Consider the following 124905-nt stretch of genomic DNA (forward strand, 5'->3'; position numbering starts at 1 on the left):
GCAATTACTTCGTGACAAATTATTAAAAATGCGTGAATGTCTATGTCTATATGTGTTTTGGAAGTAAGTTGATTTCACAGCACAAATAAACTGCTGAACTACTTCCATGTTTGTGTATCCTGCAAAAGCCCACGTACTGGTGACAAAGGGGAAAGGTTGAGTTCCGCCTCATAAAACTGACACCGCTCCATGAATAGCACGGAGTAGAAGGGCGTGTAAGCCACCACTCCCGAGTCAAGTGTGCCAGAGAAGGCTTTGCAGTTCTGTGTAAATGGGGAATCAGCCCACCAAACTCACTGCTGACGAGCAGTGCTAGAAAAGAAATGTCCAGGCGCCAGACAAATCAGTGCTTGTAGATGGAGAAATCCTAAGAAAATAAAAGTCCCACTTGGGAAGGGAAATGTAGTCCTTCAGCGCTAACACATCTGAAGGAGGCTCTTTAAAAGAAGTAGGAGAGACGAAAGACTTAAAAAAGAAAGGAAAACATACTCAAGAATCACAATACTTCCTGGCCTGAAAAAAAAACCAAAGAAAAAAAGAAGCAGATAGGTGAGACGAAAACAAAGAGAAAAAACAAGAGAAAAAAAGATAAACAGTCAGAAAAACAGAACATAATAATCCCTCATCAAGTGAAAAATTAGAGATCAAAGTACAAGTTTAAAAAGGGCTGGATACAGAGCCAACTGAATACATATAAATACAAGAGGAATAAAGTGGAATAAACAAAAGGATAAATTAAATTAGAGCTTATCTCTAATGTATTCAAACTAATAATAGCAAGGATAACAACCTGTAAACTGGTATTAACAATGAAACATAGTTGGGATGACGACCATGCCCAGAATGAATAGAATGAATGAAAGCAGATAATTCACACGAAGACATATTAAATGAAATAGAGAGATGCATAAGGTATATTAAGGTTGTGTCATTGTTCAGCCAAGGAAAGTGTGTGAAAAGGAAAATGTCTCCAGCTTGGGAAAGGGTGAAACTGCAGATCACCCGAAGCCCTTGATGGATACAAAATAAAATATCAATAAAATATTGTAATTTACTGTTGGGTCTGTGTTTCCACAAGCCCCGCTAATTCTAGAGACTTATTCATCATGAAGAAAACAAGACAGTCGATCGATCTATTATTTGCGCAAGGGAGGCCTCGTCTGTGTCTACCACGAAAATGACCCCCAGATCTGACCTCCTCCTGCTACCTTTTATTGAGAGACAGTTCACACAAAACACGTCAGAACAAAGCCACGCCCCCTTGGTTCTAAGACAAAGCATTGTATGTATATGTGTGAACTTCTGTAAGAGTGTGTGTGTGTGTGTGTGTGTGTGTGTGTGTGTGTGTGTGTGTGTGTGTGTGTGTGTGTGATCCTGCTGATCAAAGGGTCATATAACATAAAAGCACAGGAGGAACATCCTTGGTCATAAAGAGGGTAGTCTCCCCCACACCCTAGATGATTCACCCTAGATAGCACAGTGAAGCCATACAAAGGGGAGGAATTTTCCCCACATCAAACAGACCTTCACAAGGGTGTTCCTGTGATAATAAACACTACCGCCCCCCTCCCAGAATCTTAAGGATCTGGGGAGGGGAGGACAGAAATAATTCCTTAAAACTATGTACAAATGGTAAACATAAAAATGACAAACATTTAACAATTCAGCTTAACATTTACCATTGCTGTTATATGTAAAAAAAAAAAGATAATAACATTAATAATGACATAATATTAATATGAAGAGGCACCTTAGTCAGTTATGATGTGAGGTGGATAATTGTTAGAAGTAGTCTGCATCAAGCTTAAGGTTGCTCAAATTCAGTACAACGACATATGAGATGAAGAAAATATCTAAACTAATTAAGTGCATAGTGTCACGACCTGCGGGATCAGCATCTCTCCACTCCTAGCCCCCCTTCTCTTCTCTTTTTCCTCTCTCTCCCTCTCCCCTGTTTTGCCGGGGCGGAACTCATGGCGGGTTCACGCCCTCGGTCCACGCCTTCCCGGATCGTGCACACCTGGGCCTCATCAGACCAGCTGGTATATTAGAAGGAGGAGATCAGCTGTTCAACGCTGGATTGTTGTGAAGGCTCTTGTCAGTACACACCTAGCTCAAGTTTCCCGTGCCTCTGTCTCAGAGACTTAACGTGTTCTTTTGTTCCTAGATTCCCCGGACCCGTCCCCGTGTTTCCCCGTGTGGAGTGTGGAAGGAGTGGCAGGTCGCTAGCGGAGTGGAGAGATGCTGTTCTGAGCGCGTGTGTGATTTCCCCATTTTCCCTGGAGCCCTGGACCCCTGCCCCTCACGTCTTGTATATAGCACTAACCTCGCACTGTCTGTACATACACTTGGTGAAGATCTGTAATAAACTATCTCTGTTTGAACGCTACCCAGGAGTCCTGCGAGTGGATCCTCTAAGCAACCCGTGACACAGAGGCATTTGACCTGCTTGAAAACCTGTCATCCTAGATGAGACTGCTGAGATATAGAGCACACCTATACTAACAACTAATAAGCTAAACCCTGTATGCAACAGCTAAAGCTACAAGATTAAGAAGCTGAATTAAATATGTGGACACTGCTAAGCTAATGAGCAAGTTACACATTTTTTTTTTTTTTTTTTTTAGAGCAGGAGCTGCATGATATTAAAGCTCACACATGCAGCTGTCTGTGAGCTCAGTTTTTTCCTCACACTTCTGATTTGTTTTTGGCAGCAGCTTTTTTCTTTTTGTGTCCTGACTCATGTGTGTAAAGCGTTCATGCCATCAGCAACTTGTTTTTGTTTGTTTGTTTGTGTTGTTGGTTTGAAAAATAAATAAATTTGTGATCATACTTGTGGATCACAGTGACACATAATGATTAGGCATATGATTTACTAATGTCTAGTTTTAGAGCTGTGAGCAATGCATCCACATTGAGATTAAAAGCCTGGTGCAGACTTTATATGAAGCTGCTATAGAAAGAATGGAACCTTGTGGGAAAAGTTCAAATAAAGAAGTTTTTTAAATCCTAACTTAAAAGTTTGAAATATGTAAGATGTGTGAATTCTTTGAAAAAAATAGAAATGATCTAAAATGCCTTAAATATCATCATCAGTGGCACACCAGTGGAGAGAGTGGACAGTTTCCGATACCTGGGTGTCCACATCACTCAGGACCTGTCATGGTCCTGTCACATCAACTCCCTGGTTAAGAAAGCCCGTCAGCGTCTCTTCTTCCTCAGAAGACTTAGAGACTTCCATCTGCCACTGAAGGTGCTCAAGAACTTCTACTCCTGCACCATCGAGAGCGTCCTGACGGCAAACATCTGCACCAAGCAGGACAGACGAGATCTGCAAAGAGAGGTGCGCTCAGCCGAACACATCATTCAATCAGAGCTCCCTGACCTGCTGTCCATCTACACCAAGCGGTGCAAGTCCAAAGCTAGGAAGACTATGATGGACCTCTCCCATCCCAACAATGGACTCTTCTCACTGTTGAGGTCTGGGAAGCGCTTCCGCTCCTTTAAGGCCAAAACAGAGAGAATGAGGAGGAGCTTCTTCCCCCAGGCTATTCGGGCCCTGAACCAGGTGTAGGACTGGACTCTCCCACACACGTCACTATAAGACTGGACTCTCACACGCACCACCACACATTTCCTATAATCCTATAATTCCTATAATTTATAATCTTTATAATCTTTATAATCTCTTCTGCTATTTGCACATTCTTTACTGTAAATTCCTAAGTTAATTTGTAAATTTTGTAGTAACCTGTAAATTGTAAATATTGTAAAACTTTTCTTCTGTCATTTAATGGTCGGGCATTGTACAGCTGCAAGCCTTTCACCCCCATGTCATACTGTGTATGGTTGTGTGTGTGTGACAAATAAAATTTGAATTTGAATTTGAAATAAAAATGTAGTGTCGCATCTACAAAAAAAAAGAAGAAGAAGAAGCATACAGTAACTTAAAACTAGCATTACAGACAAATACAGTTTTAGCATTGCCTGACTATGATAAGCCCTTCTACCTGCATGTAGCGAGTCATAGAAGCGAAACCGCTCACATCCTCATACTCAGCTCAAAGTGCAGAACTCACAGCAGTAATACGTGCATGTGAATTACATGAAGGGTAAGACATAAACATACACACAGACAGTCAGTATGTTTTTTCAGCAGTACATCACTTTGCAAAAATTTGGCAGAACAGAGGAATGATTACACTGGACACCCAGTACAAACACTATTAGAAGTAATAATACTGCCAAAACAGTTAGGGTTGTGTAAATGTGCTGCACATCAAAAAGATAAATCAGAAATAACTAAAGGCAATAACTTTGCAGATAAAGCAGCTAAGTTAGCCGCACAACAAACTGTAGACACATTAATGTCTGCATCCGCTATGCAAATACCATTTGACGTCCTTAAAGACGAACAAAGCGCAGCACCAACCACAGAACAAAAGAAATGGTTAAAGTGTGGAGCACAACTAAAAGATGATCTGTGAAGGAAAACCAATACTTCCTAAGTCCCTACACAGAACAGCAGCATTAGTGACCCATGGGGTAACCCATGTGTCATCAGGAGGGAGGCTCCAGATCATTATTACACACTTTTACACTTTAAATGTCGAAACTTCAGCAAAAGAATTTGTGAGAACATGCATGATCTGTCAAAAACACAATTCACGAGGCAGTCTGAGGACAAAAAGAGGACATTTCCCCACACCACCTCATCCATTTCACACCATTCATATGGACTTCATTGAATTAAGTGAAAGTCAAGGCTCAACATATGCTCTAGTGATTATAGACGTATTCTCAAAATGGCCAGTGAAAAAAAGCAGATGCAATCTCAGTTGCAAAATGCCTATGTAACCATTTCATTCCAACATATGGCATCCCTACTCTGATAAGATCAGATAATGGGACACATATTTTGTCAATGATGCGATCAGTAAAGTCTCTGAAGCACTAGGATTCAGCATAAGAAACCATTGTGCTTCTCACCCACAGAGTCCAGGCTTAGGCTTTGTGGGGATGAACAAAAGTATTTTACCAGCATAATATCTGCAGTATGATCATTGCTTTAACAATGTAACAGATAGCTTTAAGATGGCCTTAAGATGTTTATGCATACTGTTATCATATTAACTTTGTATTTCAGATGCAGTTATAATTATGTTATACACATTGCATATCTGCGCTTATTTTGAGTTGATGTTTGGTTCATTAAGGGTCTTAAGCTTCACTGGCGTGACTGTCCAGGTGATACATGCTGAGGGAAACTAGAACATAGAAGAAATTGCAATACATGCTTACAAAACACTTATATCAGGTTATTTTTATTATCATTGATAAGTTCATATTTTTGTATTAAGCTTTTAGTAGAGGTGCTTGATTAAAACATTTATTTAGTAGATGATATATACATAGTTTCAGTTCAGGTTAGTACATACATGAGAGTGGCTTCTGTCTCTCTGTCTGGTGAGAGGTCAGGAGCTAGTCGGCGAGGTGAAGTAGGGTGCAATTGTGGTTAGCACACACACACACACACACACACACACACACACACACACACACACACACACACACACACACACACACACACTCAGTTAGAGAGAATCATTTATAGGTGAAAGTTTAAGCATGTTTTGCTTGGGGTTGCAAAAGGAGCAGTTTGTCGCAGAACTGCAGCTGATGTGTCTGGATGACAAGCGAGCATCCGGCAGTAACAGGATGTACCTGTTATGATGACGACGGCGGCGTTCTTTTTAAATTGTGTTAAAAGTCATTGTGGTTTTGACCTGATCTATGTATAAAATGTATCTGTGACGTTGAAGGGGCGTCATTAAATTTAAGCCCAGGTGATGTAAAATATCTGTTTATGCTTTGATTAAGTCGAAGATCAATTGCTGTCTGTGGTGATCTTCCCACGCGTGTTTTAAAATCATCGTTTGACTTCACCCGGCCGGATCAGTGTGGTTATTCTTCGATCCCCTCTTGTACCCTTCCTCAATATTGAACCCTTAACAGCTTAAAACAGAGACTCAGAAAATGCATGGAAGAGACAGGAAGACCATGGCCTGAATGCACAGGCCTAGTAAAAATGTGGATGAGATTAACACAAGGCTCTCAAAAACTTACACCATTTGAGGTTGTTCATGGGAGACCTTTTCCACTATCCTTAGACAAATCTGTCAGAGAAGCAACTCTGGCAGAATGGATGGCAAAACTATTAGAATTTGAATGTTATGTTTCTTTCCACTGTGTTCCTGTTAATGATAGACTACAGATTTACCCTAAATTACTAAAATATCAACATTTTAATGTGAGAATCAATTCTAGAACATAAATGACTGTATCGGAGGAATCAATATTTCAGTATTGATCCGCACATCACTAGTACAGGGCTCTGTGCTGGAAAGCTAGCCAGATGCACGTGTACAGAAACCGTGTGTGAAAAGTGGTCAATAAAGAGAAGCCGTAAAGCATTGTGGCGGAGGTGTGGTCCTGGGTGCGGCTGCAGGGGAGGAGTGGTGCAGTGGGCTCAACGGGGCGGTGCTGGAGATGCCGGTGAGAACAGCTGATGGCGATTTGGACTGATAATGGTTTCCCTCCCTTTTTATAGTGAGACGGAGAGGAGCGGAGAGAGAGGGAAATCAGCTGGGACCGACAGCTGTCAGACTGTGTTCAGTCATAACCTGGGAAAATTGTAAATAAATGTGGAACCTGGTGATAAAGACCTGTGTGTGTGTGTGTGTGTGTGTGTGTGTGTGTGTGTGTGTGTGTGTGTGTGTGTGTGTGTGTGTGTGTACCTGTGTATAGTGCATTTCACAAGCATGTTCATGCAAACATCGTCGGGTCTGCCGTGATATGTTTAACATGGGACTTTTGCTCCTGAACTTCTGCAGACCGGAGCTGTACGAAGTCACTTTCCTCTTTACGCAGGACTGTAAGCTGTCATCTGTGAGGTGTGAGCGGTGTTTGTTTTTATCATAGTTCAAGGTGTGGGATAGCTACTCAAATACATATGTGGAAGATCGACAATCAACAAATTAGGCATACTGGTAGACCGCTCTCATCAGAAACGCAAATAAATCTGCTCAGACATCATTAAATGTTCTGTTTTCTTCAGATATTTTTTTTCTTGCGTTTCTCCATACTTGGCCTACCTGGGGTTGAAAGTCTCGACAGGGGCGGATCTAGAAAAATCTTCTTATGGCGGCATGAGGGTGGCAAAGAAATCAAATGGAGGGGAAAAATCAAAGCCTTTTTTTTTCAAAGACATACGCAGGTGGTTACATATGGTTAAAATGATTCAACTGCAGTAAGTGTGCACGTTTCTCATATCAATATAGTCCATTAGTTGATTATTGTCTGTAACCCACATGATTAAACACTTTAGTTACATAAAACATGTGAGTTTAGATTTTATCTGCTGTATAGCATGTATAATAAATTAATATGTAGCCCAATAAGTATAAAATCCAGAAAGCTACACAACATGGGGCGGTTCATTTACAAACACAGGTCTAACTTGAGTTTCACACAGTTTTTATTAGAAAACAGTCAAATTGTTAAATGCTTAAAGTACACAAAATGTCAGAAATCTGCACCGTCATGAACACAAATTTAAACCTAATTTTTCGTGAGTTGTTGATTAACCCTCCGAGGTCTAAATCCCACGTTGTGCACATCAACATCACAGATTTGTACAAATAAAGTTTATAACAAAGACATGTTAAATATTAAGCTCTGGAAACAGCTTGGTTGTTTTTGTTTGGAACATGTTGTTTTGTTGCCATAGCGATGCCTCCAGGGAAAAGTTAGGGATTTAAGCATGTTTTGAACGAAAACATCAGCATATGAACACAAAACTGAAGAGACACTGCAACCGTATGAAAGCAGACCACTATTTAGTGACATTTCGACGTTTCCCTGAGGATTAACTGCTCTGTAATTTACCAAGAACTAAAGTAAGCTCAAATTTCACTTTACAAACTTAAGATCATTTACTTCAATATAAAGCCTGATTTTCCTGCCTGCCAGGACAGTATTTATGTACTTTACATTGTGCAAGACTAGACTATATTTTCCATCATAGAGAGGATGATGTGGATCTATTATTCAGGAAAACAAATGAAGACTTAACTATTTGTCAGCTGATGTAATATTTGACAAATTATACATAAATGAGAAAATGTTCTTAATCATATCTGAGTGACAGAAGCTCTTTTTAACACGATAATTTTCTTAATTTAGGAAAATAGAGAAGACTTAAGTTTTCAAATTCAAATTTTATTTGTCACACACACACAACCATACACAGTATGACATGGGGGTGAAATGCTTGTAGCTGTGCAATGCCCGACCATTTTGTTCTCCAACAAACTATTAGAATTTCTGAGAAACTGAGGCTGCGTCCACATGTACACGGCTGTTTCTGAAAGCGCAGCTTTGTCTCTGCATTTGGGCCTTTCATCCACACCTAAACAGCAGATTGAGTCACTGAAAGGTGAGATTTTTAAAAACTCCTGCCAGGGTGGAGACGTTTTTGTGTTTAGGTGTGGACGAGGAAAACGGACATTTACTCAGGCAATGTCAAAAGTGTGCGCCGCTGTTGACGCTGTGGCCACGTTAGTGTTTACATGAGATCCATTTCTACAATGGCGGATGTAGACAACATACTGTGTCTGTTACTCTTAGTATCTGCAGTTTTTACACACTTACATATACACACACAGTTACTGTGCCTCCATTTAGAAACACAGAGGCATCAGACGTGGCTTCTACATTCAACACAGACGCTCTCCCAACCCAAATCCTGACGTCAGTTTGGAATAAATGTCATTTTAAAAAATGACATTTATGTATGCTGTATGCATTTTGTCCATTCCAAAGTTGTGAGTCTGTTCCAGCCAAAAAGCTGTCTTTAGTTATTAACATTTGAAACAATGAAGGCACGTGAAAGTAACACAAAATTAGCTGCTTTTCCAGAAAAAGACAAAAACTTCTCAGAAGTACGTAAGGTTTTGTGAGGTTTTCCCACCCAGGCTTCTAGACTTCTGATTGGCCAACATTTCCACACGGTTAAGATTTGGCGTGTTCTTGACAGCGTTTCAGTTTGTTTTTAGCGTTTACATGTGGAAGGAGATATTTTTTCAAAACTGCACATGTGGACTGGATTTTTTTTAAACGAAAAAGGAAAACGTGCGTTTTCAAACACAGCCGCGTACGTTCGGACGCAGCCTGAAGTCATCACAAAAAAAGCAAATTCTCTGAACATGCTGAGTTGAGGTTTACTGATCATTGTTGTTTTGTGTTCCTTGTAGTCAAAATGAGTGGAAGAGGAGATGGATCACACAATAACCGTCATGGTAAGCACATGTGCTCAGTCTTAAAATGGATGAAAAACAGATTTTCAGCAGATAGTTATGAATGCTAATTAAAAGATTAAATGATCTTGCAGGCCGACAGGTTAACCCACAAAGGTTTGAAAGTGGAGATCAGGAACCAGCTAATGAACCAGTTAATGGACCAGTTAATGGACCAGCTTTCGAGCCTATTCATGGACTCCGGGGCTTCCACATCGATCTTTATTTTCTTCTCAATGATATGTTTTGGATGCTGAATGAGCTAATAGATGTATTAGTGGAACAATATGTTAATTACCGTCACAATGCCAATGACAATAATGTCAACATTCAAAATATGAATGTGAGGGACAATAATGCCAATGCTGACAACAATGAACAGCACGAGGATCATAATGCTGTTGTTGTTGGTGGCATTGAAAATGAGGATTCTGATGAGGCATTTGAAGACTGTGAGGATGTTCACCAGTACATCCCAGAAGAGGATCCTCAGCCAGGTGTATCCAGGAGGAGGTCTAGAGAGATGGATGAAGCAGATGTGGAACCAAACAAAAGAATCAGATGGAGCGAGGAGTTTTCTGATGACGACTCTGACTTCTTCTCTGCTTGTGACACTGATAGCGAGGGCTGTCCTCAGCAGGTAACAGAAGAAGAACCGCAGCCTGGTGGATCCACGAAAAGGTCCAGAGAGGAAGATGTAGACGAAGAAGAGAATAGCAAAAAATCCAGGCTTGCAAACTCTGATTCGGGGACCAGCTCAGTTGTGTACGACCACTCTGAGAGCAGCAGTGATGAACTTTTTGAAGATGCGCACGAAGAGCTTGACAACCATGAAGCTGGAGGCTCGAGGAAGCGTTCCCGAGAGGACTTTGAGGAAGAAGAGGAATACTTGCCTGTTTGCAAACTTTGGAGGTGTTCAAATGAGTCCAGCAGCAGCAGTGATGAAGACTAACACTATTTCGACGGGTTTCTTCAGTATCCTTTTAGTAGGCTGATGGCCTACTCAGGTGACCCTGAATCCTCCATGCTGCAATAAGCTGGGCATACACTGTGCGATTTCTTTCAGTCGCGTTATTCAGCTCCTGCTCAAACTGTACGCTTGACTCGCAGGGGTGAGAAGTTTGTGCCTCCATCGCTTGTGTCCAGATCACACACCGCACCGCCGTTCGACTCCATCTTTTCGCTCTCATTTCTGCGTTTGCGCGTGGGCAGTGTGAGACGCTGCGGTGACACCCTCAGGACGACCCACAGGATTTCAAACAGGTTTGGTTTTCTTGCGAGCAAACGATTGATGATCGGGAGCTGGTCGTGAGGTTTTAATTGCTTCTCATTACCCCGTTACCCTCGTTATGTAGACGATGCACGACACACGATTAAGGCCAAACTCGGGACGACTCCCAAAACGGTCGCACGACTGAAAAATCGGCTCAAAATGGGCCAAAAAGAGCACAGTGCATGCCCAGCCTAATGCTGCCGCGGGATTCCCATGATGCACTGGGTGTTTCTTCCTCACCCACTATGTTTAACAGACCTCTCTGTACTGAATTGTACTTGTTATTAACCTCTGGCTCTCTTCCACAGCATGTCTTTATCCTGTTTTCCTTGCCCCTCCCCAACCGGTCGCAGCAGATGGCCGCCCCTCCCTGAGCCTGGTTCTGCCGGAGGTTTCTTCCTGTTAAAAGGGAGTTTTTCCTTCCCACTGTCGCCAAAGTGCTTGCTCATAGGGGGTCATATGATTGTTGGGGCTTTCCCTCCCCTGTCTCTATCCTTCTTTCTATCTACCCCCCCCCCCCCCCCCATCTGTCCTCTTAATCTCTTCTTTACAACCCCTCCCCCCCATTTTCATTTCCTCCATCATCTCTCTACCCTGTGTTCACTTTTGAGAACACAGGGTAGAGAGATGATAATAAAATGATAACAATAAACACAATTGGCTACATTTTACATGTGTCGGATCAATGTCTTCATTTAAGTCTGTCTTTGTGTATAATATGCATACTTTACAGACATTGTTTGACTTGTTATCATTCAAGACCTGATGGAGAGGTTGGAGCTGTGCATGTTTAATGCTACGTTTCGATCAAGAAATGAACTTGTAGCATAAATGTCTACTCATCTGTGATTGTATTAATCATTTCAGCTTCATAAATCAAACTGACTCAATCACCAAAACCAAAACGGGGCTCACACAGTAGTGTGTCCTTGACACAGCTGGGTCAGATAACTCTAGTGAGAACGCGTTTGTGTACCATCACAGACTAACACATGTACATTATCTCATCAGCAGAGGCTTCTATAATCTTACATTTCATGGCATTTGCATTCTACAAGCTTATTTATTGAGAAGTCTCAATAACAGCATGTTTGTGCAGGTGCTGCTTTGTTGCACAGACACTAACTCACACCAATATTCCCCCTTTTCACAAAATAAGCATTCTGCTTCTCTTATCCTAAAGCGTCTTTAATCTTCCGTCAAATGCCATTCAGTATTACTTGATTCCACAAATTTAAACAACACTCTAATACCAAGTACGCCTGTAAAGATTCCCTAAAATGTTGGAAGTGTTTAGACATAAAATTCACGGAGGTTAAGGTAAGCTGAGAGAGAACAAGGGGTTTGGGGAAAACAACAATACTGAGGCCAGAAATGCAAAAGCATGTCTTTTTCTGGATTCATGTTCAAGGTGGGTATCGGTTTTCACAGGGTCTTCAAAACCCACAACAAACACACCTGTCGAGTTTCCAAGTGACAACAAAGAGCCATTTCAAATCTCAAAGCGGCTAAAAACCGCACACACCCACATTCCAGCTGACAAGCGGAGGATCGTTTTTTTCAGCTGGATGTTCGACCTGCCTTTCTGCCATTTCCACCCTTAAACGTAACTCCTCAGGTCATGACAGATAAGCAATCACATTCAAACGTCCTGGGAATATTACAAAACATGTATCTCATTGCCTCCTCTCTGTGTTGACCCATCTTGTGTTCATTCGCATTTGTGCTCCTCAGAAGAAGAAAACAAAACAAACAAAGTTTTTAGAGCCAGCCTCCACATACCTCTATTAATGATCCTTCTCATATTTTTGGACCTCAACTGGATCTTTGAAAACCTCCCAGTGAAGTCACTGGGATCCAACTTATCCACTAACAGACAGCCGATACGGTCCAGAACGATCCCATCCTGGCCTTCACTCTGGTTCACCCCCTGGTCCTGATTTTGGTTCAGACAGTGGCCACTGGAACGATCTGAAGCACTGCTTTCAGCCCCAAGGCTGGTGGTGCTTTTGACATCTTCTAGAGACATGTCTCACTATTTGCTCATTAGCCAGTCTCCACAGGAGCTCACCGACACCTCGTAGGATATTGTCAAAATGTGGCCCTCCTCAGAAAAGGAAAGACAACCTTACATTGTTCCACAGAAGCCTCAAAAGAAAAGAATCCTTGTTCCAGACAGGTAAAACTTGAAAAGAGGAAGGAAAAATATTTAAAAAGGACATTTTCATTTTCTTCATCACCTTTTTCCCCACATCTTGGTATCCAGTTTCCTTTCAGGGTTTATTCTCTTTATGTTGTGTTCATCCCGAGACACTGAGCTCATCGCTTTGTTGTTACACAGATCTCCTGAGAGTTCAGGTCTTCCTCTCAAAGCTCTTCCTCACAGTTGTTTAAGTTTTTTTTTAGTTTCTTATTTTATTTGAAAGCAGATTTCAGTTTTCTGTAAGACCTTTCCTTCTCTTTGCGTGCCACGCTTCAACTCTCACATGCTCTCGGAGCGTTTCTGTCTATTTCAGCCCTCTGAGGCACAGCTGTGTTTCTTCACTCTCACGTGGTGAAAAATAAGGGAGGGGGCCAATTCTAAGGACGCAGCTTGATTGGGTGGTTTGTTAAATCTGAGTGGTTCTTTTAGCCCCTCCACTCCTTTGCATTTTCTTCTTCTCTTTTTCCTCTCTAAGGCTACGTTCACTCTGCAGGTCTTGATGCTCAATTCCGATTTTTTGATCAAATCCTATTTTTTTGTCTGCTCGTTCACACTACAAATAAAATGAGACAGCAAACGCGCTCTAGTGTGAACCAAAGCGGCCGCATGCGCAAAAGAAGACGTCACACACAACGCGCTCTGTTTAGACCCAGAGCAAACAATACAGGGAGTGCAGAATTATTAGGCAAATGAGTATTTTGTCCACATCATCCTCTTCATGCATGTTGTCTTACTCCAAGCTGTATAGGCTCGAAAGCCTACTACCAATTAAGCATATTAGGTGATGTGCATCTCTGTAACGAGAAGGGGTGTGGTCTAATGACATCAACACCCTATATCAGGTGTGCATAATTATTAGGCAACGTCCTTTCCTTTGGCAAAATGGGTCAAAAGAAGGACTTGACAGGCTCAGAAAAGTCAAAAATAGTGAGATATCTTGCAGAGGGATGCAGCAGTCTCAAAATTGCAAAGCTTCTGAAGCGTGATCATCGAACAATCAAGCGTTTCATTCAAAATAGTCAACAGGGTCGCAAGAAGCGTGTGGAAAAACCAAGGCGCAAAATAACTGCCCATGAACTGAGAAAAGTCAAGCGTGCAGCTGCCAAGATGCCACTTGCCACCAGTTTGGCCATATTTCAGAGCTGCAACATCACTGGAGTGCCCAAAAGCACAAGGTGTGCAATACTCAGAGACATGGCCAAGGTAAGAAAGGCTGAAAGACGACCACCACTGAACAAGACACACAAGCTGAAACGTCAAGACTGGGCCAAGAAATATCTCAAGACTGGTTTTTCTAAGGTTTTATGGACTGATGAAATGAGAGTGAGTCTTGATGGGACAGATGGATGGGCCCGTGGCTGGATTGGTAAAGGGCAGAGAGCTCCAGTCCGACTCAGACGCCAGCAAGGTGGAGGTGGAGTACTGGTTTGGGCTGGTATCATCAAAGATGAGCTTGTGGGGCCTTTTCAGGTTGAGGATGGAGTCAAGCTCAACTCCCAGTCCTACTGCCAGTTCCTGGAAGACACCTTCTTCAAGCAGTGGTACAGGAAGAAGTCTGCATCCTTCAAGAAAAACATGATTTTCATGCAGGACAATGCTCCATCACACGCGTCCAAGTACTCCACAGCGTGGCTGCAAGAAAGGGTATAAAAGAAGAAAAACTAATGACATGGTCTCCTTGTTCACCTGATCTGAACCCCATTGAGAACCTGTGGTCCATCATCAAATGTGAGATTTACAAGGAGGGAAAACAGTACACCTCTCTGAACAGTGTCTGGGAGGCTGTGGTTGCTGCTGCACGCAATGTTGATGGTGAACAGATCAAAACACTGACAGAATCCATGGATGGCAGGCTTTTGAGTGTCCTTGCAAAGAAAGGTGGCTATATTGGTCGCTGATTTGTTTTTGTTTTGTTTTTGAATGTCAGAAATGTATATTTGTGAATGTGGAGATGTTATATTGGTTTCACTGGTAAAAATAAATAATTGAAATGGGTATATATTTGTTTTTTGTTAAGTTGCCTAATAATTATGCACAGTAATAGTCACCTGCACACACAGATATCCCCCTAAAATAGCTAAAACTAAGAACAAACTAAAAACTACTTCCACAAACCTTCAGCTTTGATATTAATGAGTTTTTTGGGTTCATTGAGAACATGGTTGTTGTTCAATAATAACATTATTCCTCAAAAATACAACTTGCCTAATAATTCTGCACTCCCTGTATTGTTTGACTGATGGCCCTTAATATAAAGACTTCGGACTTTACGTTTCCCAATTTTTGCTTTAAGTTATTTTGTTAATTACATAATAATGTAACTAACCTAATAATGATCCTTATTGCTGTTTTAGAGAGGAGCAGTGCTTCAAAGGATAGCTGCAGATTTCTGTCAGAATCTGCAGATTATACAGTACAAATAAAATGTTCACGTTTCTCCAACGTTGTCTTCCCAGCAGTTTCACCGGATGGTCAGGAAGCGTTCGCGATGTCTTCTCGGGCACTTCACTGGCGCTGATAGTTGGCGTCTGTCTTGTGTCGGTGACGTAAAAGATGGATTTAATGCGACTTGACCATCAAACAGCAGTCGCTTTCTGAAACATCAGATATGTATCGGATTCAGCACCACATACGAAAGTGACCCAGATCGGATTTGTGCCGTTCACACTGTCACACCATGATCGGATATGGGTCGCAGAGGGTCAAAAAAATCGGATTTGATGCACTTTCGCCTGCAGTGTGAACGCAGCCTAACTGCCATTCCTTAACTGTGATTCCTCCCCTGAGCATCCCTCTGTTTTTATCCAGTTTTATGTAGACTGCACAGCTTTTCAACCTTAGTTATCACAACACTGCCAACAAAGAAAGAAATGTGTCACTGCAAGTCAGAGGTGAAAGTTGAGCTGAGAAGACAAAGCGGTGCCATCCAGTCTCACGTTCAACATTCAGTCTGGATTGTAGAAACTACTTCCTCCCACATAGTGTGAGTCGGAGACTGTGCCACAATCAATTGTTTTTTGTGGGGTCTTTTATTATCATAGAATTAATTATTAATCTGAGAACGATGGTTATTTTAAACCCTATTTTTTCACATTTTCCTGCTGTGTACCTCTTACTTTAACCTCAGCAGCCCAAAGCAACCCCTTGTATTTCTTGTCTGATCAAATTGCACCATGTGGGACCTCTGTGACAGGGGACTTTTATCTAAAAGTTACATGTAAGAATCCTACATTCCAATTTACTTTATGAACAGTACAAAAGAATTAGCAATGAATTAAAAGTAAGTCACTAAATGTTAGAATTGGCTGGTTGGTGTGTGCTGAACAGGGCTGATACTTTATACATGCATGGCTTCATAAGACTGGTTGAAACAGGCAAAGTAACTGACATGTATGTTTACATTTACTGCATGTTTTACTTCTCAGAGTGAAAATGAAACGTTCACTTTTAGCAACTGCATTTTGCGCATGCTTTCAAAACTACTTAGATTTTTGTTTTGTAATGTAAAAGTATGAACACCAGGTTTAAAAGTTGTACCAATGCACCACTGCAATGACCATATTATGTCTGCCAGACCCCCACGACCCCCACCTTATTATTGTGATATTTTGCCTCAGGCTTTCTGCAGGTCTTTGGAAATACGTTTTTAACTCATTTTCAGTGCGGTCCTTGTCTCTGACCATGTCTTTTAATTGTTAAGCCCCTTCACACAAAACTAAGAACCATTCAAACATAAGGCACCTAACTCAAGGGATGAACTGGTGTTATGTCTACACATAAGACAACTTGCTAAAAAGAACTATACATAGTATCTTTAGGCACTTTTCTTCTTAGCAGCCTGTCACAAAACAATAAAACAAAACATAATTTGACCCCATTTCTTTAGTTGAATCGATGAAAATTACCGATATGAGGGCAGATGTGAAGGAACTATCAAGAGAAGTGGCAGTATATAAAAATGCATTTATAGCAGATGAACAGTATCTGAAAGTCATGTCTTTAAGCAATAGAAAACAAGCCAGATCTGAGGTCCAGATCCAGACAGGACCTGAGAGATGCATCTTGCAGTTGAGCCACTGTTTGCTGTAGTCTCATCAGAAATGATCTGAGTGGAAGGGAAACGGAGAAAAGGCCACGGTATGTCAAACTGCACATAAACTTGACTAAAAATCAACAAAAGATGTTAACTACTCGGTTTGAATGATCGTTAATATGTAAGGAAGAGATCAGGAGAGCGGTACAACAGTAACTGGAAAACACAGTGGCGTCTTCTTTTTTTAGCGTGACAATTATTTCAAACACACAAAGCAACACTATCAGTCATGGATTCATCTCTACAGAGTCTGGACCTCAACGTTACTGAAGCAGTGTGGGATCTTGGCAGAGAGCAGAATAAAAGGCAGCAACATCCAAAGAAGAGCTTTGGATGTCCTTCAAGAACTGTTCCTGAAGACTACTTGGAGATATAACACAGTCGTAGTTTAACAGCTGATTATCTTCCATCTGCCATTACCAAGCCCAAACACCGGCTCTACAGTGGTGCCCTCTAGAGCTCAAACGCTCTGCTTACAAATAGTGTTTCTTTCTGAGGAGGTCGGATTTGTTAGTTTGTACGTAAACAAGATTGTTTTGGACACAATTAGCTTTGCCTGCAGCTCAGAAAAGATAAAAACAAGAACTGAGGGCTTGATTTTAAAAACAAAATGAGACATTAAAACACTGATTACAAAAAATGCATCATGGCATTATATCACACTAGCCATTGAAGTGTACATGTAAACACACACACACAACACAGATGGCTGAGCAGTTACTTTCTGGCAGATTTACTTAAACAATGGAAGGGTGGCCGTGCTCATCCACACCGTACAACCTTATTTAAGCTTCCAAAAATATATTTTGCAAACTTACAGCAATATTATACCGGATTAGTCTCTGCCATTCATGGTAAAAGTTGTCTGATCCACTCGTCATGAGCTCCTTAATTCTGATCTCTGTGACCTGTGAGCGGGATTAAAGAGACTGTCGACAAATACACGGTAAAGCTTAAAAGAGCTCAGCCATTTACACTGACGTGGCAAAAAACAGAGTCTCAAGTATCATAAAAGGGCTTAAAGAAGGCTTCTCTACAAAACTCAAGAAACTCTTGATAATAGAGGACCAAAAAGTTTTAAATGATACTCTCACATAGATAATGACTTTGTTTGAATAGTCCATGTTCTTTACAACTAAATGCACAGAAACAAATGCTAATTCAAATTTTAAATAATAAAGTTTCTCTCAAAATGAATCTTTGATGATGCTAAAAGGTAATAAATGCAGGTTTTTTGCTCCACTACAGTGGTGCTGATGTATAAATCAGTCATGCTGCAAAGGCAATTGAAAGCCCCAGTGGGGCAGTGCATTATAATGCACCTCCATGTATTCAACAGCAAGTACAAGAAAATTAAAATCTTAAAAAAAAGTTTTCAGATTTAAACAATAACAGAATGACTTCCTTGAAAAAGCTTTGAATCTGTAATAACAATCCCTATCAGTACAAATGCGTGTACTGATGTGCTTATTTAAAAAAGAAATCAAACTAGACTGGTGCAGGGGAAACATGTTCCAAACACCCGTCTGGATTTCAGGAATTGTATACTGGGAACAAATTTAAAGGGATTGAAGGAACTTCAGAGATGCACAGTACTCTGACACACATGTCAAACTCTGTGTGTGTGTGTGTGTGTGTGTGTACCTGTGTATAGTGCATTTCACAAGCATGTTCATGCAAACATCGTCGGGTCTGCCGTGATATGTTTAACATGGGACTTTTGCTCCTGAACCTCTGCAGACCGGAGCTGTACGAAGTCACTTTCCTCTTTACGCAGGACTGTAAGCTGTCATCTGTGAGGTGTGAGCGGTGTTTGTTTTTATCATAGTTCAAGGTGTGGGATAGCTACTCAAATACATATGTGGAAGATCGACAATCAACAAATTAGGCATACTGGTAGACCGCTCTCATCAGAAACGCAAATAAATCTGCTCAGACATCATTAAATGTTCTGTTTTCTTCAGATATTTTTTTTCTTGCGTTTCTCCATACTTGGCCTACCTGGGGTTGAAAGTCTCGACAGGGGCGGATCTAGAAAAATCTTCTTATGGCGGCATGAGGGTGGCAAAGAAATCAAATGGAGGGGAAAAATCAAAGCCTTTTTTTTTCAAAGACATACGCAGGTGGTTACATATAGTTAAAATGATTCAACTGCAGTAAGTGTGCACGTTTCTCATATCAATATAGTCCATTAGTTGATTATTGTCTGTAGCCCACATGATTAAACACTTTAGTTACATAAAACATGTGAGTTTAGATTTTATCTGCTGTATAGCATGTATAATAAATTAATATGTAGCCCAATAAGTATAAAATCCAGAAAGCTACACAACATGGGGCGGTTCATTTACAAACACAGGTCTAACTTGAGTTTCACACAGTTTTTATTAGAAAACAGTCAAATTGTTAAATGCTTAAAGTACACAAAATGTCAGAAATCTGCACCGTCATGAACACAAATTTAAACCTAATTTTTCGTGAGTTGTTGATTAACCCTCCGAGGTCTAAATCCCACGTTGTGCACATCAACATCACAGATTTGTACAAATAAAGTTTATAATAAAGACATGTTAAATATTAAGCTCTGGAAACAGCTTGGTTGTTTTTGTTTGGAACATGTTGTTTTGTTGCCATAGCGATGCCTCCAGGGAAAAGTTAGGGATTTAAGCATGTTTTGAACGAAAACATCAGCATATGAACACAAAACTGAAGAGACACTGCAACCGTATGAAAGCAGACCACTATTTAGTGACATTTCGACGTTTCCCTGAGGATTAACTGCTCTGTAATTTACCAAGAACTAAAGTAAGCTCAAATTTTACTTTACAAACTTAAGATCATTTACTTCAATATAAAGCCTGATTTTCCTGCCTGCCAGGACAGTATTTATGTACTTTACATTGTGCAAGACTAGACTATATTTTCCATCATAGAGAGGATGATGTGGATCTATTATTCAGGAAAACAAATGAAGACTTAACTATTTGTCAGCTGATGTAATATTTGACAAATTATACATAAATGAGAAAATGTTCTTAATCATATCTGAGTGACAGAAGCTCTTTTTAACACGATTATTTTCTTAATTTAGGAAAATAGAGAAGACTTAAGTTTTCAAATTCAAATTTTATTTGTCACACACACACAACCATACACAGTATGACATGGGGGTGAAATGCTTGTAGCTGTGCAATGCCCGACCATTTTGTTCTCCAACAAACTATTAGAATTTCTGAGAAACTGAGGCTGCGTCCACATGTACACGGCTGTTTCTGAAAGCGCAGCTTTGTCTCTGCATTTGGGCCTTTCATCCACACCTAAACAGCAGATTGAGTCACTGAAAGGTGAGATTTTTAAAAACTCCTGCCAGGGTGGAGATTTTTGAAAACGACGTTTTTGTGTTTAGGTGTGGACGAGGAAAACGGACATTTACTCAGGCAATGTCAAAAGTGTGCGCCGCTGTTGACGCTGTGGCCACGTTAGTGTTTACATGAGATCCATTTCTACAATGGCGGATGTAGACAACATACTGTGTCTGTTACTCTTAGTATCTGCAGTTTTTACACGCTTACATATACACACACAGTTACTGTGCCTCCATTTAGAAACACAGAGGCATCAGACGTGGCTTCTACATTCAACACAGACGCTCTCCCAACCCAAATCCTGACGTCAGTTTGGAATAAATGTCATTTTAAAAAATGACATTTATGTATGCTGTATGCATTTTGTCCATTCCAAAGTTGTGAGTCTGTTCCAGCCAAAAAGCTGTCTTTAGTTATTAACATTTGAAACAATGAAGGCACGTGAAAGTAACACAAAATTAGCTGCTTTTCCAGAAAAAGACAAAAACTTCTCAGAAGTACGTAAGGTTTTGTGAGGTTTTCCCACCCAGGCTTCTAGACTTCTGATTGGCCAACATTTCCACACAGTTAAGATTTGGCGTGTTCTTGACAGCGTTTCAGTTTGTTTTTAGCGTTTACATGTGGAAGGAGATATTTTTTCAAAACTGCACATGTGGACTGGATTTTTTTTAAACGAAAAAGGAAAACGTGCGTTTTCAAACACAGCCGCGTACGTTCGGACGCAGCCTGAAGTCATCACAAAAAAAGCAAATTCTCTGAACATGCTGAGTTGAGGTTTACTGATCATTGTTGTTTTGTGTTCCTTGTAGTCAAAATGAGTGGAAGAGGAGATGGATCACACAATAACCGTCATGGTAAGCACATGTGCTCAGTCTTAAAATGGATGAAAAACAGATTTTCAGCAGATAGTTATGAATGCTAATTAAAAGATTAAATGATCTTGCAGGCCGACAGGTTAACCCACAAAGGTTTGAAAGTGGAGATCAGGAACCAGCTAATGAACCAGTTAATGGACCAGCTTTCGAGCCTATTCATGGACTCCGGGGCTTCCACATCGATCTTTATTTTCTTCTCAATGATATGTTTTGGATGCTGAATGAGCTAATAGATGTATTAGTGGAACAATATGTTAATTACCGTCACAATGCCAATGACAATAATGTCAACATTCAAAATATGAATGTGAGGGACAATAATGCCAATGCTGACAACAATGAACAGCACGAGGATCATAATGCTGTTGTTGTTGGTGGCATTGAAAATGAGGATTCTGATGAGGCATTTGAAGACTGTGAGGATGTTCACCAGTACATCCCAGAAGAGGATCCTCAGCCAGGTGTATCCAGGAGGAGGTCTAGAGAGATGGATGAAGCAGATGTGGAACCAAACAAAAGAATCAGATGGAGCGAGGAGTTTTCTGATGACGACTCTGACTTCTTCTCTGCTTGTGACACTGATAGCGAGGGCTGTCCTCAGCAGGTAACAGAAGAAGAACCGCAGCCTGGTGGATCCACGAAAAGGTCCAGAGAGGAAGATGTAGACGAAGAAGAGCATAATAGCAAAAAATCCAGGCTTGCAAACTCTGATTCGGGGACCAGCTCAGCTGTGTACGACCACTCTGAGAGCAGCAGTGATGAACTTTTTGAAGATGCGCACGAAGAGCTTGACAGCCATGAAGCTGGAGGCTCGAGGAAGCGTTCCCAAGAGGACTTTGAGGAAGAAGAGGAATACTTGCCTGTTTGCAAACTTCGGAGGTGTTCAAATGAGTCCAGCAGCAGCAGTGATGAAGACTAACACTATTTCGACGGGTTTCTTCAGTATCCTTTTAGTAGGCTGATGGCCTACTCAGGTGACCCTGAATCCTCCATGCTGCAATAAGCTGGGCATACACTGTGCGATTTCTTTCAGTCGCGTTATTCAGCTCCTGCTCAAACTGTACGCTTGACTCGCAGGGGTGAGAAGTTTGTGCCTCCATCGCTTGTGTCCAGATCACACACCGCACCGCCGTTCGACTCCATCTTTTCGCACTCATTTCTGCGTTTGCGCGTGGGCAGTGTGAGACGCTGCGGTGACACCCTCAGGACGACCCACAGGATTTCAAACAGGTTTGGTTTTCTTGCGAGCAAACGATGGATGATCGGGAGCTGGTCGTGAGGTTTTAATTGCTTCTCATTACCCCGTTACCCTCGTTATGTAGACGATGCACGACACACGATTAAGGCCAAACTCGGGACGACTCCCAAAACGGTCGCACGACTGAAAAATCGGCTCAAAATGGGCCAAAAAGAGCACAGTGCATGCCCAGCCTAATGCTGCCGCGGGATTCCCATGATGCACTGGGTGTTTCTTCCTCACCCACTATGTTTAACAGACCTCTCTGTACTGAATTGTACTTGTTATTAACCTCTGGCTCTCTTCCACAGCATGTCTTTATCCTGTTTTCCTTGCCCCTCCCCAACCGGTCGCAGCAGATGGCCGCCCCTCCCTGAGCCTGGTTCTGCCGGAGGTTTCTTCCTGTTAAAAGGGAGTTTTTCCTTCCCACTGTCGCCAAAGTGCTTGCTCATAGGGGGTCATATGATTGTTGGGGCTTTCCCTCCCCTGTCTCTATCCTTCTTTCTATCTACCCCCCCCCCCCCCCCCCCCCATCTGTCCTCTTAATCTCTTCTTTACAACCCCTCCCCCCCATTTTCATTTCCTCCATCATCTCTCTACCCTGTGTTCACTTTTGAGAACACAGGGTAGAGAGATGATAATAAAATGATAACAATAAACACAATTGGCTACATTTTACATGTGTCGGATCAATGTCTTCATTTAAGTCTGTCTTTGTGTATAATATGCATACTTTACAGACATTGTTTGACTTGTTATCATTCAAGACCTGATGGAGAGGTTGGAGCTGTGCATGTTTAATGCTACGTTTCGATCAAGAAATGAACTTGTAGCATAAATGTCTACTCATCTGTGATTGTATTAATCATTTCAGCTTCATAAATCAAACTGACTCAATCACCAAAACCAAAACGGGGCTCACACAGTAGTGTGTCCTTGACACAGCTGGGTCAGATAACTCTAGTGAGAACGCGTTTGTGTACCATCACAGACTAACACATGTACATTATCTCATCAGCAGAGGCTTCTATAATCTTACATTTCATGGCATTTGCATTCTACAAGCTTATTTATTGAGAAGTCTCAATAACAGCATGTTTGTGCAGGTGCTGCTTTGTTGCACAGACACTAACTCACACCAATATTCCCCCTTTTCACAAAATAAGCATTCTGCTTCTCTTATCCTAAAGCGTCTTTAATCTTCCGTCAAATGCCATTCAGTATTACTTGATTCCACAAATTTAAACAACACTCTAATACCAAGTACGCCTGTAAAGATTCCCTAAAATGTTGGAAGTGTTTAGACATAAAATTCACGGAGGTTAAGGTAAGCTGAGAGAGAACAAGGGGTTTGGGGAAAACAACAATACTGAGGCCAGAAATGCAAAAGCATGTCTTTTTCTGGATTCATGTTCAAGGTGGGTATCGGTTTTCACAGGGTCTTCAAAACCCACAACAAACACACCTGTCGAGTTTCCAAGTGACAACAAAGAGCCATTTCAAATCTCAAAGCGGCTAAAAACCGCACACACCCACATTCCAGCTGACAAGCGGAGGATCGTTTTTTTCAGCTGGATGTTCGACCTGCCTTTCTGCCATTTCCACCCTTAAACGTAACTCCTCAGGTCATGACAGATAAGCAATCACATTCAAACGTCCTGGGAATATTACAAAACATGTATCTCATTGCCTCCTCTCTGTGTTGACCCATCTTGTGTTCATTCGCATTTGTGCTCCTCAGAAGAAGAAAACAAAACAAACAAAGTTTTTAGAGCCAGCCTCCACATACCTCTATTAATGATCCTTCTCATATTTTTGGACCTCAACTGGATCTTTGAAAACCTCCCAGTGAAGTCACTGGGATCCAACTTATCCACTAACAGACAGCCGATACGGTCCAGAACGATCCCATCCTGGCCTTCACTCTGGTTCACCCCCTGGTCCTGATTTTGGTTCAGACAGTGGCCACTGGAACGATCTGAAGCACTGCTTTCAGCCCCAAGGCTGGTGGTGCTTTTGACATCTTCTAGAGACATGTCTCACTATTTGCTCATTAGCCAGTCTCCACAGGAGCTCGTAGGATATTGTCAAAATGTGGCCCTCCTCAGAAAAGGAAAGACAACCTTACATTGTTCCACAGAAGCCTCAAAAGAAAAGAATCCTTGTTCCAGACAGGTAAAATTTGAAAAGAGGAAGGAAAAATATTTAAAAAGGACATTTTCATTTTCTTCATCACCTTTTTCCCCACATCTTGGTATCCAGTTTCCTTTCAGGGTTTATTCTCTTTATGTTGTGTTCATCCCGAGACACTGAGCTCATCGCTTTGTTGTTACACAGATCTCCTGAGAGTTCAGGTCTTCCTCTCAAAGCTCTTCCTCACAGTTGTTTAAGTTTTTTTTTAGTTTCTTATTTTATTTGAAAGCAGATTTCAGTTTTCTGTAAGACCTTTCCTTCTCTTTGCGTGCCACGCTTCAACTCTCACATGCTCTCGGAGCGTTTCTGTCTATTTCAGCCCTCTGAGGCACAGCTGTGTTTCTTCACTCTCACGTGGTGAAAAATAAGGGAGGGGGCCAATTCCAAGGACGCAGCTTGATTGGGTGGTTTGTTAAATCTGAGTGGTTCTTTTAGCCCCTCCACTCCTTTGCATTTTCTTCTTCTCTTTTTCCTCTCTAAGGCTACGTTCACTCTGCAGGTCTTGATGCTCAATTCCGATTTTTTGATCAAATCCTATTTTTTTGTCTGCTCGTTCACACTACAAATAAAATGAGACAGCAAACGCGCTCTAGTGTGAACCAAAGCGGCCGCATGCGCAAAAGAAGACGTCACACACAACGCGCTCTGTTTAGACCCAGAGCAAACAATACAGGGAGTGCAGAATTATTAGGCAAATGAGTATTTTGTCCACATCATCCTCTTCATGCATGTTGTCTTACTCCAAGCTGTATAGGCTCGAAAGCCTACTACCAATTAAGCATATTAGGTGATGTGCATCTCTGTAATGAGAAGGGGTGTGGTCTAATGACATCAACACCCTATATCAGGTGTGCATAATTATTAGGCAACGTCCTTTCCTTTGGCAAAATGGGTCAAAAGAAGGACTTGACAGGCTCAGAAAAGTCAAAAATAGTGAGATATCTTGCAGAGGGATGCAGCAGTCTCATAATTGCAAAGCTTCTGAAGCGTGATCATCGAACAATCAAGCGTTTCATTCAAAATAGTCAACAGGGTCGCAAGAAGCGTGTGGAAAAACCAAGGCGCAAAATAACTGCCCATGAACTGAGAAAAGTCAAGCGTGCAGCTGCCAAGATGCCACTTGCCACCAGTTTGGCCATATTTCAGAGCTGCAACATCACTGGAGTGCCCAAAAGCACAAGGTGTGCAATACTCAGAGACATGGCCAAGGTAAGAAAGGCTGAAAGACGACCACCACTGAACAAGACACACAAGCTGAAACGTCAAGACTGGGCCAAGAAATGTCTCAAGACTGGTTTTTCTAAGGTTTTATGGACTGATGAAATGAGAGTGAGTCTTGATGGGCCAGATGGATGGGCCCGTGGCTGGATTGGTAAAGGGCAGAGAGCTCCAGTCCCACTCAGACGCCAGCAAGGTGGAGGTGGAGTACTGGTTTGGGCTGGTATCATCAAAGATGAGCTTGTGGGGCCTTTTCGGGTTGAGGATGGAGTCAAGCTCAACTCCCAGTCCTACTGCCAGTTCCTGGAAGACACCTTCTTCAAGCAGTGGTACAGGAAGAAGTCTGCATCCTTCAAGAAAACATGATTTTCATGCAGGACAATGCTCCATCACACGCGTCCAAGTACTCCACAGCGTGGCTGCAAGAAAGGGTATAAAAGAAGAAAAACTAATGACATGGCCACCTTGTTCACCTGATCTGAACCCCATTGAGAACCTGTGGTCCATCATCAAATGTGAGATTTACAAGGAGGGAAAACAGTACACCTCTCTGAACAGTGTCTGGGAGGCTGTGGTTGCTGCTGCACGCAATGTTGATGGTGAACAGATCAAAACACTGACAGAATCCATGGATGGCAGGCTTTTGAGTGTCCTTGCAAAGAAAGGTGGCTATATTGGTCGCTGATTTGTTTTTGTTTTGTTTTTGAATGTCAGAAATGTATATTTGTGAATGTGGAGATGTTATATTGGTGTCACTGGTAAAAATAAATAATTGAAATGGGTATATATTTGTTTTTGGTTAAGTTGCCTAATAATTATGCACAGTAATAGTCACCTGCACACACAGATATCCCCCTAAAATAGCTAAAACTAAAAACAAACTAAGAACTACTTCCAAAAACATTCAGCTTTGATATTAATGAGTTTTTTGGGTTCATTGAGAACATGGTTGTTGTTCAATAATAACATTATTCCTCAAAAATACAACTTGCCTAATAATTCTGCACTCCCTGTATTGTTTGACTGATGGCCCTTAATATAAGGACTTCGGACTTTACGTTTCCCAATTTTTGCTTTAAGTTATTTTGTTAATTACATAATAATGTAACTAACCTAATAATGATCCTTATTGCTGTTTTAGAGAGGAGCAGTGCTTCAAAGGATAGTTGCAGATTTCTGTCAGAATCTGCAGATTATACAGTACAAATAAAATGTTCACGTTTCTCCAACGTTGTCTTCCCAGCAGTTTCACCGGATGGCCAGGAAGCGTTCGCGATGTCTTCTCGGGCACTTCACTGGCGCTGATAGTTGGCGTCTGTCTTGTGTCGGTGACGTAAAAGATGGATTTAATGCGACTTGACCATCAAACAGCAGTCGCTTTCTGAAACATCAGATATGTATCGGATTCAGCACCACATACGAAAGTGACCCAGATCGGATTTGTGCCGTTCACACTGTCACACCATGATCGGATATGGGTCGCAGAGGGTCAAAAAAATCGGATTTGATGCACTTTCGCCTGCAGTGTGAACGCAGCCTAACTGCCATTCCTTAACTGTGATTCCTCCCCTGAGCATCCCTCTGTTTTTATCCAGTTTTATGTAGACTGCACAGCTTTTCAACCTTAGTTATCACAACACTGCCAACAAAGAAAGAAATGTGTCACTGCAAGTCAGAGGTGAAAGTTGAGCTGAGAAGACAAAGCGGTGCCATCCAGTCTCACGTTCAACATTCAGTCTGGATTGTAGAAACTACTTCCTCCCACATAGTGTGAGTCGGAGACTGTGCCACAATCAATTGTTTTTTGTGGGGTCTTTTATTATCATAGAATTAATTATTAATCTGAGAATGATGGTTATTTTAAACCCTATTTTTCACATTTTCCTGCTGTGTACCTCTTACTTTAACCTCAGCAGCCCAAAGCAACCCCTTGTATTTCTTGTCTGATCAAATTGCACCATGTGGGACCTCTGTGACAGGGGACTTTTATCTAAAAGTTACATGTAAGAATCCTACATTCCAATTTACTTTATGAACAGTACAAAAGGATTAGCAATGAATTAAAAGTAAGTCACTAAATGTTAGAATTGGCTGGTTGGTGTGTGCTGAACAGGGCTGATACTTTATACATGCATGGCTTCATAAGACTGGTTGAAACAGGCAAAGTAACTGACATGTATGTTTACATTTACTGCATGTTTTACTTCTCAGAGTGAAAATGAAACGTTCACTTTTAGCAACTGCATTTTGCGCATGCTTTCAAAACTACTTAGATTTTTGTTTTGTAATGTAAAAGTATGAACACCACACTGTACACTGCATACAAGGTTGTATGCAAAAGAACTGCATTCCATACATGCGTGTAATTATTTTTAGTAAGTGCTGGGGAAGTATCAAAGGCTTGATTGTCAGACTAATAATTCATTTTTGTTGACTTAAAGTAAAACATCAAAGTGATTAAATTGATTAAAACAGCCTGTATAAGTGAAAAGATGTGTCACGAGTTTAAAATTGATCAGGTTTAAAAGTTGTACCAATGCACCACTGCAATGACCATATTATGTCTGCCAGACCCCCACGACCCCCACCTCCTTATTGTGATATTTTGCCTCAGGCTTTCTGCAGGTCTTTGGAAATACGTTTTTAACTCATTTTCAGTGCGGTCCTTGTCTCTGACCATGTCTTTTAATTGTTAAGCCCCTTCACACAAAACTAAGAACCATTCAAACATAAGGCACCTAACTCAAGGGATGAACTGGTGTTATGTCTACACATAAGACAACTTGCTAAAAAGAACTATACATAGTATCTTTAGGCACTTTTCTTCTTAGCAGCCTGTCACAAAACAATAAAACAAAACATAATTTGACCCCATTTCTTTAGTTGAATCGATGAAAATTACCGATATGAGGGCAGATGTGAAGGAACTATCAAGAGAAGTGGCAGTATATAAAAATGCATTTATAGCAGATGAACAGTATCTGAAAGTCATGTCTTTAAGCAATAGAAAACAAGCCAGATCTGAGGTCCAGATCCAGACAGGACCTGAGAGATGCATCTTGCAGTTGAGCCACTGTTTGCTGTAGTCTCATCAGAAATGATCTGAGTGGAAGGGAAACGGAGAAAAGGCCACGGTATGTCAAACTGCACATAAACTTGACTAAAAATCAACAAAAGATGTTAACTACTCGGTTTGAATGATCGTTAATATGTAAGGAAGAGATCAGGAGAGCGGTACAACAGTAACTGGAAAACACAGTGGCGTCTTCTTTTTTTAGCGTGACAATTATTTCAAACACACAAAGCAACACTATCAGTCATGGATTCATCTCTACAGAGTCTGGACCTCAACGTTACTGAAGCAGTGTGGGATCTTGGCAGAGAGCAGAATAAAAGGCAGCAACATCCAAAGAAGAGCTTTGGATGTCCTTCAAGAACTGTTCCTGAAGACTACTTGGAGATATAACACAGTCGTAGTTTAACAGCTGATTATCTTCCATCTGCCATTACCAAGCCCAAACACCGGCTCTACAGTGGTGCCCTCTAGAGCTCAAACGCTCTGCTTACAAATAGTGTTTCTTTCTGAGGAGGTCGGATTTGTTAGTTTGTACGTAAACAAGATTGTTTTGGACACAATTAGCTTTGCCTGCAGCTCAGAAAAGATAAAAACAAGAACTGAGGGCTTGATTTTAAAAACAAAATGAGACATTAAAACACTGATTACAAAAAATGCATCATGGCATTATATCACACTAGCCATTGAAGTGTACATGTAAACACACACACACACCACAGATGGCTGAGCAGTTACTTTCTGGCAGATTTACTTAAACAATGGAAGGGTGGCCGTGCTCATCCACACCGTACAACCTTATTTAAGCTTCCAAAAATATATTTTGCAAACTTACAGCAATATTATACCGGATTAGTCTCTGCCATTCATGGTAAAAGTTGTCTGATCCACTCGTCATGAGCTCCTTAATTCTGATCTCTGTGACCTGTGAGCGGGATTAAAGAGACTGTCGACAAATACACGGTAAAGCTTAAAAGAGCTCAGCCATTTACACTGACGTGGCAAAAAACAGAGTCTCAAGTATCATAAAAGGGCTTAAAGAAGGCTTCTCTACAAAACTCAAGAAACTCTTGATAATAGAGGACCAAAAAGTTTTAAATGATACTCTCACATAGATAATGACTTTGTTTGAATAGTCCATGTTCTTTACAACTAAATGCACAGAAACAAATGCTAATTCAAATTTTAAATAATAAAGTTTCTCTCAAAATGAATCTTTGATGATGCTAAAAGGTAATAAATGCAGGTTTTTTGCTCCACTACAGTGGTGCTGATGTATAAATCAGTCATGCTGCAAAGGCAATTGAAAGCCCCAGTGGGGCAGTGCATTATAATGCACCTCCATGTATTCAACAGCAAGTACAAGAAAATTAAAATCTTAAAAAAAAGTTTTCAGATTTAAACAATAACAGAATGACTTCCTTGAAAAAGCTTTGAATCTGTAATAACAATCCCTATCAGTACAAATGCGTGTACTGATGTGCTTATTTAAAAAAGAAATCAAACTAGACTGGTGCAGGGGAAACATGTTCCAAACACCCGTCTGGATTTCAGGAATTGTATACTGGGAACAAATTTAAAGGGATTGAAGGAACTTCAGAGATGCACAGTACTCTGACACACATGTCAAACTCTGTGTGTGTGTGTGTGTGTGTGTGTACCTGTGTATAGTGCATTTCACAAGCATGTTCATGCAAACATCGTCGGGTCTGCCGTGATATGTTTAACATGGGACTTTTGCTCCTGAACCTCTGCAGACCGGAGCTGTACGAAGTCACTTTCCTCTTTACGCAGGACTGTAAGCTGTCATCTGTGAGGTGTGAGCGGTGTTTGTTTTTATCATAGTTCAAGGTGTGGGATAGCTACTCAAATACATATGTGGAAGATCGACAATCAACAAATTAGGCATACTGGTAGACCGCTCTCATCAGAAACGCAAATAAATCTGCTCAGACATCATTAAATGTTCTGTTTTCTTCAGATATTTTTTTTCTTGCGTTTCTCCATACTTGGCCTACCTGGGGTTGAAAGTCTCGACAGGGGCGGATCTAGAAAAATCTTCTTATGGCGGCATGAGGGTGGCAAAGAAATCAAATGGAGGGGAAAAATCAAAGCCTTTTTTTTTCAAAGACATACGCAGGTGGTTACATATAGTTAAAATGATTCAACTGCAGTAAGTGTGCACGTTTCTCATATCAATATAGTCCATTAGTTGATTATTGTCTGTAGCCCACATGATTAAACACTTTAGTTACATAAAACATGTGAGTTTAGATTTTATCTGCTGTATAGCATGTATAATAAATTAATATGTAGCCCAATAAGTATAAAATCCAGAAAGCTACACAACATGGGGCGGTTCATTTACAAACACAGGTCTAACTTGAGTTTCACACAGTTTTTATTAGAAAACAGTCAAATTGTTAAATGCTTAAAGTACACAAAATGTCAGAAATCTGCACCGTCATGAACACAAATTTAAACCTAATTTTTCGTGAGTTGTTGATTAACCCTCCGAGGTCTAAATCCCACGTTGTGCACATCAACATCACAGATTTGTACAAATAAAGTTTATAACAAAGACATGTTAAATATTAAGCTCTGGAAACAGCTTGGTTGTTTTTGTTTGGAACATGTTGTTTTGTTGCCATAGCGATGCCTCCAGGGAAAAGTTAGGGATTTAAGCATGTTTTGAACGAAAACATCAGCATATGAACACAAAACTGAAGAGACACTGCAACCGTATGAAAGCAGACCACTATTTAGTGACATTTCGACGTTTCCCTGAGGATTAACTGCTCTGTAATTTACCAAGAACTAAAGTAAGCTCAAATTTCACTTTACAAACTTAAGATCATTTACTTCAATATAAAGCCTGATTTTCCTGCCTGCCAGGACAGTATTTATGTACTTTACATTGTGCAAGACTAGACTATATTTTCCATCATAGAGAGGATGATGTGGATCTATTATTCAGGAAAACAAATGAAGACTTAACTATTTGTCAGCTGATGTAATATTTGACAAATTATACATAAATGAGAAAATGTTCTTAATCATATCTGAGTGACAGAAGCTCTTTTTAACACGATAATTTTCTTAATTTAGGAAAATAGAGAAGACTTAAGTTTTCAAATTCAAATTTTATTTGTCACACACACACAACCATACACAGTATGACATGGGGGTGAAATGCTTGTAGCTGTGCAATGCCCGACCATTTTGTTCTCCAACAAACTATTAGAATTTCTGAGAAACTGAGGCTGCGTCCACATGTACACGGCTGTTTCTGAAAGCGCAGCTTTGTCTCTGCATTTGGGCCTTTCATCCACACCTAAACAGCAGATTGAGTCACTGAAAGGTGAGATTTTTAAAAACTCCTGCCAGGGTGGAGATTTTTGAAAACGACGTTTTTGTGTTTAGGTGTGGACGAGGAAAACGGACATTTACTCAGGCAATGTCAAAAGTGTGCGCCGCTGTTGACGCTGTGGCCACGTTAGTGTTTACATGAGATCCATTTCTACAATGGCGGATGTAGACAACATACTGTGTCTGTTACTCTTAGTATCTGCAGTTTTTACACGCTTACATATACACACACAGTTACTGTGCCTCCATTTAGAAACACAGAGGCATCAGACGTGGCTTCTACATTCAACACAGACGCTCTCCCAACCCAAATCCTGACGTCAGTTTGGAATAAATGTCATTTTAAAAAATGACATTTATGTATGCTGTATGCATTTTGTCCATTCCAAAGTTGTGAGTCTGTTCCAGCCAAAAAGCTGTCTTTAGTTATTAACATTTGAAACAATGAAGGCACGTGAAAGTAACACAAAATTAGCTGCTTTTCCAGAAAAAGACAAAAACTTCTCAGAAGTACGTAAGGTTTTGTGAGGTTTTCCCACCCAGGCTTCTAGACTTCTGATTGGCCAACATTTCCACACGGTTAAGATTTGGCGTGTTCTTGACAGCGTTTCAGTTTGTTTTTAGCGTTTACATGTGGAAGGAGATATTTTTTCAAAACTGCACATGTGGACTGGATTTTTTTTAAACGAAAAAGGAAAACGTGCGTTTTCAAACACAGCCGCGTACGTTCGGACGCAGCCTGAAGTCATCACAAAAAAAGCAAATTCTCTGAACATGCTGAGTTGAGGTTTACTGATCATTGTTGTTTTGTGTTCCTTGTAGTCAAAATGAGTGGAAGAGGAGATGGATCACACAATAACCGTCATGGTAAGCACATGTGCTCAGTCTTAAAATGGATGAAAAACAGATTTTCAGCAGATAGTTATGAATGCTAATTAAAAGATTAAATGATCTTGCAGGCCGACAGGTTAACCCACAAAGGTTTGAAAGTGGAGATCAGGAACCAGCTAATGAACCAGTTAATGGACCAGTTAATGGACCAGCTTTCGAGCCTATTCATGGACTCCGGGGCTTCCACATCGATCTTTATTTTCTTCTCAATGATATGTTTTGGATGCTGAATGAGCTAATAGATGTATTAGTGGAACAATATGTTAATTACCGTCACAATGCCAATGACAATAATGTCAACATTCAAAATATGAATGTGAGGGACAATAATGCCAATGCTGACAACAATGAACAGCACGAGGATCATAATGCTGTTGTTGTTGGTGGCATTGAAAATGAGGATTCTGATGAGGCATTTGAAGACTGTGAGGATGTTCACCAGTACATCCCAGAAGAGGATCCTCAGCCAGGTGTATCCAGGAGGAGGTCTAGAGAGATGGATGAAGCAGATGTGGAACCAAACAAAAGAATCAGATGGAGCGAGGAGTTTTCTGATGACGACTCTGACTTCTTCTCTGCTTGTGACACTGATAGCGAGGGCTGTCCTCAGCAGGTAACAGAAGAAGAACCGCAGCCTGGTGGATCCACGAAAAGGTCCAGAGAGGAAGATGTAGACGAAGAAGAGCATAATAGCAAAAAATCCAGGCTTGCAAACTCTGATTCGGGGACCAGCTCAGCTGTGTACGACCACTCTGAGAGCAGCAGTGATGAACTTTTTGAAGATGCGCACGAAGAGCTTGACAGCCATGAAGCTGGAGGCTCGAGGAAGCGTTCCCAAGAGGACTTTGAGGAAGAAGAGGAATACTTGCCTGTTTGCAAACTTCGGAGGTGTTCAAATGAGTCCAGCAGCAGCAGTGATGAAGACTAACACTATTTCGACGGGTTTCTTCAGTATCCTTTTAGTAGGCTGATGGCCTACTCAGGTGACCCTGAATCCTCCATGCTGCAATAAGCTGGGCATACACTGTGCGATTTCTTTCAGTCGCGTTATTCAGCTCCTGCTCAAACTGTACGCTTGACTCGCAGGGGTGAGAAGTTTGTGCCTCCATCGCTTGTGTCCAGATCACACACCGCACCGCCGTTCGACTCCATCTTTTCGCACTCATTTCTGCGTTTGCGCGTGGGCAGTGTGAGACGCTGCGGTGACACCCTCAGGACGACCCACAGGATTTCAAACAGGTTTGGTTTTCTTGCGAGCAAACGATGGATGATCGGGAGCTGGTCGTGAGGTTTTAATTGCTTCTCATTACCCCGTTACCCTCGTTATGTAGACGATGCACGACACACGATTAAGGCCAAACTCGGGACGACTCCCAAAACGGTCGCACGACTGAAAAATCGGCTCAAAATGGGCCAAAAAGAGCACAGTGCATGCCCAGCCTAATGCTGCCGCGGGATTCCCATGATGCACTGGGTGTTTCTTCCTCACCCACTATGTTTAACAGACCTCTCTGTACTGAATTGTACTTGTTATTAACCTCTGGCTCTCTTCCACAGCATGTCTTTATCCTGTTTTCCTTGCCCCTCCCCAACCGGTCGCAGCAGATGGCCGCCCCTCCCTGAGCCTGGTTCTGCCGGAGGTTTCTTCCTGTTAAAAGGGAGTTTTTCCTTCCCACTGTCGCCAAAGTGCTTGCTCATAGGGGGTCATATGATTGTTGGGGCTTTCCCTCCCCTGTCTCTATCCTTCTTTCTATCTACCCCCCCCCCCCCCCCCATCTGTCCTCTTAATCTCTTCTTTACAACCCCTCCCCCCCATTTTCATTTCCTCCATCATCTCTCTACCCTGTGTTCACTTTTGAGAACACAGGGTAGAGAGATGATAATAAAATGATAACAATAAACACAATTGGCTACATTTTACATGTGTCGGATCAATGTCTTCATTTAAGTCTGTCTTTGTGTATAATATGCATACTTTACAGACATTGTTTGACTTGTTATCATTCAAGACCTGATGGAGAGGTTGGAGCTGTGCATGTTTAATGCTACGTTTCGATCAAGAAATGAACTTGTAGCATAAATGTCTACTCATCTGTGATTGTATTAATCATTTCAGCTTCATAAATCAAACTGACTCAATCACCAAAACCAAAACGGGGCTCACACAGTAGTGTGTCCTTGACACAGCTGGGTCAGATAACTCTAGTGAGAACGCGTTTGTGTACCATCACAGACTAACACATGTACATTATCTCATCAGCAGAGGCTTCTATAATCTTACATTTCATGGCATTTGCATTCTACAAGCTTATTTATTGAGAAGTCTCAATAACAGCATGTTTGTGCAGGTGCTGCTTTGTTGCACAGACACTAACTCACACCAATATTCCCCCTTTTCACAAAATAAGCATTCTGCTTCTCTTATCCTAAAGCGTCTTTAATCTTCCGTCAAATGCCATTCAGTATTACTTGATTCCACAAATTTAAACAACACTCTAATACCAAGTACGCCTGTAAAGATTCCCTAAAATGTTGGAAGTGTTTAGACATAAAATTCACGGAGGTTAAGGTAAGCTGAGAGAGAACAAGGGGTTTGGGGAAAACAACAATACTGAGGCCAGAAATGCAAAAGCATGTCTTTTTCTGGATTCATGTTCAAGGTGGGTATCGGTTTTCACAGGGTCTTCAAAACCCACAACAAACACACCTGTCGAGTTTCCAAGTGACAACAAAGAGCCATTTCAAATCTCAAAGCGGCTAAAAACCGCACACACCCACATTCCAGCTGACAAGCGGAGGATCGTTTTTTTCAGCTGGATGTTCGACCTGCCTTTCTGCCATTTCCACCCTTAAACGTAACTCCTCAGGTCATGACAGATAAGCAATCACATTCAAACGTCCTGGGAATATTACAAAACATGTATCTCATTGCCTCCTCTCTGTGTTGACCCATCTTGTGTTCATTCGCATTTGTGCTCCTCAGAAGAAGAAAACAAAACAAACAAAGTTTTTAGAGCCAGCCTCCACATACCTCTATTAATGATCCTTCTCATATTTTTGGACCTCAACTGGATCTTTGAAAACCTCCCAGTGAAGTCACTGGGATCCAACTTATCCACTAACAGACAGCCGATACGGTCCAGAACGATCCCATCCTGGCCTTCACTCTGGTTCACCCCCTGGTCCTGATTTTGGTTCAGACAGTGGCCACTGGAACGATCTGAAGCACTGCTTTCAGCCCCAAGGCTGGTGGTGCTTTTGACATCTTCTAGAGACATGTCTCACTATTTGCTCATTAGCCAGTCTCCACAGGAGCTCACCGACACCTCGTAGGATATTGTCAAAATGTGGCCCTCCTCAGAAAAGGAAAGACAACCTTACATTGTTCCACAGAAGCCTCAAAAGAAAAGAATCCTTGTTCCAGACAGGTAAAACTTGAAAAGAGGAAGGAAAAATATTTAAAAAGGACATTTTCATTTTCTTCATCACCTTTTTCCCCACATCTTGGTATCCAGTTTCCTTTCAGGGTTTATTCTCTTTATGTTGTGTTCATCCCGAGACACTGAGCTCATCGCTTTGTTGTTACACAGATCTCCTGAGAGTTCAGGTCTTCCTCTCAAAGCTCTTCCTCACAGTTGTTTAAGTTTTTTTTTAGTTTCTTATTTTATTTGAAAGCAGATTTCAGTTTTCTGTAAGACCTTTCCTTCTCTTTGCGTGCCACGCTTCAACTCTCACATGCTCTCGGAGCGTTTCTGTCTATTTCAGCCCTCTGAGGCACAGCTGTGTTTCTTCACTCTCACGTGGTGAAAAATAAGGGAGGGGGCCAATTCCAAGGACGCAGCTTGATTGGGTGGTTTGTTAAATCTGAGTGGTTCTTTTAGCCCCTCCACTCCTTTGCATTTTCTTCTTCTCTTTTTCCTCTCTAAGGCTACGTTCACTCTGCAGGTCTTGATGCTCAATTCCGATTTTTTGATCAAATCCTATTTTTTTGTCTGCTCGTTCACACTACAAATAAAATGAGACAGCAAACGCGCTCTAGTGTGAACCAAAGCGGCCGCATGCGCAAAAGAAGACGTCACACACAACGCGCTCTGTTTAGACCCAGAGCAAACAATACAGGGAGTGCAGAATTATTAGGCAAATGAGTATTTTGTCCACATCATCCTCTTCATGCATGTTGTCTTACTCCAAGCTGTATAGGCTCGAAAGCCTACTACCAATTAAGCATATTAGGTGATGTGCATCTCTGTAATGAGAAGGGGTGTGGTCTAATGACATCAACACCCTATATCAGGTGTGCATAATTATTAGGCAACATCCTTTCCTTTGGCAAAACGGGTCAAAAGAAGTTTTTGACAGCTCAGAAAAGTCAAAAATAGTGAGATATCTTGCAGAGGGATGCAGCAGTCTCATAATTGCAAAGCTTCTGAAGCGTGATCATCGAACAATCAAGCGTTTCATTCAAAATAGTCAACAGGGTCGCAAGAAGCGTGTGGAAAAACCAAGGCGCAAAATAACTGCCCATGAACTGAGAAAAGTCAAGCGTGCAGCTGCCAAGATGCCACTTGCCACCAGTTTGGCCATATTTCAGAGCTGCAACATCACTGGAGTGCCCAAAAGCACAAGGTGTGCAATACTCAGAGACATGGCCAAGGTAAGAAAGGCTGAAAGACGACCACCACTGAACAAGACACACAAGCTGAAACGTCAAGACTGGGCCAAGAAATATCTCAAGACTGGTTTTTCTAAGGTTTTATGGACTGATGAAATGAGAGTGAGTCTTGATGGGACAGATGGATGGGCCCGTGGCTGGATTGGTAAAGGGCAGAGAGCTCCAGTCCGACTCAGACGCCAGCAAGGTGGAGGTGGAGTACTGGTTTGGGCTGGTATCATCAAAGATGAGCTTGTGGGGCCTTTTCGGGTTGAGGATGGAGTCAAGCTCAACTCCCAGTCCTACTGCCAGTTCCTGGAAGACACCTTCTTCAAGCAGTGGTACAGGAAGAAGTCTGCATCCTTCAAGAAAACATGATTTTCATGCAGGACAATGCTCCATCACACGCGTCCAAGTACTCCACAGCGTGGCTGCAAGAAAGGGTATAAAAGAAGAAAAACTAATGACATGGCCACCTTGTTCACCTGATCTGAACCCCATTGAGAACCTGTGGTCCATCATCAAATGTGAGATTTACAAGGAGGGAAAACAGTACACCTCTCTGAACAGTGTCTGGGAGGCTGTGGTTGCTGCTGCACGCAATGTTGATGGTGAACAGATCAAAACACTGACAGAATCCATGGATGGCAGGCTTTTGAGTGTCCTTGCAAAGAAAGGTGGCTATATTGGTCGCTGATTTGTTTTTGTTTTGTTTTTGAATGTCAGAAATGTATATTTGTGAATGTGGAGATGTTATATTGGTTTCACTGGTAAAAATAAATAATTGAAATGGGTATATATTTGTTTTTTGTTAAGTTGCCTAATAATTATGCACAGTAATAGTCACCTGCACACACAGATATCCCCCTAAAATAGCTAAAACTAAAAACAAACTAAGAACTACTTCCAAAAACATTCAGCTTTGATATTAATGAGTTTTTTGGGTTCATTGAGAACATGGTTGTTGTTCAATAATAACATTATTCCTCAAAAATACAACTTGCCTAATAATTCTGCACTCCCTGTATTGTTTGACTGATGGCCCTTAATATAAAGACTTCGGACTTTACGTTTCCCAATTTTTGCTTTAAGTTATTTTGTTAATTACATAATAATGTAACTAACCTAATAATGATCCTTATTGCTGTTTTAGAGAGGAGCAGTGCTTCAAAGGATAGCTGCAGATTTCTGTCAGAATCTGCAGATTATACAGTACAAATAAAATGTTCACGTTTCTCCAACGTTGTCTTCCCAGCAGTTTCACCGGATGGCCAGGAAGCGTTCGCGATGTCTTCTCGGGCACTTCACTGGCGCTGATAGTTGGCGTCTGTCTTGTGTCGGTGACGTAAAAGATGGATTTAATGCGACTTGACCATCAAACAGCAGTCGCTTTCTGAAACATCAGATATGTATCGGATTCAGCACCACATACGAAAGTGACCCAGATCGGATTTGTGTCGTTCACACTGTCACACCATGATCGGATATGGGTCGCAGAGGGTCAAAAAAATCGGATTTGATGCACTTTCGCCTGCAGTGTGAACGCAGCCTAACTGCCATTCCTTAACTGTGATTCCTCCCCTGAGCATCCCTCTGTTTTTATCCAGTTTTATGTAGACTGCACAGCTTTTCAACCTTAGTTATCACAACACTGCCAACAAAGAAAGAAATGTGTCACTGCAAGTCAGAGGTGAAAGTTGAGCTGAGAAGACAAAGCGGTGCCATCCAGTCTCACGTTCAACATTCAGTCTGGATTGTAGAAACTACTTCCTCCCACATAGTGTGAGTCGGAGACTGTGCCACAATCAATTGTTTTTTGTGGGGTCTTTTATTATCATAGAATTAATTATTAATCTGAGAATGATGGTTATTTTAAACCCTATTTTTCACATTTTCCTGCTGTGTACCTCTTACTTTAACCTCAGCAGCCCAAAGCAACCCCTTGTATTTCTTGTCTGATCAAATTGCACCATGTGGGACCTCTGTGACAGGGGACTTTTATCTAAAAGTTACATGTAAGAATCCTACATTCCAATTTACTTTATGAACAGTACAAAAGGATTAGCAATGAATTAAAAGTAAGTCACTAAATGTTAGAATTGGCTGGTTGGTGTGTGCTGAACAGGGCTGATACTTTATACATGCATGGCTTCATAAGACTGGTTGAAACAGGCAAAGTAACTGACATGTATGTTTACATTTACTGCATGTTTTACTTCTCAGAGTGAAAATGAAACGTTCACTTTTAGCAACTGCATTTTGCGCATGCTTTCAAAACTACTTAGATTTTTGTTTTGTAATGTAAAAGTATGAACACCAGGTTTAAAAGTTGTACCAATGCACCACTGCAATGACCATATTATGTCTGCCAGACCCCCACGACCCCCACCTTATTATTGTGATATTTTGCCTCAGGCTTTCTGCAGGTCTTTGGAAATACGTTTTTAACTCATTTTCAGTGCGGTCCTTGTCTCTGACCATGTCTTTTAATTGTTAAGCCCCTTCACACAAAACTAAGAACCATTCAAACATAAGGCACCTAACTCAAGGGATGAACTGGTGTTATGTCTACACATAAGACAACTTGCTAAAAAGAACTATACATAGTATCTTTAGGCACTTTTCTTCTTAGCAGCCTGTCACAAAACAATAAAACAAAACATAATTTGACCCCATTTCTTTAGTTGAATCGATGAAAATTACCGATATGAGGGCAGATGTGAAGGAACTATCAAGAGAAGTGGCAGTATATAAAAATGCATTTATAGCAGATGAACAGTATCTGAAAGTCATGTCTTTAAGCAATAGAAAACAAGCCAGATCTGAGGTCCAGATCCAGACAGGACCTGAGAGATGCATCTTGCAGTTGAGCCACTGTTTGCTGTAGTCTCATCAGAAATGATCTGAGTGGAAGGGAAACGGAGAAAAGGCCACGGTATGTCAAACTGCACATAAACTTGACTAAAAATCAACAAAAGATGTTAACTACTCGGTTTGAATGATCGTTAATATGTAAGGAAGAGATCAGGAGAGCGGTACAACAGTAACTGGAAAACACAGTGGCGTCTTCTTTTTTTAGCGTGACAATTATTTCAAACACACAAAGCAACACTATCAGTCATGGATTCATCTCTACAGAGTCTGGACCTCAACGTTACTGAAGCAGTGTGGGATCTTGGCAGAGAGCAGAATAAAAGGCAGCAACATCCAAAGAAGAGCTTTGGATGTCCTTCAAGAACTGTTCCTGAAGACTACTTGGAGATATAACACAGTCGTAGTTTAACAGCTGATTATCTTCCATCTGCCATTACCAAGCCCAAACACCGGCTCTACAGTGGTGCCCTCTAGAGCTCAAACGCTCTGCTTACAAATAGTGTTTCTTTCTGAGGAGGTCGGATTTGTTAGTTTGTACGTAAACAAGATTGTTTTGGACACAATTAGCTTTGCCTGCAGCTCAGAAAAGATAAAAACAAGAACTGAGGGCTTGATTTTAAAAACAAAATGAGACATTAAAACACTGATTACAAAAAATGCATCATGGCATTATATCACACTAGCCATTGAAGTGTACATGTAAACACACACACACAACACAGATGGCTGAGCAGTTACTTTCTGGCAGATTTACTTAAACAATGGAAGGGTGGCCGTGCTCATCCACACCGTACAACCTTATTTAAGCTTCCAAAAATATATTTTGCAAACTTACAGCAATATTATACCGGATTAGTCTCTGCCATTCATGGTAAAAGTTGTCTGATCCACTCGTCATGAGCTCCTTAATTCTGATCTCTGTGACCTGTGAGCGGGATTAAAGAGACTGTCGACAAATACACGGTAAAGCTTAAAAGAGCTCAGCCATTTACACTGACGTGGCAAAAAACAGTCTCAAGTATCATAAAAGGGCTTAAAGAAGGCTTCTCTACAAAACTCAAGAAACTCTTGATAATAGAGGACCAAAAAGTTTTAAATGATACTCTCACATAGATAATGACTTTGTTTGAATAGTCCATGTTCTTTACAACTAAATGCACAGAAACAAATGCTAATTCAAATTTTAAATAATAAAGTTTCTCTCAAAATGAATCTTTGATGATGCTAAAAGGTAATAAATGCAGGTTTTTTGCTCCACTACAGTGGTGCTGATGTATAAATCAGTCATGCTGCAAAGGCAATTGAAAGCCCCAGTGGGGCAGTGCATTATAATGCACCTCCATGTATTCAACAGCAAGTACAAGAAAATTAAAATCTTAAAAAAAAGTTTTCAGATTTAAACAATAACAGAATGACTTCCTTGAAAAAGCTTTGAATCTGTAATAACAATCCCTATCAGTACAAATGCGTGTACTGATGTGCTTATTTAAAAAAGAAATCAAACTAGACTGGTGCAGGGGAAACATGTTCCAAACACCCGTCTGGATTTCAGGAATTGTATACTGGGAACAAATTTAAAGGGATTGAAGGAACTTCAGAGATGCACAGTACTCTGACACACATGTCAAACTCTGTGTGTGTGTGTGTGTGTGTGTGTACCTGTGTATAGTGCATTTCACAAGCATGTTCATGCAAACATCGTCGGGTCTGCCGTGATATGTTTAACATGGGACTTTTGCTCCTGAACCTCTGCAGACCGGAGCTGTACGAAGTCACTTTCCTCTTTACGCAGGACTGTAAGCTGTCATCTGTGAGGTGTGAGCGGTGTTTGTTTTTATCATAGTTCAAGGTGTGGGATAGCTACTCAAATACATATGTGGAAGATCGACAATCAACAAATTAGGCATACTGGTAGACCGCTCTCATCAGAAACGCAAATAAATCTGCTCAGACATCATTAAATGTTCTGTTTTCTTCAGATATTTTTTTTCTTGCGTTTCTCCATACTTGGCCTACCTGGGGTTGAAAGTCTCGACAGGGGCGGATCTAGAAAAATCTTCTTATGGCGGCATGAGGGTGGCAAAGAAATCAAATGGAGGGGAAAAATCAAAGCCTTTTTTTTTCAAAGACATACGCAGGTGGTTACATATGGTTAAAATGATTCAACTGCAGTAAGTGTGCACGTTTCTCATATCAATATAGTCCATTAGTTGATTATTGTCTGTAGCCCACATGATTAAACACTTTAGTTACATAAAACATGTGAGTTTAGATTTTATCTGCTGTATAGCATGTATAATAAATTAATATGTAGCCCAATAAGTATAAAATCCAGAAAGCTACACAACATGGGGCGGTTCATTTACAAACACAGGTCTAACTTGAGTTTCACACAGTTTTTATTAGAAAACAGTCAAATTGTTAAATGCTTAAAGTACACAAAATGTCAGAAATCTGCACCGTCATGAACACAAATTTAAACCTAATTTTTCGTGAGTTGTTGATTAACCCTCCGAGGTCTAAATCCCACGTTGTGCACATCAACATCACAGATTTGTACAAATAAAGTTTATAATAAAGACATGTTAAATATTAAGCTCTGGAAACAGCTTGTTTGTTTTTGTTTGGAACATGTTGTTTTGTTGCCATAGCGATGCCTCCAGGGAAAAGTTAGGGATTTAAGCATGTTTTGAACGAAAACATCAGCATATGAACACAAAACTGAAGAGACACTGCAACCGTATGAAAGCAGACCACTATTTAGTGACATTTCGACGTTTCCCTGAGGATTAACTGCTCTGTAATTTACCAAGAACTAAAGTAAGCTCAAATTTTACTTTACAAACTTAAGATCATTTACTTCAATATAAAGCCTGATTTTCCTGCCTGCCAGGACAGTATTTATGTACTTTACATTGTGCAAGACTAGACTATATTTTCCATCATAGAGAGGATGATGTGGATCTATTATTCAGGAAAACAAATGAAGACTTAACTATTTGTCAGCTGATGTAATATTTGACAAATTATACATAAATGAGAAAATGTTCTTAATCATATCTGAGTGACAGAAGCTCTTTTTAACACGATTATTTTCTTAATTTAGGAAAATAGAGAAGACTTAAGTTTTCAAATTCAAATTTTATTTGTCACACACACACAACCATACACAGTATGACATGGGGGTGAAATGCTTGTAGCTGTGCAATGCCCGACCATTTTGTTCTCCAACAAACTATTAGAATTTCTGAGAAACTGAGGCTGCGTCCACATGTACACGGCTGTTTCTGAAAGCGCAGCTTTGTCTCTGCATTTGGGCCTTTCATCCACACCTAAACAGCAGATTGAGTCACTGAAAGGTGAGATTTTTAAAAACTCCTGCCAGGGTGGAGATTTTTGAAAACGACGTTTTTGTGTTTAGGTGTGGACGAGGAAAACGGACATTTACTCAGGCAATGTCAAAAGTGTGCGCCGCTGTTGACGCTGTGGCCACGTTAGTGTTTACATGAGATCCATTTCTACAATGGCGGATGTAGACAACATACTGTGTCTGTTACTCTTAGTATCTGCAGTTTTTACACACTTACATATACACACACAGTTACTGTGCCTCCATTTAGAAACACAGAGGCATCAGACGTGGCTTCTACATTCAACACAGACGCTCTCCCAACCCAAATCCTGACGTCAGTTTGGAATAAATGTCATTTTAAAAAATGACATTTATGTATGCTGTATGCATTTTGTCCATTCCAAAGTTGTGAGTCTGTTCCAGCCAAAAAGCTGTCTTTAGTTATTAACATTTGAAACAATGAAGGCACGTGAAAGTAACACAAAATTAGCTGCTTTTCCAGAAAAAGACAAAAACTTCTCAGAAGTACGTAAGGTTTTGTGAGGTTTTCCCACCCAGGCTTCTAGACTTCTGATTGGCCAACATTTCCACACGGTTAAGATTTGGCGTGTTCTTGACAGCGTTTCAGTTTGTTTTTAGCGTTTACATGTGGAAGGAGATATTTTTTCAAAACTGCACATGTGGACTGGATTTTTTTTAAACGAAAAAGGAAAACGTGCGTTTTCAAACACAGCCGCGTACGTTCGGACGCAGCCTGAAGTCATCACAAAAAAAGCAAATTCTCTGAACATGCTGAGTTGAGGTTTACTGATCATTGTTGTTTTGTGTTCCTTGTAGTCAAAATGAGTGGAAGAGGAGATGGATCACACAATAACCGTCATGGTAAGCACATGTGCTCAGTCTTAAAATGGATGAAAAACAGATTTTCAGCAGATAGTTATGAATGCTAATTAAAAGATTAAATGATCTTGCAGGCCGACAGGTTAACCCACAAAGGTTTGAAAGTGGAGATCAGGAACCAGCTAATGAACCAGTTAATGGACCAGTTAATGGACCAGCTTTCGAGCCTATTCATGGACTCCGGGGCTTCCACATCGATCTTTATTTTCTTCTCAATGATATGTTTTGGATGCTGAATGAGCTAATAGATGTATTAGTGGAACAATATGTTAATTACCGTCACAATGCCAATGACAATAATGTCAACATTCAAAATATGAATGTGAGGGACAATAATGCCAATGCTGACAACAATGAACAGCACGAGGATCATAATGCTGTTGTTGTTGGTGGCATTGAAAATGAGGATTCTGATGAGGCATTTGAAGACTGTGAGGATGTTCACCAGTACATCCCAGAAGAGGATCCTCAGCCAGGTGTATCCAGGAGGAGGTCTAGAGAGATGGATGAAGCAGATGTGGAACCAAACAAAAGAATCAGATGGAGCGAGGAGTTTTCTGATGACGACTCTGACTTCTTCTCTGCTTGTGACACTGATAGCGAGGGCTGTCCTCAGCAGGTAACAGAAGAAGAACCGCAGCCTGGTGGATCCACGAAAAGGTCCAGAGAGGAAGATGTAGACGAAGAAGAGCATAATAGCAAAAAATCCAGGCTTGCAAACTCTGATTCGGGGACCAGCTCAGCTGTGTACGACCACTCTGAGAGCAGCAGTGATGAACTTTTTGAAGATGCGCACGAAGAGCTTGACAGCCATGAAGCTGGAGGCTCGAGGAAGCGTTCCCAAGAGGACTTTGAGGAAGAAGAGGAATACTTGCCTGTTTGCAAACTTCGGAGGTGTTCAAATGAGTCCAGCAGCAGCAGTGATGAAGACTAACACTATTTCGACGGGTTTCTTCAGTATCCTTTTAGTAGGCTGATGGCCTACTCAGGTGACCCTGAATCCTCCATGCTGCAATAAGCTGGGCATACACTGTGCGATTTCTTTCAGTCGCGTTATTCAGCTCCTGCTCAAACTGTACGCTTGACTCGCAGGGGTGAGAAGTTTGTGCCTCCATCGCTTGTGTCCAGATCACACACCGCACCGCCGTTCGACTCCATCTTTTCGCACTCATTTCTGCGTTTGCGCGTGGGCAGTGTGAGACGCTGCGGTGACACCCTCAGGACGACCCACAGGATTTCAAACAGGTTTGGTTTTCTTGCGAGCAAACGATGGATGATCGGGAGCTGGTCGTGAGGTTTTAATTGCTTCTCATTACCCCGTTACCCTCGTTATGTAGACGATGCACGACACACGATTAAGGCCAAACTCGGGACGACTCCCAAAACGGTCGCACGACTGAAAAATCGGCTCAAAATGGGCCAAAAAGAGCACAGTGCATGCCCAGCCTAATGCTGCCGCGGGATTCCCATGATGCACTGGGTGTTTCTTCCTCACCCACTATGTTTAACAGACCTCTCTGTACTGAATTGTACTTGTTATTAACCTCTGGCTCTCTTCCACAGCATGTCTTTATCCTGTTTTCCTTGCCCCTCCCCAACCGGTCGCAGCAGATGGCCGCCCCTCCCTGAGCCTGGTTCTGCCGGAGGTTTCTTCCTGTTAAAAGGGAGTTTTTCCTTCCCACTGTCGCCAAAGTGCTTGCTCATAGGGGGTCATATGATTGTTGGGGCTTTCCCTCCCCTGTCTCTATCCTTCTTTCTATCTACCCCCCCCCCCCCCCCCCATCTGTCCTCTTAATCTCTTCTTTACAACCCCTCCCCCCCATTTTCATTTCCTCCATCATCTCTCTACCCTGTGTTCACTTTTGAGAACACAGGGTAGAGAGATGATAATAAAATGATAACAATAAACACAATTGGCTACATTTTACATGTGTCGGATCAATGTCTTCATTTAAGTCTGTCTTTGTGTATAATATGCATACTTTACAGACATTGTTTGACTTGTTATCATTCAAGACCTGATGGAGAGGTTGGAGCTGTGCATGTTTAATGCTACGTTTCGATCAAGAAATGAACTTGTAGCATAAATGTCTACTCATCTGTGATTGTATTAATCATTTCAGCTTCATAAATCAAACTGACTCAATCACCAAAACCAAAACGGGGCTCACACAGTAGTGTGTCCTTGACACAGCTGGGTCAGATAACTCTAGTGAGAACGCGTTTGTGTACCATCACAGACTAACACATGTACATTATCTCATCAGCAGAGGCTTCTATAATCTTACATTTCATGGCATTTGCATTCTACAAGCTTATTTATTGAGAAGTCTCAATAACAGCATGTTTGTGCAGGTGCTGCTTTGTTGCACAGACACTAACTCACACCAATATTCCCCCTTTTCACAAAATAAGCATTCTGCTTCTCTTATCCTAAAGCGTCTTTAATCTTCCGTCAAATGCCATTCAGTATTACTTGATTCCACAAATTTAAACAACACTCTAATACCAAGTACGCCTGTAAAGATTCCCTAAAATGTTGGAAGTGTTTAGACATAAAATTCACGGAGGTTAAGGTAAGCTGAGAGAGAACAAGGGGTTTGGGGAAAACAACAATACTGAGGCCAGAAATGCAAAAGCATGTCTTTTTCTGGATTCATGTTCAAGGTGGGTATCGGTTTTCACAGGGTCTTCAAAACCCACAACAAACACACCTGTCGAGTTTCCAAGTGACAACAAAGAGCCATTTCAAATCTCAAAGCGGCTAAAAACCGCACACACCCACATTCCAGCTGACAAGCGGAGGATCGTTTTTTTCAGCTGGATGTTCGACCTGCCTTTCTGCCATTTCCACCCTTAAACGTAACTCCTCAGGTCATGACAGATAAGCAATCACATTCAAACGTCCTGGGAATATTACAAAACATGTATCTCATTGCCTCCTCTCTGTGTTGACCCATCTTGTGTTCATTCGCATTTGTGCTCCTCAGAAGAAGAAAACAAAACAAACAAAGTTTTTAGAGCCAGCCTCCACATACCTCTATTAATGATCCTTCTCATATTTTTGGACCTCAACTGGATCTTTGAAAACCTCCCAGTGAAGTCACTGGGATCCAACTTATCCACTAACAGACAGCCGATACGGTCCAGAACGATCCCATCCTGGCCTTCACTCTGGTTCACCCCCTGGTCCTGATTTTGGTTCAGACAGTGGCCACTGGAACGATCTGAAGCACTGCTTTCAGCCCCAAGGCTGGTGGTGCTTTTGACATCTTCTAGAGACATGTCTCACTATTTGCTCATTAGCCAGTCTCCACAGGAGCTCGTAGGATATTGTCAAAATGTGGCCCTCCTCAGAAAAGGAAAGACAACCTTACATTGTTCCACAGAAGCCTCAAAAGAAAAGAATCCTTGTTCCAGACAGGTAAAATTTGAAAAGAGGAAGGAAAAATATTTAAAAAGGACATTTTCATTTTCTTCATCACCTTTTTCCCCACATCTTGGTATCCAGTTTCCTTTCAGGGTTTATTCTCTTTATGTTGTGTTCATCCCGAGACACTGAGCTCATCGCTTTGTTGTTACACAGATCTCCTGAGAGTTCAGGTCTTCCTCTCAAAGCTCTTCCTCACAGTTGTTTAAGTTTTTTTTTAGTTTCTTATTTTATTTGAAAGCAGATTTCAGTTTTCTGTAAGACCTTTCCTTCTCTTTGCGTGCCACGCTTCAACTCTCACATGCTCTCGGAGCGTTTCTGTCTATTTCAGCCCTCTGAGGCACAGCTGTGTTTCTTCACTCTCACGTGGTGAAAAATAAGGGAGGGGGCCAATTCTAAGGACGCAGCTTGATTGGGTGGTTTGTTAAATCTGAGTGGTTCTTTTAGCCCCTCCACTCCTTTGCATTTTCTTCTTCTCTTTTTCCTCTCTAAGGCTACGTTCACTCTGCAGGTCTTGATGCTCAATTCCGATTTTTTGATCAAATCCTATTTTTTTGTCTGCTCGTTCACACTACAAATAAAATGAGACAGCAAACGCGCTCTAGTGTGAACCAAAGCGGCCGCATGCGCAAAAGAAGACGTCACACACAACGCGCTCTGTTTAGACCCAGAGCAAACAATACAGGGAGTGCAGAATTATTAGGCAAATGAGTATTTTGTCCACATCATCCTCTTCATGCATGTTGTCTTACTCCAAGCTGTATAGGCTCGAAAGCCTACTACCAATTAAGCATATTAGGTGATGTGCATCTCTGTAACGAGAAGGGGTGTGGTCTAATGACATCAACACCCTATATCAGGTGTGCATAATTATTAGGCAACGTCCTTTCCTTTGGCAAAATGGGTCAAAAGAAGGACTTGACAGGCTCAGAAAAGTCAAAAACAGTGAGATATCTTGCAGAGGGATGCAGCAGTCTCAAAATTGCAAAGCTTCTGAAGCGTGATCATCGAACAATCAAGCGTTTCATTCAAAATAGTCAACAGGGTCGCAAGAAGCGTGTGGAAAAACCAAGGCGCAAAATAACTGCCCATGAACTGAGAAAAGTCAAGCGTGCAGCTGCCAAGATGCCACTTGCCACCAGTTTGGCCATATTTCAGAGCTGCAACATCACTGGAGTGCCCAAAAGCACAAGGTGTGCAATACTCAGAGACATGGCCAAGGTAAGAAAGGCTGAAAGACGACCACCACTGAACAAGACACACAAGCTGAAACGTCAAGACTGGGCCAAGAAATATCTCAAGACTGGTTTTTCTAAGGTTTTATGGACTGATGAAATGAGAGTGAGTCTTGATGGGACAGATGGATGGGCCCGTGGCTGGATTGGTAAAGGGCAGAGAGCTCCAGTCCGACTCAGACGCCAGCAAGGTGGAGGTGGAGTACTGGTTTGGGCTGGTATCATCAAAGATGAGCTTGTGGGGCCTTTTCAGGTTGAGGATGGAGTCAAGCTCAACTCCCAGTCCTACTGCCAGTTCCTGGAAGACACCTTCTTCAAGCAGTGGTACAGGAAGAAGTCTGCATCCTTCATGATTTTCATGCAGGACAATGCTCCATCACACGCGTCCAAGTACTCCACAGCGTGGCTGGCAAGAAAGGGTATAAAAGAAGAAAAACTAATGACATGGCCTCCTTGTTCACCTGATCTGAACCCCATTGAGAACCTGTGGTCCATCATCAAGTGTGAGATTTACAAGGAGGGAAAACAGTACACCTCTCTGAACAGTGTCTGGGAGGCTGTGGTTGCTGCTGCACGCAATGTTGATGGTGAACAGATCAAAACTCTGACAGAATCCATGGATGGCAGGCTTTTGAGTGTCCTTGCAAAGAAAGGTGGCTATATTGGTCGCTGATTTGTTTTTGTTTTGTTTTTGAATGTCAGAAATGTATATTTGTGAATGTGGAGATGTTATATTGGTTTCACTGGTAAAAATAAATCATTGAAATGGGTATATATTTGTTTTTTGTTAAGTTGCCTAATAATTATGCACAGTAATAGTCACCTGCACACACAGATATCCCCCTAAAATAGCTAAAACTAAGAACAAACTAAAAACTACTTCCACAAACCTTCAGCTTTGATATTAATGAGTTTTTTGGGTTCATTGAGAACATGGTTGTTGTTCAATAATAACATTATTCCTCAAAAATACAACTTGCCTAATAATTCTGCACTCCCTGTATTGTTTGACTGATGGCCCTTAATATAAAGACTTCGGACTTTACGTTTCCCAATTTTTGCTTTAAGTTATTTTGTTAATTACATAATAATGTAACTAACCTAATAATGATCCTTATTGCTGTTTTAGAGAGGAGCAGTGCTTCAAAGGATAGCTGCAGATTTCTGTCAGAATCTGCAGATTATACAGTACAAATAAAATGTTCACGTTTCTCCAACGTTGTCTTCCCAGCAGTTTCACCGGATGGTCAGGAAGCGTTCGCGATGTCTTCTCGGGCACTTCACTGGCGCTGATAGTTGGCGTCTGTCTTGTGTCGGTGACGTAAAAGATGGATTTAATGCGACTTGACCATCAAACAGCAGTCGCTTTCTGAAACATCAGATATGTATCGGATTCAGCACCACATACGAAAGTGACCCAGATCGGATTTGTGCCGTTCACACTGTCACACCATGATCGGATATGGGTCGCAGAGGGTCAAAAAAATCGGATTTGATGCACTTTCGCCTGCAGTGTGAACGCAGCCTAACTGCCATTCCTTAACTGTGATTCCTCCCCTGAGCATCCCTCTGTTTTTATCCAGTTTTATGTAGACTGCACAGCTTTTCAACCTTAGTTATCACAACACTGCCAACAAAGAAAGAAATGTGTCACTGCAAGTCAGAGGTGAAAGTTGAGCTGAGAAGACAAAGCGGTGCCATCCAGTCTCACGTTCAACATTCAGTCTGGATTGTAGAAACTACTTCCTCCCACATAGTGTGAGTCGGAGACTGTGCCACAATCAATTGTTTTTTGTGGGGTCTTTTATTATCATAGAATTAATTATTAATCTGAGAACGATGGTTATTTTAAACCCTATTTTTCACATTTTCCTGCTGTGTACCTCTTACTTTAACCTCAGCAGCCCAAAGCAACCCCTTGTATTTCTTGTCTGATCAAATTGCACCATGTGGGACCTCTGTGACAGGGGACTTTTATCTAAAAGTTACATGTAAGAATCCTACATTCCAATTTACTTTATGAACAGTACAAAAGGATTAGCAATGAATTAAAAGTAAGTCACTAAATGTTAGAATTGGCTGGTTGGTGTGTGCTGAACAGGGCTGATACTTTATACATGCATGGCTTCATAAGACTGGTTGAAACAGGCAAAGTAACTGACATGTATGTTTACATTTACTGCATGTTTTACTTCTCAGAGTGAAAATGAAACGTTCACTTTTAGCAACTGCATTTTGCGCATGCTTTCAAAACTACTTAGATTTTTGTTTTGTAATGTAAAAGTATGAACACCACACTGTACACTGCATACAAGGTTGTATGCAAAAGAACTGCATTCCATACATGCGTGTAATTATTTTTAGTAAGTGCTGGGGAAGTATCAAAGGCTTGATTGTCAGACTAATAATTCATTTTTGTTGACTTAAAGTAAAACATCAAAGTGATTAAATTGATTAAAACAGCCTGTATAAGTGAAAAGATGTGTCACGAGTTTAAAATTGATCAGGTTTAAAAGTTGTACCAATGCACCACTGCAATGACCATATTATGTCTGCCAGACCCCCACGACCCCCACCTCCTTATTGTGATATTTTGCCTCAGGCTTTCTGCAGGTCTTTGGAAATACGTTTTTAACTCATTTTCAGTGCGGTCCTTGTCTCTGACCATGTCTTTTAATTGTTAAGCCACTTCACACAAAACTAAGAACCATTCAAACATAAGGCACCTAACTCAAGGGATGAACTGGTGTTATGTCTACACATAAGACAACTTGCTAAAAAGAACTATACATAGTATCTTTAGGCACTTTTCTTCTTAGCAGCCTGTCACAAAACAATAAAACAAAACATAATTTGACCCCATTTCTTTAGTTGAATCGATGAAAATTACCGATATGAGGGCAGATGTGAAGGAACTATCAAGAGAAGTGGCAGTATATAAAAATGCATTTATAGCAGATGAACAGTATCTGAAAGTCATGTCTTTAAGCAATAGAAAACAAGCCAGATCTGAGGTCCAGATCCAGACAGGACCTGAGAGATGCATCTTGCAGTTGAGCCACTGTTTGCTGTAGTCTCATCAGAAATGATCTGAGTGGAAGGGAAACGGAGAAAAGGCCACGGTATGTCAAACTGCACATAAACTTGACTAAAAATCAACAAAAGATGTTAACTACTCGGTTTGAATGATCGTTAATATGTAAGGAAGAGATCAGGAGAGCGGTACAACAGTAACTGGAAAACACAGTGGCGTCTTCTTTTTTTAGCGTGACAATTATTTCAAACACACAAAGCAACACTATCAGTCATGGATTCATCTCTACAGAGTCTGGACCTCAACGTTACTGAAGCAGTGTGGGATCTTGGCAGAGAGCAGAATAAAAGGCAGCAACATCCAAAGAAGAGCTTTGGATGTCCTTCAAGAACTGTTCCTGAAGACTACTTGGAGATATAACACAGTCGTAGTTTAACAGCTGATTATCTTCCATCTGCCATTACCAAGCCCAAACACCGGCTCTACAGTGGTGCCCTCTAGAGCTCAAACGCTCTGCTTACAAATAGTGTTTCTTTCTGAGGAGGTCGGATTTGTTAGTTTGTACGTAAACAAGATTGTTTTGGACACAATTAGCTTTGCCTGCAGCTCAGAAAAGATAAAAACAAGAACTGAGGGCTTGATTTTAAAAACAAAATGAGACATTAAAACACTGATTACAAAAAATGCATCATGGCATTATATCACACTAGCCATTGAAGTGTACATGTAAACACACACACACAACACAGACGGCTGAGCAGTTACTTTCTGGCAGATTTACTTAAACAATGGAAGGGTGGCCGTGCTCATCCACACCGTACAACCTTATTTAAGCTTCCAAAAATATATTTTGCAAACTTACAGCAATATTATACCGGATTAGTCTCTGCCATTCATGGTAAAAGTTGTCTGATCCACTCGTCATGAGCTCCTTAATTCTGATCTCTGTGACCTGTGAGCGGGATTAAAGAGACTGTCGACAAATACACGGTAAAGCTTAAAAGAGCTCAGCCATTTACACTGACGTGGCAAAAAACAGAGTCTCAAGTATCATAAAAGGGCTTAAAGAAGGCTTCTCTACAAAACTCAAGAAACTCTTGATAATAGAGGACCAAAAAGTTTTAAATGATACTCTCACATAGATAATGACTTTGTTTGAATAGTCCATGTTCTTTACAACTAAATGCACAGAAACAAATGCTAATTCAAATTTTAAATAATAAAGTTTCTCTCAAAATGAATCTTTGATGATGCTAAAAGGTAATAAATGCAGGTTTTTTGCTCCACTACAGTGGTGCTGATGTATAAATCAGTCATGCTGCAAAGGCAATTGAAAGCCCCAGTGGGGCAGTGCATTATAATGCACCTCCATGTATTCAACAGCAAGTACAAGAAAATTAAAATCTTAAAAAAAAGTTTTCAGATTTAAACAATAACAGAATGACTTCCTTGAAAAAGCTTTGAATCTGTAATAACAATCCCTATCAGTACAAATGCGTGTACTGATGTGCTTATTTAAAAAAGAAATCAAACTAGACTGGTGCAGGGGAAACATGTTCCAAACACCCGTCTGGATTTCAGGAATTGTATACTGGGAACAAATTTAAAGGGATTGAAGGAACTTCAGAGATGCACAGTACTCTGACACACATGTCAAACTCTGTGTGTGTGTGTGTGTGTGTGTGTGTGTGTGTGTGTGTGTGTGTGTGTGTGTGTGTGTTACTTGTAGCGTAAGTCCATACACAGAACAATAAGAGTTAACTGGGTCGCTCCTACTGCTGTTGTTGAACTGCTGATCTGCTGTGCACACTTCACCCACAGTACACAACAGAAGGGCACAAAACCCCTATTAAATATCAATCAGATTTCAAAACATTTAAAACAGTCAGCAGGGTACTGCTGCCTGCTGTGATACATCCTCTAACACTGGCTTCCTCTCACAAAACATCCAAGCTGACTGCTTGGACATCTCAGCAATGAGATAATAACAACGGGAGACCGGATCTCTAGACAACACATTAATCCACAGCCCACAACTCTACATGTCTTCTCAATGAGGAAAAATACCTCATCAGTGAGGGGTCCAAAAGGCCCAGACAGGGTATCAGACAGGCCCCGGAACTGAGAGACGTGCGTGTTTTCTCTTCCAGACGTGACACGCTTTTTTTTAAAAAATGCTCCCAGACTGTAATCACTGGCAAGTAACACTGCTGCTATTTACATTAGCTCCCTCGCTGATAGCTAAAGTGTAGCGTAGCCATCACTGTTGATTGTTTATGCAGTCTTAATAATATAGCAGGCGTCGCTGTAATATCAGTCAACAAAGTGCTTGGTCCACGTGGTCAGTGGTTCATAACAAACCTCTCTGTTCTAGCCTACAAACTGCACTGGAAAGGCGGTAGCTGGTGGTCTGGAGATGTTTGGACTACAAATCGTCGATATAAGACTGCAACTACACTCAGCCCCGTGGGTTCCCCTTCTCTTAGTATCCCATGATTCCTTGGTGTCTGTGACCTCGCGGAGCACGGGAAGAAGAAGCCGAGCTCGGTCACGCTGTATGCAGGAGGTGGTGCTGCTGGCTGGTTAACTATTGCTCACTTGTACATCATGGCTGCTTCGAAGCCAGTCGAGCCGCAGTCTGGGACTGGACTACCCCGGTGGCAGCTGGCCCTGTTAGTGGGGGCTCCCATAGTACTCGGAGTCGGGGCGGTCTACCTATGGAACCGCAGCAGGACGAAGGAAAAGAAGGGGACCGGGGAGCGGAAAACACCTGAAGGCAGCGCCAGCCCCGTGCAGGGCCAGGACGGCGAATCTCGATCCGGCCGAGAGCAGGAGAGCATGGTGACGCTTCTGCCGCCCTCATTTCACTCTTACCACATTAGCATGATGGGTGTCCGTGCAGTGGGTACACTCTTCTGACTAACCGTGTCATTGCCATAAAAATACAGTCAAGGACATCGGACGTTACCGCCTCCAAGCAGCTGCTCTACCTCCGCAGTGCAAGGCCGGCAGCAGCCGGTCCACTGGAGCCAGATTAGCTTATGCTAATCGCTAGAGAGCTAGCACTCAAGCTAACAGTAGCTAGGTCAGCATGCCTGGCTGCAAATGTTTGCGTCAAAAGACTTGAAAAACGTCCGTATCTGACGCCAAAATTCCCGATGCTGAGCGGTAAAATAGACATCAACCACATGATAATAATAATTACCCGCAATGAGGTTTGAGTTTTGTAACTAATGTTTAGCTGGCTAAGGCTGCTTTCCCAGAAAGTGACGTTGGGCGGGGATGGTTCGAGTCTGTTTTAGGTAGAGACAGTGTAGCAGCCAAAGGTGACTGTCACCTCATTTACTCTCCACTGTCATGCATAATGTCCTCAGTGATGGGCTGTATTTGCTAAACAGTGTAATGAAGCCAGTGCGTTTTAAATAGATGTTAAACATTTTCGGTTTACTTTCTGTTACATGTACATCTTACTAAAGTTTTTACATGATCTTAAAACGGTGTGACACACATGGGTAGGACAATTCTAACTGAAATGGATGAAAGACCAACGTTTTATTAGGTAGATACAGAAGTTTCTGTTCTTAGTTCAGGAAAATCATCAGGACCTTAATAAAACACATGTTAAACTCTTTTGTTTTTGTAAAGTAGGATTTATTTACTTGAGCGAGAAATTCATTTTTGTTTATGAAATAGACGTAAATAACCAAAAAATGCACATATTTCTGTTAAGTATGCCTGTAAGCCATTCCTGGTTATGTGTATAATCAACCCTGATGTCTTTTTTGTGGTCATACTAAATATTAACTTTCGTACAAACTCTGTTTTTGCCTTACATACTTTGCTGCCACATATTTCCCAGTATAATATTAAGAAATTATGAGTGGCTCAAGACATGGCACAGGACCTACTGTGCCTTTCCAAAGGCCTCTAAAATGATCACACTAATTGCTCTCGACACAGTGTAAAAGTGTAGATAAGAGTTCTGTATTTATTCTAGCTAAAGGAAGCATCCAGGGTGAAATTACCAAGACTCTGCATGCTACTGAGGTTTTGGGTGAAATTAATTGCGTGTACTTAAAGTTTTTGGTTGTATGCTGGTGTTATGTAGAGTGGGGAAAAGCATTTGTGCATGCAGTGCATAATCAGGCATTCAGTGTGCCCTTGGTGTCAATAATTACTGCAGCAGCTCACCAATTTGTTCGGCAAACCTCAGACTGTCGGTCAGTTGTTGCGTAGTTGTCATAAATTTTTTTTGTTTCCTTGGTCACGTTTCCAGTTTATTGGACAAATCAATAATTGTCCTTCTCTCTCTTTGTTTTTTCATTTAGAGTCCTTTGGATCGGGCCCAAGCATCTAAGAACAAAGGCAACAAGTACTTCAAAGCTGGAAAGTATGAAAACGCCATACAGTGCTACACAGAGGCCATTGCTCTGTGCCCCACAGAGCAGAAGTCGGATTTGTCAACGTTTTACCAGAACAGAGCTGCAGCCTACGAACAGCAGGTTGGCACAACATCCTGTAAACTATGCAGAAGTTGTTGTAGAGTTTAAAAATAATTAAAGGCACATTTTCAGAAGCATAATGTGTACACTGAGCTCCAGCTACCCCAGTTTAAGTGTTATTACTGTTCTCAGTTAGATATTGTCCCCAGAGATGTTCACTAGGTTAAGCTGGTTGGGTTGGACCTAAAATGGCTTTAGTTAAAAAGTCCTGCTGTTCTCACACCCTGATGGCATGCTAAATGAAACAAACTGTGGTTTCTGTCGGCTCCTGCAGAAGCAAACGGTTCGTGTTCTTTGGACAAGATTGTGTTTGAGTCTTAACTTTCCTCTTTTATATTTGAGGATTTACCGCACAAAGTATCTCATTTTGTCTCAGCGAGAGGTTAAAGTGATCTCTCATTGAGACACAGCAGGGATGTTTCAAATTAAAACTTAACTGAACCTTTGATTTCAGATGAAGTGGACAGAGGTGGTACAGGATTGCAGTAAGGCTGTTGAGCTGAATCCACGCTATGTGAAGGCTCTGTTCAGGAGGGCTAAAGCTCTGGAGAGACTAGAAAACAGGAAGGAGTGTCTAGAGGGTGAGATGTTTTTATAAAAATGTTTGTTCCAAGTTTAACTTTTGAGGTGCAACTCTCATTGACAGTCTGCTGCGTTTTTCTCCTGTGATCTCCAGATGTCACAGCGGTGTGTATTCTCGAGGCCTTCCAGAACCAACAGAGCATGCTGCTAGCAGACAAGGTGCTAAAGCAGCTTGGGAAAGAGAAGGCCAAAGAGAAGTACAAGGTGTTTGTTCACTTTCAGACACTTTCAGTTTTCTTTGCCTTTATCTTCACATTGAACTTTTTTTTCTTTTTCCCAAAAACATTTTGTTGCAGAACCGTGAGCCAATGATGCCTTCGCCTCAGTTCATCAAGTCGTACTTTAGCTCCTTCACTGATGACATAATCTCCCAGCCTCTGCAGAAGGGGGAGAAGAAAGACGAAGACAAGGATAAGGAGGGCGAGGCAGCAGAGGTCTCAGAGAGGTTGGCATATCTTCTTAATCCAAACTTTTTTCATAACCTACGGTTTCTGTTGTTACAGAACAATGTAAAGAATCTGTAGCACTGTGTTTATTTATGGCACCATTCTTGAGAAGAATAATTCAAATCTAACCTGCATGTTGTCGCTCGTATTTAGACTAACGAAAGCAGGCAGGCTTAATTAGACTAAAGTTGTCATGGTATGCTAATTTAAAAACTGGTGGTGTGTGCTCATTAGGAGACATTTCTGTAGGTAATAGTTTTCCCTATATGCTTAGCTCTGGGTACCTGAAGGCAAAACAGTACATGGAGGAGGAAAATTATGACAAAATCATCAGCGAATGCACCAAGGAGATCGAGTCAGGAGGAAGATACACCGCTGAGGCGCTGCTGCTGCGCGCCACCTTCTACCTTCTGATTGGAAACTCTACTGCTGCTCAGCCCGACTTGGATCGGGTCATCAACATGCAGGACGCCAACGTGAAGGTACAGACGATTTATTATTGGGGTATTTTGGTTGTTTGTGTGGAAAGACTAAAAAGTCAAATAACGGTCTCGGGTAATTTTATTGTACTTCTTGCAGAATTTTGCCTGACAAGCTAGGTTTTAGCCAGAAGATGAATAGGCTTACCAAGTTGTGACTTTGGGAGCATGCCTGTTTTTTAGATCACATAATTTGTAAGCTCCAAAAACCATTTCTTTACAGGAGTCTTAAAAAGCCTTCTGTACTCTTATCTGAACTTTACAGCTGAGGGCCAATGCGCTGATCAAGCGTGGAAGCATGTACATGCAGCAGCAGCAGCCAATGCTCTCTACACAGGATTTCAACATGGCCGCAGAGATCGACACGCGGAACCCTGATGTGTATCATCACAGGGGGCAGGTACGAGTGAGGGTAAACTAGTAACCTGCTGTTGATTTGGTGTAATAACTGTTAACATCCAGTTATGCATGTATTCTCTCTCAGCTGAAGATCCTGCTCGACCAGGTGGATGAGGCAGTGGTAGACTTTGATCAGTGCATCCTGCTCAGGCCTGACTCTGCTCTGGCGCAGGCACAGAAGTGCTTTGCCCTTGTAAGTAACCAGATAAAGGCAAAGTTAAAAGCAGTGCGGCTCTTCATATGTAACAATGCACAGGTTCAACCACTATCTGAAACTATTCAAAAATCACAGAAGGTAAGATTGTTGGAGAGATCAGTCCACATCAGCACTGATTCAGAACCGGCACACACCAGCAGGGTGTAGGCAGAACTCCACAGGTCACCCTGCAGTCCCAAAGTGATGGTGACAAAATAAAAGGGACAACAAGACAGTGCAGGGTTCCTTAAGCCTTTAGACGGTGTGTCTGAGTAATCTACATATATAATATTATAAAGCAGCGGCCCCCAACCACCGGTCCGTGGCCTGGTCGTTTGGTACCGGACCGTGAGAGTTGAGGCTCGGGTGTGAAAGTTATGGTTTTCAGGGCTTTTATCGTTAACCCGGTTTCCCTGGGTCTAATCTCGTGTTGTAGTTGTGCGTCTTATTTTGAAAGAAATATTTACATATTACCATAGCGACCAGAGTACATTAAGGGGCAGAGAGGAGGATGTTACTCTCAGTGTTGTTGGTGCGTTTTAGGAGGACGCTGCTAATAAAGTTACACAATTACACAGTGAAGTCACGTTTATTATTATTGTAGTATTATTATCGTATCATCTTATTTTGTTGTATTTATCCGCAACAGCTTAAAGGTCTGGCATTAAACCGTCCATGGCACAAAAGGTTGGGGAGCGCTGATATAAAGTCACAATAGAAGAGAGAATTTTAGGGTAACTTTTCCAAAATAGCAGGAATGGCTAACGGTATGAGGAGACCTGGAAGATATGCCAGAAGTCTTTGAAAGTTTGGATGCAAGTCATGTTTGAGATAAAGCCTGAAAAACCTGCTCTCTGGTCCTCAAGCATATCCCACTTTTCACTGATCACTTTCAGTTTCCTCTTAATGGTCTGAGCGTCCCAGTTCCTGCTGTCTGTAACTGCCTGATTTTGCCTTAAATGTTTAATTATTTCTATTCATTATATGATCATATGGTGATTTTTGTCTGTGCCATTTATCATTTTCATTTGACTCTTCTGTCCTTCAGTACAGACAAGCATATACTGGAAGTAATATTTCACAAATACAGACAGCCATGGATGGCTTTGAAGATGTTATCCGGAGGTTTCCAAAATGTGCAGAGGGCTACGCTCTCTACGCTCAGGTATGCTCGGCTGGAGATGGATATAAACAAAATGTGACAGGCTGTAGTGTTACATTAACACATGAAATAGAAATACCGTGTGTTTCTGTTCTGTTTTAATACTTGTTTGCAGTCTTCTCTTTCTCTGTGATAGCTTATTGTAACAAAACTGCTTATCTTGATTTGGCCAACTCCTCATGATATGTATTCAAAATAGCCATAAATCCTTAACATTTCCCACATTTGCTTGGAAATGTGGTTAATATGTGCACTGATTTATTTTTAGTAATTTTGTGAAAGCATTATAATCCTGTTGGGATGGGAAAGTGTCGCTTTCATGCCTGGTGGGCACGTTTTTACCAGTCCTCCTGTGTACTTCTCAGGCTTTGACTGATCAGCAGCAATTTGGAAAAGCCGATGAAATGTACGACAAGTGTATTGAACTGGAACCAGACAATGCTACAACATATGTCCACAAGGGGTAAGGGTTTCTCCCCTGTTATGTGGCTATATTGATCCATATAATGTCTCTGATTTGTTTGTGTAAATGTGACATGTTGTTTGCTCTGTCTGCAGTTTGTTGCAGCTTCAGTGGAAACAGGATCTCGACTTGGGTCTCGACCTCATCAGTAAGGCAATTGAGATCGACAACAAATGTGATTTTGCCTATGAAACCATGGGAACCATTGAAGTTCAAAGGTGAGTCACACAGTATGTGAGTGTTTGTTCCCAGGGATGATTTCTCTGCTGCTTTGTAATGTTTTCACTTGTACAAAGATAAAAATGGTAGCATGCTGGTATTTCTGTCAGGATGTTTTTAGGAGTCCCATAGTGTGCATTTTTCTTCTTTATAAAACACTAAATGAGAGAAAGCAGTCAGCTGCTGCGCTTTGTGCTTTTGTGTTGCCCCTAAAGGAATATATTTGTACCATTTTGAACAGACTGGTTGAAGTGTTACAAACATCATGTTTGCGGTTTAAGGATCTGATTCTTACTTCAGGTGTGACAGGTTCCTGGGTCTGGATGAGCCCTTGTTAATGTTAGGAAAAGGAGGAATAGGAAATATTGTAATCGTGTAACCAGTCTGTCTCAATCTAGACTTGCCCGTGGTGGGAGGCTGTGGGCTGGGGTGGGCATCTTAGTATTCCCTCAACTTGCTCCCTGTAAATTGGGGCTTTTCACGATTGACAAGAGGTTTTTTTTGTTTTTTTTCCCCCTGCACCTTTGGGTCAGGGAACGGGTGCTGACTGTCCTCTGCACTCGCCTAAACAACAATTCAGCGTATCGGGAGCGCCTCAATGCTGAAGCTGCTGTACTGAGCTGTGGTCACAAGGTGTTTGGCGCCTGTCGTGGGCTGTCTGGCCCGTTGCTAGGAGCCATTCGATCTGTATACAGCCGTTGCAAGAGCTTGGTATGCTTAGCCGACAATAAGTCGAACTCATTCTTGGTGGGTGTTACTCTACCACGACTGCACTTTGTCACTGATTCTGTTCATGATCTTATGGACAGAATTTCTAGGTGTAGCCAAGTGAAGGAAGGCTTCTGCTTGGGTGGTCTCAGAATCTCATCTCTGCTTTTCTTAGATGATGTGGTTCTGTTGGCTTTAGCAGGTGGTGGCCTCCACCTCGCACTGCAGCAGTTCACAGCCAAGTGTGAAGCTGCAGCTCCACACTCGGCTTAGTTATCTTACATTATGGGACTCTTTTGGGAGTAAGATGATGCCTCCAAGAACTTAAAACTCTGATGACTGCTATGGAAACAGTCCCTGGGAAAAAATTCCTGTGGTGGTAAAAATGATCAAATCTACACATTTTTCAAGTGCTTGGTATAACTGGAGTGTTTTCTTTTTACAGGGGCAATCTTGACAAGGCGATCGAGATGTTCAACAAAGCAATTAACCTAGCGAAGTCAGAGATGGAGATGGCCCACTTGTACTCGTTATGTGACGCCGCCTACGCCCAGACAGAAGTGGCGAGGAAGTACGGGCTGAAACCTCCGACTCTGTAACCGTTTTGCCAATGGATCGCCAATCTCAGTCTTCATTGTTGAATCTAACTGTGTTAAAAGTGCAACTGTCTGACTTCACTTTGATTTGTTAAAAAATAAATACTGGATGATATGGGGGGGAATTTGAAAAAAAGGACAAACCCTGAATATATACTGTTTACGTCACATTGAAGGGGATTATTTTCATGGAAACCAGATTTGTACTCAAAGTCAAACCGAGGCTATGATCCTGGTCTCTGGTAGACTCAGTGGTTTATCAGGATGTGGGGTGGCTGGGGTGGGGGGTGGATTTTAACCAACACCGCCCTTTATGCTGACACTTAATTCCACAATGGCGTCATTGTCTTTTTTTTTTATTTTATGGCTCAGAATGAAAATAAAGGTTGTCATTTATGGAGGGAAAGTGTAGATGAGTGAGACGTATACGTGTCAGAAGATGTAGAGAGAATTGAAATGTTCAGTCTGTTGAACCCACAAGGGTTTGGAGACACTTTTAAATCGACAGACAGTACTGTGAGAGCTTTATAGTTCCAATGGACTGTTCACTTGTTACTTGATGCTGATCTAAAGTGTTTGTGTCCACCCACCCCAAATTGTAACATACAGTATCAGTTCTGAATGCAAGATTAAAATTATAGTCAAATGTACAATGTCTGTATTGAAATGCTGGAGTTGATCCCAGGATACAAGCCTACAGAGTTTAGGCAAAGTTTTTTTTCTTTCGTTTTAAATGGTGGGATTGCCTGTTTGCTTTTTTATATACTTCGTGCAGCATGTTCACTTTATAAATTAATGTAAATGCAATGCTCGTGCTGTCTTGAACACTAGGAAAACCCTTTTTGAGGCTTTTGTTTTTTGCAGAACACTGATTAGACAAACTTAGCCAACTTTGTTTTTAGTTTTTTTTCTTCCTTTTTTTAAAAGAAGTTGCCTCTTGTGTCAGAAGGGTATTTAGTGGTTTTTCCCCAGCTCATGTAAATTGGGAAACCTGATTCTTTTTATAGTTTCTGTGATTTTTTTTTTCTTCTTCATGCTACATTTCCTTTTACTTTTGACTGAATACTTAACACGGTGGTTTAATTCTAATTTGCTTTTTTCATCTCTCCTTTTCAAACAACCCGAGCCTTATTGTCTCCAGCCTATGCAGCTCTGAGAATCTCTTGGTACGGTGTGTGGTTTGGTTCTCAAGTAGCATCTGTGCACCACTGATGATTGTACGTCTGGAGCATTTTAAAAAAAAATGCAACAAAAAGCTCCCGTTCTCTGTGACATTCATTAGTCTCACCCCCAGTACACTATCACTGCATGTGTGGTGATGCCAAAGAACCAAATCATGCATTTTGAGCTGCAGCTGGTGAGACGGACTCCAACTAAAACCATATTTACTTAACCTTCAGAACATGGATGTGAACTAGATTTTGGCTGTTTGATATCACTGACATTCTGCATCTACCATACGTGTGGTGACCAAAGTGAAAGAATGAGTCCTAATAAAGTTATAATTCTTGGAATGAGTTTTACATCTGATCATTTCTGTTCACCCGGATTGTGCAGCACATTGTTTTTAAACCCCTGTAGTTAGAAACTAAATTTCGTTCTGATTATCTGAAACTTTGATAGAATTTTACAGTTTTTCTGATTTTCTTGCTAAGTAGCACACGTAAGTATTAAAGATATGTCTATTGAACAGACTATAGAGTCATTTCATAGTATTTCCTAAAAGGCCTCACAGCTGACCTTCCCAGATTTGTTTAATAGGAATTGTGCAAACTTTCCTGTGAGGGATTTTATGAAGACAGGGCTGTTTTTAGATCTTTTTCTGAGGGGCCATTTTAAAATTGCTAATCTATTAAAACACTTAAGCGTGACCTTTCAGATGCTTTAGGGTAAAGCTCTGGCACCATAAATATGAATGTGGACTCTTGGGACTGCTGCTCCATGACGAAGTTGAAACCCCTAAAATATTTGGATGTCTGACCACTGACAGCAGCTCCTGGATATCAGGACATCCTACTGATATTACATTGGATTGATAAAAAACATCACTGTGATATTTCCCCAGACAAGAAATACAATTTAACATTTCATTAAGAGCAACTTTCTGTTATTATTCGAGTCAAAATGTGTGATGGTGTTTGCTCTCTGTGCAGAAATATTTTAGGAACAGCTGTTTGGGAGGTAAGGATATAACAGTGAAGTAGTTTAATACTGACTTATGTTACAAACTCTGTATTAAATTTTCTATATTTCTTTATTGTGTAAAGCTGTGACAGCAACTTTGACAGTTTGCCAAGGATCTGGCTCCAGGTGTTGCAGATGCTGGCAAGAAAAAATATATATCTGTGAATGCATTGCTACTAAAATGAAAAGATGGGCAGCAGAATAAATAATATTTAACTATTAGTTCATTAGAAAAAAGAAATATTCATGTCGTCTGGTCTATATGTATTTGGGCATGACACAATTTTTGTAATTTTGTCTTGAAAATAGGTTTTATTTGCTTTGTTATTTGTTATAGAATAACAAGAGAACAGGCCTCACTTTTCCATGAAACAGAACCTAAGTCGACTGTACAATTACTGCTAATCCTCTGGCAATGGCTTTAATTTACAAACATTTCAAACAAGTCTTGATTGTTCAATTTAAAATCAGCTGTTGTGGTGCACACAAGGAAAACTATTTAAAAAACATGTTTACATTTATAACAATACTTACAACTATAATGTATATGCAAAGACTACCACACAAAATCTAAAAAACAAACTTAAGTTTCCATTTATGATTATCTGAAGTTAGGAAAATTTACATTCAAATAAAAATAACTGTCATTCACACGATCAGAGCCAAATGTATAACCTATTTGCATCGATTGCATATGTTTATGTTTTAAGTGAGATATAAAGAATTTCTGACTCCTGACTTTAGTGATGTGTCCCACACTTTCTCACACAAACACAAACTTTGACCCACGTTTAGGATCGTGTCACTGTGTGTAAATTGTTTCTTCATCACACAGGAAGGTTGTTGGGATTAAACTCTGAGGTCAGCACATGTTGATGATGTTTTCTGTTTTTCTCTGTTTGTTGATCAATTATTAACTTTTAGCGCCCAAAATCAAAGCAAACAAGTAGTTTTCTCATCAGTTTCTTATCGCACTTTGATTTCACTTGTCAATCTCGACCCCTCGTTGTTCGGTGACGTCACCGCGCATAACGCGCGTGTTGACGACATCTGACGTGTCTCCGTCAACACAACAATGGCGGATGCCGTGGAGGAAGCTCTTCGGGGCAGCTGGTGAGACAATTTGTTGTTCAGTCAATATTTTCGGAGCCTTTGTCTCGATTGTCAGACAGTCGCGTCGGATTTCTGTCGCAGATTTCCGTGTAAAGTAACTAAAGATGAGTTTTTGTGTTTAAAATAGTGTTGGAGTTTGGTGACGTTACTGCTTACCAGCTAGCCAGCTACATGACAATTAGCTAACCCGGTTCTGATAAATTAACGGTCGATAAATCTCAGACGGATAAAATAACAGCTCTTAAGTCTGTTCGGTGACGAAGTCTACATTTTTATCGGTTTCTCTGCCTCAGTGGGAAGTTTAGTAGCAATGTTAGCCGGACAGCTAATATTTAGGCGGACAGCCGCTTCCCTTTAATCTACCCCAGCCTCACTCTGTTGTTCCAGTTTTATTTTACTCTGAAATATAGAAAAGAGTTTATAGAAAAGTGCTGGTTATATCTAAAAACTTTTAAAGCAGCTGCCATTAAGATGGTTGGCATCGTGAAAGAGGTCTTCATGTGTCAGATTAAAGGAAAAACCTGAACGATAGACCAGCAGAGAGGGCTCTGGTAGCTCTGTTGGTGTGAATGGTGCGTGTCCATTCAGATCTATCGTGAAATGTTTCTACTTTGTTAAGAAAGACCTCTTCTGTGACACTGCCATTTGTCACAGTGCACGGGTCACTGAGGAGTTCCATGAGTATAAAAGTGACCTGCATTTTATACATATGTATAAATGTGTACATACAATCATCGGAGATTTTGAACAAATGCGTTAGACATTGTTCTTCTCCGGCTTCATCAAAACGTCAGATGAGGAAATATCTAAAAATGGTGTTCATCTCTTTGGAGATTTGGAGAACCAACACACAGATTCACAGGGAAGCTGTGAATGCCCCCTTTTATGATGTTGCTGTATTGTTTTCCTCTTGAGTTTGTCACCTGTCTGTATGCGGAGTTAAATTAACATGTATTTTTAAAAAAAGATTAAGATGTAAATTAAGAGCAATAAACAACACAGGGCATTTAGTAAAAGCTGACATAATTTACATAATTACACAGATGTGAATAATGATTGAGTTAAATATGAAGTTAATAATAATGCATGTTGTTAACCCTGTTGCCTCACAGCGAGAAAGTCATGGATTTGAATCCACCATCTGACCCTGTCTTTCTTTGAGTTTGCATGTTCTCTGTGTGATTACTACTCTCGCTTCACCAGTTAACTGCTGTTTCTAAATTGCCCATAGGTGTAAACATTGTCTGTATGTCTTTGTTAGCCTTGCGACAAACTAGCAACCTGTCTCTTGCTCTGTAACATACACTGCAGCCCCCTCGGGAAGATGGATGTATGAACTTAATAAAACGTAGTGCTGGACAGTACAGCACAATTTTGAAGATTGGCAGTTTTGTCGTTTATAGTGGTATTATTAGTAATAATATTGTTTCTGCATCAGTGAGCCTTTGCATGGGTTTACTCTGAACCTTGGTGTAATAATTTACCTTAAAATGAACTCTTCAAATCTTATGTTTTGTTTTCAGCCTATGAACTTTTATCTTTATATTTTGTGGGATTGTAACTGTGCCGTTCGTTACTCTTCAGGGACCAGGATCTCATTGACGCTCTTGACTCTGGTGGCTCAGACATGGAGATGGAGAGGGGCACCATCCAGGTCCAGGAGCAGTCAGCTGAACACAGGGCCAAGATGTGGAAGGTGAGAACGTTGCAGCAGTTAGATTGTGGTTTCAAACAGTTATTGGACATGTACAACATACTTTGTACGTCTGTGGACAGAAGGCAAGCATTCTTACGTTAAGGTGTGAGTAGACTGGATCATCCCTTATTGGCACACCCAAAGAAAAGACTTCAGTTATGTCTTACATCACATAACAAGAGTCAGTATTGTATGTCAAGCATGTGGATGACAATAATGATGCTACTTATAGGTGACTGACTCGTCTTGGCTTCGCATGCAAAATACCAGCCTGTGAAAAGACACGTCATCGGCTGCACCCAGTTGTAAAGCAGCTTTGAATGGGATGTTTATTGTGTCTGATAATAGGCTGTTTGATAATATCATTAGGAGACCTTTTAGTCACTGTGTAAAGTTCAGAGAGCCTTTAATTTTACACCTCATAAAATTGAATAATTTGGTTTATTATAAAAAAGTTCAAATAATGCTTAAAGTCAAATCAAACACAAAGTGTTTATCAGTGCAGGAGAGCAGATGCAAGATTTCTTTTTTCACTTTAGGAAAACCTTAAAAATGAGAATAAAGTAGGTGTAGTTTTGTTTGTGTCAAATTCTGAAAACATTCGGACCTAAAAGTAAAAATTTGCACTTTGCTCCATTAATCATCGTATAAGTCATAGACTATAAACTGAAATTCACTTGGGCCACACGTGAAATGACAAAAAATATCACGGGCCAGACATTTACATTTGATTGATATGTTATATAATAGTTATTTATTTTTAAAGCTAAGCACTCCATTTACCAAAACAAAGTAATGGATTCTGATTTTAAACAACCTGTTTCACAAGCCTGAATATAACAACTCTGTGGAGTGGGCGTCTGTTTTGTGATAGCACGTCTAAGCCATAATTCCTAGACCTCCTCCTCACCAGTCACTTTCTTTAGCTCCTCCGGGAGTCCTGGGTCTGCCTGAGGGTCATGTCCTAGTTGGACATGCCTAAAACATATGACATGTCCAGGAGGTATCCTGGTCAGATGCCCAGATTACCTCAAAAAGCTCCCCTAGAGCAGGAAAAAAGAAGAAAGCTCATTTCTACCATTTGTATCTGCAGTCTCATTCTGATCATAAGTGAGAGTGGGAACGCAGATTGACCAGTTAATCAACTGCATTCCCTTCATGGTCAGGTTTCTCTTTAACACAACACACTGGTACAACCTTCGCATCAAAGCAGATGCTGCAATCTGGAGCGTTCACTATGGTCTTCTCATTCCTGCAGCTTCAACTTGATAACTCTGTGGTTGTGTGTTTGAAAAAAAAGAAAAGAATGAAAAGTCTGTAATCGTGTGGTTTCCATGTTACAGCCTGGAGGTATGAAAATGACTGCTCATAAAAAATCTAAAGATATCAAATGAACTTTCAAAGTTGTCGGTGAGTAAATATGGCCTCCCTAAGGGAGACATGAAGAAACGTATCTTTACCACTTTGTTACTTTTCAAAGCCTGTTTTACCTGTTCATCGCTCTGCAGCTGTACTGGGGTAAACTGGAGCAGCGGTCTCCAACCTTTTTTGTGCCACGGACCGGTTTATGCCCGACAATATTTTCACAGACCGGCCTTTAAGGTGTCGCGGATAAATACAACAAAATAAAACCAGTACCGGTACCGAAAAAAAGAAGATTTATTCATAACACACGTGAAAAGGCCCAGGAAAACCGAGTTAACGATAAAAACGATAACAAAATAACGCTGAAAACCGATAAAAACCCTGAAAACCAGACATTTCACACCTGAGCCTCAACTCTCGCGGCCCGGTACCAAACGACTCACGGACTGGTACCGGTCCGAGGCCCGGGGGTTGGGGACCGCTGAACTAGAGGGTGCAGAGATTTTTTTTTAAATTAATTTCGTTTTTTTTCTCTCAAAATGTTCCAAAAATAATATCAGCAGCTTCTACAGTATTTTCTTCATGTGTATGAATTTGTTGTCCATCAGTGCAGTGAGATTTTGGCCACTTATAGCAGATCAGTCTTTATTTCCTGAATGTCAGGTCTCCTTTTCTCCCCGTGCTCAGCACTGAATCCTTGTTTTGTTTTTGCAGATTGCTCTCAATGTCTCCGGAAAAGGCGACAGCCTGGCTTCCTGGGACGGTGTCCTCGATTTACCAGAACAGAAGCTCATTCATAACCGGAGTCAGCAGCTGATCGGTGAGTAAATGTCGGTGCCTCTGAATACGTTGACACAGTCCTGACTTTTGGATTTGCAGTGAGTTTCTCAAGCGTTTTCTGGCACATCCAACTTGAGAATAAATTTTTAGTTCAGTAAAAGTCAGTGCATTATTTGTGTCAGGAATTTTGCTCTATTTTGTTTTTTGGCTCCATATCTCAACATTTAAGATCCACTGGGTTTGGCTGGTGAGGTTAAGGGGCTAAAATTCAAGAAAAAAAAATTATAGGCTGTTTGAGTTTAAAGTTGGATATTTGTGGGGGAAAAACAAGCTCGGCTTAGATGAGATTTATTTTTAAAATTAGGGATAAAATTCACATATTTGAACTCTTTGGATTATTAACTCATAAAGCATGTTAGGTCTTATCTTTAAGTCAGAAAAGAAACTAAAAGCTCATTTTCATTAAATAGAGTTGCTCTGGACTAATAGCACTGGTCTCTGTGTGCAGCTGGCTCTGAGACGACCGTCTACAAAACACAAAGTATTTAGTAATAACATCGATCTGCTGTTTGCAGTTTATCTTATTGCAACTCTTGTCTGATATGATGCGCTGCTAATGGGCTGAATATGAGAGTTTGTGCCTGTGTGATGTTGGTGATCTACTGCTAAGACTTCTGAAGCCCTGATGATCCTCCAGAAATGTTATGTTTGGTTTAAAAATACTTTCTTTAAAGGTTTAAATCTTCTCCCTAATCTCAGTTTCCTATCATGTTCCTGTGAGTTTCCGATGCTGGTGTGGGAGGATACTAACGCTTCCTTGTTGTGGTAGCATTGTCCGCCCTCCATAATGCAAAAACGCCTCAGTGGAGCAGCACTCTTGCTGCTGAAGAGATGCAGAGGAGTTTATTTACCACTTCCTACATTAGATAGAAAAAACGGGGAGTTATACCATCGGGGTAGCCTCGTGAATCATCTAGCCTGCTCTAACTTTGTACTTTTTTCCCTTCTTGTTCAGTAGAATAGCTCCCCTCCCCTCCAGTCTTTGTCACACCCTCCTCTAATTTGAAATTCAAACCAAAAGTCCCGTCATTTATTTAAAGGAGTACGGAGCTGTGAGCATGAACGGCTGTCACAAGTTTAGATAATATGCTGACGTGAAACTATGGGGAGAGATTCAATTGAATAGAAATCTGATAATAATGACATCATTTAATGCATCAATAGGAAAAAAAAAACTTGACCTATTTGGAAAAGATAACTAAAACTGCCGACCCCCTCCGTGTGTCCCATGTTTAGACCAGCTGGCAGTGTCAGAGGAAGAGAGGAGTGAAATGGTGTCCGACGTTGAGTCAGTCATCACTTTCTACTGCAAGTCGCGTAACATCACTTTCACCCCTGAGCTCAGCTGGCCGCACCTGCTCAAACCGCTGCTGGGGCTTCATCTACCCCGGAGCGACCTCTACAACTGCTTCTATGCTATCATGAACAAATACATCCCTCGGTGAGTCATCTCAGCCTCCTTGTCCCCTTCACCCCACTCACACAGACACGCAGGCTTTGACTGTAAAAGCTTTCCCGTTTCAGGGACTGTGTGCCCAAAGGCCGACCCTTCCACCTGTACAGACTACTGCTGCAGTATCACGAGCCAGAGCTGTGCTCGTTCTTGGACACCAAAAAGATCACACCAGACTCCTATGCCATCAACTGGGTATGTTGCCTCATGTTAAATAAGTTTTACAACATTTTTGCCCCATTTCAGAAAAAGATTCAGTCAAAAACAATTAACGGCATACAGCTTCAATTTTGGTGAAATAAAAGTTGGTACCAGCATTTTTACCCCTGCAGAAGTGATATTCGTTCACATACATTTACTCCATATTTTTTCATCAGCTGTTCTCCACCTGTGCAGCTCTAGAGCTCAAGTAACACTGCTCTTCATGTGGCCATGGCAAACGATGCGTCTGTGTTTGTCTCTGTTCCACAGCTGGGTAGTCTGTTTTCAAGCCACTGCCTTCCTGAAGTTACCCAGACATTGTGGGACTCGTACCTCCAGCAGGCGGACCCTTTTCTCATCTTCTTTCTCATGCTTATCATCCTCGTCAATGCCAAGTATGCAGCCAGAAAGATAATCCAGCTCGTGGCTGTTTGTGCCAGCTCTGAAAGTTTGTTTTTGTTTGTATCCTCAGAGAGACCATACTTACACAAGAGGGAGAAAGCAAAGAGGACATTATCAGTGAGTTTGTTCCTCTCTTCTCATTTGTACAGTTTTTGAACGTCTTTTTAATGTAATTAAATGTGGGGGAAAAAAATGTCATCCCAGAAATGCTGGAAGCGTCTCCTTCTCTCCTGGAGTCTGAGGACATTGAAGACTTGTTTTCACTGGCCCAGTATTACCAGAGCAAAACCCCTCTGTCGCTCAGAAAGGTGAAGCAAATAAAAACTGAGCAGTGCTGAATATAAACAAAGAGACAACGGCAGCATCTAAAAAAACCTCATTGTTTGTTTCCCTTTGTCTGTTTCTGTAGATGAATCAGAATCTGTTTGGTAGCAGTTTGGTGGCTCTCAAAGAGGAGGACACTGACCTCAGTCAGGCATTGTGCCTCCCTGTGTCTGTCCCTGAAATCCTGCAGGCAAACCAGCTGCAGCAGGTCAGTGACACTTTGAGTGGGAAATTATTAACTGTTCTCAAGTTTGCCCTGTGAGTTTAAGGAAGAAAGAGGATGTGAGGAAACTGGACTTTTTCTTTTTCTTTTTTTTTTAGGATGGGGTACGTTTCTTCGTGGTGGATTGCCGGCCTGCAGAGCAGTACAATGCTGGCCATCTGTCCACAGCCTTCCACCTGGACTCAGACCTGGTGAGGGACAGGGGCTTTAGGGATTTGTTGAAAAATATATTTGCAGTAAACGAATATAAAACAAGCTTTATGTCTTCTTACAGATGCTCCAGAACCCATCTGAGTTTGCACTCTCTGTGAAGTCCCTCCTGGAGACACAGAAGCAGTCTTTAGAGTCGGGGTCCATCGCCAGCGGAGAGCACCTGTGCTTCATGGGCAGCGGGAGAGAAGAGGAAGACATGTACATGAACATGGTGTTGGCACATTTCCTGCAGGTGAGCTGTGAAAGTGGGATCCATATATAACGATTACAAACGTTTCCTTTAGATTTTTTCAAACTGTCAAAATCTCTGTTTGCTTATAAAATAAAATAAACGAAGCAGAAGCAGGAAAGTCATTATAATTCATGCTTTAAAAAAAGTAGTAATCACTGGAAGTTTTAACTGGAAAAATGAGAATTGTGTGACCTTGTTTGGCAAAACAAATGATTTTGTGATCTTTGTGTTGCAATATTATGGATGATATTCTAGCAGATCGGCTAATTTCAAGCTTTCTGTTACAGAAAAACAAAGAGTATGTCAGCATCGCAAAAGGAGGTTTTATGGGTGAGTAGGAAAATGACAATACTGACAAGCACATTAGTCTGCATACACACAGAGAAGTAATATGAACATGGAGAGGCCTATTTTTGCGTGTATGTGTAAGTTATAGTTTTTGTAATGGTTACATCGGTGAGGTGATGCAGCAGTGGCTGTCAGTGATTTGTCAGGATCTTGTTTGGACAAATCCATCATCATTTTTTAGCATGAAATAAAGTTAAAATACTATATTCATTTCTTGTACATATATGTATGTATATAGGGTAGATAGATAGAGAGAGATATGTTTCTGAGAAACTTGTACACATCCACATTTTTATATATCTGTCTTTTGGTCACAACTGCAGTACAGAAAATTGTGAAAGCTAAAATTCACAGAGACACGTGTACTTCCAGCTCTTCAGCAGCACCTGGTAGACATGAACGTCGAGGGGCTTGACTCCTCGTACGTCCACTGGATCGTCAGCACATCTGGATCTCACAGCAGCCTCAGCTCAGCTGATGTAAGAAGTTAGGGGAGCCAGCCAACCCCCTTTATCATAAAGGACATAAACATCACAATATGCTCCACACTGGAGGTGTTAAGAGAGATCTTCTGTCTGATGGCACGGATTGTTACATTTTTCCATGAATACAGGGAGAGTCTCTGAGCGGCCCTGGAGACAGCAAAGGTGTGAAGTCCCTGGTCAACAAAATGACATTTGCTCTCAAGTCCAAGTCGGTCAATGTTAAGGAGAAGATGATCAGCTTCATTGAGAATACCTCTGCCCCCGTCGACAGGTGAGAAACTAGTTCCTCAAAACATTCACCACTGAAGCTCACACTGCAACACACACTCTCAATTTTCTGTGTAAATCATACAGTTCGCTACAATAACAGAATGCAAATTAATATTATAACACTGAAAAAAAATCAAGTTTGTGATTCTTCTCACATATCAAATACTAAAAACCAAAGTACCAGAGCGCCTTCTGAGAGCCAACTGATCCCTCTTCAGATGAAATTCTACCAGAACAGTTCAAATTGACCGTTTTTTGACATCCTGCTAGTTTGGGTTTAGTGCATATTTACACCTGACTGAAAACACCATATTTGCTTTTCCATATTTCCTGTCATGAAATTAAGTTCCTTGTGCCTTATCCCATAATAGAATATCTTTCAATCTACCCTGGCCAGAGAAGGTGATTCCAGATCGGTAAGAGCTCCCAAACATCCAGATGTTTATCACTGGCATGCCCACTGGCTGTAGACCCGCACCACTCCCAGGATTTTGGAGACTTTTAACGCATGCTTAGTATCAGCATCTCCGCCTACACCTGCCTACACTCATGTAACAACACCACACGTTCCCATACAGTACGGGCAGCAGGCTGTCTATGAGATACCGTTTCTTAGAATTTCTCTTCATGCTTTCACTAACAACATAAAACTGCTGTTTTGTCTGCACTGTCGGAGCTGCTCCAGCCTTTTAGGAAGCATTGAGTCATCTTTACATCCACAAGGTCGTCGTTTTCTAGTCTAACTCACCGAGGCCTTTGACTTCACCTTTGTTTGCTTGGAGATGCACTGAAAAGTCTGTCTTTCCATTTCATTATAGTTCTTTCAGATGATAGTCAGGGCTATGCAAAACCATAAAATAAACTATAATTTGCTTTAAATAGCCCTGAATATCATACAACCACTAATCTGTAACCCAGATGTCGAGCTAGAAATGTCTCGTTTAACCTCTTCCTTTTTGTATTTAACAGCACAACCTGTGGCAGTAGTGGGCTAATATTTTTTTTTTACTGCAGGCTGGAGGTCTTCATGCCATTGATGTTTGTGTGCAAACTGTTTAATGCACTTAATGTATAATTATCTAGTGTGACTATAATGCTCTGACCTGCCTTGTTGCCCTCTGTAATCAGGCATGTGAGCAGCAGCGACCGCGTCGGCAAACCTTACCGGGGAGTGAAGCCTGTGTTCAGTATTGCTGATGAAGAAGAGTACGATACAGGTAAAATTACAGCTAACACAGATTACAATTAGAAGAGGGTATTATTTTGTGAAATATTTAAGCATTGTGAGGGCTTTTATTTTGAAGAACAAAATGATTACTTCCATCTGATCTTCCTGCCAGATGAGATAGACAGTTCCTCCATATCTGATGATGACCGGAAGGAGATTGTCAACATTCAGACCTGGATAAACAAACCTGATGTAAAACATCATATTCCATGTAACGAGGTGAAAGAAACGGGTCACATGTTCCCCAGGTAAGCTGTCAGTTTTGTTTAGGAAACGTTTTAAATGAGTACAGTGACCTTGAAGCATATTGCATGGCAGCCATAATAAGGGCAGGTTGAAGTCTTTAAATACTAAGGTAAGGTGCTTCACTGCTTCCTGAACATAGTTCCTGATTTTCAGAGGCTCCAAATTAATTGAACAAGCTAACATACGTTTAAATACAAGGATTGTTTTTAATAGTTGGATAAAGTCTGGAACCCATGAACATCAATAAATCCTGTGTTTCCTCTGCCACGCCTACCGCGTCTGCCTTCACTTGCTGCTTGTTTATGGGACTTTCTGCTTTCAGTTTTATCTTCAGTAACTGAAAAGAGATCACGTGACTGACTTGGCCATTTCTTTTCCTTCAGAAACTCTTGGGTTGGCTTTGCAGGAAGCTTTGGATCATTATCCATCTGCGCTATAAAATACCATCCCACATGTCTTGCTGCATTTGACTAAATTTGACAGCATTAATCGATAGGGCTGTTCGATATAACGATATATATCGGACGACGATATAAAAACGTCTATCGTTTCATTTTACGCTATCGTTTGTTTCGTGGTGTGGCAAAATAAACTGTTTACAGCAATATTTTTCATGGTTCTGATGGTCACTGTAGTGGCTATATTCATTTCTTAAAGTTCTCTCTTTCTCTTATATTTTATATAACCACACTGCTGACGGACAAGCGCCTGTTTTTATGTGTTGTCCTTAGCAACAACGACGGTAACACCTTCGCGTGTCCGCTTGTTTATGTTCCATATAAACCTTTCACAATAAAGCTCAAGATCCCGTTGAGACTTTTCAAAATAAACTGAATCACATGAAAGAGCAGATTATTTACGGATGAGAAGTAAAAAAGAGCCGCCAGGTGCTAAAAAATAAACCTTAGACTCAAACGTTAGAACAGGCTTTTCCCCGCAGCACGCCGTGTAATAAATACTCACAAAGAAAATGGCGGCCGTTAAAACTTATGTCTAAAAATGTATCGTTTCATGCATCGGTTAAAACACTCGACTCCAGCTACATGACGCACAGCTGGAAACATTTCACACAAGTCGAGCTGCCCGAGATTCACAGAATTTACAGAAAATGTTACATTTTTGTGATTTATATCGTTATCGGACGATAGATGTCTGATATCGGGATATGAGGTTTTGGTCGTATTGCACAGCCCTATTAATCGACTGAATATTAAGAAACTCATTGCAAGTGTCCTGGGAACTCTCAGGATTTTCAAAGTAAAGTGTATGTCTTTGCAAGAAGAGGAGAAAATGTGAATGACTAACATTTCTTGATAATTTAATTTTCTTCACTGAAATCGTGATGCTTCCCATTGAGGTGAAAGTATGTTTTTGGCTTCTTGAGCACAGTTTTTGACATCCTTCCCTGGGTGTCAAAATTCAAATTTTATTTGTCACGTACACAGTCATACACAGTACGATATGCAGTGAAATGCTTACACAACTGCTCGTGACCTAAAGAAAAATGAAAAGGCTATGAATAAGAAATAAATATGAAAATTAAAAAGGGTAAAGGAAGGAATAAAATAAGATAAAATATATAAATTAAAGTTGAAAATAAAATAACTGTACAACAAAATACACAGTATAGAAATATATAAGAATGTATGAAGAAATATAAAAAAAAACAAAAAACACCCAGCACGCCCCTGCGGGCGGTTTATCCTTCAAGCTCGGGTCCTCTACCAGAGGCCTGGGAGCTTGAGGGTCCTGCGCAGTATCTTAGCTGTTCCCAGGACTGCGCTCTTCTGGACAGAGATCTCCGATGTTGTTCCCGGGATCTGCTGGAGCCACTCGCCTATCTTGGGAGTCACCGCACCTAGTGCTCCGATTACCACGGGGACCACCGTTACCTTCACCCTCCACATCCTCTCGAGCTCTTCTCTGAGCCCTTGGTATTTCTCCAGCTTCTCGTGTTCCTTCTTCCTGATATTGCTGTCATTCGGAACCGCTACATCGATCACTACGGCCGTCTTCTTCTGTTTGTCTACCACCACTATGTCCGGTTGGTTAGCCACCACCATTTTGTCCGTCTGTATCTGGAAGTCCCACAGGATCTTAGCTCGGTCATTCTCCACCACCCTTGGGGGCATCTCCCATTTTGACCTCGGGACTTCCAGGTTATACTCCGCACAGATGTTCCTGTACACTATGCCGGCCACTTGGTTATGGCGTTCCATGTATGCCTTGCCTGCTAGCATCTTGCACCCTGCTGTTATGTGCTGGATTGTCTCTGGGGCATCTTTACACAGCCTGCACCTGGGGTCTTGCCTGGTGTGATAGACCCCAGCCTCTATGGATCTTGTGCTCAGAGCTTGTTCTTGTGCTGCCATGATTAGTGCCTCTGTGCTGTCTTTCAGTCCAGCTTTGTCCAGCCACTGGTAGGATTTCTGGATATCAGCCACCTCCTCTATCTGCCGGTGGTACATACCGTGCAGGGCTCTGTCCTTCCATGATGGTTCCTCGTCTCCCTCCTCTTTCTTGGGTTTCTGCTGCCTGAGGTATTCACTGAGCACTCGGTCAGTTGGGGCCATCTTCCCAATGATTATTCTTGGATGTTCGTTGTCTCATCCTGGACTGTGGTGCTGACACTCACCAGTCCCCGGCCCCCTTCCTTCCGCTTAGCGTACAGCCTCAGGGTGCTGGACTTGGGGTGAAACCCTCCATGCATGGTAAGGAGCTTTCTTGTCTTTATGTCAGTGGCTTCTATCTCCTCCTTTGGCCAGCCTATTACCCCAGCAGGGTACCTGATCACGGGCAGGGCGTACGTGTTGATGGCCCGGATCTTGTTCTTACCATTCAGCTGACTCCTCAGGACTTGCCTGACCCTCTGCAGGTACTTGGTGGTTGCAGCTTTTCTAGCGGCCTCTTCATGGTTCCCATTCGCCTGCGGGATCCCCAAGTACTTGTAACTGTCCTCTATGTCTGCAATGTTGCCTTCTGGTAGTTCAATCCCCTCAGTTCTGACTACCTTCCCTCTCTTTGTTACCATCCGACTACACTTCTCCAGTCCGAACGACATTCCAATGTCATTGCTGTATAGCCTGGTAGTGTGGATCAGTGAATCGATGTCTCGTTCACTCTTGGCATACAGCTTGATGTCATCCATGTACAGGAGGTGGCTGACAACTGCTCCGTTCCGTAGTCGGTATCCGTAGCCAGTCTTGTTAATGATCTCACTGAGGGGGTTCAGGCCTATGCAGAACAGCAGTGGGGACAGAGCATCTCCTTGGTAGATCCCGCACTTGATGGTGACTTGTGCTATGGGCTTGGAGTTGGCCTCTAGTGTTGTACGCCACATCCCCATTGAGTTCCTGATGAAGGCTCTTAGGGTCCCATTGATCTTGTACAATTCTAGGCATTCCAGTATCCAGCTGTGGGGCATTGAGTCATAGGCCTTCTTGTAATCAATCCAGGCAGTGCACAGGTTGGTCAGTCTGGTCTTGCAGTCTCGGCTGATTGTTCTGTCTACCAGTAGCTGGTGTTTTGCGCCTCTGGTATTCTTGCCAATTCCTTTCTGTGTCCCGCTCATGTATTGACCCATGTGCCTGTTCATCTTAGCCGATATGATGCCTGACAGGAGCTTCCATGTAGTACTGAGGCAGGTTATTGGTCGGTAGTTGGAGGGGACCGGTCCCTTCTTGGGGTCCTTGGGGATCAGGACCGTCCGGCCTTCAGTTAGCCATTCCGGGTGTCTCTCGTTAACTAGCAGCTGGTTCATTTGTGCTGCCAGACGCTCGTGGAGTGCAGTTAGCTTCTTCAGCCAGTAGGCGTGAACCATGTCGGGCCCTGGTGCTGTCCAACTCTTCATACTGGAGACCCTTTCTTGGATATCTGCCACTGTGATGGTTACTGGACCCTGTTCAGGGAGGTCGCTGTGGTCTGCCCTCAGATCCTCTAGCCACTGAGCATTGCCGTTATGGGTTGCATCCTTCTCCCATATGCTCTTCCAGTATTGCTCCGTCTCCAGCCTTGGTGGTGCTGTTCTCTTATTGTTCCCTTGCCACTGAGAGTACACCTTTGCTGGTTCTGTGGAGAACAGCTGGTTTATTCTCCTGCCTTCTATCTCTCTGGTGTACCTCCTCAAGCGGCTGGCCAAGGCTGTGAGTCTTTGCTTGGCAGTTTCCAAGGCCTCAGGTATGGACAGCTTGCTGTATTTCTTAGGCACCTTATTCGTCGCACCTTTCTGCAACTCCGTTAGTTGGCTAGATATATATATATATATATATATATATATATATATATATATATAAAAAAACACAATAACAGCAGCTGTGCAAGTATTAAATGGACATGAAGAAATAATGTCCATGTTGTGCAATCCACATTATGTCTTGTGCAGTGCAAATATGCTTAAAGTGATTTAAGTGATGAAGTGAAAACAATGTCCAGAAAGTCCAGTGTGTGTGTAAGAACCATATGTGTGGGTCAGTACTGTGTGGTGGTGTGATTGAGAGACCGTATCGCCTGCGGGAAGAAGCTCCTCCTCAGTCTCTCTGTGTTGGTCTTCAGGGAGCGGAATCGCTTTCCTGACCTCAGCAGAGAGAACAGTCTGTTGTTGGGATGGCTGAGGTCCTTCACCATCTTCCTGGCCTTGGTCCAAGGGTGGACGAGTTTGGCTTCGATGTGCAATGAGAAACGAATAAACAAGCAAGCGCTGCGGCCACTTATTAAACATTAACTCCTAACACTGATTCTTCTTTTGTGTTTCCAGTCATTTGTTGATCACAGCCACTCACATGTACTGCCTGAGGGAGATCGCCACAAGGAAGGGCTTTGCTTACATCCAGTCCAGACAAGCGCTGAACTCAGTGGTGAAGATCACATCCAAAAAGAAGCACCCAGAGCTGATCACGTTCAAGTTTGGAACCAACAATTCAGCTGGAGTGGAGATTTCAGTGGTTGAGAGGTGCTTGTCTGCACGCAGATGAAAAACTAATCAGACATGAATTTTAAAGTAGTGGCTTTACGATTTATTAACATTTTCCCTTTCAGCTAATGTCTTTTTCTCTGTCTCAGATATTTGATTCCCAATGCGGGCGATGCCACGAAGGTCATCAAGCAGCAGATCATGAAAGTCCTGGATGCCCTGGAGAGCTCATAAATGGTGGTGGTGAGCTCGTTTTGGGAGATTAATACAAACTGTAGGAAGAGGCTCCGCCGGTGAAATCTACTCTCCCTCCTGGACAGATCCCAGTGCAGTGTTGACTGTGAAGCCCCGTGTGTCTGTCTTTGGGACATGTGGGCACACTGCTGACTGCAGACCTGTGAGCCAGGCTGCGAGTGTTGAAATATTTAGGTGCTCCGCTGTCATCCAACCATTATATTATACTTATTTAAAAAGAAATATTGGTTGTAGTGTATGTTCTTCTCTACTGTTAGTATAAAAGGGGATCTCATTACAGAGGAGCTCCACTCTGATGAGTTCCCGCTGGCCTTAACGTAGCGTACTGACCGACCAGTGGCGAACTTCTTTCATCCACACGTGACTGACCTTTTCTTTTCCACCTGAGCATTTTGATGATGACCCATTCTTTTGATGTGAGCAGTATTGAGTTTCTCGTAACATGTTGCGTAGATTTAACGATCATCTGGTCAGCATGAGTCAGCCAGCTCGGACATAACGATGCACACCCCCACCCCAGAAAAGCAGTACTGGCACATGAAGCAGATTTCCTACTGCAGTAACTGTTTTTGATAACTTTACTTTTCCAGCAGGCAGCCTTAAATATAAACTATTTGGCGGTTAGTTTATAAATATGTAATGTGTATATATATATTGTGTAAACTGCTCTGTATACAGACCTTTGCGATGTCATTTTGAAAGCATATCCTGAGAGAATATGCAGTGAAACTTGTAAACTTTGCCAGGTTTGAAGTTCCCCTTCTTTCTGATTTTCTGGTTTTATGAAAATTGATTAACCTCATCTCATAGCAGTCTGATGTAGCTCCCAGAAAGCCTTTCTGGACTACATTATGAGCACCTCAGTATTTTCTCGTCCCAGTCAGATTCACCATGTGAATGACATCCCCCGCTCCCCCGATGAGTAAATTATATCCAGAAGGCTGAAACATTAGGGAGAATGAAAACATCACACTAACGAGCTGCAGAGGTTTGAAAGGAATGGACCTGATATGCTCATTTGCAGCTCTATTTTTATTTTTGGATTCAACTAGAGTAGCTTTGCATGACTGGCAGTGCAGAATAATCCTTATTTATGTTGTCCTCCAGCTTCAGTTCATCTGTTGTCTAAAGTTCCTCCTCTTTTAAGGCAACTTGTATTCTGATTGGCCCCCGAACAGCACTGATGTGATCTCTTTGACATCATACAAGTCAAAGTGTGTAACCCCGAGCCCTGAGAGCAGTCGGAAGTCTGAGCTTGGGCTTATGGGGATTACGCGGACATAGCTGATGTGATTATTTGAAAGTGTGGCCATGTTTCATATGTTTAGTATTCGTGTATGACAGGAAATAAGTAAAAGCATATGAAGTCCACTTTAAAGACGGTTTTCACGGTGCACAAAAAGCTGATCTCATTTCTGACCCACATGAACAACTTTTCTGTCCACACAGAATAGAAGAGCAGCACAGGTGGTTCTCAAACTGTGGTGCACAGATCCACAGGTGATTATGACCAGGGGGGAAACATGGGGTTAATCCACCGTGGATGAGTATGATTTTTTTTGAAAGTACAAAAGTAGACAAGAGTTTGGTGTGGTTGTGGTGACATTTATTTCACTAAAATTCAGATTAGATTTTTTTTATTGCTATTGATCGTCTCATGTTTTTGAGTGGCAGGCGTGCTACAAAAAGTTTGAGAACCGCTGATGTGAAGTTATCACGACTACACTGATAAATGGGCCGCTGTTGACTTCTGATGGATGTTTCCCACTTACAGGCCCCAGTGTTCATCTGTGCTGTCACAGGATTTTTCGTGCTGACTTAATTTCCAAAGTGATGAAAAGCTTTAAAAAAATAAAAATTATTTTTACAGGGTGAAGATTTGTTTCCCTGGGAAAAAGGCAACATAAGAGGAAAAAGAAAATTTTTTTTGTAACATCAGTATCCAATTTCATAATCGGTGCATCCATATTTATATATAAATATATATCTCTGTCTGTCTCATGTATTAGCTAAAACCATATACTGTGTTAAGCAGTCTGCAGTCCATACTGAGCAGTTTCAGTTTGCTTGCCACTGTTGCCTTCGGCCTCATGCCTGTGACGTGCGATATGGGCACCAGCAGTGGCGTGAAGATCCTCTAAAATCGCGGTTCTGTTCGTAGAGCGGTGGTGTTTAAGGTTCGGCTGAACGGTTTTATTTTGCATGCTTTAACAGCTCCACATGGGTGTCACACTAATGTGCGATTGGTCTGTTTCAGAATTGCCACGCCCCCCTCGATCGCCGTATCTTATTCTTTAGTCATGAAATCTGCTTGGACTCATTCTTGCTTTCTTCCTGCTTATTTATTTGCTTTGAAGTCTAGTTGTGTGTTCAGCCTCCCACAGAGACCTCCAGTGTGACAGTTGCAGTTTAAACTTCAGCCCAGAGGGCATTGGCCCCTTTCTCAGACTGAAAAGCACATTTAAACTATGAGCAAAGTAGAATTCAAGACAAAATCTGTTCCCGACCCTCCCTCCAGTCTGAAGCATTCCTGTGTAATCCATGCGTTGTTGTGCTTTTCTGATATTTTCCCATTGACTGGAACATCCTCGACTGGGAGTCTTTACATTCTCTGTAACATCACTGGATCAGGCTGTCAACCACTAGTCCAGAATGCAACATGTCTCAAATGTAATTTGCACCTTACTGTACTGCTGTTATTTTCTAAGCATTTCTGTTTTTAATAAATGGAGATTATTTGACTGCACGTTTGGACACACTCATTGTGAAACAGCATTTGACATGCAGTTGTGACCAAAGGTTTTTGGACATTAACTTTAATTTTTTCTGTACAGCAAAGTGGATTGTAAACAAGATGTGATTGAAGTGAAACTCTCAGCCTTAATTCAAGGCTTTAACAAAAGTATTGCAAAATAAAATATTAAACTACAGCCTTAAGATGAACAGTATCAAGTAGAAAGTACGTTATTTGCATTGAAAATATTGTCCAATAGAAGTAGAAGGTAATGTAATGTGAAATTACTTAAAGTACAAGTACAATGAAACATTAAAAGTTTGTAAGCATGTATACTAAATTACCTTTCTCCGTGAGTCCTGCCTGTGCTGACTTTGTAAGACGTTGGTAAGTCAGTAAGACAGCAGGGGTGGGTGGTATGACCCCATGCCACCCCTCTGGACACGCCCCTGTTCTAACAACCTGGAGGAAAATTTCTCATCCTAATTTTTTTTGCTGTTTAAATCTTTGACTAAAAATTATTCAAAACCTGAACAAAATTAATTGTGGTTTTAATCATGGCCCACACTAATTTTTTCTTCATTTACTTTAGTATTATTCTGCAAAATATATTTTTCTTAGTTTATCATATTAGTCAAATAAGCAAAAAACAAGAAGCAAGCAAAAAGCAACTTATTTGTTTTATGTCCAGAGAAAAAACATTTAAAAATCTTAATCCTTTATATACTTCAAACAGGGTCACAGTCCTCCTTTTGAATATTTTTGTTTTTCCTTTCCTATATATAGCTTAGCTATTCTCTCTGCAGTGGAAGGTTTGACACTATTTGTGTACCCTGAGTAATCCCCCTATTTTTTAATCGCTGAGGTTCATTAATGCTAGTTCATCTTATTTTTTATTTTTTTTACTTGGAAATACATGTTATATTTAGGAACGTTATTACTGAGCAGAGCCACTGAGATCCTTACATCATTTTTATTGTTTATTAACCAGAAAAGTGAATAATAATGACGATCTTGTGCTGAATCGACCCACCCCCTGTGACGTTACACCGCCTTAAATCTTCACGTTTAACGACCTCAGTTTTTCATAAGCTTAAATTTATATTGTCAACTCACCTAAAAATAACACTTTCGATTTCAAAACAGTCAATATTTTTTAGTACTCTTTATTTATTTTTTTATGTTAAATCAAGAAGGTCTCTTATTTTGAAAACCAATCCGCCACCCGGAATCACATGACCGGACTGTGGCGCGGTGTAGTGAGCAGATAGTCCTGTGTGTACATGTCTACTTTAGCCAAAGTCATGTCCAGTAAGTACAGAGGTCTCCGTGTTTCGCAGTTTAATGTTAAATCGCTGAGCGCGGTTTTGAAGCCTGCGGCTCTCCGTCACTCGCTGAAGTTCCGTGTTTGTTTCCTCAGAGTTCCGTCTGGCGGTGGTTCAGCTGCAGGTGAGCAGCGTCAAAGCAGACAACCTGAGCAGAGCCCGGAGGCTGGTGAGGGAGGCTGCAGGACAGGGCAGCAAAGTGGTGCTGCTACCGGTGAGGAGGAGGAGGAGGAGGAAGGGCGCCTCACGGCTGCTTGTCAGCAGTCTGAAGTGCTTATTTTAAAATACAACCAACTAAACAAGCCAGTGTCCGGGGACAAATACAGCTGTAGATTTTATTTAAAAGACGTGTCCCCTGAGAGGACGGCGCTTTACCATTAACGCGGTGTCGTCTTTGTGTTTTTATGAACTGTTTGTTCCCTTTTCTGGACATCCGTTAGTGCAGGAATGAAATATTTCTAAAAAGTTCCCAGCACAGGACCCTCAGATGACCTGCCTTTTTGGACTGCTCAGATTTACCCTATGAGCTTATGATCTCCCTGTCGTTAACACAGGAATGCTTCAATTCTCCATATGGGACCAGCTTCTTCTCCAGATATGCCGAGAACATCCCAGGAGAATCCACCCAGGTGCTGTCGGAGGCAGCAAAGGAGAACGAGGTGTATCTGGTGGGAGGTGTGAAAGCACCCGTGGATTTAAAGCTATTACATAGAGTACATTAAAGTTCCCTTCTAATGTTACTGTAAAGGAGCTGATGATGCTTCATGTAGTTCAGCTACAGTAAGAGTTGTGTGTATCACGCTGTGGTGTTAGATCCTCAGAGTTAAAAGCTCACCAGTAGTAGAGTTGATATATAACTCCACTGTGTTTCCTGCTGTGGGTTGTCAAGACGATGTGGAAAATGTAATCTGTTTCTGGGTAAACTGTAGGAAAAATAGTGAGAACTTTGCATGTTTAACTCCTGGAAAACAGCTGCTCTGCTGCTTGCACTCTACCGTGTTTTATCCTCTAAGTGTTCCATCAGAAACCTTTTTAACAGATCCATCGCACTAACAAGCTCAAGGTTTCGTTTCACGAGGTCGGTGTATGTGCAAGTAATCCTATGAGATAAAATCTCAGGTTTAAGACTTTTTTTTTAACTCTTGGATGAGTACGATGTCACAAAGACTGATCTCTGCTGTTCAAACCTTCTGTTTCCAAGAGGTGGCCAATCAGAAGAAAGGAGAGGGGAGGCGCTGGTCTCAGGCAGAGGATGGACTGATGGGCTTCACCACGGACAGTATAAAAATAGACATGGCGATCTGACCTGTTGAAGTCCTGTTTTTTTTAAGCATTGAGTTGAAAGTTTTCTCCGTCGTCATGCTGGGTGCAAAGTACAGCAGGTGACGAGGTTTTACAGAATTCTCCCAAAGATTTATTTCTTTGGTTGTCGTGTCTCTTTCATGTGTCTCTGTCAGAGGATAAACACATGGAGATGGTAATGATCGTAACAGGGCCACTTGCCACCCAAGCGTGGTCATCGTTTAAGAAGATTGGGATAACTTTAAATCCAAGTTCAGTTCAAACTACTTTTCATTATGTCGATGTAGGTTTCCAGTTGTCCAGGTCATTGGGGTCTTAACTGAACCTTCTTTATGTTTGTGATGACATCCGTCTTTCTTGTCCAAGAGCCTTTTCATTTGAAACCTCTGGAGTTTTTAAGCTCTTACGACTCGTCATCATCCACAGGATCCATTCCCGAGGAGGATGGTGGGAAGTTGTACAACACCTGTACAGTGTTTGGCCCTGATGGAGAGATGATTCTTAAACACAGGAAGGTATGTGTGGGTCATATACAGTGTGTGGTCAGTTGCAGAGATGAATCCTCTTCATCTTTTTTCTTTCCTCCTCTAAGATTCACTTGTTTGACATCGACGTTCCCGGAAAAATCCGCTTCCAGGAATCTGAGACGCTGAGCCCGGGGAGCAGTTTATCGCTGTTTGACACACGTGAGCGACAGCCGCAGACTCTGGCTTTCTGTCTCGCAGTCTGGATGAGCATACATTGATCTGATGTGTTCCTCCTGCAGCGTTCTGCAAAGTGGGTGTTGGGATCTGCTATGACATGAGGTTCGCGGAGCTCGCCCAGCTCTACAGCAGGAAGGGTAAGCGTCTGAAAGGAGTGTTTAGATTTTGTTTTCCTGTGATGTACCAGAGCTGATTGGACTGCGCTTTTGTCCTCAGGCTGTCAGCTGCTGGTTTACCCCGGAGCCTTCAACATGACCACAGGCCCCGCCCACTGGGAGCTCCTGCAGAGGGGGAGGTCAGACTGAGGGTCATAGTCACCCACTCCCAAAAGAATAATTTACTGCAGACATGTTAGAGTCATCTTTCAGCCACATATCTGATCTGAGGGTTGAGCTTTCGTTAACCAGACATGTTACTTATAAGGCACAAGAACGCCTGAATGAACACAAGCTGAATAATAAACGCAGCATGACGAGAGCTCAGTGACTACAAACTGAGATCTGCTGCTGTTTAAATCTGCAACGAATCATTTTAATGTCTCTTTATGCAGGGCGCTTGATAATCAGGTGTATGTGGCCACAGCATCACCTGCCAGAGATGAAGCTGCCTCCTACGTGGCCTGGGGTCACAGCACCGTCGTGAACCCGTGGTAAGAAAATAAGATCAAAAATGCAGGGCGTGATAAGGCGGTTAAAGTTTTCAGAGGGACAACTTGAGGCCGTAAAAGTAGAAGAATTCAGGGTTTTAACAATGTAGAGCAGTTGGGGTGGAGTACAGATGTAGAATCAGCAAGCTGTTGTCAGAGTTTATCTCACTGCCGTCTCTGGGTAAGCTGAGGAACTCCAGTAGGAACAGTAGACAAACTTGAAAAGCAGCTTTTTTCAGACGCAAATTCATTGTAACTTTGTATTTCATGAGCTTTAAAAACTTTGTCACAAGGTTTAAATCCAGTGAAGCCTTCCTACGCTGAGCCGTTTATTGTTCGGATGCCATGCACACCATGTAAAGTGTAACTCGGGTAACAGGAGGCAGGTTAAATAGCCCACGGTGGTTTTTTGATTTGGATCTTGGCTGCTACACAAACGGCTTGAGGGAATATTTCACGTTGGCAGGCGCGACCAAAGAGCTTTAAAGTTCATCTGGGAATTTTGGCTTTTCCAGGTGTTTAGTTTCTTTCTGATGACTCCACCCCGTCGTGTTACCTGAACCTTCCTGCAGCTCCGCTGCTGTCATGTGTGGGTTTTGTTTGTCTGTCTGAGGAACAGACGTGTTTCTTTAAGCGGAGGTTGTGTGCTGGGAGCAGTTTGTTATCTTAACCTGTTCTACGGGCATCAGCTGCTGACGTCGAGTGAGTGTCACCAAGAGGTCTGAAGAGTTACTCATCAACTCTGAAAGTGTCGTCAGCTGAAAAGTGTCCAGCGACACGTCCCTGCCTGCCTGTGAAGAATCGACGGCTTACGTCATGACCGTACAAAACAGATGAAACTTAAAGCTTAACACTGCATTAGCATTTAAAGTTTTAATGTGTTTCCTGCAGGGAATCTATATGAATGTAAAATAAAAAACAACAACTAGCTCTTATAACATAGAATAAATTATTCAATACTTTTTTGTAAAAATGAAATAAGAAAATATCAACTGTGAGGAAGTTTAAAGGAGCGTTTCTTGTGCTGATTTGTGAATAATTCTGTTGTTACAGGGGGGAAGTCATTTCCAAGGCTGGACCAGAGGAAGCTGTTATTTATGCCGACATCGGTGAGGAAAAGCAGAAGTCTGCTTGTCTCTGTGGAATGTGAAAGTCATTTACAGTTATGTAATCTTTGATCAGCTGGTGAGGAAAGTGGAAAAATGAATTTCTGCTCTGAGAAGAAGTTTTAGTTCACTGCTTTAATGATTTCCTCTACAGAATAATACTAAAAAAATGAAGACCTGACAATGTAAAACAGAGAAAGCATTTCAGTCTGGCACAGCAGCAGTTACTGCACAGTGCTCGTGTTTACTCTGCCGTTGCTGTGATTGTGTCTTCTCTCTAAATGTGTCGCGTGTTTTCAGACCTGCAGTATTTGGCCGACATCCGGCAGCAGATCCCGATCACATCTCAGCGTCGGGACGACCTCTACGCGGTGACGTCAGTGCAGGAAGGCTCGAGCTGAACTCTGAACCTCGGGTCCAGCTCTTCAAATCGAGCAAAAAGGATCCTGTAAAGTCTCATCCATGTGATTCTTGTTAAAGTGGATTGAAGAGAGAAGCAGGCCTGCAGCAGCTCGCTGTCTCGCTGTCCAGCAGAGGGAAACATGAGAATCAGCTGGACAGTCGCTGATTGGCTGTTTTAAGATAACTTGAATGAAGAAACTTTGCATTAAAAGCTGTGACTTTTGTATCCAGTGCAGATCTAGTTAAAAGCTTTTTGATGAGCAGTGACTCATTTATCATTTCTGGTTACAGATGAATGGGAAGACTGGCCGCTTGTTTGTTTTCAGAGCTTTCTTTGTTTCTGAATCAGTGCTCAAGAATAAAAAACAAACCTGAAATCCAATGCAGCTTTCTTCTACTGTAAAAGAAATATGAATTCACCTCTCGTACGCCTTATAGATCTATGAAGTAAAAGAGGGCTTGGTGTCATTTTGGAAGTCTTTATTAAATCTTCAAATAGGTTAAAAAAAAAAAACTAAACAAAACAACCACCAAGAATTGTTCTTGTACAGTATTTTAAAAACTGTATATTTAAATGGTAATTACAACAAACATATTTACACATCAGTGCTCTGTGGCTTCAGTTTTTTAAGTGGCCGTCAGGCTCAAACATCCATCTCCCTTTGTTCCTGGTTCATCAACTCGTCTTCCAACCTGAATTGATACCGTCTTTTGTATCCTGATGGTGACAAATAAACAAGTTACAAAAGCACAACAAACAACCTGACAGCTCTGTTATACTTTCTCTTGTTATGTGCCATATAAATACTTTTAAAAGTGGTGGATGCTCATATTAAACAGGTTTTATACAGTGAGGTCAGCTTGCATACAAGTGATTGCTGAGGGAAAAGCTCAGACTGCTCCAGGGTCTCCAAATCATCAGCTTAACAATGAGCTCTTTCAAATTGCATTTTACTCCAGTACAGTACAGACACTTCATTGGCTCCCACCACAGTATAAACTTCCCTTTAAAATTCCTTTTAATAGTTCATAAAACTCAATGGTTTGGGCCCCAGTACAGCAAGATGCCCTTAGATCAAAACTCAAAAGCTTTTGTGTTCACACAGGCTGCCATTCAGCAGCTCATCACTCATCCATTTTCTTTCTGTTATCCAATTCAGGGTCACGGAGGGCTGGAGCCAATCCCAGCTGACATAGGGTGAAAGGCAGGGAACACACAGACGTCACGGTCAGTTTAGAATCACCAGTTAACCTGATCCCATTAACTGCATGTCTTTGGACTGTGGGGGGAAGCCAGAGTACTCTGAGAGAACCCACACATGACCTCCACAAAGAAAGGCCCCAGGTGGGATTTTAACCCACGACCTTGCTATGAGGTGCTAATCACCGCATCACTGTGCCGCGCTCAACACTGTAGTTTTTCTGTAAAGTTTTATTTAAGGTATTTTAAACCTTCACAGGTTTTTATGTGTTTATCATTAAGCACATTGAGTTTATGTATAAATAAATAAACTGCTCTAAACACTTGATGTCAGGTGTGATTTTCTACATCCAGCTCTGTGTGACGTCTTACAGAAGACGTTCCTAATGCTGTGATCTCAGGCACACGTCTTACAGCTTTATTAAAGGAGGCGCAGATTTGCTTTGCAGCATGACAGCATGCTCAAACATTCATCCAGACTCATATAAAAATAGAAGCTAAGAGCCTCTTATCAGGGCATTTTTCCCAGTAGCAAAAACATAATTTCCATAATTTCTCCATAAAGTCCACCAAAAAAAAAAAAAACTCCACAGGTTCCAGTCTAACGGCAAAGGCTGCAAATATTTGATTTAACTATTTGCACTATTTTCTATTAAATTCACTGATAAACAAACACATTGATCTGCTTACCTCTCCATTGTTGTTTGTGCTCTTCCTTCTTCCTCTTGTTTATTTTGTCCAGGTGGATCTGATACGCCACTCCAGCTATCACCATGATCCCAACCACCACACACAGACCTGTGCTGAACATCCACATGGCCGACGATGCTCGATTCGTCACAGGCCTGGCCTCCACTCCATCTGAGCAATCATCAGGAAAAAACAATAGTAAAAATGTTTTCAGTGTGCCATAGAGCCAAGGCCAATAAATAAAGTGTAAATAAATAAATAACACCTGACTCCAAAAAAAACCTGCAATAAAAAAACACTAAAGAAGAAGATTTAAAATCCAAAGAGTCCAAATCCATAAACTGTATTTAAAAGATGTACATCGTCAAGGTGACTTTTAAAATTTTTGACTGATTGATTAACTGATTGATCCAAAAGTGATAAGATTTAAAAAACAAAACACAAAACTGTCTGTCTTTACATGTTAAACTAGAGCTTTCAAAAATTCAAAGATGATAAAAACTGGACTGGTTTGCTAATGTTAATTAATATCAAACCAGTCAGACACGTGACATTACCCAGTACAGGGAACCAGCTGATAGCAGAATTTGCTTAACTATGAGTTTCACAGATAAGGAGAATCGTGCTGCTGTGTCTGAACACTAATGACTGCACTTACAGGTTGACATCACGGTTTGGTTCATAGATTGGTTATCAATGATGCACGACACAATGGAGTCGTGGGAAATGTTGAGGGTCAAGTGGCTGGTGATGTTGTAGAGATTGTCTGGGAGTGATGTCATCTGAGTCCTCACCGACCCTGCGGGGGGCTCCTCGCTGTCGTTGATGAGCCAGTACACTGCAGGTGTGGGATAACCTCCAGTGGAGTGACACAGGAAGACCTTCTCATCGCCCTGCACTGCCTCTTCCTTCTCCAGCTTTGGGGTGCTGAAACTGGCTGCAAACATGTGTTGATTCTATATTTAGTAATATTTAGAATCTCTTTTCCTCCAGTAATTACATGAAAGAAGCTGAGGGATTAGAGAAAGCATTAAGACATTACTCATCATGGAAACAATGCCTCCAACACTCCCACAATATGATTGTGAATGTTTTCATGCAGCAGTTTATTGTTTTTTATAGTCTTCTAACTACATATGGTACCTACAAATCATTACAGACACGTGTGGCATGTTATAAATGTGCAGGAGTTTTGCTGAAACACATCTGAACTGTTACAATTCAGGTGTTTATATGATAAGATCATCTACCAGTGATGTAAACAGGTGCAAACAAGCAACAAACGTGACCTTATATTATATTCAGAACTCTTTAAACTCTGACTCCCATCTGGACTCAGGCAAAGAGGGAAGAAGAATAAATAATGTCTGTAACTGTGTTGGTGCAAAGTTAAAAGAAAACACTCACTGCATTATATTGCAACGTATATTGAACTGGAACCTGAATGTTGTGTCTGTGCATGAATACAGAGACTTTGGTCACAAACACATCTAGAAAACGTTCAATTTTGTTAATTAAAAAATCCCTAAAATACAAAAAATAAGTGTCTCGTGCTTAAAATTTACGGCTTTTAATGTGTCCTCATTCCGACAAAATTTACAGCCATGGCTGCCACCAACCACCAGAGACTGGACTTCTAAATATCCTTCTTCTGCTTCCCCCTGAATCCCGCGGGACTTACCTGCTGTCCTGAGGCATGTGGTGCACAGCCTGGCGCTCTGATTCTTCCCTAACACCATGAAAAGGCTGTAAGACATTTGGTCTTCAACGGGACGAACCGCTGGCAGGTTTAAAGACACGTTTCCAGTCAGAGGAGCGTCAGCTGGGACTGCGACTCTGTTATTGCTCCATGTCTCCACACTTCCATCGGGCTTCCATACCGACCTGAGTACCAACTCACTGTCTCTCATCCACTCAATGGTGACATTCTCGGAGTTGACTAACTCAGGGAGAACGCAAGGCAGAGACATTGGCCGTCCCACGATCCCCAGAACACAACTGTCATCTGCACACAAAAAGGAGACACGCTATTTACTGTCATTATGTCACCGTGTGATCTGCAGACAGTCAGGCATCTTACCCAAACAGGCGCGCAAACTAAATAAACTCAACAGAAGTCCTGCGCGTAAAAGTGCCACCGGCGTCTCCGGATTTGGGCGCATCTGCGCACAAAAACTAGAAAATCTATCAACAGACGTTTTTCTCTTCAGCTTGGAAAAACAAAACTCGCTCATTTCTGCGTAATTCAAAAGTCAAACTTCACTTCCTCGTCCTCTGCTCGTTCCAACCCCGCGTACACCTCCGACCTCATTAATGTCAGTCATGCGGCGGCCTGTTGTGCCATACCTGCTCTCGCTGCCTCTCTGTCTCTCTCTCTCTTTCTCGCGTCTTTTCTGAGTTAAAAACGTGCAAAAATACCGCTGAAGGATTTAAAAATAAAACATAAAGTAGAAAAATAAAAAATCAAGCATAAATCTCGAGGACGGTTAGTTTCTGTCAGCAGTTTCATGTCAGGTAACACACACCCAAACATACGACACGAAACGTGATGACATCTGACTCTGTGACTCATTCACAGCATCTGGAGAAGAAGCTACAATCAAACTTCCTGTTATTGCGGTTACGTTCGTTTCATCCAGAGGAAACACAACGAGTTTGTGTTTCATTCTTTCACCTGATCGCGACTGTGAAACGGAGAGTATCATAAAAGTAAAAGTAGTCATTACTTAAGTACTGTACTCGGTTCTAAGGTACTTGTAGTTTACTTTCATTTTCTGCTAACTGAACGTGATGGACACGTTAATCTACACACAGTTATTAGCTAATCAAAAACATTATTCTGAAACTTGTCTCATTTTAATACTTGTGCCAGTAGATTACTTTGAGTGTTATTCAACCCCACTGGATGAAAGTACTTACTTAATATACTAAGTTTACTTATGAAGTTTTAATTTACTTTTAATTTATTTAAACAGATCTATCTTTGTTTTATTTCTGTTCTCCTCTGTACTTCTACTACTTTGGATGGAAATATTGCACTTTGTACTTCGTACCTTTTATTTAAAATCTTTGTTTATTGTTTAGGAAATTTCAAAATAAACGTTTTTTTTGTTTAATTATCAAAGAAAGTATCAGCAGTATCCAAGCAGTTAAAAAAAAAACCAAAAAACGTGATAAATACAAAAATTAGTCATTTTTATGAGTTTACATAATGACTTTTACTTTACTTGTGCCATTATTTACGACTTTTACTTCAGTAAAGAGTCTAAATACTTGTTTTATCACTTAAAACAGATAATCAGTATAAAATATTTGTGCAACATAATTTTTCATGTAAAATATCCATAATTAAGGCAAATGGTTTTAAATGAGCCCGGCAATTTTTCTGAACCAATTTTCTACACTTTATTTATTTTTACACTTCACTTCAACTCCATTGCAAAACAAAAAATCCTGGTAACACCATTTTGCCTAAATGAAAGTGTAAAGCCTGCTGTTTGTTCTAACATACTGTCTGTCACTTTAATCTGTAAACGACAGTATATAACTGCTGCTGTGTTTTTAGAAGCTTTGTGATTTTATTGGGAAAATACATGATTTCATATTTTATTTTAAAAATCTCATAGTGCAGTGAAAGTATTTCAAATTAAATGCAATTAGAGAAACAAAACTTTAAAAACATCAACAAATGAAATGTACATTCTGAGTGAAGCATTATTGTTATTATCTCACTTTCATATACCCAATTTGATCTTTCAGTTTATTATTTTATTAATACAGTTTTCTTCAGTTGTTATTGTGCAAGAATCATTTATACTGTGCATACTATAAACATATACATATATATACAGCAGTATAGGATGAAATCTGAAATAAAATGAAAATGAAGCTACCTTCATGATATATATATATATATATATATATATATATATATATATATATATATATATATATATATATATATATATATATATATATATATATATATATATATATATATATATATATATATATATATATATATATATATATATATATATATATATATATCATGAAGGTAACTACAATACGGCAGCAGGGATCAGTGAGATGCTTGGCTACAAGTTGAACAGCCACAAGGAGCAGTACCCTCCAAGGCTGAGATCAATGTAGCACGGAGGGAGGTTAGCCAACTATCGGAGTTGCAGAAAGGCGCGATGAGGAAGGTGCCTAAGAAGTACAGGAAGCTGTCCATACCTGATTCCTTGGAAACTGCCAAGCAATGACTCACAGCCTTGGCCAGCCGCTTGAGGAGGTACACCAGAGAGATAGAAGGCAGGAGAATAAACCAGCTGTTCCAAGGTGTACTCTCAGTGACAAGGGAACAATATGAGAACAGCACCACCAAGGCTGGAGGCAGAACAATACTGGAAGAGCATATGGGAGAAGGACGCAACCCATAACGGCAATGCTCAGTGGCTAGTGGATCTGAGGGCAGACCATAATGACCTCCCCAAACAGGGTCCAGTAACCATCACAGTGGCAGACATCCAAGAAAGGGTCTCCAGTATGAAGAGTTGGACAGCACCAGGGCCCGACATGGTTCACGCCTACTGGCTGAAGAAGCTGACTGCACTCCACGAGCGCCTGGCAGCATAAATGAATCAGCTGCTAGTTAACGAGAGACACCCGGAATGGCTAACCGAAGGCCGGACGGTCCTGATCCCCAAGGACCCCAAGAAGGGACCGGTCCCCTCCAACTACCGACCAATAACCTGCCTCAGTACTACATGGAAGCTCCTGTCAGGCATCATATCGGCTAAGATGAACAGGCACATGGGTCAATACATGAGCGGGGCACAGAAAGGGATGGGCAAAAATACCCGAGGCGCAAAACACCAGCTACTGGCAGACCAAGCAGTCAGCCGAGACTGCAGGACCAGACTGACCAACCTGTGCACTGCCTGGATTGATTACAAGAAGGCCTATGACTCAATGCTCCACAGCTGGATACTGGAATGCCTAGAACTATATAAGATCAACAGGACCCTAAGAGCCTTCATCAGGAACTCAATGGGGATGTGGCAACACTGGAGGCCAACTCCAAGCCCATAGCACAAGTCACCATCAAGTGCGGGATCTACCAAGGAGATGCTCTGTTCCCACTGCTGTTCTGCATAGGCCTGAACCCCCTCAGTGAGATCATTAACAAGACTGGCTACGGATACCGACTACGGAACGGAGCAGTTGTCAGCCACCTCCTGTACATGGATGACATCAAGCTGTATGCCAAGAGTGAACGAGACATCGATTCACTGATCCACACTACCAGGCTATACAGCAATGACATTGGAATGTCGTTCGGACTGGAGAAGTGTAGTCGGATGGTAACAAAGAGAGGGAAGGTAGTCAGAACTGAGGGGATTGAACTACCAGGAGGCAACATTGCAGACATAGAGGACAGTTACAAGTACCTGGGGATCCCGCAGGCGAATGGGAACTCCATTCGCTCCAGCAGATCCTGGGAACAACATCGGAGATCTCTGTCCAGAAGAGCGCAGTCCTAGGAACAGCTAACATACTGCTCAGGACCCTCAAGCTCCCAGGCCCCACATATATATATATGAACTCAAACTAAGTGAAAGTTAAATCGATGTTGCGCAGTAACGTTTTAGGGGGCGGAATAAATCACAATATTGTGAGTGAAATCAGCATACCTAAAAACACTGAATATAAATATTAAAACTGTGTTTTTAAATAACCTTAAACTCTTATTTTGACAATCAGCTGTGTTTTAGAAAATTGTGGAAACATAACTACAGAGGAAATGACGCAAACAGGAAATACTGGTAAGTCTTACTCACATCCCCGGGTTTAGTCTTCCAGGAAACGTTTTCTTCCAGACTGGATCAAAAAAAATCTTATTGCGCTATTTTTCAAGCGAATAATCTTAAATGTAAATGAGGTTTTATCCCATTCAGGTGTCTCTGTTTAGCTTAAAATCCTTTACTGACGGTAAATTTGTCGTTTAGTGCGAACTCATGGAGGAAATGCTAACTGGAAGGCAAAACGCGGGGACCAAAAAACCCAAAAGCCCCACGAAACTCAAAACACAGCTACTCACGGGCTGATCCTGGTGTCCTTTCGCTCATAATCAGTCATAGTCCAACTTTTTGTATATTTATTGAGATAAATTATGTTTTCTAAACTAAACAGGAAGTGTGATCTCTACAGGTGAGCCTGTAGAAGAACGACGTCAGCAGCGCGCGTGTGTGACCTGCGGTGATCCACGTTGTGTGAACTTCAGGGTTTGATGAGCTTCCTGACAGCCCTGAGGAGGATTAGCTCGTGGATGCCCGTCCTGCAGCGATCCTGCACGAGGAGCTGTCAGGTAGGGGCACGAGCCACCTGCAGACTGCTGCATACACCTGATCACGCACATGCAGTCAACACCTGTCAGCGGCAGAGAGGGGCAACTAGCCTGCAGACCAGGGCATTTGGGCTCTCCGCGTTCAGGCCGAAGAGCACAGATGACCTCGGCAGCAGCAACGGGTTTCATGAGGAGGGCGAGGATGAAGATTTCTTGGAGGACAGCGAGGTGGAGGAGCTGTTCCAGCAGCAGATTCCTGCAGGCATCGGAGAGGAACAGCACAGGGTGTTCATCGTCCACCCAGATGTGAAGTGGGGAAGCAGGAAACAGCATCTGACTACAGGTAACAGCACACACATGCTCAGATGAGCCAGATGGAAAAAGTAGATTTAAATGTATGTTTTTCCTTATTTTCTGACTAATGTAGGTGTCATATTAAACACTGCTAGAGCTCCACCCATGTGCTGTTTAAAGCTTCTGTTTGTGAGAGGCAGCCAAGAAGAAGAAAGTCTGGCAGGCTGCAGTGAGAGCAGTTTTAAGGCAATTATCCTGAGCTATGATTGCTCTCCAAGAACAAAGATACACCAGTGGAGATTATCACAAGTTTGCACCGTTACATTTGCAGCTGAGCTGATGATGGCCGAGGCTGAGGGGCTTGTGAACACCTTGGAGAACTGGACTGTGGTGGACAAGATGATCCTCTCCACCAAGACTCCAGAGAAGAAGAGGATATTTGGGAAAGGGAACTTCCAGACTCTCACAGGTATGATCCACTCCGGTGAATCAGAAGGTCTAGACCAAGTGCTGCTTACATGTGAATTACCTGCTGTTTCCCTGCAGAGAGGATCAGGCAAACAGCAGGAATCACTGCTGTGTTCGTCAATGTTGAGCGTCTGACTCCTTTGTCTGAGGTGAGCATGTCTGAAAACTCTGGCTGTGTTGGATGAAAGGTTTCTTTTGTTGATGATTCTTTTTCTTCTTCTTTATTTTTCTTACTCATTTCTGTTTAGAGGGACTTTGAGGAAGTCTGGGGGGTCAAAGTGTTTGACAGATACTCAGTAGTCCTCCACATTTTCCGCTGCAACGCCAGAACCAAAGAAGCCAAGCTTCAGATCTCACTGGCAGAGATCCCTCTGTTAAGGTACCTTACACTGCTACCTGTGGGTGGCTTGTAAAATGTTTCAGTCTGATATGATGATGCCTTCCTATCAGTGTTAAGTCACATTTGGTACGTTAATGGCAGATCACGGCTGAAAAATGAAATGGCAAACTTGGATCAACAGGGCGGAGGATCGAGATACATTGGCGGATCAGGTGATGCAGCATCCACAGTGGAAACGAGTCTACCTGTGTGTATAGATGTCTCTTTTTGATTGGTTGTTACCAATACTGTATATAAATCATGGACATAATATCTGGTTCTGAATCCATAAAGCCCTTACACCAATTACCCACATTGAAATAACTTATTTTATATTGTTTCCAGTTAATTAAAATAACTCTAATCTCTAATAGTATAATAAACTCTAATAGCTTTTTAATCTAAATCTAAATTTTATACCCCTGAGGCTGGCTGTGCATCTGCTCCCAGACCGAGGAGCTGTCACATGTAAGGTGGTAACCACTACACCATGGAGCTACCTTCTGCTTCACAAACCATGCCAGGACAATTTTAATAATATATGATCAGTTTTCTTCAATTTGGATCTGATACAGTTATATGTTCGTGCCATTATTGAGGCATGCATCTTATTCCCATATTTTGCAGTCTTTCTAACAGCCAGCAGGGGGCGTCAGGTCTGGTTTGAGCTTCAGCTTCAAACACAATTGGCTTTACAATCAATCTTATCGACCACTTTGTAACATCATGGTGGCTAAGTCCATCTTTTATATACAGTCTATTTGCAAAATAGGAAGTGAGCATTAGGCGCTCCTACGGTGGCTGTGTTTCCCGGCCAGATATTTGTATCAGTGATGAGCAGAAAGCCGTACTGCTGGGAAATGATGATATAAAGTCTCTGGTCCTTTCAGGAGAGACGCTGTACGAGATCCAGCAGAGGCTGTTGAAAGAGCGGGAGATAAAGATCCGCTTGGCGCTGGAAAGACTTCGGAAAAAGAGGCACCTCCTGCGATCTCAGCGCAGACACAGGGAGTTCCCCGTCGTCTCAGTGTTGGGATATACCAACTGTGGTGAGAGGCTGGAAACGTAGAAGACCAGTAAAAAAGCAGATTGTTTTCATATAAAGTGTTAAATGTTACAGCATCCACAACAGTGACACGTTTCTTCTGATTTCATCTGTCCAGGAAAAACGACTTTGATCAAAGCTCTGACGGGGGACACCGGCCTCCAGCCCAGAAACCAGCTTTTTGCCACACTGGACGTTACCGTCCATGCTGGCCAGCTGCCGAGTCACATGACCGTTCTGTATGTGGACACCATCGGCTTCCTGTCCCAGCTGCCCCACCAGCTCATCGATTCATTCGCTGCCACCCTGGAAGATATTAAGCATTCGGTACGTAGCAAACCGAGGTTTATCACACACTCGCTGCAGGAGTAAAACTAAGAACTAAAACGAGGTGTGAAAAACATTTTAGCGATCCAACATAAAAATCTAAACTTGGCGTAAACAATAAAAAATGAAACAGTTCGGGCTGTTGATACAGGAAAGGATGCTGCTTTCATTTTGTTCGTACCAAATTCTGTCCCTAACCTCTGAATGTCGCGGCCGACATCAAGCCATGTGTTTCCACTTGTCTGTTGTCCAGGTTTGGTGCGCTTGTGTGACTTTGGTTAACTGTTCGTGGCAGTCGAAGCAGCCACACCATCGTAAGCTTTAATTAAATTTAAATTCACCCCTGAATAAAAACTGTAGGGGCCAAGCCGACTTTTAACGTCTTTGTTGAAAGATTTTATTATGTTTATGTATAGAAGTACATTTCATTTGAGGTTCTCTAGATGTGTTTGCTCTTTGTACTAGAGAAGTTACACTGTGCAAAGCTCAGCATAAAGTCTCTACCTTTGTATGTTATCTCTTCCACTCATGGGTCTGTGATCGTTATATGTTATCTCTTCTTGCATGTGACTGTGACGCAAACATGCTTGAGTATAAATAAAGGGTGGCAACTGCTGCGGAGTGTGAGTCTCCGTTTGAGCTCTCACCCGTGTGCACGTTAAACCTGCAAACCTGTCTGAGTGTCATTTATTCTGACCTGAGTTGCATTACAGGAAAACTCCTGACAGTCTTCTAACTGCTGTAAAGTTGCACATTTTAAAACGGGAGACTGTGGTTGTGTTTCTCATCATTTCAGGATCTTCTGATTCATGTTAGAGACATCAGCCATCCAGAGACAGCGAGTCAGAAGGTGAACGTGCTGAATGTCCTGAAGAACCTGCAAATGCCCGACAGGCTGATGAACTCCATGATAGAGGTCCACAATAAAACTGATCTCCTCACCAAGTAAGGGCAAAAACCAGCTCACCTACCACTGTCATCAGCACATATATACAGTAACTTCCATCAGGACCTGCTTATAATGTACTACGTTATTATTGGTATTATGGCTGACATCATATTTCTGACCTGTTTTGTTATGGTTGTCTCTCAGTTACGAGTCTGCAGAGCTCGCTGCTCTGCCTATATCAGCCCTGGAGGGGAGGGGCTTGGAACAGCTGAAGGAAGCAGTGGAGGAGGAGATCTTAAAGGCTACGGGGAAACAAATTTTAGATCTCAAAGTTAACCTGAGCTCTCCTCAGCTAAGGTGGGATTGTCTGTGTCAGCGTATCATTTGGATCAATGGAGCACGTGTGGTAACATGTGTATGCTTTTCCACAGCTGGCTGTACAAAGAGGCCACCGTTCAGGACGTGCAGGTGGATGCAGACGAAGGTTCGGCCGTTGTCAAGGTCATCATCAGCACCGCTGCTCATGGGCGCTACAAGAAGCTGTTTGGAAGCAGATGAGAGGGGAGGAAGGGCGAGATAGCAGAAGTAAAAATGGACTGTACCTCAGTTAAAGAAAAGACTGCTTTTACTGTACAGTATGTTAAAATATATAATGATACAAATCTGTTACAATGTTTTCTTGTAAAAACTCAGATTGCACAAAGATTCAGATGCACAAATGACCCACGAGAGATAAAAGGCAAACTTCAGATGGCTCTAAATGCTCAGTTTCAGAGTTTCATCTCTTTCTACACACACCTGCTGTGAAAACCTTCTGCTTGCGACTGGCAGCAAGTCCGAAGAAAGTTGGCTAAAGGGGGAGGGGCTAAAACAGCTTGTTTTTATGGTAAACTGAGGGTTTCACGAAGCCACTCTAGTCGAGTATAGGAATAAAAAGGTTGTAATAAGCATAAAATGCCCTCATGAGTTGATGTTGAGGCAGACAGAAGTTACAGTTCTTTCAAGTCTTAGTGGAGACAAAAATTCACGTAAACTGTGAGACACCGAGGAACACAGGAAATGAGGTTTGGTGTGGCTAATAATGCTTTTTCATCCGTCTGGAGTTCTTCCGGCAAAGTTTTTGGTTCAGTGCAATCACGGCAGAGCAGAGCGGCAGTGAACCCACAAAGTCTCCCGCGATGATGTTGAGGCTCCCGGCGTCTGATCCGGGACTCTGTTCCTCAAGCCATGTCCTCAAATACTCCCAGTTGCTGTAGGTGAGCGTCCGCAGGGATTCCTTCTGGTTCTTGGTGATGTAATATCTGTCAGCTGTCAGGTTCAGGCCAGACACAAAGAAGCCCTCTGAGGAGAGAAAACGGAGTTTTTAGCCACTGACGCGCATACATATCTAATCTCTACAGTCCAAACTCACCTGGACGTCCCAGGTCTTTGTGCCAGTCCAAGTAAGTCATGACTCCATGTGCTCTGCGCTGGTTGGCCCACCAGTAAGGGACGGGAGGCCACAGCTCCTGATGTCTCACTGCAAGCTGGCATTCATAGGAGAGGATGACCTGGTAACCCGACGCCCACAGACTCCGCAAGGTCAGCGCCGATTCCTGTGGAGGACCAGCGGGCCACTCTTAAGTCCCGGTGCACCAGACATTTTTTGTACCATAAATCACCGGTGCAGAGAGACAAGCTCACCTTCTGGGGACACAGCTTAGAGCCAAACAGTTTCTTCAGGGACCAAATGAACGATTCGTGGCATTTGTCATCCATTCCTTCAAAATGGCTGCAAGCGAGGATAACGATCTCCTTCGGGTGAGCCTCGAGCCAAGCAGCAACAGACTCAAGTGTTTCCTGTTAAATAGGATACTCACTGTAACTACCAGAGGAGCCAGACTTACGCTTTTAAAAATAAACCGAACCCTTTAAGCTCTTTGTAGAAATCTCCACCTCTAAATAAACTGACATACAAAGAACTCCAGCAAAAACTGATAAAATCTGTACCAGCTGGTAAATGCTAATATTGTTTAAAAGACTTTCTGTTGCATCTCAAAATAATATAATCCAATAGAAATGAGATCTATTCAGGTGCAGCAGAACCTTGAACTTTGAAAAAAATTGTGCAGTAGTGATTTGTTTTTTCTAATAACACTAACTGTCAGGTGAAAGTGCTAAACTCACCAGTACGGTCACATGAGTGTATATGACGTGTGTGAAGTACAAGTCGCTGGACGAGTCGTTTGGTTTGTGTGCAACACGAAGGTCAAAGTACCGAATCCCCATTGAAAGCTGTTCTTCAATGGTTTTATCCTGACAGGAAAGAGGTCAACATGATTTCCTGATGGAGGCGTCACTGAAACCAGTCCTGGATTCCATGACCTCGTCATCAACACCACCTCCCATTTTTGCGTGCATTCATTTCAAACATTTTTTCGACTGACTAATTTCGGTTTACTCTACATGGTTCCATCCAGCTTACCTGTTTCAACCACATGCAAAGTACTTTATTTAACACTCATTTTCTACATCATAACCAGTTTAAACGATTTATCATTTGCGTTTAGATACAAATGATATATTTTTAATCAATAGTTCTTTTTCTCTAGATGTCCAGCACCGTGCCTGACAGTTGGCATGATGACCAAATATCTCCGCTTTGGTCTCCTAAGGACGCTGATCCAGAAATCTTGTGGATTGTTCAGATGCAGCTTTGCCATGTTCTTATAAGAGAGAAGGTTTCTCCTCCCAAACAGCCTTCAGCCTTTTTCTAATTTGTTATCCTGAACTTTAACGATTAACATGCTAACTGAGGCCTGTTGAGTGTGAGATGCAGCTCTTGGGCTTTGTCGTTTCTCTGAACATTGCAGGGTTTGACACTGACGGAAATTTGAAGGGATGTCCAGCTGTTGGCAGCTGTTTTGCATGTTTTTAACGTGGGAATAATCTGTCAACACTTGTCAACACACACCTGCATGTTCCAGGCCAGGAAACTGTCACAACTTCTGCTTTTACAGAGATACTCACGCATGCTGATGCTCAGTTAATAAAGTTCATTTGATTAGCTCGCACCTGGCAGGCACGTGGCCTTTTATTTCCTACAGCAGCAGTAACTCTGAAAAACAGTATCGCTGCACTTTTTCTGTTTTCTTGATTAGTTTTTTTAGACCTTGGCTCCTGAGCCCTGGTCTGTAAATACATTTGCAAAGCACACTGACTAGTTAAGAACTTTTTTGGCATATAAACAGCATTTTGTACTACAATCAATATTTGTACAGCAACACTGGATCACATGACTACTCACATGTGGAGTGTTTAAATGTATTTCTTCTCATTTTTGCTTTCTATCATCAACTTACAGTCTTTCTGTCTGCAGCCAACAACTTTTTTAAACAAGTATATTAAGAAGACCAAACAACCTGTTTAAACTTGGGACCGTCTCGTCTCAGCACCCATGGCACTGACTTCTCAGTTGTCCTCACACCTTTGCCGACATAGTGACAGCGCAGTGGTTGTATTTTCAGTGCCTACCTGTGTGGTGGCCCATCTAAAAATGGCCGGCCTTGTGAAGCAGCTAAAAACTCCATCCAGGAGCCGGAAAAAGTCCGACTCAGCCCTGACCAACGGGGAGTTTATGTCCAGGCAGTAACTCATGGCATCGTGGCTTCCTACAGGAACACATTTTAAAAGTAAAGAAACTGGTTTGTGGCGCAAGTTGCTTCAAAAAAAATTCTTACTTGCTTGTTTATCTGATAAATGTTGACTTTGTTGTTTACTGTGTCTGTGTGTGATCATGACTGTTTTGTGTAACTGTAACAATCCCAGTCTGAATTGTTGTCCAGTGGTAAAAGAAGATCATTTACTTCAGTGAAAGTAACAATACCAGAGTGTAAAATATGTATGTAAATGTTGTATTTGTGAGTGAAAATATCAAAATAATATCAGAGAAATGTAATTAAATTAAAACAAAAAACAATGTTCCCAGTGAGAGGGGAGCCCCAAAGGTCAGGGTGACCAGGTCTAACTTCACACATCGAGTCCATTCTTTCAGTTTTGTAAAACTAAAAGAATAACAAACAACACAAGCAAAACGGCTCAGCTTCACATGAAAATGATTTTTCAAACAGGGTTTGAAGATGTCGGTGGTGGTGGTTGGTGAGGTCAACTGTTCAGTGTCGCTACAACAAAGGCCCGATGTCCTCTACACCTTAATCTGTTTCTCAGTAAAGGCCAGAAGCATCCAGCCAGCTGACAGCAATGATCTTTTGGGAGTGTGCATAGTTTAAAAACCAGAAAGGTGAGGCAGGGCTAACCCATCCAGTGACTTAAAAACAAACAATGAAACCTATGACGCGCTGCAGCCAGTGTGAAGTAGCCAAAACAGGGGAAATGTGGTCTGGTTTGCACACAGCCAAAAACAAATCTGTCTGTGAATATGCAGAGTTTTAAACCACAGAGATAACACATTTCTTACACTGCATATAAATAATAAAAATATAAAGTAGTTGTGAAATACGTTAGTGGAAGGAAAAGTCTAGTGTTGAAGTACACATGTAAAGTAGAATAAATAGTACTGACATAAAGTATTACCAGGTATTACTTCAATATTAAGTAAACGTATTTAGTGATTTTCCATTGGTAGAAAATTGTAACACTGATGCTTTTGATATTTTTGTGTTTAAAGCGCCTTAAAACTTCAGGTGACTGTCAACATATTTAAACACAGAAATACGACAATTACACGACTGTTGGCTGCGCTGTGCGTCTATAAATTCACGAGGAATCCTAAATGTGCGAATGTACCTGGAATGGCCAGGTGTGTGAGAGGAACGTCCCACAGCTCTTCAGGTAAGGCTGACATCCAGTCCCGGCAGCTCGCATCCATGTCGCTCACCGAGTTATTGATCCGGTAGATCTGTTTCGAGTGATCGATGCGGTTTTAATCCCCTGTGCGCTGATCTTTAAGCAAACAAGCTACTACATGAGACAGAGGAGGAGGGACTCAGGAAAAGCTTTAATTTCCTGGTTTCCACTGACAGCTCAGTCATATGTGGATCATTTAGGGACATTTGGAAAAGTCTCCGAAAACTTTCGTAGCAGCGGGTTTCTTTGAAGTCACCACGAGTTCCCCAAACAGGAAGTTTTGAGCGACACGTCATTTTTATATTTGTCGGTCACTGTTTCTAAATCACTGTAGTTTTTTTAAATGGTGGACCAAGAGCCGCCCCGCTATTACTTACGGCAGTTCAGCCGTTGGCACAGCAGAGGGCGCTCGGGAGGTAAACTCAATGGCGCTAAACAGCGAAAATTATAATTGTTTTCTTGCTTTAAGACACCTTACACACATACAATAACAGTAGTCGACGAAAAGGTAAATAACACAAGACTCGTATTCTTTAGTTTTCCTACACGGAAGCAGATTTGGGCCATTAAAACGTCAATCTTCTTCTAATGCATGCTGATTGGTCCATTGGAGTGTTCAACCTTGCATATCATCTGTTTCTCTCCCCAACCCTTTAGATTCACACATAGGAAGAATCTGTCTAACAAACCACAGTAAAAGTAATAAGAATATCCGTGCTTTGTTCCAGACAGAATCTCTAACTTTCCCACATGTGGTCTCTTATTGGAATTCCTTTGTCAGTGACATTAACTGGAAAAGAGTATGGACAATTCCTAACAAGTATCTGGTAATGAATAAAGTGAAGGAAGTCTCATTTAAAATACTGCATGAATTTTATCCTGCTAATCATTACGTGACAAAGTTCAAAAGGGACATAAATGTGAACTGTGGATTTTGTGGAAGCCATCCTGAGACTGTGCAGCACCTCTTCTGGATCTGTTCATACACTGGAACATTTTGGAAAGACTTCAGTAGATTCATTGCTGGACATCTCTATAAAGACTTTACTGTGAAACGGGAAAATGTTGTATTTTGTTTCTTTCGAAGGCTGTGACGTCCCAAATACCAAAACTGTACTCGAGACCGGGAAATAAATAATAATTATTAAATGAATGAATAAATAAATCAATAATGGCGCTAACAGGCTTCACAGGATCCACCAAATTTGCATTAAAACCCGCGTACAGCACGAAATTTGCATTATTGGGCCACAGCTTGACGGCACCGTTCACCCCGGTGTTTGTAGGAAACAGCGCGTTCACAAAGTAGTTTTTTCTGTGCCGTTTTTATTTTATTGCAGTCACCAGGCCCTGCCAGGTTCCAGCTGCTGCATAACTGTAGTAAAAATCAAATTCTATTAATAACTCAAACAAGAAAAATGGCACAAACCTCTCAGCGGGTACTGAACCATAAATGTTAAATATTAGAGCACTCACACCTCAGCACATGGTTTTCCTAAGCGGTCTGTGCCTTTTATGATGCCAGGTAATAGCAACATAAAAGGTCTCATTTAAGTGTTTGTTTTGTTGACTTGCCTGGTTCAAGGTTACTGAGTCACTGCACCACCTTGTGGTCTAAACGGGCATTACACAAAGCGCATTTCAGCCCCACAACTTCATGTTTTGAACATGAAACTGTAGCAGTGATTTGTTTGAAATTTGTTCATCGCTTTAGTGAATTTGGTTTGAAACTATTTTAAATACATTAATTTACAATAGGTACCTTTTAAAATAAAAATCCATGGTATTCCTAAGAATGATCATTTGTGACACACATGACACGCATGTGTAGTGTGACACAGATGAGACCCAGATCTTGTAAAATGTATTAATACATCTTTTTAAAATTAACTTCAGATAATGTTTTCTTACATATGTGTCTGCAATATTGTTGTGATTTGGCGCTATATAAATAAAATTGAATTGAATTCAATATGACTGTATGTGGGAGTTATCATGAGGACAAGTTACTACTGAGGGTAAATCTTTTCCCACATGTGTCCCGTGGCCTTCTCACTGATGTGGGTTCTCATCTCGGCTTGTAGTTCAGAGTTACAGCAGAATCTTTTCTGATGTTTTGCGTGAACATCTGATGAGATCTTTGTGGATTTTCATGCAGCATGTTAGTTTATTGCTTTCACCAAATTTCTTTCTCAAAAAAATTGCAGAACTATGGCTTCCTGTTTGTGTGGACTCTCTGGGACCTCCTGTTCCAGACTGGAGTTCCTTTCGGGTCATACAGGTGAGAAGTGGGAACTTTCTCTTCCTTACAGGCGTGTTGCTGTGGGAGTTCTTAAAAAAAAGACAGAGAAATACATGATTAAAAACACAAATCTGGACAAATATATTTTAAATGAAATCTGGGAGCCCTGTTGTTCTGCACACAGTTTTGTTTGCAAAGCTCACAATGAGCTTTATGAGTAATCATAATTTTATGAACCTTTACTAGCAATACTGTGGCTTTGGGTGATGCATGGGTTTAACTGCTAAGTGTCCAGATGTTCTTGCCAGCATCCATATATGCACAATACCTGTTCATTTGAACTTTGATGAGCCTGTATTTTTTTTTTTAATCCATGACTGTAGAGCAGGGAGGTGTAATTGGAAGGTAGGTGGTTCAAACCCTGGCTGCTCTGGTCAAAGTATCCTAACCCCCCCAAAAAAGCACAGAAAAAGTCCATTTACTATTACATAATCTCTTCAGCCTGTGTCCTGAGTCTGCAGCTGTGTGCCCAAAACACCTCACCTAGCAGGCGTGCAGGGGGCCTTCTAGCTGCTTCTTTTGATATGGATTAGTCCCAGCTCTACTTTGAGTCAGCATCCTGCTCATACCCTCAGCTGCCCATAAAAACCGTGAACAAATAAACCCCATGTTTCCAAAACACAAAATAAAATAAAAAACGTGAACTCTTGATTTTATTTTGCATCTCATGAGCCAGTTGTAACAGAACACACAATGAATGAAGTGAGTGGAGAAAAGTTATTTTAACTAATTTGTTTCCACAGGGAAACCAGCGTGACACAGACGGATGATATGAGCTAGCTCTCCTGCTATGTTTCTTTCTTTGAAATCGCAAAGCTGTGATTCTAGAAGTTCACTGAATTCACAAAAGTTAAAGATTATTTGGAGACATCAAATCATAAACAGAAGGGGCTGTCTCCAAAAAGGTGAGACACAGTGGATGAGATTAGAAAGTGACAGATGTCTCCTCCCTCAGCAGCAGGAATGCCTCAGCAGGCCGACACATGTCCTGCTTTAGTCTCAGTGGATAACAAGCCTCCGACAGTCTGACAGAACAACAGCACTGCTGAGAGGACATGAGAGGATACCGAGGTGTTAAGTACACCTTATTCATCTTCTGCTACTTCTTTTGGGTGAGTCTCTCCCATTTTAAGCAATTTATTGTTTAAAAAAATGTAGCATCATACTTTCATTAGTGCGTGATAGTAGCAAGCCTGTTGCATAATAGTGACTAAATGCCTCAGTTGCACCATAACAGAGGAAGAAGATGAGCTACAAACAGCATTTTAATATTTAATATTAACTCATTTATCCTTCTGATTTTATTTAGATATGTTGGATTTAACAGTGAAGAAAAGCCAGTATCAGAGAAACATGCTCTCTCTCTCTGTTAGTACCCTTACTGCAGCAGTTTGGATCAGCGAGTTTTTAGGGCAGCTTGATAATAATAAACTACAACAATTGTCCAACCTAGAAGTAATAAATCCATCAGCTACTTTTTCAGCGCCACTCTGAGACAGGATGTTTCCATCTTTAAAGATATTTTGCAAATGCAAGAAAGCAGTCCTACACTGTTTAATGTGCAAATATTTAACAAATCCAACATTACTGGAAGCCAAATCAATGCCACCTAAAGTAAGTATCTGGATTCTAAGAGTTTTAGGGCCAGAGTGGCAGCTCCCAGATGGCTAAGCTCCTCATCCTTCCTGTAATGGAAAGGCCAGCCACCCTTTAGAGGACGCTCATTTCCGCTGCTTGTATCCGTGATTTCTTCACCCTTTTCTGGGTGAGGACCATGACCTCAGAGTTGGAGGTTCACCCAGCAGGGAAATTACTGTAGTTTAACTAGCTGGTGTTTGTCATCTGGCTTCATGAATAGAAACTGGGTATCATCTGCATAGCAATACAAATCTATGCTGTGCCTTTAAATGATGCGGATTTCAATCATCAATAATCTCTAGCAGGGGAGGGCTTCTTTCCCATGAAGGCCAGAAAGATGGCGTGTACAGAAAGTAACAAAGGAGGTACTCTGTAAAAATAACCAGTTATTTTTCATATGTCAGGCGTAGAGATGGACATTGCCAGCATGCTAGCAGATATCTGCTACTCAGTGCTAAATGACATACAAATAGTAGAACTTCACTCAACAAAACCGGAGCACACACTTCCTGGTCTGTTATCACAACTGAACACTGTTAGTATTTAGCTGTCAGCTAAAGAAGCCACATCTTAACAGTGCAAACTTTATTATAAGATTAAATTTTTTTTTTTCACAGTTATCCAAGTGGCCTTTAGAGGAACTGCAGGTTTTGATGCTTCCACAATGGCTTCGTTTTTCAGCCCTAGAAGCTGTAGCTTGCTCCCGGGCAGGCTTCCAGAAGCTGGCCAATCAAAATGAAAGTGGGCTCTTAGGGAGGCATTTAAAGAAAGAGGAGGCCAAAACGGGTTGTTTCACAGAGAGGATGAAGTGAGGGGCTGTGTGAAGGGCCAGGATAACAACCACACTGATACACTTTATATTTAAGACGATGTTTTCCAATAAAACCATCTCTGTTCTGTCAAGTATTTTTAGAACAGTTTCAGAGATAATCTCCATTTATACTTACATTCTCACCATACACAAAACGGCATGTATGTGCTGGTAAACAGGAAGCAATAGAAAATACTGCAGAGGAAGAACAATAGCAGAAAGTAAGAGCAGAAATGTGTCTTCTTGGACCGATAGTGAGATGGAACGTAAAGCAGGGGAAACTTTGGACTGGGGCCTGTTTCAAAGTAAACATGGTGGCATACTCGGGAGGCACTGCGAGTGTGACATCCATCGCCAGCAGAAGCCACAACAATGTGAAAACAATATGTCAGTTGAACTGCTCTGGTCTAATCTGTGGGACTGATAAGACCCAATCAGGATGCAAATCTAGGTGTTCATGTCGTCATGTCCAAGTGGGCTTCGTCTCATCCAGGCTAAGCCACAGTCACAGAAATGAAAATGATGTTAATTCCAGTGACAGTAGAGCTAGTTACAGCTGTTCCTCTGTTTTAATGAAATCTGCGTTTCTCTGCCACTTTGCAGGTTGTGAGTGCCATACTTACAGCAGTGGGGATCTATGCTAAGATCGCCAGAGAGAAAGGTGGGTTAGTTTAGTCCACTTTGAATTATTGATTTTTTCCTGGCATTATTAAAAAATGAAAGGAATTTAAGCCTCATTTCTCTGCATTTTGTCTGAATGTTATCTTTATTGTGCACAGTCAAGATTGTATGAAGGTTTGTCTCAGCTTTGTTTTGTCTAATTCTCACATATAGATATCTGGTAGCTATCTCTAGATGAGTCATAGGGTGGGTGGAACCAGGCTACGACCTGGACAGGTTGCCAGTCTACTGCAGGTACAACACAGAGTCTGACAACCATTCACACTCAGATTCATACATGTGGCCAATTTCGAATCACCTTCCATGTTTTGGACTGTGGGAGGAAGTTGATCAAGTTGTCATGGAAACAGTGTGAGAGTGTAACGAGTACAGACCCTACCAGTCTCTTGATATGTAAAATATTAATTACTGATGCCAGGGTTATAAAATCTGTCCACACAGTCACTTTGTGAAGATTCAAACTAATTAAGCAAAGATTTGTTTTATGGATTGTGAAAGTCTCCAAGTCGGTGGTCCTGGAATAACGACTGTATGTATGTCGGGTAATCAAAACAAGGCTTGTTGATCACATTCCTGAGGATGAGCCACAAAGTTATTCAGACATGTTTCAACGTTTACTCGCTCTTGTGTTATCACTGATGTTGAGGTGAATGTTGGCTTGTTCACGAACCTCTGGAAAACAACTGGGATTTAGACCCGGTCAAAGCACTGAGGCAGACTTTGTGAAGGACTTTTCCAGGATTCCCAAAATGACCTTTTGGGTTCCAGGGTCCATTTTGGAATCAGGTTTAAGTCGGGGTAAGTTCTGCTAACAATAGGTAAGCGAGGACATTTAGCCATGTCTTCACTTTTGGAAAGACCTTAAAAGAGATTTTTCAAGGACTTGGGTTTCGGGTCCGTGTTATGATCATCTTTAAGTCAGGATAAGGGTCCTGGAAATCCATTATATCCACAAACATAGAAGTGCAAACATATACTGTGTGTGTGTGTATAGATGTGGTTGACACCCTGACGGTTGATCCCGCTCTACTGTTGATCGTCGTCGGCTCTGTGATGTTCCTCATCACGTTCCTCGGATGTTTCGGGGCGCTGCGTAACACCATCTGCTTGCTGAAGATGGTATGTCAGTGTGCTGGTTTTTATCTTGTTCTGACTCTGGCCGTCTGTTCTAATCAGCTCCTATTTTCCTGCAGTTTGTGGGACTCCTGGTGGCCATTTTACTCTTGCAGATCGCAGCTGCATTCGTGGGATACTTTTTCACTGATACGGTAACAAGACGTCGAGAAATCGTACTAAACCGAAGCAGTAAACAAACCAACGTGACAGTTCTCTTGTTTTTCAGGTGATGGAGAGAACTGAGAGGCTGATGATGAAGGCAATTGAACGATACAGGGAGGACCAAGACCTGGAGAACGCCATTGACTTCATCCAGAAGAAGGTGGAGACGAGTTTTAAGAGTCAGTAATCTTTTTTGTTCTTTCTTTTTTACTGTTGTGATGACTGTGCTTCTGCTTCACTGTGATTGCAGTTCCAGTGCTGTGGAGTTGAAAGCTATAAAAACTGGTCCCGTAACGCCTACTTTGAGTGTTCGGACACCAACCCGAGTCTGGAGGCCTGTGGAGTTCCCTTCTCCTGCTGCATTCGCTTGCAGAACCAGGTCAGAACCAGTCAGTGAGCCAGTCCTGGATGTGTTTGGGATGCCTCAGGTGTACCAAGGCTGTTCCATTCTTTACTTAAGTAGAAATACAGATACTTGTGTTTAAAAAACACTCTAGTAAAAGCTGAAGTACTGAATCTCCTTCTTTACTCAAGTAAAGGTGAAAAAGCTCTGAAATGTTCTCAAAGCAAGAAAGTAAAAAGTAGCTCCTAAGGACAGTTCTAGCATGGATGTTTATGCAAAAGCAACTGAACCCTGCGCTGTATTAATATAATAATAATAAAATAATATTATACATGATAATACAAATGTTCAAATCTAAATTCGGTTATGTAGGACACAAGAGTGACTTCTTCAGTTGCCTCAATAATGGCGTCGTTGTAAATGGTAAGTTTTCCTCTTCATCTAAACAGCTGGGAGCGGCTGTAGTGGCTCCACGTGGGGAAAAGAGTCACAGCTAACAATCATTTCTAATGTGAACTCAGATTTTCTTTGTGTTCAGGCTGTGATCAGCTGACCTGCTGGTCTTTGTGGATTTATAATTGAATTTAACAGGATGTAAGCAGATGTTTCATGAGCTGATTTCCCTTTCCTTCACTAACAGTATGCTGTATTTTGTCTTTACACTAAATCAGCGTAAACGGTTTAACGTCAGAAAATATTTTCACGGACCGGCCTTTAAGGTGTCGCGGATAAATACAACAAAATAAAATGATGCGACCGAGACAAAAACTGTGGTGTTTTGTAAATATAATAATAAATATTAATTCACTGTGTAACTTTATTAGCAGCGTCCTCCTGAAATGCACCAACAACACTGAGAGTAACATCCTCCTCTCTGCCCCTTAATGCACTCTGGTCGCTATGGTAACGCGTAAATATTTCTTTCAAAATAAGACACAACTGCAACACGAGAAAGACCCAGGGAAACCGAGTTAACGATAAAAACCCTGAAAACCATAAATTTCACACCCGAGCCTCGACCCCCGGGCCCGGGGGTTGGGGACCGCTGCACTAAATCATATACAGTTGGTATAACGGTGGAATTCAGTGAATTAATCTAAGCATCATCAGCTTAAATGCAAATGAATCTCTGCTACACTCGACGTGACTCAACACTAGCCATGAGAACGACAGCCACTGTGTTTGTGGGATTTGAAATTATTTGCCACCTAAAGTCGTTCCTCCCTTTATGCTTACTCTTTTCAGTAGCTGCAGATCCTTTAAGGTACACCTTTTAGGTAGCGTCCTTGTGGAGAGCTAGCACTGGAGGCATTCTTAAAAAAGTCAAAGAAGATCACACGAGACACACCTATGGTATCAAATTTAAATGAGCTTTTCAGAAAATTTGACGGTCAGAGGTCAAGTTTTCTGAAAATCTTGTGAATACGATTACTCGAGGACAAAATTGTAAAATTATACCGTAGGTGTGTCTACTCGGAGACTGGGAGGCAGCGATGGCTGTTTCCAGTTCAGCTCACACCCTGTTTGATGGGCAGGATGAAACAAGATGAGCTGAAACTATTGATACAGGTGAACGTTGAATCCATGCACAAATTAACTTCTTGTCCATGCTGGTGTTCAGTGCATCAAAGCCCTTTTTGTGTTACCTTAAGCAGCTTCTTTCTTTTGCAGACTGTACTGAACACCATGTGTGGTTATGGGATGCAGCAGCTGGAGGAGAAACTGGCCCGTCAAGACATATTCACCATCGGCTGCCTGGATAAAATTGTCTGGTGGGCCAAACACAATCTGCTTCTGGTGGCTGGTCTGACTGCCGGCCTGCTGCTGCTCGAGGTAACACTAGTGAACGTTTGGCTGCAAAAAACCCTCTGAAGTCACTGACAGCAGTTTCTGATCTTTGGTGTGTTTCCTTGAGCAGGTCTGCATGATAGCTTTGGCTGCTGTTCAGATCTGCTGGATAAAAAACGTCCTACAGCGACAGGAAAGAAAAGCAGCTCAAAGCAAATCGCAGAGGAAGGAGAGCCTCTGGTTTCCTCCTTTTGCAGAGTTTGATGATTAATAAAACCCTTTGTTGAGAAAGTGGGGGATGCTGTGTTTACACTGTGAATTTATAGGTTTGAGCTGTGGATTTGAGGTTTGTACAGTGGGTGAACGCATCGATGCTGGGCTCCAGGAGGCAGTTGAAATACTACCTCGTGTAAAGCCCTGAAACTCAGTTTTGTCATTTTTATGTAGCGCTCAGTGTTTCTCTTGCTGCCTTTCTACTAAACAGAATTTATAATTCACCAAAAAGATCTGAGTTAGTCAAAACATGACATGAACAGATATGTTTTTTATAATGTGAAAATGTTTCATTATCATATCATGTGCAAGCTGTTCTTTGGTCAGTGAAATAAGTCAGTCAGCCTCGTTCTGTCCAGTGTGAAGGCTTGTAAAGCTTAAAGTAAGCATAGTTAATGCTGTGAAAGCCTAATGTATTTCTAAAGCTATCCAAGTACATTTGTCGCTCAGCCCCACTCTCCTGGCTGACTAATCTCCCCGACCTCCTGATGCCTGCGTTGCATGTTTATCAGCCAGGAGACTGAAGTTTGTGTCCTGTTTGTGGGACCTTCTGCAGCCTTTCATCCCACTTGCTGTTTTGTTTTCAGCCGCCTGCACTAAAAGCTACTCGGTTTGGGCTTGTGACTCTGGATGCAATGTGACCCTTTACACTGAGGAATGACAAACGCCAAAGGACACCTTGTGCATAACTGAAGCACACCTGCTGCTTTAATAAATATTCATCATGCTACAGCCCAGCAATGAGAATGACCTGCATTTGACATGGGAAAAGAATGTGTTGGCTGTTTGGGATCTATAAACAAGAAATGAATGAACATTGAAAGAATATTATGTGCTTACAAAACTAACTAAAGTCTTTATTTTGATCTGTGTTTATTTGGTTTAATTTGCCAATAGATCCGGCCTGGGGAAGCTTTGGTGTAAAGAGACTGCAGAGAATGTGTCTGTGATTGTGTTTGTACTGTTTTATTATGAAACTGTTCTGAACCCTTTATATCCTATAATGTGATAAATAAAATACATATTGTGATAGAAATAGATTAAAAAAAAAAAGAGCTAAATTAACAAAAACTCTAAAAGCTGTGTTTGTCTGCACGTCTGCTATTAGCTGTTCAAACAGACCAACCTCTCCCGTCAGGTTGCCAATCTATTGCTGGACTAACCCAGAGAGACAAACATTCACATCTATGGCCAGTTTAGGACAACCAGTTAACCTAACCCCATGCATGTATCTGGAACTCATGCAGACAAACTCCAAACAGAAAGGCCCCAGCTAACCACTGGATTTAAACACCAGGCCTGTGCAGCTTGCCATCCCACTGCCTTACCTAAGTTTTACCATATTACCATAAATTATTATTGTATGAAAAGGCTGCTGCTGAATGACATCAACTATTTCTAAATACCTGCAGAGATGGCATGCTTACATGCTATTGGGGTGGCTGCAGCTCAGGAGGTAAAGCAAGTCGTTTATTAATTGGTTAGATGGAAAGTACTTACAGTGTAAACTGAACTTTGCTGTTTGCTTTGAGTTTCAACTTAAATATTAACAGAGAGCTCTTGTTTGTGTCTACATTAGGATAAGGGTTGGGTCTCTCAGCAGGGCCAGAGGTGTATATTGTGAAATTATACAACAATACATATCAGGCCATGTTGCAGAGAGAGTAAGCTACTGAAGTACTTTACCAAACCGGAATGAATTATGTGCAATATATTACATTTATGAGTAGAAATTCCAATACTGCTGTGGTTAGTACTCAAACGCTGCTGTGTATCAGTATATTGGTGTTTCCAGATGGTTCTGCGTTTTTCCCTCAGATGGGAGAGTGTGATTGTTGCAGTTTATCTCTAAGATTGAAGCATCCTTGCCTTTAAGTATTAAGCACTGTAGCTGCCTCCACCAGTGTGTGAATGTGAGAGTGAATGAATAGTGGTATTGTAAAGCGCTTTGGGTGCCTTGAAAAGCGCTATATAAATCCAATCCATTATTATTATTATTATTATTATTAAGCACCTCGAGGTGACTGTTGTTGTGAATAAAATGAAGCTGAACTGACGTGAACTGAATTGGACACAAAATACACTCCAGGGCCCTGTGCTACGTACGTCGCTTACTACATCCAAGATCAAATGAAACATCCAAGATCAAATCATCGCGCTAACTCTGAGCTCGCTATTCCGGTTCCCCGAACACACCTGTTGTTGACGATTAGTATAGCTGGATGAAGTAATGTGAGATCACTGGGTGGCCCAACAGGGGCTACGCATCGATAGTAGAAACATTGATCGGCAACCCTTTGATTGGTCGGCGAAAATGTCGAAGGAGCGCGCTCGGTATTTTTCGGCAGCAGAGCAAGAACTCTTGAGTGAGGGATTTCAGGAGTTTCAGAGTTTAATTAAAACGCAAGGGAACACTGCAAAGGCTGCAAAAGCAAGGAGAGAGGGCTGGCAGGAAGTTGCTGACAAATCAAACTCGTAAGTAATTCAATAATAACAATAATAATGGAGTGGATTTATATAGCGCTTTTCAAGGCACCCAAAGCGCTTTACAATGCCACTATTCATTCACTCTCACATTCACACACTGGTGGAGGCAGCTACAGTTGTAGCCACAGCTGCCCTGGGGCAGACTGACAGAAGCCAGGCTGCCATATTGCGCCATCGGCCCCTCTGGCCAACACCAGGCGGTAGGGTAGATTTATCATATCACACCATATTATCCAATATTATATTACATTATATTATATTATAATATGTTATATTATATCCCCTTTCACATTAGAGCCACAACAGGACCCACTAGAACATGGGAACAAGTAAAAGTGAAATATAAGAATATTCTACAGAATGGTAATATTTATCACTTATATTGCTTGTCGTCTCTTGGAAAGAGACCCTGGAATACTCTGTTTGTTTGTTCATAACAGCAACCAAGAAAAGGGCAGAGCAAAAACAAAGACAGGTGGTGGTCCTGCACCCCCTCGTCAACAAGTTGGTTAAGTGAATAATACCCTCACGGGAAAATCGATATCTCTCTATGAGCACACTGTCACGCTGAGCTAAAGGATCCTGTCTGTCCCGCAATATACGCTGAATTCTGAGGACTCTCCTTATCAATCTTGCACCTTCCGCAATGGGTTGCTCGCGTATACGGACAGGACATGGCTGCGACAGACTTCCCAAATCCACCTTCGCTTTTATAGCCGTGGTCTCTCATCTTGATTACACGAAGTAATTTACAATTACTACTCTGAAATATGAATTACATCTGTAATAATCACATACATGTAATAGAATGTTAATAGTTCATTTCCCTTTTTTAGGGAATGACCTGTATGTATCTGTGTGAAATCAATAAATGGATCAGGTGCTGCATTATCTTTAGTTACATTGATGTTATTTATTTATGGTGAAACAGTGGTGGAATATCGCTGTTGCTTTCGTATGAATGACGCGGACATACCTGCGTGGCCGCGATCTAATCCTGTTTACATAAAGTAAACCTGCTCCCCAGCAGGTTTACGCTTACGGCTCTGTTGCTATGACAGCAAGTCCCGGATGGGCTTCGGGGAACCGAACGATCCAGGATCACGCGAAATCGTCAACAATCTCATCCAGCTAACTCACTTAGCGAGGTACGAAGAACGGGCCCCAGAGGCCCCTGGAAACAGGTAGTCATGGCAACAAAGACAAAAACAGTGAAACAAGAAAACAGAGAAGGAAGCTGTGTGAAAAAGCAGGACACTATCCCCTCTTCTTTTTTTTTTTTTTTAGTGAAAAATGTGTATTTTTAAAATCCTGAATAAGCATAATAAACCTGGTGTGAATACATTCTCACATCAGAGCCTCGTACTTTGATTATTTATCTACTTTCAATATTTTTATATTTTCTTTCATTAAAAAAGTTACCACATGTAAAATGATTTTAACTGGTACAAGCAATAAGAATAAAAGTAAATAAAAGTAAAATGTGTGCATTATTCACAGGGTTACATGCAAAACTGTCATTATTTGTACCTTTGTTGTATATGGAGGGTCAGAAGTGGCAAAATGAATTGAAAAAAAAATACATAATTTAATAATTAATTAACTGTGTCAATGATTAATTAAAAATGTAATAAATAAATAATTAATTAAATGTGTCAATAGTTAAATACAATTTGAAATAAATTTTAAAAAGTGTTTTTTAAATGTTTTAAATCAAATGAATGGGCATGTAATTAATTATTGAAATATTTATTCAATTAATCAATTCTAATTTTAATGAATGAATGAAACATTTAATTAATTATTAAATTGAGTATTTAATTAATTCATTTTGTCACTCCTGGCCCTCCACAGTTGTACAGATTAAACATGTTATACAACTGCTGGGGTATAATGACCATCTGAGGTGCTTTTAAAGTCTTTAAAAAATGATTACGATTTTGTAAGAAGCTGATTCTGTTATTAGAACATACTCTTTTATAAATGTTCATTCCTGTTTCATACTTTGTAAAACCTGCACTGACTCTATTCCACACTGGTGTTTCCAACCAAACAATGATCTGATTGGACTGGATTCAGTCCTTCGTGCATTTCAGTCTCTGTTCCTCTAGTGCCCCCTGCAGGCTGCATTGTAAATTCAAAACTTGGACAGCAATCACACCAGTGACCAATCTCGTTATCTTGCTAGAAGTCTCATCCTGAGTTACAGAGTTGCAACAAGGCTTGGCATCTTTTAATTTCATTTAATCATTGCTAAGCTAAAGCCTCTGAACATCAGGTCATTTTACAACGTGCCCATCTGCTCTGAAAGATTTGCATGCTAAGTAAAACTTACAAAGCTAAGAGACCCCCCTGGTAAACCTGCCTAATCCCTGTTGTTCTTCCCAAACTAATTAAGTCTTCATAGTACCTTTAATCTGTGGTGGATTATTAGCTAAGGCACCTGCAGTTGCATGTCGTTGGACGGATTCAGTCCCGTGGCTCTCACACTTGCTTTACTGGATTAATGGCTGCAGTGCTTTGTGCAGGTAAAAATAACTGCAGTATCGAGCTGCAGCAATGACGTCCCTTTACTGTCCAACCTGCACACTAAAAAACTGCAATTACTATCAGTGTTCTACTAAAAGCCATAATTCATTGTACACCGGCTGGCCACTTTATTAGGTATACTGTTATATATACTGCAATCATATGGCAGCAAAGCAATGCAGTATTGTTTAAATGCCACAGCCTACCTTGGTTTTGTTGTCACTCATGGCATGTCTTTATGACCACAGTGTATTCATCTTAAGTTCAGCACAAAAACAAAGGAAAAATTGCATTAGGTGAATTGTTTATTTGTTGTAACAATGCTTAGATCGTTGGATCCTGTTTATTTCCCCTTAAAATATGCTACATTTGTAAGAAAAATCCACTGGTGGGTTGAGCAGCAGAGTTGAGTGGGCTGCACCCATGAAAAACTTCCATTGCCAAACAGATTATTCTGCTGTGGAGTTGATTGTGACTTTTGTGGTTTATTGAATTAGATGATTGAAATCTGCAGAAACAAGCAATTTAACAATTCATTTATTTGATAAACTGTGGCCTCAGTAGCGTGTGGAAGAACACACAGGCACAGCAGCCTGGCACCTCCTCATGCTGCTCACCAGCATGGTCATAAAGATGGCATCCCATTCTTCAATCAGCATTTACTGTAAATCAGCTGTTGTGTTTGAGTAAGCTGTTTGACATTAGCAGATAAATATTTGGCAAGTTTTCCATTGCTGCATTTTTCAATCTGCCACAAAGTGATTCTGGCACACTGTCGGGCAACTTAGTAAGAGAAAGCAGTCCTCTACTCACACAGTATAGTCGTGTCCAAATTCATGGGCTGCATCCTCCTGAGGACCCGGCCTTTGTGGTCTACGTGGGCCTCAGAAGGTCGGGTAGGCCGGAAGTAAACGGCCGTGAAATTGGACGGTCTAGCCTTCAGATTAGCGTCACCGCTGTCTCGGTGGAGTTTAATAAACTCGGCTGTCTTCTGCTTGCTATCTAAAATATAACAGGACACTGGAGTAAACGCTCGACCGTCTCACACTTCTGTTTAATCAGTTTTCTGTTTGACTTTATTCAGTTGTGCGAAAACCACCCGGGGGATTAAAAAAGTTTTATTTTATCTAATCTAATCTAATCACTTTAATCTCAGCCAAACTGATTTACTCACGAACAAATAAAACACTGAAAAAAGCCCAACAATAACATTTTTAGGTTGTCGAAGTGAATTATATATTACGTTTAAACCGAGTAGCCAAAGTCCGCAGCGATCTGAAAATGATGTGCCGGGAGTTGTGCCATTCTCGGCGGCTATCGCTATCGAGCTGGTGGGTAACAGACGTCTCCGAAAACGTCGAAGCACTTTTGGAAATATGTGGTGTCTTGATAAACCGAGCAGATATTTGATGTTTACACAGCTACTTTCTCACCTGAAAATATGTTAAAAGTTTATTTTGTGACCCAGAAAGATGAATAAGAGTAATTTTAAAACTTAGTAGCGGCCTCCATTGCTGGAAACTGGAGTTTGGCTGGGCCGCGCTATGAATTCTGGGATATGATGGGCCACGAAGGACACACCCGACCCATCCTTCAAATTCGGGGAAAAGGAGGACGCATTTGTCAGCTGCATTCGGAGGAGTCTACAAATTTGGACAGCCTTCGGCGCGTCGCTGTGACGTAATCGGTCTACAAACGCGGCCTCAGGAGGATGCAGCCCATGAATTTGGACACGACCTGTATAGTGTGAGTGGGGTCCTGCTGACTTCATCATTAGTCTAACCTCAGATTCAGGAGAAACATTGTGGTTTTTATCCTGGTTACAGAATGCTGGATCAGGTCTCTCTCCTTTCAAAGATATTTGAAGGTGCATCTGGGTTCTCATGGGTTTTGTGAACTTGGTGAAGAGAAGGTGATCAGTTGCATCCCTCCTTTGTGAGGTGCTTTGGCTGTGTGGGTTGTCTGACTTGTTCCCACAAGCCATTTAGTCGGAGTACAACCATTGCAAGAGCTTGGGCCGCATTGTCAACAATAAGTTGGACAATAAGTATTGGGTTAGGGTTAGGATAGGACTCTGCCACGGCTGCCCTTCATCACCAAGTTTATAATTTTTATGAACAAAATAAAAGGTAATTGTGTCCCTACGCTCACCTACGGTCACAAGTTGTGGGTAGTGACTGGAAGAAGGACATTGTAGATACTAAAAGGTGGAGATGAGTTTTCTTCAAAGGGTGGCTGGCCTTTCTATAGCCCTTTTCCACTAGTACCTACTGGGCCCGGCGTGACTCAATTCTTTTTTTAGGGCTTTCCATTATTTGGTAGCACCTGGTACCAGGTACCTTTTTAGTACCTACTGCTCTGGGTTCCAAGTGAAGCACGCCACTGAAAATGTGACGTCAACAGACTGCATACTGCCGATAGGTCAGTCAGTGGCACGAAGGAGCAGCTCCTTCACAAAAATCAAAACTGCCCTTTTTGAAAGCACAGGAGAGAAATGGCTTCACACAAAGCAACATGTCAGTGCACACGTTTACCACGTTTAGCAGCAGGTATAGCACCTTCTCAATGTTTTCATTTGCTGTGTTGTTTGTGTTACATACAAATGACATCACTGGACTTTCAGCGCCATAGCTATAACGGCCCCATGCACTCTGAGGCTGCACTCGCTCTGCTAGGACGCTGTCCCTGTAACCTGATCCTGAATAAGTCAAAAAAGATGGATGGAGGTCAAGTTCTGCAAGTTTGGAAGTTCTGGCTTTCCATTCATTGCAGGATATTTTTGACTCACTTTGACATATGTACAGAAATATCCTCATGAAAAAGAATTTATGTATATATTAACATGTATTTATTTTAAAAACAAACAAACATAAATGACAAATAACACACCATGTAAAAAAACACAAGTGTCATACAACAAGATGCATTTTGATGAAGACAAAATTTCAGTAAAACTTCAGTAAAAGTTGAAAATGCTAGCGTTTGTTGGGCTGATGGTGTGTGTTGGCAGAAGAACAATGAGGTTAACAGTATTTACAGTTATGGTCTGAAGTTTACATTCACTCACCATGGGCATTATTGCCATGGTAACACTGAGCTTTTAATGGTTTTTAGTGCTGTTCTTTTCCCAGAGTGGAATAATTGAACATTATACCTTTAATGACTTAAAAAAAATCATAATTGGGTCTAGATCAGGGGTGGGCAATCTCAGTCCACGAGGGCCGGTGTCCTGCAGGTTTTAGATGTGTCCTCGAACCAACACAGCTGATTTAAATGGCTAAATTAGCTCCTCAACATGTCCTGAAGTTCTCCAGAGGCCTGGTAACGAACTAATCATGTGATTCAGGTGTGTTGACCCAAGGTGAGATCTAAAACCTGCAGGACACCGGCCCTCGTGGACTGAGAATGCCCACCCCTGGCCTCGATGTTTATATATAGAATCAATACTGTATATACATGTACTAACTTAGTTCCTTAAGTTACTGGTGCTGGATTTATCCCTATGATGTATTGTATGTAACTTCTTACCACAACTGTAGATTAAGGCAGGTCCACATTTTCACATTTAACTCAAACAAACAAACAAACAAACAAACAAACAAACAAACAAACAAACAAACAAACAAAAAGCTACTTTAAAACAGAGACATTCAGGGGCACTTCAAGCAGTTTAAAGAGCTGTATCTCAACCACTGAACATCAACTCATGCAGCATACAAATCTTTAATCTTTCCTTTAATTTCTCCATCTCACTTTTAGCCCTGAAGATAAATAGTCAATATTTCATTCTATTTTTATTTTCAGTACAGACTCCCAAACTCAAGGTAATATACACAGCTAAGAAGTACTGGAAAGGTTAGAAAAGTACATAATTAGAAAACATTAATAACACTATTATTGTGTCAGAATTTCCAGGGATCCATATTGTTTAGATTGATGAATTTCTGACATTCGGACCTGGAAATATTATTGTGAAGATAAACACAACAACAAACACAACATGCAACTGACAACGTTGTGCTCTCAGAATACCAATTTCTACATACCAGTTACTTATTGTTGTGCTTTTAATTTAATATAGACATATGTATTTTATAGAGTTGGGTGTTTTGAAACGTGTTGATTGTTGTGCTGAGACGTAACTTTTACGTTAAAGGCAGTTATTCTCCATATCTGCCTTGTGTTGCAGTTTTTACAGTTTGACTACCATCTGGTGAGTAGCTTTTGAGTGTTTGCATATAATCTCATGTCTTACATGCAAACTATGGGTAACAAACTATGGGTAATCTGCTAGCAACCAAAGCCATCACAAGGAGGCTTTTGGTACAGCACCCTCTTCGTGACCCATTTTATCCATTCACACCGATTCACACAAGCACTTTTTCTATGTAAATGCTTTCTATCTGTCACACATTCATACTCCGATGGATGCATCAGAGAGCAACTTGCCCAAGGATATTTGACATATTGACTGGAGCAGATGGAGATCCAACTACCAACCTTTCAATTTGTAGCTGACATCCAAATTTTTCCCTTGCAACTGTTGGTTGCATCTTGAGCTACATAAGCATGACGTCACTCAGCACGTAGCCAGTATTGGTATCTTCATCACGCCAACTCAGATGACATGAGTTGTTGTATTACATAGAAGACATATAGCACATACAGTACATCTTAGTGGTTCAGAAAAGCCTTGTCAACTATGTTTTGTCACTGAGGATGGAGTGTGAGCATCAGCTATGCACAAACTTGAGCCCCATAATGCTGATTTTGCTATAGATTATGCAGAGCTCCTTTCATTAATCCTTACAAGTGAATTAGTAAATTGAGAGCACTTATTTGTGGTGTGCTTTTCAGATCTCCTGGCCTTAACAGAAAGTTGGTTTTGTGGCTCCAGAGGCTTCTGATAAATCACTGAAAGTAACCAATTCTGAATGTTTAGTAGACCCAGAATTAAATTAAAATCTGTTCACATTAGCTGCAACTGTCATCGACAAAATTCCACAAATCCACACAGCACTTTGTTTACCTTTGCAATATTCAAGTGAAAAAACAAAAAACAAAAAGAAGAAAATAATGCACCTCGACTTTGCATGAAGTCAGTGAGAACGCATGCCAGCATGCTACTGTATGCAAAGGAATCAGAAGAAGGTTGACTCTACAAGAGGAAGAGCACTTGAATTTGTTCATTACACTTTAACCCTTCACCCAGTGTGTGCACCGAGCATCAGCCAATCAGATCGCAGTCCAGTGTCTTGCCAGTGGAAACATCAACATCAGGAACTGGATTTCTTATATGAAACCGGAATAAAATGAACTTCTCCTGAAAGGAAAACTCATTTTACCTGCAGTTACAAACAATAATAATAAAAACAATAGTTTGACATTTAGGTGGCTTTAATTCGTGACATGTGACACCCAGTCATTCTAACCACATGGTGGCTATGATCAGCACAGCAACACAAACCCATTTATTTCAGCCACAGTGGACCAAAATAAGCCGATGCAATAAAGCCTGCAATTCCTGTAGCTGGAGGGCTTCTTTTAAAGGGACCCTATCTGCTTTTTCTTGTTTTCTGTCCTGCATTCACTGCTGCAGTCTCTGATGTTATTAAATGTAAAAGTAATCCCAGTGAACAAAAAGTGCCAGCTTCAGACTGCTCTGTGCTGTTCATGAGCACTGGGTGCTGCCCCTCTGCAGGCTTCCA

The 124905-nt window shown here is 41.5% G+C and overlaps 11 protein-coding genes across 13 annotated transcripts; 9 read left to right on the forward strand and 2 right to left on the reverse strand.

The window, feature by feature from the left end:
• The first annotated feature begins 9319 nt into the window (after window positions 1-9319).
• Window positions 9320-10308, forward strand: LOC146618026 (uncharacterized). The gene is made up of 2 exons (XM_085372821.1): window positions 9320-9359; window positions 9452-10308. Exons 1-2 carry the CDS (start codon window positions 9320-9322, stop codon window positions 10306-10308), a joined length of 897 nt encoding a protein of 298 aa, XP_085228947.1.
• Window positions 10309-21104: 10796 nt separating this feature from the next.
• LOC146618027 (uncharacterized) lies at window positions 21105-22084 on the forward strand. The gene is made up of 2 exons (XM_085372823.1): window positions 21105-21144; window positions 21237-22084. Exons 1-2 carry the CDS (start codon window positions 21105-21107, stop codon window positions 22082-22084), a joined length of 888 nt encoding a protein of 295 aa, XP_085228949.1.
• A 10998-nt stretch (window positions 22085-33082) lies between these two features.
• Window positions 33083-34074, forward strand: LOC146618028 (uncharacterized). The gene is made up of 2 exons (XM_085372829.1): window positions 33083-33122; window positions 33215-34074. Exons 1-2 carry the CDS (start codon window positions 33083-33085, stop codon window positions 34072-34074), a joined length of 900 nt encoding a protein of 299 aa, XP_085228955.1.
• Window positions 34075-44865: 10791 nt separating this feature from the next.
• LOC146618029 (uncharacterized) lies at window positions 44866-45857 on the forward strand. Its single transcript, XM_085372929.1, has 2 exons — window positions 44866-44905; window positions 44998-45857. The coding sequence occupies exons 1-2, from the start codon at window positions 44866-44868 to the stop codon at window positions 45855-45857; spliced, it is 900 nt and encodes a 299-aa protein (XP_085229055.1).
• Window positions 45858-55180: 9323 nt separating this feature from the next.
• tomm70 (translocase of outer mitochondrial membrane 70) lies at window positions 55181-63879 on the forward strand. The gene is made up of 12 exons (XM_085372048.1): window positions 55181-55463; window positions 56951-57124; window positions 57579-57705; window positions 57801-57910; window positions 58003-58151; window positions 58427-58634; window positions 58897-59031; window positions 59116-59223; window positions 60275-60391; window positions 60754-60851; window positions 60947-61069; window positions 62224-63879. The coding sequence occupies exons 1-12, from the start codon at window positions 55230-55232 to the stop codon at window positions 62375-62377; spliced, it is 1737 nt and encodes a 578-aa protein (XP_085228174.1). The 5' UTR covers window positions 55181-55229; the 3' UTR covers window positions 62378-63879.
• A 1747-nt stretch (window positions 63880-65626) lies between these two features.
• Window positions 65627-83101, forward strand: tbc1d23 (TBC1 domain family, member 23). Of its 2 annotated transcripts, XM_085372046.1 has the most exons (19): window positions 65627-65671; window positions 67256-67367; window positions 69447-69552; window positions 70809-71013; window positions 71097-71220; window positions 71497-71621; window positions 71699-71745; window positions 71833-71936; window positions 72038-72160; window positions 72274-72366; window positions 72450-72620; window positions 72908-72950; window positions 73341-73447; window positions 73582-73724; window positions 74095-74139; window positions 74852-74940; window positions 75064-75199; window positions 79951-80145; window positions 80256-83101. In XM_085372046.1, exons 1-19 carry the CDS (start codon window positions 65634-65636, stop codon window positions 80338-80340), a joined length of 2091 nt encoding a protein of 696 aa, XP_085228172.1. In that variant the 5' UTR covers window positions 65627-65633; the 3' UTR covers window positions 80341-83101. The 2 variants fall into 2 exon arrangements, with proteins under 2 accessions (XP_085228172.1, XP_085228173.1); XM_085372047.1 differs by lacking the exon at window positions 74095-74139.
• A 1241-nt stretch (window positions 83102-84342) lies between these two features.
• nit2 (nitrilase family, member 2) lies at window positions 84343-88990 on the forward strand. Its single transcript, XM_085372292.1, has 10 exons — window positions 84343-84406; window positions 84516-84634; window positions 84975-85095; window positions 86149-86237; window positions 86315-86408; window positions 86489-86563; window positions 86643-86721; window positions 86977-87075; window positions 88126-88181; window positions 88479-88990. Exons 1-10 carry the CDS (start codon window positions 84379-84381, stop codon window positions 88577-88579), a joined length of 861 nt encoding a protein of 286 aa, XP_085228418.1. The 5' UTR covers window positions 84343-84378; the 3' UTR covers window positions 88580-88990.
• Window positions 88991-89204: 214 nt separating this feature from the next.
• On the reverse strand, window positions 89205-92705 carry LOC146618033 (T-lymphocyte activation antigen CD80-like). The gene is made up of 5 exons (XM_085373580.1): window positions 92552-92705; window positions 92153-92476; window positions 91130-91408; window positions 90472-90642; window positions 89205-89298 (listed from the first exon to the last, which is right to left on the reverse strand). The coding sequence occupies exons 1-5, from the start codon at window positions 92703-92705 to the stop codon at window positions 89225-89227; spliced, it is 1002 nt and encodes a 333-aa protein (XP_085229706.1). The 3' UTR covers window positions 89205-89224.
• Window positions 92706-96582: 3877 nt separating this feature from the next.
• gtpbp6 (GTP binding protein 6) lies at window positions 96583-100842 on the forward strand. Its single transcript, XM_085372384.1, has 10 exons — window positions 96583-97163; window positions 97446-97583; window positions 97661-97731; window positions 97831-97961; window positions 98064-98134; window positions 98852-99010; window positions 99125-99333; window positions 100130-100278; window positions 100427-100579; window positions 100654-100842. Exons 1-10 carry the CDS (start codon window positions 96764-96766, stop codon window positions 100778-100780), a joined length of 1608 nt encoding a protein of 535 aa, XP_085228510.1. The 5' UTR covers window positions 96583-96763; the 3' UTR covers window positions 100781-100842.
• plcxd1.2 (phospholipase C, X domain containing 1, tandem duplicate 2) lies at window positions 100820-105334 on the reverse strand. The gene is made up of 6 exons (XM_085372387.1): window positions 105008-105334; window positions 103736-103872; window positions 102389-102517; window positions 101906-102061; window positions 101634-101817; window positions 100820-101563 (listed from the first exon to the last, which is right to left on the reverse strand). Exons 1-6 carry the CDS (start codon window positions 105087-105089, stop codon window positions 101298-101300), a joined length of 954 nt encoding a protein of 317 aa, XP_085228513.1. The 5' UTR covers window positions 105090-105334; the 3' UTR covers window positions 100820-101297.
• Window positions 105335-107357: 2023 nt separating this feature from the next.
• On the forward strand, window positions 107358-114179 carry LOC146618036 (tetraspanin-33). 2 transcript variants are annotated; one of them, XM_085372386.1, is made up of 9 exons: window positions 107358-107379; window positions 108420-108481; window positions 110422-110479; window positions 111494-111618; window positions 111693-111767; window positions 111842-111937; window positions 112028-112156; window positions 113792-113953; window positions 114039-114179. In XM_085372386.1, exons 2-9 carry the CDS (start codon window positions 108425-108427, stop codon window positions 114177-114179), a joined length of 843 nt encoding a protein of 280 aa, XP_085228512.1. In that variant the 5' UTR covers window positions 107358-107379; window positions 108420-108424. The 2 variants fall into 2 exon arrangements, with proteins under 2 accessions (XP_085228512.1, XP_085228511.1); XM_085372385.1 differs by lacking the exon at window positions 107358-107379 and having other exon boundaries at window positions 108425-108481.
• The last annotated feature ends 10726 nt before the right edge of the window (window positions 114180-124905 follow it).

This window comes from Diplotaxodon limnothrissa, linkage group LG15 (genome assembly GCF_057381915.1).
Source record: "Diplotaxodon limnothrissa isolate DT_005_m linkage group LG15, D_limnothrissa_male_GT1.1, whole genome shotgun sequence".
Lineage (NCBI taxonomy): Eukaryota > Metazoa > Chordata > Actinopteri > Cichliformes > Cichlidae > Diplotaxodon > Diplotaxodon limnothrissa.

What these genes read in the sequence shown, in the direction of transcription:
- LOC146618026 (XM_085372821.1), top strand. Translation starts at nt 9,320, where the DNA reads ATGAGTGGAAGAGGAGATGGATCACACAATAACCGTCATG. An exon ending in ATCACACAATAACCGTCATG is followed by an intron (nt 9,360 to 9,451) that starts GTAAGCACATGT and finishes ATGATCTTGCAG; the next exon opens with GCCGACAGGTTAACCCACAA.
- LOC146618027 (XM_085372823.1), top strand. Translation starts at nt 21,105, where the DNA reads ATGAGTGGAAGAGGAGATGGATCACACAATAACCGTCATG. An exon ending in ATCACACAATAACCGTCATG is followed by an intron (nt 21,145 to 21,236) that starts GTAAGCACATGT and finishes ATGATCTTGCAG; the next exon opens with GCCGACAGGTTAACCCACAA.
- LOC146618028 (XM_085372829.1), top strand. Translation starts at nt 33,083, where the DNA reads ATGAGTGGAAGAGGAGATGGATCACACAATAACCGTCATG. An exon ending in ATCACACAATAACCGTCATG is followed by an intron (nt 33,123 to 33,214) that starts GTAAGCACATGT and finishes ATGATCTTGCAG; the next exon opens with GCCGACAGGTTAACCCACAA.
- LOC146618029 (XM_085372929.1), top strand. Translation starts at nt 44,866, where the DNA reads ATGAGTGGAAGAGGAGATGGATCACACAATAACCGTCATG. An exon ending in ATCACACAATAACCGTCATG is followed by an intron (nt 44,906 to 44,997) that starts GTAAGCACATGT and finishes ATGATCTTGCAG; the next exon opens with GCCGACAGGTTAACCCACAA.
- tomm70 (XM_085372048.1), top strand. Translation starts at nt 55,230, where the DNA reads ATGGCTGCTTCGAAGCCAGTCGAGCCGCAGTCTGGGACTGGACTACCC. An exon ending in GCTACGCTCTCTACGCTCAG is followed by an intron (nt 60,392 to 60,753) that starts GTATGCTCGGCT and finishes TGTACTTCTCAG; the next exon opens with GCTTTGACTGATCAGCAGCA. An exon ending in GGAACCATTGAAGTTCAAAG is followed by an intron (nt 61,070 to 62,223) that starts GTGAGTCACACA and finishes TTCTTTTTACAG; the next exon opens with GGGCAATCTTGACAAGGCGA.
- tbc1d23 (XM_085372046.1), top strand. Translation starts at nt 65,634, where the DNA reads ATGGCGGATGCCGTGGAGGAAGCTCTTCGGGGCAGCTG. An exon ending in AAGCAAAGAGGACATTATCA is followed by an intron (nt 71,746 to 71,832) that starts GTGAGTTTGTTC and finishes ATGTCATCCCAG; the next exon opens with AAATGCTGGAAGCGTCTCCT. An exon ending in TCCACCTGGACTCAGACCTG is followed by an intron (nt 72,367 to 72,449) that starts GTGAGGGACAGG and finishes GTCTTCTTACAG; the next exon opens with ATGCTCCAGAACCCATCTGA.
- nit2 (XM_085372292.1), top strand. Translation starts at nt 84,379, where the DNA reads ATGTCTACTTTAGCCAAAGTCATGTCCA. An exon ending in GCAAAGTGGTGCTGCTACCG is followed by an intron (nt 84,635 to 84,974) that starts GTGAGGAGGAGG and finishes TCGTTAACACAG; the next exon opens with GAATGCTTCAATTCTCCATA. An exon ending in AGCACCGTCGTGAACCCGTG is followed by an intron (nt 87,076 to 88,125) that starts GTAAGAAAATAA and finishes CTGTTGTTACAG; the next exon opens with GGGGGAAGTCATTTCCAAGG.
- LOC146618033 (XM_085373580.1), bottom strand. Translation starts at nt 92,705, where the DNA reads ATGAGCGAGTTTTGTTTTTCCAAGCTGAAGAGAAAAACGTCTGTTGAT. An exon ending in TAGTTTGCGCGCCTGTTTGG is followed by an intron (nt 92,477 to 92,551) that starts GTAAGATGCCTG and finishes TTTTGTGTGCAG; the next exon opens with ATGACAGTTGTGTTCTGGGG. An exon ending in CACATGCCTCAGGACAGCAG is followed by an intron (nt 91,409 to 92,152) that starts GTAAGTCCCGCG and finishes ACATGTTTGCAG; the next exon opens with CCAGTTTCAGCACCCCAAAG.
- gtpbp6 (XM_085372384.1), top strand. Translation starts at nt 96,764, where the DNA reads ATGAGCTTCCTGACAGCCCTGAGGAGGATTAGCTCGTGGATGCCCGTC. An exon ending in GTCTGACTCCTTTGTCTGAG is followed by an intron (nt 97,732 to 97,830) that starts GTGAGCATGTCT and finishes ATTTCTGTTTAG; the next exon opens with AGGGACTTTGAGGAAGTCTG. An exon ending in CTGAGCTCTCCTCAGCTAAG is followed by an intron (nt 100,580 to 100,653) that starts GTGGGATTGTCT and finishes GCTTTTCCACAG; the next exon opens with CTGGCTGTACAAAGAGGCCA.
- plcxd1.2 (XM_085372387.1), bottom strand. Translation starts at nt 105,089, where the DNA reads ATGGATGCGAGCTGCCGGGACTGGATGTCAGCCTTACCTGAAGAGCTG. An exon ending in CTAAGCTGTGTCCCCAGAAG is followed by an intron (nt 101,818 to 101,905) that starts GTGAGCTTGTCT and finishes GGTCCTCCACAG; the next exon opens with GAATCGGCGCTGACCTTGCG. An exon ending in CAAAGACCTGGGACGTCCAG is followed by an intron (nt 101,564 to 101,633) that starts GTGAGTTTGGAC and finishes TTCTCTCCTCAG; the next exon opens with AGGGCTTCTTTGTGTCTGGC.
- LOC146618036 (XM_085372386.1), top strand. Translation starts at nt 108,425, where the DNA reads ATGAGAGGATACCGAGGTGTTAAGTACACCTTATTCATCTTCTGCTAC. An exon ending in TAAGATCGCCAGAGAGAAAG is followed by an intron (nt 110,480 to 111,493) that starts GTGGGTTAGTTT and finishes GTGTGTGTATAG; the next exon opens with ATGTGGTTGACACCCTGACG. An exon ending in GATACTTTTTCACTGATACG is followed by an intron (nt 111,768 to 111,841) that starts GTAACAAGACGT and finishes CTTGTTTTTCAG; the next exon opens with GTGATGGAGAGAACTGAGAG.